This window comes from Ascidiella aspersa, chromosome 5 (genome assembly GCF_963924565.1).
Source record: "Ascidiella aspersa chromosome 5, kaAscAspe10.2, whole genome shotgun sequence".
Classification (NCBI taxonomy): Eukaryota; Metazoa; Chordata; class Ascidiacea; order Phlebobranchia; family Ascidiidae; genus Ascidiella; species Ascidiella aspersa.
In genome coordinates, this window is record NC_139451.1 from 2,865,355 (window position 1) to 3,009,533 (window position 144,179).

General features: G+C 35.2%; 2 protein-coding genes, 3 long non-coding RNA genes and 1 other non-coding gene across 6 annotated transcripts; 5 read left to right on the forward strand and 1 right to left on the reverse strand.

Annotated features, from left to right (window-relative positions):
- Positions 1-17,008: 17,008 nt before the first annotated feature.
- Trnaa-ggc (transfer RNA alanine (anticodon GGC)) lies at positions 17,009-17,083 on the reverse strand. The gene has a single exon. It is a non-coding gene; the product is annotated as a tRNA-Ala (tRNA).
- Positions 17,084-19,616: 2,533 nt separating this feature from the next.
- Positions 19,617-21,043, forward strand: LOC146141490 (uncharacterized). The gene is made up of 3 exons (XR_014498751.1): positions 19,617-19,802; positions 20,311-20,496; positions 20,838-21,043. It is a non-coding gene; the product is annotated as an uncharacterized LOC146141490 (long non-coding RNA).
- A 1,888-nt stretch (positions 21,044-22,931) lies between these two features.
- On the forward strand, positions 22,932-29,028 carry LOC146141491 (uncharacterized). Its single transcript, XM_083390144.1, has 6 exons — positions 22,932-22,946; positions 23,078-23,297; positions 23,749-23,937; positions 26,868-27,050; positions 27,535-27,756; positions 28,946-29,028. Exons 1-6 carry the CDS (start codon positions 22,932-22,934, stop codon positions 29,026-29,028), a joined length of 912 nt encoding a protein of 303 aa, XP_083246270.1.
- A 3,083-nt stretch (positions 29,029-32,111) lies between these two features.
- LOC146141492 (sushi, von Willebrand factor type A, EGF and pentraxin domain-containing protein 1-like) lies at positions 32,112-73,554 on the forward strand. The gene is made up of 25 exons (XM_083390145.1): positions 32,112-32,169; positions 35,725-35,892; positions 37,722-37,904; positions 38,668-38,844; positions 39,597-39,776; positions 41,052-41,228; positions 54,448-54,630; positions 55,339-55,515; positions 56,760-56,945; positions 57,442-57,618; positions 58,832-59,017; positions 59,757-59,933; positions 61,367-61,552; positions 61,993-62,169; positions 63,540-63,725; positions 64,162-64,338; positions 65,715-65,900; positions 66,502-66,678; positions 68,321-68,500; positions 69,273-69,449; positions 70,641-70,823; positions 71,686-71,871; positions 72,363-72,539; positions 73,278-73,454; positions 73,544-73,554. The coding sequence occupies exons 1-25, from the start codon at positions 32,112-32,114 to the stop codon at positions 73,552-73,554; spliced, it is 4,209 nt and encodes a 1,402-aa protein (XP_083246271.1).
- A 2,048-nt stretch (positions 73,555-75,602) lies between these two features.
- Positions 75,603-79,633, forward strand: LOC146141493 (uncharacterized). Its single transcript, XR_014498741.1, has 3 exons — positions 75,603-76,234; positions 76,825-77,010; positions 79,536-79,633. It is a non-coding gene; the product is annotated as an uncharacterized LOC146141493 (long non-coding RNA).
- An 11,376-nt stretch (positions 79,634-91,009) lies between these two features.
- On the forward strand, positions 91,010-92,622 carry LOC146141494 (uncharacterized). Its single transcript, XR_014498719.1, has 2 exons — positions 91,010-91,199; positions 91,955-92,622. It is a non-coding gene; the product is annotated as an uncharacterized LOC146141494 (long non-coding RNA).
- Positions 92,623-144,179: the final 51,557 nt, after the last annotated feature.

Genomic DNA, 144,179 nt, shown 5'->3' on the forward strand with positions numbered 1-144,179 from the left:
CAGCTTGTGCTTTTTCGCAAAGCGCAAAAATGTTTTTTTTACCTTGTATACCATGTTCATTGTTGTATTTAAAAGACAAATTATTTTTGCATTTATATAGTTAAATAGCAGCTACAGAAATAATTGGCTGTCTATAATTTTGTGCTTATAAAGTTAAACTCTAAAACTTGACATATTTGGCTCTCACTTTAAATTAAAAAAAATTTTTTTTTTTTATATTAATTGGATTTTTAGGTTTAAAATTATAAGCGGGCTCCATTTTTTCGGCGTTAAATAGTGTAACGTTAAGTTATTTGAAGCTCTCTACGCCTACCGTAAAAAAACTACTTCTGCAGGTGGTAAGCGAAAGAAAGCCGTCTCCTTTTTTCACCAGGTCATCTTGGAATGTCCTTAAATGTGTTTAGACCTAAACAAATATTTAAGTTACATTTCTGCACTCCGCTGAATAATTACCTATAAGGTTTATTAATGTTACTAGTTTTAGACGTCGTGTTACTGTTGCGCCCCCGCCGCGATCTGCGCACTGGGGCCGGCCCCTGACCCCACACAGTTGCCCGGCGGGACGCAACCGCGCGAGTTCTTGTTGTTTGCAAAGGCTTCTGGTCAGATATGCTACCTGTCATAACCACAACTAAAATTCCAATCAAAAGTATATTGTTACAACGAATTAAAACGTTATCAAATAGCATTAGTGAACGTTATTTTCAAGTTAATGTGAGACAAACAGCCACCGCCTATTGCAGCGACTGTCGGCTAAAACTTCGCAAAAGACCTCTCTAGAGAAAAGCTCAAAGCAGCTAAGAAACGACATGTATATAGCCAATACGTAGGAAGAAAAAGAACACGAAAGTTACGTCATATTTGGCCAATAAGACTGGCCGGCACTCTGAAAACATGGCTAGGCATTACAGCGGCCATTCTAAGGCCAAATTGCAGCGGGAGTAAGAGGCCAGCAAAACAAGTGGCTTGTTTTGCAGAACGTGAGAACATCGCCCGCAAGACTGACAGTTATAGATTACGAGATTAAAGGTTACATGTCAAGTTTGAAACGAGGCGAGAGAACGCAATACGGAAAACGTTAAATTATGAAATATTATATTATTCAACTAACAATACATTTGATTATGCGAAAGCTAGAACGCGCTAATCTAAAGCCTTATTTATCACATCGTAAAATAACTTAATATTAATATGAACTCTAAGATTTGGCTTATGGCAATTAATTAATTTGGGTGTTCAAGTGTTGATAAACACGTAACAGTTACTACGTAGATTTATGACGTCATCTATTAATTATTTCATGCGTTTAGGTAAGAAAATATTTCATCATTCCGGTAAGAAAAGTTTTCTACTTTTATCCTTGTGTCAATGCGGCGCATAAGGAACCAACGAAGATTCTTCTTTTTTATCCCTGATTTGAACACAAAGGATCCCAACCGGCAACATTGACTTGGCAAAGAATGACTGGTTATGCTTCTTAACCTTTTTCCTTGCTGCAACCCTTTCAAATCACCAACCAATTCTCGCACCCCGTTCTAAAATTATTCTAATACAAGTAACTGATACCACGGTATGAGACAATACCAAAATGTGAGTTGGTGTTACATTTAACTATAAGAAACGTAATACATTTGTGTCTGATTCAGCATTCCGCAGCCCCTAATAACAGCAACTTTCTATCAAAGTTAGATTGTGTTTCCTAAAGCTTTTAATGGATATCGTTTTTAAGTAGGCTATACTACATAGTTCCTGCGAATGCCTGTTTCAGTTTGGCCAAGTATTGCTTTAGGTGCTTTAAATCGGCGTTTAGCAAATTAAAACAAATGAAATACTATTAAAAAGCTAAGGTAACACATATTGATGTTGCACCTGAAGAGAGATGGCTATTTTGAACAAGAAATAACCCAAATGTTGAGTTTTTTGGGACATGATTTAAAGAAAGCCTAAAAGGTACTTCAAGAATTTCCGCAGCGGAGAGTAAATATACAACAAAAAACAGCAACGCTGATTGAAGTTTCGGCGTCTGTAAGTTAACGTACTCGCGGATTGAAAGGGTATCGCTTACCTAACCCGGCTTGAAGAGAGTAGCCTCTACAAATAGGAAAAAATAAAGTTAAATACAACCGGCTTGACATCACCAAAACAAGGATTCGCCCCGCCCGTTAATTGTCATTTAATACCCTTGTATGTGAAAATCGTCAAAAGAAATCAACGGTTGGTCCATTTCCTCTTTGTACGTTTTTTTGACCAGGCTGTTGTACAATTGACTCTTACTAGCTGTGTCCGTTGAGTTGTAGTCACAACTCGGACTACTAGAATTGTTTTAGCTTTTTTAAATTATGTTAGAATTGCAATTAGAGTATTTCATTTTTTTCCAAACTAAATTAGAATTAGAATTAGATCATTTTGTTTTGTTTTTAAACTAGATTAGAATGAGAATTGCTGAAACTTAAAAACATTAAGAATAAAAACAGATTTTGAATTAGAGATACATTCTGTGAATAACAATTAACTTTTAATAACATAAGAACGTAGATGGCAAATATGTTCAACTGTTCAAATTTGTATCCAATATGCTTACAGACTGAAAATCTTAGAGACTAAAAATGCAGTCGGTTAAAGTAGCAATTTTGGTGAAATGGCTTCGTTTAGAGCACACAAGCAATTCGCAATTAAGATAAGTTTTAAAATTAGCCGCGTTTTGCTGCAATTCATTGAATTAGAAAAGTAGAATCATCCAGCTATTCAAGTCTGGTTATTAGCCGTGTGTTCTATTAGCTTCTAACTTTAATTGTTGGGTCACAAAACGGTTTTAGTCAAGCAGTGGCTAACAGAGAACTATAGATTAGAATAATTTGGGTTTAAACTTGCGTACATATTAAGTTGTTTTCAAATTATTTTTTGTGAGTTTAAGTTAAGGTCGGTATCGGTGCTTTAAGCAATCCGTCTCAGCATGTTAAACATGTCAGATATTCGGTTAAACGTGTAAAATATTAGGTTAAAACAGTTCCCCTTTTTTACTAGGGATTTCTGAAATAAAGCATACGCAAACAAAACTAGCAGGTTTACTTTTAAGTAGCCTATGGTGATTTTAAAGAGTGTTGATTACGTTAAAAATGTAAAAAAACGTACATTGGACAACTAATTGAAAAGCATTTTTGCGCATGATACGACTTTATACCAATTAAAACGAAAAATATTGAATGGCCAAAATCAGGGCTGTAGAGTCGGTTAAAAATATAGGGCTTACCCCGAGTGTGACTCCGGTCTAATATGCATATCTATAAGTCTCGAGTCCGTCTCCCACTGTATACAGTTTGTATTTAGCCCATTGACGTAACTAAAATAAGTTGGATTTTTTTTTTGGGGGGGGGGCTATTCCGCTTTGTTTGCGTAAAACGCGCAAACAGGCAATCTTCAAAAACTTCTGTTGTCCCGAGCGATCTACGCCGACTCTGGCTTAAATGCCGTTATTTATATTCGCAAAACTTTTAATTTGAAGGAATACGTGAAATCAGGGCCTGATGCCCCCACCATGGATCCAATCCCTGATCCATATTCTCTGATTCTTTTCTCTATTTTTCTGATTTTATTCTCTGATCCTTGCAGAAGATTTTACTGTTTTCACAACAGTAGATGTGTATATTGACAAAATGGTAAACTTCACGACAATTGTGCTGATTGTGCTTTCACTAGCTTACCAGGCAGCAGGTGAGTGTTGTCGATCGTTGCAAATTAAAAATATCAATTATTATGCCAAAGAATACAATTATTTTCCGGGACTGTTGAAAGGTTGGTTCACACTACACGCGTTGTGCGTTAGCGGAAAATTCAAAAATACGAGATGAAATTTAAACTTACAAAACTATTTTATTGTGTTTTTAGTGCAAAATTTGCTTTAAAATTGTGGAGTTTAGTTTTAGTCTATAGTACCAGGGATGGGCAACTTTTTCTAGTCGCGGGTCAAAACCAATCTAAAAAAGGTCTCCGCGGGCCGTTATATGTCAACTTGTAGACTTTACGCATCTTATTATCATCGCACCGTCAGTTAATCAGGGATAAAACTAGGGTATTTTGCAATTTTCACTCGATGGAGAAACAAGATTAACGCAAAGCGCAAAAAATATTTGCTTTTTCGTAGTTAAAATAGCTAAAAAATATGAAGAATGACCTAGTTCCCGGTTTGTAAAATAGGTCGCGGGCCAGATTATTTGTGTTGGCGGACCGGGTCTGGCCCGCGGGCCGTTAATTGCCCACCCCTGGTCTATACTCTGTTGTTATATTGGAATTTGAAATAAATTGGGCTTCTATTTGGTACAGAAGGTAACGCAAAAAAAACAGTTTACAAATACCGCATACCGCAACGCACATTATTTGGGTTAGGGTTCCGGTTAGTGTTTGAGTGAGTGTGGGTCAAGTATTATTATTAATACTAATGCTTGACCCACCTAAATGCGTTGTGCGTTAGAATTGCTTTTCATTCTTATATAAGAATGTAAATGGCAAATACCTGTTACAACTTTACTAGTAATTCTAGAAAATTACCTAGGCCTCCTGTAAAGTCGCTGTGAGTTCTTATTTTCGGGCAATAAATAACCTACCAAAGAGAACTTATATTAAAGACCACAACAAGAAAACCCAATGTACAGATGTATTGGTTGCAAGAGTAGAATATTACCACACCACAAACAATAATGACACTTAGACACACACAATTACTTACAAAGGCGACAGACAGAGCAAAATGAAGCTTAAGGTTTTACTCGCTAATTTCACAAGGCTACACCCAGACGTCTATCTTCGCTGTAGGCGGTGAGCCGCTCGTAATATACGCTAAAACGAAACTCCTTTTCACGGGAACCGACGCGCTCCCGGAAACCCCAGGCCTGCCTTACAGGGCGGCCGTTTCGTGGAAAGATAACATTGGGCGGACCTTTTAGTGAGAAGTTAAACCGCGCCGGAAAACAAGCGATAAATAATCGTGAGATTTGCAGAAATGTTTGGAGACAGGAAAAAACATGTCTAAAGTCCAATTAACGGCGAACACCACAGCGCACAAGAATATTACGTTAATATACAATTATACATGTCTCGAAATGCGAAAACCTAATTCCTAGCCCTACATTTAAGAACAAAGGCGCAAAATTAATAATGAATGTTAGAATTTACAGTCGGCGTAATTAGCAACCGGTGATAATTTTGTAGTGCTAATTAAGCACGTAACAATACCCCTGTGCTAAGTTGTATACGACTTTCCCATGCTTTCCTGTATACGACTTTCCCATGCTTTACCGACTGTTAAAATCTTCGAGACCCAATTTGCAGTGGGATAAAATAGCATTTTTTATAAAATTCAAATTGGATTAGTATTCGGCTACATTTTAAGCACACAATTCACAATGAAGATTAGTAACAAAATTAGTCGCATTTTGCGTCAACGCGTCAAGCGTAAAAAAACGCTTTCGGTTGCGGAAAGTTTAACAGGCCTTGTTCCAACTTGACCCTTGCGAGTGGAAGCGAGGAAATTTGCCGTTAACGCCGTTTTGCGTTAGCGAAAAGATCGACGTCTTGTACGTAAAACACGCTTTTGGTAGCGGTAAGTTTCAATATTTAAAAAACTTTTGACGCTTTTGGTTATAACGTAGAGCACTATTTAGTACGAACTATAAAGTGCTTTTATATTTACGTTTTATGACGTCTGTGCTTGTGTGACAGAATTCGTCTATGTCGAAGCAACGCTAAATCGTACCCAAGTGTTACAAGAGCTTTTCCGTTATTATCTCCAAGCTGTCAGCATTTTAAGCTTGTAGATTTAAGACGCGGAATCCGCTTGAAAACCGGCCTTTTTGGTTACCGACTGAGTATCTGCTATTATGCTAAATTGCCCGCTGATCTATAGTTTAAAACTGGTTGTTAATTCATCAGTTAATACACTTCATATATTGTGGTTGGCTCGCGAGCTATATAGTCACGCAACCTGAAATTGGAGTCTGAACGAAAGCGTCAACTAGAACGCCCTCCTGTTGAATTAACCAATATAAGTTCAACAATCAAAACGCGTGCCCCACAATACCAGGGCTAGGATTTTCCACCTAGATCTAGGTTTTTTCTAATATAGGTTTCTAGGGATTTTCCTTTGAACCTAGGCTTTTTGAGAAACATATGTGTTATACAATAGTTTTGTATCTGACGTATTTAGAACATTAGATATTAAAGGACTTGTAAAAACAACTATGACAACACTTTAAATATTTTTTTAACGTAAAATGTTATTTCACGGTCGTAAAAAGCCCGTACTAAATATCAATATAGCCTAGCCCCGCACTAGGGTAGGAATGGCCAATACTTGAACATTCCGATACCCGATATTATGTATCGCGATCCGGTCCGGTACCAAATGACGTCATTAATATGACCAAACAACCAAAATAGATTAAATTTAAACTTACAAAAGTATTTTATTGTGTTTTTAGGGCAAAATTTGCTTTAAAACTGTTGTAGCGAATCAGCGTCTGTATTTGTTATTTACAGTACTGTGTTTATTGTGCGTGTGCTAAAGTCTGCTAAAGTCTTTCTGGCGTATTTCCTGTGCGCTGCATCCTGCTAGTTAACTGGCCAGTTTTAATCCTCAACGCATTCGTTTTGAATGCAACGTTAGTCAAAGTGTCCTTTCTACTGCACGACAGTCAACAGATGCATGCCTTACTTGCGAGACGTGTTTGCGAACTACGCTGAATTATGTGAATGTACAATAAATCTTTAAGCGACCTGACAGTATGCTCCTTAAATTACAATGGCAGTTTGTTTTAGTTTCGATTTAGTGGAGTCAGATAGCACGGTGGTCATGTCTCACCTGTTGAAATATACATTGGAGACCCCGACTGAGATATGAACACGCAATTAAACCCTTCTGATTTAAATTTTATGCATACTGTCAGGTTGCATAGAAAGTATGTATTCATTTGGTTTGCTAGCGCAGTTTTTCGCTTGTAAGTATTTTTAAGCTACGCCGATCAGTTATGATTTGTTGAAACGTTTGTTGACAAGTTTATGCCAGCGTTATTGCTTGTTAAATTGATATTTGATTAGCCGTAATGCAGAGAAAAATCGTTTGACGCTTTAAATTAGTGGTTACGCAAGACTGTTATAGTTATTGTTGCGAAATTATGGCCCTTTTTTGGTAAAGTTTTAAAGGTGAAAATATTACGATCGAGGTTGAACACCTCTCGTGATATCTAATCTCAAAACCAATAAACGGATAGATTCTATCTCAACCAGCACTTACAGAAGTCGTTACTTCGAAAGTGTCAAGGCCACTGCGGCTACTGTCTCTGATCACGTGTTATGGTGATTGATCTTTTATATCTCACCCAAAATAACCTGATCACTTTGTCTGAAATTCCTGCGTCACTTAACCGTTATGATTTATAAGAAGGAAAACAGAGCAGAAGGCCAAACCTTGTTGCCAATTCCCAACATAACGCGAGATTTATCTCATTTGTGACTGCAAGCGAAAATGCTCTGGGTATTATAAACCCATGATTGCTAAGGCCTTTGATGCCTCATTTACCTTTCAGACGGTGTGAGATAACCGTCATATAGCCCACATGAAGTTACTAGCATGCAGAGAGTAACTTTCTAGAATAACCTTTTGCGCCAAGGTTATTATGTCTGCTTTAGGGAACCCATCCAATGTGGACTAGGCGATGTAATTTGTTTTCGCGTTTTTGAGATTAGCACCTTGCCCCTTTTAATTGGTATTCTAGAGCAAAAGACTCTAAGCAACTAACTTCAGTTTTGCGATTTGAAATTAGAATTGCGTTTTAAGACGATCATTTTCTGCATTATAGGCTATTCAAAAGTGTTTTGCATTGTTGTTCATTGTGCCTTTCAAGTACCATTTCAGACGTTACATCGTGTCGTACAACCAGCTACCCCTGGAGTTGTTCGTGGGCCGCCAAGACAAGGAATTCATGAACCCTCTTCGCTCTATTGAACACCACGGTTCCCAACACGTGCTGTTTCCATATTGCACAAATGTCCGACGTTCTGCGTTTGTTGGTCGACTTCTGATCGGATCCTGGGAAGATTTTAAAGAAGAAGCGCGGCTCAACGAACTGCTAGGAACTTTTTTTGTGTTCCTGGGGGAAGGCGGATGGTGTAGCGAATCAGCGTCTGTATTTGTTATTTACAGTACTGTGTTTATTGTGCGTGTGCTAAAGTCTGCTAAAGTCTTTCTGGCGTATTTCCTGTGCGCTGCATCCTGCTAGTTAACTGGCCAGTTTTAATCCTCAACGCATTCGTTTTGAATGCAACGTTAGTCAAAGTGTCCTTTCTACTGCACGACAGTCAACAGATGCATGCCTTACTTGCGAGACGTGTTTGCGAACTACGCTGAATTATGTGAATGTACAATAAATCTTTAAGCGACCTGACAGTATGCTCCTTAAATTACAATGGCAGTTTGTTTTAGTTTCGATTTAGTGGAGTCAGATAGCACGGTGGTCATGTCTCACCTGTTGAAATATACACTGTTAAGTTTAGTTAGGTCTATACTCTGTGGCCAAATTGGAATTTGAAATAAATAGGGCTCTTCCTATTTGGTATGAAGAAAGTAACGCAAAATCAGTTTACAAATACCGCATTCCGCAACTAACACATTATTTGGGTTAGGGTGCGGGTTAGCGTTTGGGTGTGGGTGGGTCAAGTATTATTGTATTTATTAATAATACCAATGCTTGACCCACCAAAACTCAAACGCTAACTCGTACCCTAACCCAAATAATGTGTTAGTTGCGGTATGCGGTATTTGTAAACTGTTTTTTTTGCGTTACTTTTTTCGGCGGTCTTTTACTATTGTACGTGAAAAGTTATGCAAAAAAAAAAATAATAATACCGCATACCACAACGCATATTGTTTGGGTTAGGGTGCGGGTTAGCGTTTGGGTGAGGGTGGGTCATGTAATATTATGTTTATTATTAATAATAACTTGACCCACCCTCAACCAAACGCTAACTCACACCCTAACCCAAACAGTATGTTTTGTGGTATGCGGCATTTGAAAAAAAAAATTTTATTAATTTTTACGTACAATAGTGAAAGAGCCCCCTTTTTTCATACCTAATAGCAAGAGCCCACCTTTTTTATTTTGAGTTCCATCCAAACATTTGAATCATTGAGGTTTGTTTATTCTTTTGCTTATTTCATTTTTTACACAGCTCAATGCACGGCTCAACCTGGTGTGACTGAAGGAACTCTTGCGCCGGCTTTACCGGGTGCAGGTCATGATGATGGAACTATTGTAACAGTAACTTGCAACACTGGGTTTGCCATTGCAAGTGCCACAGCAAATTGTGATGGTACCACTGATAGCTGGACGCCGGCAGATTTGACATGCACAGGTACAAATCACACTTTAATGAATTGTATAATACAGAATGCACTTTCCTGTGTGGAAAATTCACAACAAAACATTACAATAAACGGCGCTTGTCTAGAATCCTATACCACGTTTATTTTGCCACTAACGAAACCAGTTACCAAAATTAAAATTACAAGTGGCATTAAAAACAAAGGAAAGCATGCAGCTCGAAATTCCATTGTGTTTTTATTTTACTAGAAGTAAACAAGATATTGATTAGAAATTTTTACTCCTTACTCAAAGCAACCTAACTTGGCCAGCAATAAGACTTTATCAAAAAAATAATAGAATATCAATTCATATTTATAAATATTAATTTCAGTCATACTGTGTTGAAATTAAAAAACGTAAATTTGCGGCTGCACACAATATTATTATATCGGGTGTGCAGAGATTTGTGAATATATACTCAACGAGCTACATCGTTAAACGTTAAAATAAATCCAAATGACAAATTTTAAGATTAAAAAAATAGAATATATTGTGTTTGTATTCAAGGAAACACTGCATAATCATGTTATATATCAGTTGTGCGTGCACACAGTATTACACTGCAAAGATACAAAATAATAGGCATTTCATAGTTAAACAAAAGAAAAAAAAACAACCAAACTGTTAATGCGTTTGCGTTATTGTTGTAATACAATGAAAACCACAGTTTTTACGAGGCACAACAAGATGCATGGCGCGTGTCGCGGCGCTCTTTCACTATTGTACGTGAAAAGTTATGCAAAAAAAATAATAATAATACCGCTTACCACAACGCATATTGTTTGGGTTAGGGTGCGGTTTAGCGTTTGGGTGAGGTTGGGTCAAGTAATATTATGTTTATTATTAATAATAACTTGACCCACCCTCAACCAAACGCTAACCCGCACCCTAACCCAAACAATATGTGTTTGTGGTGCGGCATTTGAAGAAAATGTTTTTTTATTAAGTTTTACGTACGACAGTGAAAGAGCGCCCGTGTCGCTAACACAATAAATCAGAGGTTCCCAAACTTTTATAAAAACATTGCCTGGTGGACCCGTTGCAATTAATTTCGTATTTTGCTGCCCTATAAAAATTCAAGGTTCAATTTAGCCATGTTTCTTGTAGTGCACTAGTTCAGTCATGATTCTTTCTAATGTAACAACTTTCTAACTAATGCGAACAAAGCGGTGATAGCAGGTAGTGCAACATAATAGATGCTTTATGATGCCACAATAGACATCATAAAGCTAGCTATGATTGAATAATAAAGTATAACTAAGGACAATTATGATGACAGATAATGTTTAAAACATAGACTAATGTTTAAAAACATCCGCTAAAACTTAATGTTGAAAACCATAAAGACTAGTTCTCCTTGCGGACCCTCAACTGCTGTACGGACCCCAGTTTGGGAACCGCTGCAATAAATAAACGACATGCCGAAAAAAAAAATTGAATCCCAGTTTAATTTTGTTAAACATTGATTTCTTGAAAAGGTTAAAAATTAATTTTCGGGTGATATTTTTAGCATTTCACTGCGATGCGGAACCAACTGTGACCAATGATGGAGGGGTTACTCCCCCATTACCCTCTAGTCCTGGCTACACGGGCAATACAGTGGTAACAGCATTCTGTGACACTTTATATATTACAACTGCTGGTGCCAATACTGCTGAATGTACTGCGGCTAACACATGGACACCGGCATCAATGGATTGCACACGTAAATTGTTGCTGAAATTTCATTTAATATTTGTCCCTTGCGCTTTTTGTTATCATAGTCGTAGTTAACATAAATGGGTACCGAATTGAGCATAAAGATATAACTATTTTTGCAAAATAAACAATGTTTGAAAGTTACGCAAATGAGGTTACCGAAATTCATTACAAGCAATTTAACTCATATATACGTTTTAAAATTATAAATATTTCGTGTTTTACTGCTTGGTAATTTTTTCATAGAAAAGCCCTGTTTATTAATTAAGAATAATTTTGCTGCAAAAGTGAGGATTGATTTCAATATAACTAGATTAAATTTTTGACAACCCTTATTTAAGTTCGGTTACAGACCTCTGGGAAAACTAGAATATCAAATTTAAATCCCAATTTTTTTTTGTATTGCTGATGGTAAAAGGCGTGCTCGTAATTAAAAACATGCTGACTTCATCGGTTATGGTCTACTTTAGGCAGATATTAACCAAAGAGGTTACATAAAGCGTAATTGTCAAACAGTATGATACAGGATTGGTATTCATAACTTTGTATTCATTGCAGTGTAGCTTTTATTGAACATTATTCCACTGCGATGCTCAATTTAACGTCATAAAGCATTGGAATGGTGTCCACTGATGCGTATCTTTCAAAAGGTGGAAATACTCCCCCTATAAATCGTTATGCTGGAGTAACCAAGTATGGGGTCACGTTTTGACTTTGCCGTTTAAATAACAAAGATTTCTTCCAGAACTGCCGAAAGTTTGTAAAAAATCTATTGTTCGGAAAGTTTTTAAAAATTGCCTTCTTTTACGCTTAAAACTTGTATCTTTAAAAAGGCGAAATTGGGCCCCCAATAATTCGTTATGTTGGGGTTACCAGTCCAAAAAGGGGGGTCCCGAATTTTCAAGTTAGAAAATTTCCCGTTTTTCCGTCTTACGTTAATGACGTCATAAATTAGCGATTGTAATGATGGCATATCATAAGTAATAAAATCATCAGAAACAGCGAATTAGCGTCCATCAAAACGAACCTTAGACTCCAAGCGAACATATTCGTCAAAGAAACAACTCCAGTTGTCCCAACATACTATTGCAATTTCTACAGCTTGGGACTTGGGTGCACTCACGTTTTGAAAAACACTGTTTTTCCGTCTGACGTTAATGACGTCATAAAATAGTGACAGATATGACAGCATGAAACAGTGATTGTAACGACGTGATAAATAATAAAAAAATCATCAGAAACAGCCACGTCCAGCAAAAGTCAACTTTTGCGCGCAAAACGCACACGCGCATCGCCGACATTCCTGCCAGGCGCCTGCAAAACCGCTTATTGTGCATTGTGCAATCGTTAACTTCAGGAGAAAACGAAAACAAGACCATAAAATATATGTGATTGATCTTGGTAGATCCATGTACGGGACTACGCTAAATTACAAGCACGTCTGACGTCACCTGCAATACTAAACGAAGATCGTTTTTCCAGGTGTTATTCGATTAGCGCGACATCTGCGCCGAGCTGTGTGCCCAGTCAGCTAAAATACAAGCACGTCTTTCACTAGGCGAAGGCAAACTTTTTCTAGTCAAGGGCCAGAACCAAACTCAGAAAGGTATTTTCGGGCCGCACAAAGTGTTAACTGAAAACATGTTTAATTGCAAGGAGTCAGGAAAAGTGTTGGCGCAAATGTTAATCTAGTTCAGGGTTTGTTAACCTTTTTAAGTTTAAACAAGATATGTCTAATACTTTTAATACATTTTCCATTTGTACGCGACGCACTTGGCAGCCTTCCATGGCACAACGGTTAAGAAGCGCTGATCTAGTTCAAAAGACAGCATCAAAACATAAACAAACAAGACGTACAAAAAGGATTCGCGCCAAGCGTGAAAATTTTTCTCACTTACGTAGTTAAATGACCAAATAGTATTTGAAATGAACTCGATCCGGCCGCAGGGCGTACGTTGTCGACCCCATGTCTTACACCGACATATGATTTAAACGCGGGCAGCAAACAGTGAGAAACAACACCACCGCATAACTCAACGTTTTTTTTAAAAGGCGGAGGCCGCTTGATTTATTGTTGTTAATTATTAGGGACCGCAAAAGTCAATAAAGTTAAAAAAATTTAAGGAGCTCATCTGTCCACGAATCAAAGAATAAAGTTGTTTTTAGCACCTAGGGGACTGTTTCTAAGAAGTTTATAGGTTAAAATAAAGTTAAAATTTACAATAAAGTCAAAATTTTCAATAAAATTAAAATTTGTCAAATTATGGCTTTTAAAAAAGTTTTTTTGTTTTCTTGAGAGTAATTTTTGTAAAAATCGTCATGAAAGCATTGTAAATCAGGAACTGCGACACAATTAAACTATATTAACCCATGAAATCAAGAAAAATTCCACACTGCCCACGATCAGCAGAACTTTTATTGCAAATTGTCCATTTTTTATTCATAGTTACGCATTTAAATAATTCCTATAAAACACTTCATCTTCATAAACGTGGTCTTTTCGAAGATCAACAGTTTGGATCTTAGGAATAGCCTACTGACATTCTGTAATACAAAAATGCCTAAGCAAGCTAAATCTAACGCCGGAAAACACGAAGCACTTTTTAAATCCATAAAACACCTTGATTTTTCGGCAAAATATTACTTTGGGGTAACTGGCATCAATTCAAGGAAGAACTGTAGCCTCTACAAGTAAGCAATTTCGTTAGGTTAAAATAAAGTAAAAATTTAATAAAAATAAAGTCAAAAAAAATTTTTTTTAGGATAAAATAAAAATGGCCCTATTAATTATATAGATAGAACACACACTTGCTGATCAGCCAACCCGAACGAAAAACGAAATGTGGAAGAGAAAAAAATCCTGCGTTTACGGTCAACCAAACAAGAAACGAAAAGCGACGTTTTGTGTTTGATTTTGTTTTCGCATTAGCTTTAAGACGCGTGACCTAGTTACATTAAAAAACTTTGCCGCTTAGGACAGTGAGTTAAACCTAAATTCTTAATAATAGTAGGTTAATGATTGCTGTCAAAAATGATAATATCACTTGCAAACAGGAGGGGGGGGGGGACGTATCAAGTCGAATGAATTATCATAATCATCTTGGCAGGATTTTTTGCCTTTTTTAAATATTTATTTTAAAACAAGGTTTCCAAATATTTAAAAAATATATCATGATGTAATAAAAACACTACAAATATTTTACTCGTAAACCGATTTAATGATGCGATATATAAAAATAATATGGAATATTTCTGAACCATGCAGTTTTTTAAAGCTTCGGCATCGCTAGTAGACAACTAGACATGTTCAACATTGGTTCGAAATCTATTTTCTATTTTTGTAAGGAACGATTTTAGCAAAAAAATACAAATACAAAACTTTCCGAAAAATAGTTTTTTTTTAACTTTCGGCAGTTCTAGAAGAAATGTTCGTTATTTAAACGGCAAAGATGAAAAAGTGACCTCATACCTGGTAACCCCAACATAACGAATTGTTGGGGGCCCTATAGGGGACGCCAAGTAATAAGTATGTCCCCTACACTTCAGCTAAATTTCGCCTTTGTAAAGATACAAGTTTTTTAAGCGTAAAAAGAAGGCAATTTTTAAAAACTTTCCAAACAATAGATTTTTTTTTAAACTTTCTGCAGTTCTATAGAAAAAATGTTCGTTATTTAAACGGCAAAGTTAAAAAGGGACCCCATACCTGGTAATGGGAAGTTATGTATTACAAATCCTTGTGAAACAGTTATAAATGTCTATTGTTTTGTCTTTTTTTATATTTTTAAATTTATTTTGACGTTTTATCAGCAGTCTATTAGAGCAGTGTTTCTTAAACTGGTAAATGGTTCACCCCAGGGTGAACAAAATTTTTGCAGGGGTGAATCAATCAAAAGGCGTGAATAAGGGTGAACCGTCACAAATGTATGATAGCTCGGCAGTAAATCGACTACTGAACTGGTGTTTTTTGGTGTTTTTTTGCTTGTTGTAATAGTGAAGTTGGTTTGCACTGAGTGTTTAAGCAGAAAAAAATGGTGACTGTGTTTTGTGCTTTTGTAGCTATATATTTTTGGACTCAAGAAATTGTAGATTTTTAATGGTAAAACTTAGCTTCAGTTCATCTTACTAAAAATCGAAACAACCTAAATCATTATGTGCTGTTATATAGACGAGATAGTTTTATTATATCATGGGACAAGGGTGAATGAAATCTGGAGAACGATGCCCGGGTGAACAGAATTAAAAAAGTTTAAGAAGCACTGTATTAGAGCATGTTTTGTTGTTTAACCTCTGTGCCTATTAAGTACAACAAGTAATAACACCCAACTATTCTACACAGCTGCATGTACATCATTGCCTGGCGTGGGTGGTGGAACCTTAGTCCCTGATGTACTTCCGGCTGCTGGTGGTTTTCTTGGTGGTGAAACAGTAACGATTACTTGTGATGCTGGGTTCTCTACAGATACTTCAACATCGACTTGTATTAGTTCAACTAGTGAATGGATACCAGTAGATTTAATATGCACAGGTAAAACTGCAATGCTGCGCCAAAACTGGAAAACAAACTTTAAATACATTGTACTGGTTCTTACTTTGACGCTAGTCTAGAATCCTTCCACAGTTATGAAATCAACACACAATATTTGAGTTAGGGTACGAGTTAGTGTTTGGGTCTGGGTGGGTCAAGTATTATTATATTCTTTATTTAATAATAATATTTGACTAACCCTTAACCAAATAATGTTTGTTGTGGTAGAATTCTAGACCAGCGCCCAATGTCACTATTACTTTGTCACTATTACTTGTTAATGTTACTATTAGCCCTGGGATTCTCAAACTTTTTCGCGGTGTCTCCTTAGTCTACGTACTTCTGGAATTTTTGTAAATTTCAAGGAAATCTTTCTCACAACCAATATTTTAATAAAAATGATATGGGACTGTTTATCCCTTTTTATGTGAAGTTGCTTGTACAAACAGAATGTGGCGACTACTGGTGAATGCTTGTTTCTCGACTTCTCTTCTCTGAGCATGTGTAGCTTATTTGATGAAGTGACGTTTCCCGGCATGACCGGAGGTCATAAGTTCAAACCTCACCACAGGCTATAGTTGTTTTTTAGCCTGCCCTGCTTGCATCATTGATCGACAGATGAGTCTAATGGCTTTTCGGTGTACTAATAAAACTAGAAAACAAACTGTGGTGCACTTCAACTATTTTAATTTACAGTTATGAAGTTGCTTTTGTTGCAAACTGTTCAAACAGTAAACCAATAACAAGATCAACACCGTAGGAAACAAATTGATGTATTTTTCTGCGTTGTCAAAAATCAATTGCCGATGTCAATTTTTTGGAATGAAATTGCTAACGAGTTTTTATGTTGTTTCAACTGATAACTTATTTTCATGTACATAAAATATATAGTTTTCAAGAACTTTATAATTAATCAAACATATAATGCAATAGTTTTTAAGAACCTGATAATTAATCAAACATATAATGCAATTTACATTGAGTTTATCTTCTTGTTTAGTTATAAAACTCTTATTTTGCATATAAGTAAATAAATCAGTCTTCCAAAAAAATAAAAGCAAATGACAAATTTTAGGTTTAAAAACTAGAATATTTGTTTGTATTTAAGGAACACAACATAGTCATTTTATGTATCAGCCCAAATTTTCAGTAAACAGTTATATCGGGTTATCTCTAGTGTTAAAATTACTCTTAATAGTACATAACAATAAAACATTCACACATATGTGTGTTAATATCTGAGATCTAGCCCTTCGAAGCTGCTTTTTGACCAACGATTACGGCTTACGTATAATTAGTACACTGAAAGCCATCGCAGACTCACCGAGTCTGTTGATCTATGATGCAAGCAGGGCAGACTAGAAAAACAACTAGCCTGCAGTGAGGTTCGAACTCACGACCTCCGGTCAAGCCGGGACCGTCGCTCTACCAACTGAGCTATGCAGGCATAGAAGGGAACGAGTCGAGAAACAACCATACGCCAATGCTTGCTCAATTTGTTAGCACCTCATTGAAGGGGATCCACAGTACCATATCATTTATTCAATGAAACATTCACGCATATATGTGTTAATAGCTGAGTAGCAGCTCTGTATATAAACAGACAAGTGAAAGAAGCATGCCTTCTGTAGCGCGGTTTTCTATTAAGAAAACAAAGGATCATCAACGCAAGATCAACAAATAACACATATACACACCAACTATGATCTGTCCAAGCTAAGCAATACATGTGGTCCACTAAAAACAGCGTCTAGCCCACTACTAGGCCATGGCCCATATGTTTAAAAACATCTTTCCTAGGATATTTTTGTTAAAGGTGGTTAAACTTATTAATTTCTTGAAAAATTTTTTGTTTATTTCTTTTAGCATTTAATTGCAACGCGGCACCGACTGTGACAAATGGGGGCTCGGTTACTCCCACATGGACTGATGGGTACCCTGCTAACACCGTTGTAACAGCGGCATGTGCAACTGGATTTGCGTCAACTGTTGGTGCCAACACTGCTGAATGTACTGCGGAAAACACATGGACACCTGTATCGTTGACTTGCTCAGATAACTTGATGCTAAGATTTATGTTAGTTTTAATCTCTTGCATTCTGTTGTCGACATGTTGGAAGTTTTGTTATTTTTAATTTCTATTTAAACTAGATTGCTATTGAGCGTAAAGATAATGACTATTAAGTCGACACAAATACTGGCATTATTGACTTGCACAGGTAACTTGATGCTGAGATATATGTTAATTTTAATCTCTTGCGTTCTTTTGTCGACCTGGTGATAAGTTCTGTAATACAATACATGTTTTTTAGTAAATTCAATAAAAATATTAAAACCTGTTTGCCAAATTCAACCCATAAGGTTAATTTCAGTCAACCTGAAATATTGGGTTCGAGGTAGGGTTTTCATAACGAAAAAATTATACTTAAAATTATGTCATTAGGATGTTAACATTTATTTTATATTAGCTCCAAACATTTGATTAGGCTCATTTATGTTCTGTAGTCTTGCTTAGAACTGCAATCTTACAAGACCTTCTCGTGTTAAAGTCATCACCCTTATTTGTTTTTATAATATATTTTTTCTTTATATGAGTCAAAAAGAACAATTTTTTTAAGTTTTGCTATGTTTTTTCGAATAATCAGGATTAAAAAAATCCCGGGATTCGGGATTCGGGATTGGTAATTCGTGAAAAATCCCGGGAATTTCCCGTCGAAACATTCCCGGAAAGAAACCCTAGTTCAAGGTATGACAGTTACCGTCTATATTTTTTCTGGAGTCTCTAATGATTCAACATCATAAACCAGAGCTCACCATTGATACCACCTCAGCACCTTTGAATCTTTTTAGCACTTATGCCCGTTAGTACTTACTGACCTATACATCGCCTTCTTTACCTGCTATTTTTGTCTTTTTTTTCTTTTCTGCGTGTTTTAGTTTTTTTTTTATCTTCACTTGTATTTTACTTATAGAGCCAAATGATTGCCAAATCTAATTATTGCCAATCTAATTATTGCATCAATAGCTGACATGTAACATTTTTTTTGCAGTCAAGTTGAATTTTATAGTGCTTGTTTGTAATAAACTAGATTAAGGGGCTACTGAAGGTCAACTTTAGGCAGATATCCAGCTAGGTGTGAAATTGTTGGAGCAATGGATGGTAACACAAATACTTGAGGTCATGACTTTGCAACTAAACGCACCAGTTTTGTAAATGACTTAAGAATTGCGGACAACATTTGCGAAAAATATATTGTGTTACATCAGTGGTCCCGAAAATTTTTTCATTTATGTACAGTTAAAGTTGGCAAAAAATATAGTTTGCCAGGCTCCCAGGACCAAATTTGGCACATGGAGCTTTCCAAGATGAGCCAATTTAAAAATTCTATGCCACACCAACTTTTAAAATAAAGTGCAATTAATGAAGGCCTACGACTATCACGCCCTCAACTACATTATAACACTAACCTATTCAAAAGTAACTTGCCGCCCACATTTGGGCCGCGGCCTACAGTTTGCCGACCACTGTGTGCATGGCACTCACTATATATCTATATTATTATGCCTGGTAGCAACAGTTTATATGGTAGTCACTATGTGGGCGAAAAAACAACTTTTGACAGCAAATTATATTTTATGTTTGGGGCGTTAAGTTATGGATTACAATTTCCTTTGCATTTTTCTGTATATGTGAATTAAATTAATTTGTTTTGGGCAAGCTTTATTGCAGGACGTGTTTTGTTTTTTAGCTGCATTGTTTTATTTAGTACAACAAGTAGTAACATCCAAATATTCACCACAGCTGCATGCACGGCTGGTGAAATGTGCTGATGGACGTGTTGGCTACCCCTGCTGTAAGCCATACAACGGCCAAATTCATTTGTAAAACGCTGATAGCAGCTTTACCTTGTCATTCTAGGCTTCTACTAAGTTATAATTGGTTCAAGTCCTATGTCAACAAAATTATTGTGTTACAGCTGCATGTACTGCTCTACCTGCTGTGGTCCAAGGAACACTTTCACCAAATGCTCTTCCTGCAAATGGAGGTTTCGCAGACGCTGCTACAGTAACTGTAACTTGTAATGCTGGGCACGCAATTGTTACTGATACAACGACTTGTACTGCTTCAAGCAACACTTGGTCACCAGCTACACTGACATGCTCAGGTAACATTCATTCAATAGAAAAACATAGTATTTTCTTGTGGCAGTTTGTCTGGTTGTAATCCTTTTTAAAACTAAAACCAAAATGTTGGAGCATATTGGTTGGAGATTGTAGCAAGATACTTGTATTTCATTTTGCCTCGCCATACCAAATCACTTTCATAAAAAATGAACAAGGCATAGCAAAAAGGAAAATGAGTTTACTGCTTTTACTTATTTAATCAGTATGTCAAGTGTTCTTATGAAAACAATTCAAATTTATTGTGATTTGGCAATGTTAGTCTGAAACTAACACCTAGTACAAACCTTTATTCTACAAAATTATTTGACCCAATTGGCTAGTTTTGCAAATAAATTTCTGTAAAACATCTAAATATGTAGATATCACAGTTATAATATTCACATATAATCTCACATCAATTAACTGATTATTACCTTTGGGCATCTAGCAAGTAGCACACAGTAGTAGGTGCAGCATTGCAATAAAAACAAACTTTATTTTTCAACACAGCTGCATGTACTGCTCTGCCTGGTGTGGTCCAAGGAACCCTTTCACCATCTGCTGTCCCTGCTGGAGGTTTTGCCGACGCTGATACAGTCACAGTGACTTGTAATGGCGGATTCGCCATAGCTACTGCAACGACCACTTGTACTGCTGCAAGCAACACTTGGTCACAAGCCACACTGACTTGCACAGGTAAAACCAGTGTTGTAATGACTTTAAGTCATTGACTTGACTTAAGTGTACTTAAGTCACAGTTTTCTTGACTTGACTTTAGTCTGTTGGACAAATTACTTGACTTGGACTTAATTCATTTCTTAGGATTTAATTAAGTGTTTTTTTATTAAAATGTATCTTAAGTTTTGCACATTAAGCCACACTGACTTGACAGGTAAAACCAGTGTTGTAATGAGTTTAAGTCATTGACACATCAATTGTGGTTGAAGAATTTACAAAAACAGTATTTTGATATAGTTCAACAAATTATCCAAACAGCTAGCATTAATTTCTCAATGAAATTGTACCTTCTATTTCAGCTGCATGTACCGCTCTGCCTGGCGTGGTCCAAGGAACACTTTCACCAGCTGTGGTGCCTTCTGGAGGTTTTGCCGACACTACCACAGTCACAGTGACTTGTAATGCTGGATTCTCTATAACTACAGCAACATCAGATTGCACGGGTTCCAGCAACACATGGACTGTGCCAACACTGACATGCACAGGTAACAGTGATTTAACAGAAAATCAGACGCGAATTATTATTTTGAAACACTGCAGCCGTTTGTATACCCTTCCAAACTAATAACCGAAATGATTTATAATAGGGATGTCCGATGCTTGACACTTTATTCCAATACTCAATACTTAGAACAAAAAGTATCGCTACCAAATGACAAAATAATAAAATTAATTTGGGAGCATAATGGTTGGAGGTTGTAGTAAAACGCAATAAGAATATCAAAGCCCATACAGAAGTAGGTATCATTTTGGACAATGAAAAAAGAGTTATTCGGAACGTTCAAAATGCTGCCTACTTCTGTATGGGCTTTGATATTCTTATTACGTCTTAATAAAATTAATGAAATCGAAAAGTTCAATAGTGATTTTCCTAGTTATTAGACCAGACCTGGGCAACATACGGCCCGCAGGCCGGATCTGGCCCGCCAAGCAGTTTAATCCGGCCCAAGGCTTATTTTCAATAAAATACATAGGCTGAGCGAAAACAAGGACAAGTTGACAGATCTTGTCAAGACCCCGCCAAATTTAAATTTTTAGTCTGTTCTAAATGCTAAAACGGAAATTCGAATCTCTTCTGTGTTGCTCGTATATTCCACGCGATTTTTTGGCAACTTCACAGACAAATAGCGTCCTCTGCTCAGTGGCACTCTCTCCAACGAAAGTTTAACAAACTTAGCCTAATATTTAAAATATATAAATATTAGGCTAAGATTGTTAAACTTTGTAACACATCGGTAACTTAAAGTTTTAAAAAAGAAGAAAAAACATATGGTAAGTTTTTTGTACGAAATTTTCACATATTTTAATCTTAAGTTTTGGGTCAACGCGCCCCACAACTTAATAAACGCTAATATATCAAGCAATGTACATTTTTAGTCGAGGCTCAATGCTTCACGTACCATCTAAATCTAAATTAAAGTTTGCATTTTCAAACACATAGTCGCAAATTTTGACGTTTCGTGACCTTCTTTAAATCCGACTTAAATTGCACATTTTCGCACAACTCTAAACGTAATAACAAATTGGTGGAATATTTGTTTTACACAGTCAGTGTATGACGTCATATTGTGTGTATTTTAGATCCTATATTTAACCACAATATTTTAGGTTTCTCATGCGGCCTGCGGCTAAAAATAATTGCCCACCCCTGTATTAGACCAAGATTGATAAGTTTAGTTACCTCCAGTTGTTAGCCTCCTACTATTTGGATAACTTTAACTTTCAAAGTAGAAATTCCCAAGCAAATTAAAGCTAGAATTCTCAAAATAAATTGGTAGCGAATGGGCACCGATATCACCATAATATTGGACGAGTATCGATACTCGCACTTAACTCTGGTATCGCATCCTGTACAATATTATTCGACATCATTATTCCACGCTAATACAATTGTATTGGTTTGTAAATTGTTTTTTCATATTTCAAACAAAGACTGAAACAACTTACGTAACATATACATAGGATTTTTTCTAGTTTATATACATAGGATTTTTTCTAGTTTATATACATAGGATTTTTTCTAGTTTATATACATAAGGTTTTTTCTAGTTTATATACATAGGATTTTTTCTAGTTTATATACATAATAGGATTTTTTCTAGTTTATATACATAGGATTTTTTCTAGTTTATATACATAAGGTTTTTTCTAGTTTATATACATAGGATTTTTTTTTAGTTTTTATACATAAGGTTTTTTCTAGTTTATATACATAGGATTTTTTCTAGTTTATATACATAGGATTTTTTTTTTTTTTTAAATAAGCTTGAACTTATTTTTTCTGTATACTTCATAATTATTTTTAAAGCTTTCTAAACAGTGTAAATACAAAGTAAAATTAATTGTTATTTATGCAAATGTATCCATTGTAGAATGAACCTGTTTTAAAGGCCATGACATACCCTTATGTAACTAAATAGCGTAGCCGTAGTAGATATTTTAATAAATTGTTGATTATGTTGAGTCATTGAAGAAAAAAGTCTTTGTCAATTATATCTATTTTCTCATTGAATCTCCTCACAAGTGATTATTCCAAAAGAAACAATATGCAACATGTATAATTGTGTATGTTTACTGCTCAGCAATTGAGTGCGGGGCGTTGACCATAACCAATGGAGTTGGAACCTCTGGAACTACAGCTTATAATGGGGTCATAACTGTTACTTGCGCCACCAACTACATCGTATCTGGAACAGCGACCTTGACATGCGACGGAACAGAATCCAACAACTGGTCGGCTGCTGTTCCCACATGTGAACGTAAGTACATTGCTTAAAAAAAGCAAGTCCAGACTAGAGAAACAAGACCGTTGCTCTACCAACTGAGCTACACAGGTTGAAGGAAGCAAGTCGAGAATGAACCACAGCAGTAGATTAACAATTAACTAATTGTTTTAAACTACTAATTTTCTCAGCGTTTTGATCAACTGTAACCTTTTTATTTTTATTTTCTATAACTGATCTCATACATAGGATGAATTCATGATGTTAAGTTCAGGCAAATTGTTGTTTGTTTCTGAATTTAATAACTCAGTCGTCAAAGTCATGCCCCTAGAATACTTGAGTTTGCCAGTAAGAATTTCTATTGCTTGTAAAAAGAGTCTTAACACTGTTCTGTCATGAAAATGTTAAAAAATGCCAGGCTTTTTTTTTATTTTTACGTGCTTTGGTGTGTTTATGGCAGGTGTTTCATGCAAATGTTTTTTTACAGCTGCATGCACATCATTGCCTAACGTGGTTGAAGGAACACTCTCACCCAATGCTGTACCTGCTAATGGAGGTTTTGCAGACGGTGATACAGTAACAGTAACTTGTAATGCTGGGTTTGCTATAGCTACTGCAACATCAACTTGTACCGCTACAAGCAACACCTGGACACCAGCAACACTGACATGCGCAGGTAAAACAATTCACTTTGCTGAAACTAAATATAGCGGAACCAGCGCTGTAATAAATTAAAACAAGGACTTAACTTAAAGGCCTTTAAGTCTTTTTTTTTAAATTACTATTACATTACTTGACTGAAGACTTTCGACCAAAATAACTTGACTGATGTATTTTGGACAAATGTTTAATATTAACAAAAAAATATTAATTTATTTGGAAAAAAAATTATTAAAGTTAAGTTTATTTAAAATATAATAAGGATTTAATTATTAATCTCGATTTTGTACAATGTACATAACAACTTGCTTGCCCTATATTCCATTTTTGTAATACTTGCAAACAACCGTACGAGTTTACCAATTGTAATAGTTTTAAGTTTTATATAATGTCAATGACTTCCGTGCTCTCATAATGGCTTGACTTGGGTAACCTATGACTTGGACGGAGACTCGCCCAGAAATAAAAAAAGGGGGTTTCAAATTTTCAACTTAGAGAATTGCACTATTTTTCGTCTGACGTTAATTACTAATGATCGACGGTTATGACGTCATAAAATAGTGATTTGTAATGACGTCATCAATAGCATAATATGAATAGAAAAATCATATTTTTTCCAAACACTAGACTTTGACGTAAATCATTTCATAATGACTTGCATACAACACTGAGCAGAACCAATAACTGATTTCACCAAATTACGACTAAAAGGATGGTTTGAAAGTTGTTTTCCGTCTTCTTAAACATTTGTACTTACAGTTTCATATAAAAAAACTCGACTATTTTCGTTGTCTAGAACAGTGCTCTTCAACAACCTCTTTTGGTTTGGTAAACCCTTAAAGTTGTTGTCACGAACTCACGTACCCTGTTTACTTAAAAGGTAAACTAAGGTAATAAGTAGGGTTCCTCTCCGGGAATGTTTCGACGGGAAATTCCCGGGATTTCCCGCGAAATTACGATCTCGAATCCCGGGAATTTTTTTTTACAAACCGGGTTATTCGACAACAAAGCAAAACTAAAAAAAAATTGTCATTTTTGACCAATATAAAGAAAAAAAATATTACCAAACCTATTAAAGTTGCCTGAGTTGCTTTATTTGCGCTTAGCCGCTTGCCAGCGGAAAAATCCTAATTAACTTTATTTTACCGATAAAAATGCGCCCTGCATGCGCGTGTTTTCTAAATAAAAGCAAATAAGGGTCCAGCCTTTAATACGAGAAGGTTTTGTAAGATTGAAGAAGCAATACTACAGAACATAAATCAGCTTAATTAAATGTTTGGAGCTAATATCAAATAATTTTAAACATCATAATTAGGGATGTTCAAAGTAGAATCCCAAGGTATTCTAGAATAATAGGTTTCGAATCTAGAATAACGAATCCAGAATAGCGAATCCTAGTATATTTTATTAAATTATTTAACCTCGATTTTCCTTGGGGGGAGGGATTAATCTTAATATACCCTACTTGAAGCAGTTGTGTAAACTGTAATACATGTCCAGGTTGTTGAAAACTTTATATTATGCCAAATGCCAATAAGTACAATGCAAAACTGTCACTGCACAATGAACTATTTAGCAATTCGGTCCTGTTTTTTAAAACATTGTTGGGTCTTATTGCTTCTTTTTTGACTAACATCATCTGTTATGGAGTTAAATAATGTACTGCAAAGAATACAAAGTTACTATTGACATAACGAATACTTGACAATTACACTGTGCATAACTGCATAATCTCGCTGAATATTGGCCTAAAGTTGACCTTAAGTAACCCCATAGCGCATTTTGTGAACGGCCAGCACGTTTTACAATGCAATATATTTCTTTTCCAACTTAACGCATTGAGGGAAATTGCGAACTCCGCTCCTGCCATTACACGTTAGTCACTCGCCCAATAACGCTTGATTGACACTTAATTATTAGACGAAGGTTATCGCGCGACGCGTAGGCTAATTGGTCGCCCGAAAAAACGCTGACTCTGCACTACACGGCTGCATTTAAAGCAAGCTCGTGTCGCCGCAGCGACGTGCCTTTATCGAAACTTGCCACTCGCGTGTGTACAATCTGGCGCAATCATCGGTAAAACATCAAAAATATATCGGTTCCAATTACCCGAAATAAACGGCAGAATTCGATTCGAATCCCATCTGGATACGAATCCAAGGATTCGATATTCTACTTTGAACATCCCTAATCATAATGACGTAATTAGGACACGGAAATTACGTCAAGATTCCCGGGATTTCCGGGAATTTTTATTTTTCAATCCCGTTTCCCGGGAGTGAAAAAATCCGGGGAAAAAGAGGAACCTTAGTGATAAGCGGTATGAAAAATCATTATGCATATCAATATCATAATGCCAATTAAACCGAGCGGAGCTGCCAAAGTTTGACACACTGTCGGTGAGATTTCGATTATGGCTGCAGGCTGCTTGCGAGTACTATTGCATGTCATAAAACAGCATTCAAACTTTACACAAAAAACAGAAATAGAACTTGCACAACGACTGTCAGGCAAAAAAGAAAGACCGCAGGTCTCAGAAAGTTAGTTCACAACGATTGCATCACCATTGTCTCATAGAAATCGGTAATTACTGGCAAATGCGGTGTGAGATTAATGTTTTATTAAAAGATTTTGATGCACCCTTCACCCTTGTATACCTTTTCGTACTGGTGCACCCATACCCCAGGGTTTAGAATTCGCATACCAAAAAATATTTTTCAAACAGTCGCCACATCACGGAAGCGACAAATAAAAAAATAGGAAAAACAAGCAATTGCATCTCAATGACAATACATAATACATAGTAGAAATGTGAACTGCCAAGCGTTTACCGTTCAGGTTGCATATGCCAAACAAAAACGCAAAACGCTTGTAATGTTGGCGATCTTTCTCGCTAAACAAGAAAAAAATGGCTTTTTAACTACTTTATTTCTCTTCTTAAAACAGCCGCCACTTGCGCCGCTGCGGCGACCCTCACCCAAGGGACTTTCCAAACTGTCCCAGTTGGTGGCTACACCGGCACACAGACAATCACCTGCAACAGCGGGTATGAACTAGCTACTGGTGCCGCTTCATCTTCACTTTGTACCGCGACAGACACCTGGGATCCGACATTACTTGAATGCACAGGTATTGATAACTTATTTTAACATATTAATGACATTATTCACATAAAACTGGCGTTTTTTTGCGAAATATCGGTTTTCGTTTTGTGATTAAAACGTAAACAATTGGCCATAGCTCGAACATACAACCGGGCATTTTACTAATTTAATAAGATGCTTATTTTACCAGAGGGCCGCGACTGTTGTTGCAACATTTTAGAGGGTCAAGTTGGTTTTAAACTGATCGTTTATTCGCACATGAAATTTTCCCATAAACTGTTGAAATACCTTGAGTTGCCATTTCGTAAATAAAATAAGACGCTTCGTATCGTTAAATGTCGATACCGTAAAAAAAAAACTACGGCCTATGTTTGTGCAGTAATTAATCCAACCTTGAAAAATAAATCATACTTTGGATTAATCACTCTTTTTCAAATGTTGTTTAACCAACAAAAGTTTCCATTTATTTAATTTTTAACGTTTGTATTGTTTTTTATTTGTTCAATCAGCAATTACCTGCTCGGCATTGACTGTGACCAACGGCGCAGTGGCTCCGACCGGCACTGTCGCTTATAACGGAGAGGTCACTGTGACTTGCGACAGCGGCTACACACTCTCGTCCACTACTGCCACCCTCAAATGCGACGGAACTCTGTCCAACAACTACAACGTGGCTACTCCCACCTGTGATGCAAGCAGCACCACTGCAACCACCACGTCTACCACTACAGGTATGTCGACGTTTGAAGTGTAATAACGAGGCGATTATTTTTTGACTGGTCAAAAATGGTCAACAATTTTTAAAATTATTTCAAGTCAAAATCGATAAAAACTGCCCAAAAATCGTTTACAAATTTAATAAAACTAAAGCTAGCTATTTGGAATTGTTGTTTAATTAAAATATTATAAAAAAAATTGTTTTGAATAACATTGAACGACATTTTAACTGTATTATATCTTTATTATAGCAATATATGTCGATCCGACAGAATATACATCGCAGTAAAATTGTGATTTAAGTTAAAAAATGTTTTTTAAATTTTATCTACCCCTGAAAATTTTTCTTCAAAAATTTTAACCTAAATCTGAATTTTCAAATTGACGTAGCACGGTCAATACTGAACCAAACGTGCTCAGATTAGGTTTGTGGGTTTTTAGAAGCAACCTAACAATCCCAGGGGGACCAAAATTCGAATAAAAATGATTTTTTGAACAACCCCAATATGCACGCCAATTTCAGACCCAAGCTAAAATGTGCTTGATTTAGGCAAAATCCAAACTTAGCCCTTGCAACTTTAAAATTGACCCAGGTTAAAAACCGCTGTGTTATAGGATAACGTAAAATTGGCGGTTGGAAAATATACTTATCCAACACTTTGGTACAAGGTTGGCTGGATAACGCTTTTCATACTTCGTTCGTATTCTAACTACTTGTTTAAACCCTTTGTGTTTATATTTATAAAAAAGTTTGAAAGAACTCATATTACACTTACAAATAATAATAATAATAATCGCATTTTGAAATTCCAGAGGGGGGGAGTGCCCCCCCCCCCCCTTGCCCCTCCGTGCGGGCGCCCATGCCCACAACGGCAGATTTTGACGCTGAACATGTTTCGGACGACTTGGCCAATTTAAATACGATTTCATACGTTAAAACGTGAAAACTTCAAATACTCCGCCAGTTTTGATTTGTTTTTGATACACAACTCAATAAATCTAATGGTAATTTAAACTGTTGAAAAAGATGCGTAAGTAAAAAAAGTAAAATCATTTAATATTAAAAAATGGTAATGCATCTGGTTACTGTGATGTGCCTGGCTGTTCCAGCCCTTGTAACTCTAAGCTGTTAAAACTTACTACTTGTTTAAACACTTTGTGTGATTTATGACTAAAAAAATAATTCGAACTTTCGTTTTTTAGGTGGCAGCTCGACAGTTTTCCATTTCCAAACAAGTTTGGTTGTGATGGTTCTCTCTGCATTTGCTATCGTCGCATCTCTCTGAATTAACATCGTGTGTTGTCATTAGAAACGTAGATGTTTTATTTGCGTGTTACTTGTTTGCAGTTCAAAGTCGAAACAGCATAATTTTTCTTTGTGAATCAAAAATTTGAGATTTTTGAGGAAAGTAGAAGAGTTTTTTTAGCTTATAAGGTGTGAGCTTAATTTGTGACTATTTGGTATTTTTTGTCCAAATTTTTCGATAAATGTGTTGTTTAAAATATTATGCATTTTTCGTACATGGTGTTTGTTTTCTAAATTTAATCGACAAACTTACATTTGCAATATTGTATGTTCGCTCAATTTCGTCAGATATTAAATTTCAAACAAATTCCACTTTTAAAAAAACAAAAACATTTTTACCGCATTGGTATTTCTATATTAAACTTTACCGCAGCCTAATCTCAACTAAATTGTCTTTTTCGCGGTTTGTTCAAATCTTGAATAGTCCCGTTAATATGGTAATATGAGTCTTGCATAGTTTTTACGTTAAATAAACTGTAAATTTCCTCATATTTTTATTGCCATTTTTCTACGTGACTGAGCGAATCTTAAGAAATACAATTTTACCAGGTTAACGTAGTGTTGTGACCAGGGAAGCCGGAGCGATTTCAGGGCAAGTGGGGCGATTTTTTTTTGTTTCGAAATATTGGGGGGTCGGGGGGTGCTCCCCCGGAAAAAAATTTGTTGCCACGCCCTCTAGATTGGCTTAAAATGGTACCAAAAATGTTAAAAAATTTAAAGAAACTTTTAGTACTCGGCTTGAGCCAAGTTTCTTATAAAAAAATGCGTGTACAACACTGCTTTATGATTTCGTAGCATAATATTTAACGTTGTGAAAGCAATATATCATTTTTCATGAAAAGGGCACTTTTGCTCCCTTAGCAAAGGGCAGGAGGGGCGCTTGCCCCCCCCCCCCCTCTCCGGCGTCCCTGGTTGTGACGCTGTTTTGTCATTGTTCAGTCCAAACAAAAGGCTTTTTTACACGCACATTGTTGCCTTAATATTGGATACCTAGTAAGACTATCGAAGCCCAACTTTTAACTAAAAGCTCTTAACCATAACTTACTTACGACTTCTTGCTTTAACCATTAGGCTACTTATTTACCACTTTTAACTAAAAGCTCTAATAATTACTTGCTAATTGTACCATTAAACAAGGACATGATTTCTGTTACAAGTTTATTTAAGTCCCGTGGGTTTTTTTCAAGTTCGTTATTTTTTGACAAGACTATTGAAAACTTTCCTGGGCCCAAGTAACTTGTAGATTTAAACCTTAACGGATTTATTTGAAACAATCGCAGATTCCGATTTTACGACAGGTAGGCTATACACCAGCGGTCGGCAAACTTTTTTGACCCGACCCAAAGTAATCTTCCAAGCTATTGAAGGCCCACTACGAAGACAGTGCCGGGTTCTGGATATTTGGTTTTAAGGTGAAATACTACACGGCGCCCTAATTCCCAAAACACTGCTATGCCATAATGTAAAACATAGTATAAAACGAAGAATATACGCACGAAGCGCGAAAATTTTTCCAATAAATATAGTTAAAGGTAGCAAAATATATAGTTCGACAGGCTTTCAGCAGCCCATTTGGCACGGGGGCCCGAACCACGCTGAAAGAATATAAAAATTCATTAAATTAAACAATTGCTATTATGGAGAGTGGTACACCCAGTATTTTTGATAGTGCCGGGGTGCAGAATTCTCCAGGATTCCATTTTTTGCCTCATTAGTAGCTTCTTGATACAATTTTTTGTAAACGATAAAAGGCCTAAAATTTCGAAAGGTTTTTTCAACCTTGTTGCACAGCTATAATGTGCTGTTTTAATCTCGTTTGTTGTACCGGTACAGTTAAAACTAAAGATACGAGCAAGGGTGCTGCGAACTATTCATAATTTCTGCAGGGTTCTGCAATTATAAAAAGGTTGAGAAACACTGCTCCACCGGCTTACAAAGTGCTTTTAAAATCGGAAAATAATTTACGATCATGGAGAATATAGATGTTGTAGGCATGTTGCAACACAAAAGGCTTAGTTGTTGAAAATAGGGATTGTGACATCTTGCCTACTTCTGTACTGACTTTGAAAACAATGCGATGGTTGGTATCACACACGTCTGCTGCCATAACGACAACTTTATTGTAGCTGTGTTTGTTATTTTTCGCACGGTTGCCTGCCAAAAAGTCACGGTTGCCTGGCAAAAAGTCAGACAAAATACGAATTTCAATGGGGATGTTTTTCTCGATACAGAAAATGAATAGGAAGAAAGCGTACCCATCCACAGAACTATCTTTTTGCCAACTTACGGTTTCAATACGCCAATGTTGATTCGGTCGCACGTCGTTTGTTAAACTACTCGACAAAATACGATTTGCGAAATATCAACAAGCTTTTTTTTTAAATTGATATAACCGGTGTTGTGTAATCAATTCAATCTTTAGATATCTCGACCGTTGCTTGGTGTATACTGTTCAGTTTAAAATGTTAGTTGAGCCGGCGCGTTACCTTACATATCTGAAAGGTGTTTCTTAAGATAGCTGCTTCTATTTTACATCATTATTGAGTTTTCCTTCACAAAATGAAGCAATTGTGTTAACGCGATTCAATGACCTAGAAATATAAAAGTATTTTCGTTACAATTTGTTAACTTTCACTAAGTACAATGTAGCCTAATCGAGTTAAATAATATTTAGACTTCAATTGAATGGTTACTTTTTAGTTAAATATGTTTATTTTCAATCGCCGAAACTTTTTTCTTTGATTAGGTAAAATTTTTTTTCTTTCATTCAGATTTTTCAGCAGGGCATAAAATTTCGGTTTTAAAAACTTTGCAAAATTTAACTATTTATGCCAAAATTATAAAACAGTTTTTTGTAACTAGAAAGACGCGTTACTTTATCGCAAAAATGTCAGATGCATTTTACGACAATATAATAGGCTGAATATTTAATTTATTTTTTAGCAGAAGATTTGTTATAGATAACAACAATGCATGTTACGGCAATATAAGAAGCTCTATATTTAATTTATTTTTTATCAAAAGATTTGTTATAGGTATACTAAACAACACAGTTATACAAGAATGCACTTTAGTCAGCTGTTTGTACTTTTTCTGCTGGCATTCGCTTACGACGTGGAAGGTATGTGTTGGGAACACCCAATTTTTTACCGTTTTCATTTTTTTGTAGTTAATTGTCCTGTGTATAGGCTACCCCATAGATCAGTGGTCGGCAATCGCCGGTCCGTAGCAGGATTGTCAAAATAAAATTTTGATTTAAACAAAAAAATGTTTTAACTGTACGTGCAAACGTTTTTTTAACTGTACGTGCAAACCTAAAAAAAGTCCAAAAGAATTAATTGTGTTTTTATATTCAAAACACATTAACTTTTGTTTAAATATACATCACGGTTGATCGATATGATAAAAAATCACAATTAGTATCAAGTTCTCGTTGAGGATCAAAACAATTAGTGTGCTGTGACTATATGAGTTACACGGCAGGTTCGCAAAATCCAAAAATGCATACATTTTTATTGCAAAGCCAATCTGGCATGTACGTATGAAAGTTTTTGTATTAAGTAACTTTAGAAAGTGTCGTGTAGGATCTGCATGGTAAGGAGATCTGAAAATACATTATAGCAAAGGGGATCTGAAATACAGAATTACTATATATAATACAAATCGGTACTTTAAAAGAATGCTTTATATATCTTTATTTTAACAAGCTGGTGTAGGAATAGGTAATAAAGTGTAAAGATAAAATGTAAATGCTAAAAAGTTTTATTTAAGCCGCAGGCTGGGTTCAATTGCTTGGCGGGCCTAATGCCAATGGCGGGTTTCATTAGGTTCAATACTTCCTAGATGGGAGCATCTTTTTGCGGCAAAATAAGCTTAAAGTTCGCATTGAAAAAAGTTCTATTAAATTTCCTTTACTGCATATTTGTTGTTTTTTAAAGCCGGTCCGCGACAAAATTTCAGTTTTAAACCGGCCCGCAGTGCAAAAAAGGTTGCCGAACCCTGCCATAGATTATAAACAGCCACGATTCCAAAAATCAGTTCGGTGTTAAATATATCAGTAATAGGCTACAATTGTACTAAAGTTGATGTTTTAACTAGAGATTTACCGATAGTATCAGCCGATATTTTACTTCTATCGATATGTCGATTTGGTAAATTTTGGCCGATATTTTAGTACCGGTATGAAAATATATTTTTTTTCTGAAAAACGAAGAATTTTTCCTTGTTTTTGGCAAAAGTTTATTTGTTTAGCATCATGCCAAGTTTTTAGGGAAAATAAATTTAATAAATACAGTAGATGAACGCTACTGGATTTTATTCTAAATTACATCAAATTTTGACCATAGTTCAGGTATATAAAAAAATTGGTCGGGTATTGGTTGGCAAGAAAGATAAAACGGTATTGGTCTGAAAAAGTGATGTAATCGACCTCTATTTCTAACCGAAAATTAAATGTTCATGATCGAAATTTTCTTGATAAAATCATCGAGCAACGTGCAATACGCGTTCCCATTGCGATATGTGCCCAAAACTAAAGTTTATCCAAATGAAACCAAAGTTTAAAACATGTGGTAATACCAAATAACCATGTTGCAAACACATAATTGGTTAGTGCAGACTGCAGGTGGGGGCAATTATTTTCAACCGCGGGTCGCATGAGAAGCTTAATGCTGTTGCGAGCCGGGTGAAATAAGAACTCAAGTAGCCTGCACGCAATTAATTTAGATTTAAAGGGACCTGACGCGTTAAGAACGGATAAAAAACGTTGCTTAGCCCTAATATATTGGCGTTTATCATGTTGTGGCACGCGTTGGCCCAAAAGTTAAGGATAAAACACGTAAATATGTCGCACAAAAGACTTGCCATATTTTTTGTTTGCTTTCTAGGCTTTAAAATGTGTTACTTCCGAAAAAATGGACATATCGCAAAAAGCGTATAAATCGGGAGAAACAAAAACATGGCATTAACTAAATTAGAGAACAATTTCCAATTTCAGAATATCAAAGCCCATACAGAAGTAGGTATCATTTTGAACGTTCCGAATAACTCTTTTTTTCATTTTCACCACATACAGAAGTAAGTAACATTTCGCTGTTGAAAATGAAAATAGACTTATTCGAAACGTTCTAAACCTTCTTCTGTATGGGCTTTGATATTCTTATTACGTCTTACTACAACCTCCAACCATTATGTTCCAAAATTTTCATTTTAGTATTTAAAGCATGCTAAAAATAGAGTTTGGCGGGGTCATGACTAGATCCGTCCCTGGAAATAGTGTTTACGATACAACTAAACATGTAGAAACTCGTCCTTGTTTTGCTTAGCTTATGTATTTGAAGAAAATTAGGCCGCGAGACGGATTAAATCGCTTGGCGGGTCGCGGGCCGTATGTTGCCCAGATCTAGATTCGGACAAACAGAAAAGTCTGTTCCCTTTGCCGTTAACGTTGGCAGCGCGTCATGCCTGGGTGGCGCTATGCTGACGCCAGGCGCTTCCAATGTGAGTTAAAGTATATATATTTTCGATAACATAAATAGGCCCATGTCTGGTTTTAAAAGACAGAAACAACCAAATTTTAATTTCGTTATTAAAAACTTGAAAGGGGTCGCGAGAACAAAAAGGTTGGGAACCACTGCTCTGCATTAAAAGTTACGAGGGAAACTTTCACAGAGATCAGTGGTTAAAGCAGGGCATTCTTCATAAAATGTGAGCGCTTGTGTTTTTGTGCGAGTGAGAAACCAAGCTAAAAGCGAAACTGATAGTTAACACTTCTAGGTATCGGCTAAGAAGCGTCGATGTATATTTCAAAACAGCGGGCACAGCATAGCCTTGGTCACCAAATACCAGTCCAAAACCAAACATAGAAAAAATGTTTGGCACGCGAGTTGTTGATATTTTGACATTATTCATAAGCTGGCACATTACGTAGAAAAGGTTGCCGACCCCTGAATTAGACCAATTTTTAAATTCCTAAAACATTTAGTTCCGAACCTGGTTACGAGTGCTTGTACCACATGTTTCTATACCAAAATTGTTAATGCGATTTTTTTACGGCCCGCCAAAAACTTGCTATGTTTGGTTTGGCCCGCGACTCGTAAAAGGTTGCCGACCCCTGATCAAAGTTATTATTTCTTAGCATGATGAGAATAAAACTGCACGCGGCGGCGGCCGCTTTCTACGCTTTGAATTTCCTTTTTATTACACATATTAGCAAATTTTAGGCGCTTCGCGCGAATCCTGTTTGATTTTTGAACCTGTTATCCCTGTTGGGGAATCACCTCATATCCAAAAAGCCCTATTCTTTTAACAGAACTCCGTAATCAAAGTTGTGCAAACACAGATAATTAAATTTTGGTGCATATTATGTTCTGTCCTTTAAATGAGAACTAAATAAAACGGCCCTGCTCAATTTACTATTTTTTGTTAACCTATAACTAAATGTTAAAAAGCATTATATGGCTTTCATGGAAATACAACCAAGAATATTTGGCTTAGATGGCTCCTTAGCTCAAAAGGTTACCGACCCCTGGGTTAGGTAGTACGATGGTCATGGCTCTCCTGTTGAATATTCACCGCTAACAACCTACCACTAGATTTGTACTACGCTTGTCGTTTGCTACATTGTTTCAAATCTTGTTGTACATCATATCGTCGTTACTAACATTAATTTTTACAGCTCAATGCACTGTTGCGACCATCGGCAACGGGACTCCCTCAACGGCCGTTGGTTCAGATGTAGCGGACATGGGAACACTCACAGTGACTTGCGACGCGGGGTTCGTTGCGTCAGCTGCATCGGTCACATGTTCGGGAACCGCATTTGACGCAACGCTGACATGCGACGGTAAAACAACCAAACAGTATATGCTTAGCGACATAATAAATCCCTAAATATGTTTGTCGTGTAATGCTTTGGTAAAATCTCGCTAATGACGTTTTTACTTAAAAAATATCGACGTTTTAAGTTTACAAAGACAAAAAAAAACGTCGCTCCTCGGATTGTACGTAAATACCAACACCAGCAAATAAAACAAAATAAAAAGGTGCGTTCTACAAAATTTATCATTTTAGGACTACAAACACCAAGAAAACAACAGTGGCATATATTTTTTTTCTATTTTCTGAAACGTAAAAAAACTTCCAAAAAATTGGGTTTTATACCAGAATATGTCTTGCAGGAGACGACCTCTAGCGGAATTTGTTATCCAAATACAATAATTTTTTTTTACCTAATTAAGGGCCAACAAAGAGGAAGTAAAATTATATTACCAACTAATTAAATTTGTCTTTGCAAACTTTGACCAAATCCGAAACAGTTTCGACGATTGAAAATATGTAACTTAACAACTGTGATCCAGCCCTTTTGAAGCTTCTTTTTGACCAACGATTTCGGCTTACGTATCATTAGCATACCGAAAAGCAACTTGAGAAGGGCTAGATTACAGTTGTTAACACATATTTGTGTGTGCGTGTTTCATTGAGAAATGCTATGTTACTCTAGATTCCCTATAATGTTAAGTTGATTGTACTAACAGAATGTAGCAAGCATTTGGCGTATTGGTAGTGCGACGGTCCCGGCTTGACCGGAGGTCGTGAGTTCAAACCTTACTGCAGGCTAGTTGCTTTTCTAGCCTGCTGTGCTTGCATCATTGACCGACAGATTCGGCAGGTCTTCGACGGATTTTTGGTGTACAGTTTTTACACGGTGCGATATCCAGCGGAAAGATTTTATTGGACCTCCTGTAAATACAATTGCCGCTAGTCGACAGCAAAGCTAGTTTAGTCGGTTGAGAGGTTATATCCGTTTAATAAAAATGCTAAACCGACTTCCTAAGTAAAGACCTTACGGTCAGGGATCTTTCATGGTGGGCATTTTTACATGTAGACCAATAATCGCCTGCTTTACATGGGATTTGCCTCTTAACAGTCACAATTGTAAGTAAAGAGTTGTGTCTCATGTGTTGCACTTTGGACGCCAGGCGTTATGGCCTACATTATTGAAGATAAAAATCCTCAATTTGTGCGACAGCACACAGTTAAACTAAGTTCAACACGGTGCTACATCTGGCGGAAGGATTAAAGGATCATATTGTGAAAGGCAATTGCTAGATGACCGCAACCCAGTTGTATTAAATGAACGTAAAAACGATGTCCTAAGAAAGGAGGCCCAACCAAAATACCAGATTGGAAACTTTGGATTTTGTGCGGGGTAGACGATTTTGCAGCTTAAAATTGCGCGGCTGTAATAACATTTCCGCCCGAATTTGCGCAGCTGTTATGACGTTATTTGTAAAATTTTCACGGCTGAAAATAGATAATTGTACTGAAATACTTTAGCGCGACGAAAGTTTTGGGCGTTTGGGCGATTTTTTGCGGCTGACCGCATTTATACTAACGTTGATTTTACATGAAATGCGCGGCTATGACCACCGCTATGACCGCGGCTGAACGGGAAACTGCGCTGGGAATAAATCCCCCGTGCAGACCTTATACTTTCCAACCTGGCCCCAATAGACCTTTCTTCTGATGCGCTTTGTCATTAATTTTCTTGCCTTTGGTTTAGGACTTTGAGTTGTTCGCTGAGGTATAGTGCACTGATTTTTCTTGTTTTCGAAAAACAGCCACACTTCTGCCACGTGCTGAGGCAAACATGTGTCTGCTTTATTTTTACAGCCGCCACTTGCGCCGCTGCGGCGACCCTCACCCAAGGAACTTTCCCTACTATGCCCACTGCTGGCTACACCGGCACAGTGGCAATCACCTGCAACACCGGGTTTAAAGTTGACGCTGGTTCGCCTTCTTCATCACTTTGTACCACGACAGACACCTGGGATCCAGTAACACTTACTTGCATTGGTAAGTGTAACCATATTAGTTTATACAACATACAGTTCAGGTTAAGAATGTTTCATGTTGTATTCTGCCGGTATACACGTTGTTGCTTCAACTTTTTTTTTGCTGCGGCCAATTTACTTAAAATTTTGTATTTTTAGCTAAGCACACTTAAGGGCGCTGGTCTAAAATCCTACTAGTTATTTTTAATGTAACAATTTGAATTGTCAAAAATGAAATTGCAAAGAACAATCTAGTATGGGAGAATAAATATAATAATAATAATAATAATAATAATAATAATAATGCATTGACCCAGCCGAACCAATACGCTAACTCGCACCCTAACCCAGGGGTTAATAAACTGGGGTGATGGAAAAGTAGTGTATATTTGAAAAGTAATCATTTTTTTAAATATTTTTAATTAAAACAATTGCACTGAATGTAGACTCTATTACACTTTCACATTTTTTGAACTGAAATCGGAAAATTTTTGAATTTATTTGTATTTATGACGTCATCTCTGAAAACTGCTTGCCAACCGTGGTCCATACCCACGCTAGACAAAAAAATAGGGGTTTCCTGTAAAAAAAGTTTAAGAACCCCTACCCTCAAACAATGTTGTAAATATAAACCCTCAATGGAAATGGGGCAGGATTCTAGACCAGCGCCAAAAGTTCTAGTTGAACAACCAAAAAAAACACTTTTGTCTTAAATTTAATTTATATTGAATGATTTTAAAATTAACTATTCCGATATAAAAAAAATTATAACTTCTACAATTTAGCAATTGAATGCGCGATAACCCCTATAACCAACGGAGTGGGAACAACTGCAGTTACAGCTCACAGCGTTTCATTTACATTTTCCTGCAACATCGGATATGCTTTATCTGGAACAGCGGCCTTAACATGCGACGGAACAGAAACCAACAACTGGTCGGCTGCTCTACCAACATGTGAACGTAAGTTTGAACATCTTTTTGTTTTTGCTTGTTGTATGTATGCTATATAGACCAGGTATTGGAAAACTTTTCCTAGCTGTGGGCCAAAACCAACCCCACAACAGTCTTTGCGGGCCGTGATAAATTATAACTGACAATTATGTATTCAGATACAATGAGTTGGCAAAACTTCCATTCCATTGTTAATGGTCCTATTCCATGGTAGAGATTCAAAATTGTTGCGTTTGATGAATTTAAATTGCCAAACAAATATGATGAATGACCTCTTATACATTTTGTAAGGGATGTGGCATAAAACAGAGCGTAAATGCATTGTGACGTCATTAAATAGGATGTAACTACTGCATCACTACACATAATAGGTTGTATAACCTTATAAAAAAGATTGTTGGCCGGTGGGCCGTGTGATATATTCATTAGGTTGCCCACCTGGTTTAGACTGAAAAAATCCATTTGCTTTGAGTTCAACATTTCAACACTTTTTTGTACTTGTTCGGAAAACTGATGTCTGGGTTTGGAAAAGTTACCTTATCTTTTAAAAAAATAATATTACAAGAGTTTATATTACAAAACGTTTTTCTACCTTTAATTATATCATGTTTTGTTAGACGTCAAGTTTTCAAAGTTAACGAACATACTTAGTTTTTTTGTAGTATAACATTAGTTGCATTATAAGTGCTTAAACAAGTTAAGTTATGTTTTCATTTTATCAAAACTTTTCCCAGAATAATTCCAAATTTTAATAAATACAGCCACTTGCGCCGCTGCGGCGACCCTCACCCAAGGAGTGTTCCCATCTATCCCTGCTGGCGGCTACACTGGCACAGTGCCAATCACATGCGACGCCGGGTATAAGGTAGCTGTTAGCTCGCCTTCATCATCACTTTGTACCGCGACAGACACCTGGGATCCTACATCACTTACTTGCATTGGTAATGTTACATTTTTTAGTTTTTTTGACACACAGCTTATTTCAATTGTAGTTTCAATTATGTGCACTTACACTCAAGTTGTTCGTTTTTATTAAGTTGTTATTAATGTTTATTCATCTTGGGTCTTTTTCATTGGTAACCGATTTTAGGAGTTGGTCTAGAATCCTGCTATTTTTTTTAGGAGTTGGTCTAGAATCCTGGTTAGGTTGCAGACTGACAATTGGATTTGGGTGGTTAAAGTATTATTACATTTATTCTCCCATTTGATTTTTTGCATTTTTCATTTCTACAACTCGTTTTGTTCCTGTGAAAAAAACAGGATTTTTCTCTTTTTTTTCATGCATATTTTTTTGTGTGCTGTGTTGTTTACTTAAATTCCTTTTATGGTAATATTCTGTTTAAAAACTTACTTTAAAACAATGTAAATAAAAATAATAACTAAGTTCCCTAGTTAAATAATTCATTTTCTTGAAAAAACAGATATATATGGCAATTTAAGCTTTAACTAAAAAGCATAGTTTGGCATACATTGGCGCCGAACGTTGGTGCGCTAAGCGTTTTTTGTCGAAACGCCATGGAATTCCCACAGCTTTAGTTCACCAAAAGTGTTAAAAACTTTCCTGAATTCTTGTATATCGGCAGGAGGTCATGAAACCATTAAGTACGTTTGTAAATTGTATGTAATTTCAAGTTTTTTACGTAAATTCAAAATTTTGCCTGTTTTAATGGAAACTTTTTAGCCTAAAGGCGATATTAGAAAGTTATAAATGATATCTGTTTCGCTTATACTTCTTACTTTCTTGCAAATTGATTTTCTTAAACAACAAACTAAAGTAAACTAAAAACCTTCAAAAATGTAAATATAGATTAAAGTGAAGCATGTATATTGTATATTCATCAAGAAATATTCTTGTATCATGACTTTAAGCTTTCTAAACTTTTTATTTTACTATGCTCTGATATGAAATAGCTTTACATTTCTTCTAACATGTATACCAGGGGTCGCTGACCCCTGGCTAAGATAATATTGATATATTTCGTTTTTAAGATGATGTTGATTTACTTGACAATTTTGGCTTTCACATTCATTTTTAAGTTGATATATGATTGACAACAAACATCACCACAGAGTATCGCACACTATATATAGATAGTACTAATCCGTGTCAGGTTTGAACTTATATCATTTGATATCAATTTTTTTATATGATAGTATTTTTTTAATTTAATAAAAAGCTATTCAAGAAAACTAAAGTATAAAAAATATGTATTCAGCAATTGAATGCGCTGCAACTACAATAACCAACGGAGTCGGAACAACTGTAGTTACAGCTTACAACGGAGCTTATACCTTTACCTGCAACGCTGGATATGTGATATCTGGAACAGCGGCCTTGACATGCGACGGAGCAGAAACCGACAACTGGTCTGCTGCTGTACCCACATGTGTTGGTAAGTGCCAACTAATTGCAACTCAAAATTTATATTTAAAAATAGACTATTTTAATAAGGCAACTAAGACTTTATCAGAAAAGTTTTTTCAGGAAACATTACTTTTAGGTTGGTTTGAAGACAACTGATTTAATTGTGTAATTCTTTCAACCCTCATATTGTGTTATGATGTTTAATGCTTTAAAGGTTAATCAATAACATTTGTTAAAATAAACAATTCGATAAGCAAAGCAATATAAATTCACTAAAATTATATGGGCCGAAAATTTATTTTCGGGACATATCTTGTTTTTGCCGTTATTATATGGGCCGAAAATTTATTTTCGGGACATATCTTGTTTTTGCCGTTATTATATGGGCCGAAAATTTATTTTCGGGACATATCTTGTTTTTGCCGTTATTCTTTTTTGGTTTCCTATGGTTTCCTATGGTTTCCTATGGTTTCCTATGGTTTGTTTCAGACCGACTTTTGTCCGAAGCTTTATAGAAAAAGTAGACATCGTAGAACCTTCAAATTTTCAGACATGGCGTAGAGTGGTATGTAGGTGCTTTGTAAAAGTTTATGAGGCTGCACTCCCAGGGGCCTTTGCTTGGGGGGTAAAAACCTGAAATATTGCGTTTTAGCACTTTGTAGCTAACGACAGCCATCTAGCAGCTAAAAAACTTTCATACAGAATTCGTTCATATTCGCTTGCTTTGTCCAGCTCGCGTCGCGACGAGGCGGCTGCTGGCATCCCTGCTGCGCCCTATTGTCCCGCGCGTGCAACATTTGTGTTGGAAGTGGCTTGCCTAGTAAAACTATGCACATGCGACTTGCCTTTCATAAAGAGGCCTCTCTAAGTAAAAAAACCTATTGCTCTTACAACACAAAATATTTTACCACCGCAAATTTAAATGCGAATCCTACAGGCAGTGTACACATCTCTGTTAGCACATGTTGTAATTGTTGCACCATTCAAACATATCAACACCAGGTCTAAGCAAATATAATTATACAAGGGCCGCAACAACAAAAAGCTTAAGTTTAACGCATTCTTAACGACGACGTTACAAAGCTACGTCATAACATGGCGTCATAAATAAATAAATCTTGCGTTTATTGGATTTAAATTGGCAAAACTTTCAATATAAAACGTGGCTTATTAGGCACATAAACGTGTTTGCATATTGCTCAAAACTACAGATTTAAACTCTGTTTCAACAGTGATTGCTCAGACCAAGGCATGGTAAAAATTTACACAGTAAAAGTTGGAAAAAGTATAGCAAACCATAGACGTTAAATCATTTAGAGAGAATGAAAATATTGACTTTTTAAACATGCTAGCTGACCAAAATGTAATAACATGGCCGTAAGCATTATCTACGTAAATTTTTATTGATCAAATGTATGTTTCGATCATTTGCCAAAATCTACGCCATATTTGAACCCCCTTCGCTTCAAAGCCATAAGTTATTATATTATTATACACAACTTATAATTGTGTGTAGATATGTTGGATTGGAGTAACATACAGAACAGGTGCAAATAGCAAATATTCTCCAAATACGATGTTTCCAATATTCTCCAAATCGTATTTCATCGTATTGTCGCGGTAATACACAAAGAGGTAAGGCCGTGAATAAAGTTTCACCCAGCGTACAATTAACGGAGGGAAGCATTGCGAGTAGAGATGTTCAAAGCAGAATATCGGCGACACATTTATAATGCTTGCTTTAAATGCAGCGTCAGCATTTTTTCGGGCGACCAATTACTTTGCGATAAGCTTCGCCTAATAATCAAGTGTCCGCTGCAAATTTAAATGCGAAATCTTAAGGCAGTGTACGCCTCTCTGTTAGCACCTGTTGTGCATGTTGCTCCAACCAACCTACCAACATCAGGCCTAAACAACTAGCAAAACTTTCGATTTAATAGTTTGCGTATTGAGAACATAATAGTGTGTTTCATATTGTTTAAAACTACAGATTTAAAGTCTGTTTTAACAGTGATTGCTCGGACCAAGCCATGGTAAAAATTTACCGAGTAAAAGTTTGCAAAATATAGCAAACCATAGGCGTTAAACCATTTTAAGTCTTTGGGAGAATGATAATATTTGTTTTTCAAACACGTAAGCTGGCCAAAATGTAATAAAATGGCCATACACACTATCTACGTAAATTCTATTTATCAAATATATGTTTCGATCATTTCCCAAAATCTACGCCATATTTGAATCCCTTTCGCATCAAAGGCTTAAGTGGGGAATTTTTCGGCCCATATCTGTTTTTGCTTGCAGAAACAAGTTAAGGAAAATGAATAACAAAATATATAATATAAAATACACAATACAAAATATTAAAAAATAAAAAGTATTAAATAAAAAAAAAATGAAAATAAAAATAAAACATAAAAAATGAAAAATTAAAACAAAAATCAAAAAAAACTAAATAAAAAAAATAAATAATAAAAATAAAAACATTAAAAAATAAAAATATTGAAAAATAAAAATAAATAATTAAGTCAATCAAAAATATTAAAAAAAAATTGAAAAAAAAAAAAATTAAAAATTAAAAAAAAATAACACTAAACCTTGAAAGTATACCCCCTGACAAAATAAACAACAACCGCACCCCCGTCTAGTTCTTTTTTGGTTTCCTATGGTTTCCTATGGTTTCCTATGGTATGTTTCAGACCGAGTTTTGTCCGAAGCTTTATAGAAAAAGTAGACATCGTAGAACCTTCAAATTTTCAGACATGGCGTAGAGTGGTATGTAGGTGCTTTGTAAAAGTTTATGAGGCTGCACTCCCAGGGGCCTTTGCTTGGGGGGTAAAAACCTGAAATATTGAGTTTTAGCACTTTGTAGCTAACGACAGCCATCTAGCAGCAGAAAAACTTTCATACAGAATTCGTTCATATTCGCTTGCTTTGTCCAGCTTGTGAAGTGACGAAGCGACTTACCGCCTGCTGGGCTTTATTGTCCCGCGCGTGAGACTTTCATTGTGCGAAGTGGCACGTTCTAAACTGGGCTCGTGCGACTTGCATTTTAAAACGAGGCTTCTCTTTAGTAAAATTACTTAATGCTGTTAAGAAACAACTTATTTTACCGCCGCAAATTTAAATGCAAAATCTGGTGGCAACTCTAATCCAACATATCAACACCAGGCCTACACAACTTAAAATTGTGTGTTGATATGTTGGATTGGAGTAACATACTATACAGTAGAGATGTTCAAAGCAGAATATCGGCGAATCATTTATAATGCTTGCTTTCATTGCGGCGTTAGTTTTTTTTCGGCGAACCAATCACTTCGCGATAATCTTCGCCTAATAATTAAGAGTCAATAGGGTGTATTTACCGCCGCAAGTTTAAATGCGAAATCTTAAGGCAGTCTACGCCTCTCTGTTAGCACCTGTCGTGCATCTTGCTCCAACCAGCATACTATCAACATCAGGCCTAAACATCTAGCAAAACTTTCGATTTAATAGTTTGCGTATTGAGAACATAATAGTGTTTTTCATATTGTTTAAAACCACAAATTTAAAGCCTGTTTTAACAGTGATTGCTCGGCCCAAGCCATGGTAAAAAATTACCGAGTAAAAGTTTGCAAAAGTATAGCACACCATAGGCATTAAACCATTTTTAGTCTTTAAGAGAATAATAATATTTGCTTTTCAAACACGTAAGCTGGTCAAAATTTAATAAAATGACCATACGCATTATCTACGTAAATTCTATTTATGAAATATATGTTTCGATCATTTCCCAAATTCTACGCCATATTTGAACCCCTTTCGCATCAAAGGCATAAGTTAAGTGGGGAAGTTTTCGGCCCATATCTGTTTTTGCTTGCAGAAACAAGTTAAGGAAAATAAAAAACAAAATATATAATATAAAGTACACAATACAAAATATTAAAAAAAAAAAATAAAAAAAATAAAATAAAAAAAATAAAATAAAGTAAAAATTGAAAATAAACACTAAGCCCTGAAAATATACCCTCTGACAAAATATACAACAACCGCACCCCCGCTATGGCATGTTTCAGACCGATTTTTGTCCAGAGCATTATAGAAAAAGTGAACATCGTAGAACTTTCAAATTTGCAGACATGGCGTAGAGTGGTATGAAGGTGTTGTGTAGAGGTTTATGAGGCTGCACCCCTAGGCACCTCCAATTGGGGGACAAAAAACAAAAGTGTTATGTCATCGTTTTAGTTCATAACAGCTATCTACTACTATCTAGCGGCAGAAAAACTTCAATACAGAATGCTTTCATATCACTTGCTTTATTCAGCTCGCGTCGCGACGAGGCGGCTGCTGGTATCCCTGCTGCGCCCTATTGTCCCGCGCGTGCAACATTTGTGTTGGAAGTGGCTTGCCTAGTAAAACTATGCACATGCGACTTGCCTTTCATAAAGAGGCCTCTCTAATTAAAAAAACCTATTGCTCTTACAACACAAAATATTTTACCACCGCAAATTTAAATGCGAATCCTACAGGCAGTGTACACATCTCTGTTAGCACCTGTTGTAATTGTTGCACCATTCAAACATATCAACACCAGGTCTAAACAAATATAATTATAAAAGGGCCGCAACAACAAAAAGCTTAAGTTTAACGCATTCTTAACGACGACGTTACAAAGCTACGTCATAACATGGCGTCATAAATAAATAAATCTTGCGTTTATTGGATTTAAATTGGCAAAACTTTCAATATAAAACGTGGCTTATTAGGCACATAAACGTGTTTGCATATTGCTCAAAACTACAGATTTAAACTCTGTTTCAACAGTGATTGCTCAGACTAAGGCATGGTAAAAATTTACACAGTAAAAGTTGGAAAAAGTATAGCAAACCATAGACCTTAAATCATTTAGAGAGAATGAAAATATTGACTTTTTAAACATGCTAGCTGACAAAAATGTAATAACATGGCCGTAAGCATTATCTACGTAAATTTTTATTGATCAAATGTATGTTTCGATCATTTGCCAAAATCTACGCCATATTTGAACCCCCTTCGCTTCAAAGCCATAAGTTATTATATTATTATACACAACCTATAATTGTGTGTAGATATGTTGGATTGGAGTAACATACAGAACAGGTGCAAATAGCAAATATTCTCCAAATACGATGTTTCCAATATTCTCCAAATCGTATTTCATCGTATTGTCGCGGTAATGCACAAAGAGGTAAGGCCGTGAATAAAGTTTCACCCACCGTACAATTAACGGAGGGAAGCATTTCGAGTAGGGATGTTCAAGGCAGAATATCGGCGACACATTTATAATGCTTGCTTTAAATGCGGCGTCAGCATTTTTTCGGGCGACCAATTACTTCGCGATAAGCTTCGCCTAAGTGTCAAATAGGGTGTATTTACCGCCGCAAATTTAAATGCGAAATCTTGAGGCAGTCTACGCCTCTCTGTTAGCACCTGTTGTGCATCTTGCTCCAACCAGCATACCAACATCAGGCCTAAACTTATCTAGCAAAACTTTCGATTTAATAGTTTGCGTATTAGGCACATAATAGTGTTTTTCATATTGTTTGAAACGACAGATTTAAAGCCTGTTTTAACAGTGATTGCTCGGACCAAGCTATGGTAAAAAATTACCTAGTGAAAGTTTGCAAAAGTATAGCACACCATAGGCGTTAAACCATTTTTAGTCTTTAAGAGAAAGATAATATTTGATTTTCAAACACGTAAGCTGGTCAAAATTTAATAAAATAGCCATGCATTATCTAAGTAAATTCTATTTATGAAATATATGTTTCGATCATTCCCCAAATTCTACGCCATATTTGAACCCCTTTCGCATCAAAGGCATATTTTAAGTGGGGAAGTTTTCGGCCCATATCTGTTTTTGCTTGCAGAAACAAGTTAAGGAAAATGAAAAACAAAATATATAATATAAAGTACACAATACAAAATATTAAAAAAAAAATTAAAATAAAGTAAAAATTGAAAATAAACACTAAGCCCTGAAAATATACCCCCTGACAAAATATACAACAACCGCACCCCCGTCTAGTTTTTTTTTGGTTTCATATGGTTTGCTATGGCATGTTTCCGACCGATTTTTGTCCAGTGCATTTTAGAAAAAGTGAACATCGTAGAACTTTCAAATTTTCAGACATGGCGTAGAGTGGTTTGAAGGTGCTATGTAGAGGTTTATGAGGCTGCACCCCTAGGCACCTCCCATTGGGGGACAAAAAACAAAAGTGTTACGTCATCGTTTTAGTTCATAATAGCTATTTACTACTATCTAGCGGCAGAAAAACTTCAATACAGAATGCTTTCATTCACTTCCTTTATTCAGCTCGCGTCGCAACGAGGCGGCTGCTAGCATCCCTGCTGTGCGTCATTGTCCTGCGCGTGCAACGTTTTTGTTCGAAGTGGCTTGCCTAGTAAAACTAGGCGCATGCGACTTGCCTTTCATAAAGAGGCCTCTCTAAGTAAAAAAACCTATTGCTCTTACAACACAAAATATTTTACCACCGCAAATTGAAATGCGAATCCTTGAGGCAGTGGACACATCTCTGTTGGCACCTGTTGTAATTGTTGCACCATTCAAACATATCAACACCAGGCCTAAACAAATATAATTATACAAGGGCCGCAACAACAAAAAGCTTAAGTTTAACGCATTCTTAACGACGACGTTACGAAACTACGTCATAACATGGCGTCATAAATAAATAAATCTTGCGTTTATTGGGTTTAAATTGGCAAAACTGTCAATATAAAACGTGGCTTATTAGGCACATAAACGTGTTTGCATATTGCTCAAAACTACAGATTTAAACTCTGTTTCAACAGTGATTGCTCAGACCAAGGCATGGTAAAAATTTACCCAGTAAAAGTTGGAAAAAGTATAGCAAACCATAGACGTTAATCATTTAGAGAGAATGAAAATATTTGCTTTTTAAACATGCTAGCTGACCAAAATGTAATAACATGGCCGTAAGCATTATCTACGTAAATTTTTATTGATCAGATATATGTTTCGATCATTTCCCAAAATCTACGCCATATTTGAACCCCTTTCGCTTCAAAGCCATAAGTTAAGTGGAGAAATTTTCGGCCCATATCGGTTTTTGCTTGCAGAAACAAGTTAAGAAAAATAAAAAATATATAATATAAAATATACAATACAAAATATAAAATATATAATATAACACTAAGCCCTGAAAATATACCCCCTGACAAAATATACTACAACCGCACCCCCGTCTAGTTCTTTTTTGGTTTCCTATGGTTTCCTATGGTTTCCTATGGTTTCCTATGGTTTGTTTCAGACCGACTTTTGTCCGAAGCTTTATAGAAAAAGTAGACATCGTAGAACCTTCAAATTTTCAGACATGGCGTAGAGTGGTATGTAGGTGCTTTGTAAAAGTTTATGAGGCTGCACTCCCAGGGGCCTTTGCTTGGGGGGTAAAAACCTGAAATAGTGCGTTTTAGCACTTTGTAGCTAACGACAGCCATCTAGCAGCAGAAAAACTTTCATACAGAATTCGTTCATATTCGCTTGCTTTGTCCAGCTCGCGTCGCGACGAGGCGGCTGCTGGCATCCCTGCTGCGCCCTATTGTCCCGCGCGTGCAACATTTGTGTTGGAAGTGGCTTGCCTAGTAAAACTATGCACATGCGACTTGCCTTTCATAAAGAGGCCTCTCTAAGTAAAAAAACCTATTGCTCTTACAACACAAAATATTTTACCACCGCAAATTTAAATGCGAATCCTACAGGCAGTGTACACATCTCTGTTAGCACATGTTGTAATTGTTGCACCATTCAAACATATCAACACCAGGTCTAAGCAAATATAATTATACAAGGGCCGCAACAACAAAAAGCTTAAGTTTAACGCATTCTTAACGACGACGTTACAAAGCTACGTCATAACATGGCGTCATAAATAAATAAATCTTGCGTTTATTGGATTTAAATTGGCAAAACTTTCAATATAAAACGTGGCTTATTAGGCACATAAACGTGTTTGCATATTGCTCAAAACTACAGATTTAAACTCTGTTTCAACAGTGATTGCTCAGACCAAGGCATGGTAAAAATTTACACAGTAAAAGTTGGAAAAAGTATAGCAAACCATAGACGTTAAATCATTTAGAGAGAATGAAAATATTGACTTTTTAAACATGCTAGCTGACCAAAATGTGATAACATGGCCGTAAGCATTATCTACGTAAATTTTTATTGATCAAATGTATGTTTCGATCATTTGCCAAAATCTACGCCATATTTGAACCCCCTTCGCTTCAAAGCCATAAGTTATTATATTATTATACACAACTTATAATTGTGTGTAGATATGTTGGATTGGAGTAACATACAGAACAGGTGCAAATAGCAAATATTCTCCAAATACGATGTTTCCAATATTCTCCAAATCGTATTTCATCGTATTGTCGCGGTAATACACAAAGAGGTAAGGCCGTGAATAAAGTTTCACCCACCGTACAATTAACGGAGGGAAGCATTTCGAGTAGGGATGTTCAAGGCAGAATATCGGCGACACATTTATAATGCTTGCTTTAAATGCGGCGTCAGCATTTTTTGGGGCGACCAATTACTTCGCGATAAGCTTCGCCTAATAATTAAGTGTCAATAGGGTGTATTTACCGCCGCAAGTTTAAATGCGAAATCTTAAGGCAGTTTACGCCTCTCTGTTAGCACCTGTTGTGCATCTTGCTCCAACCAGCATACCAACATCAGGCCTAAACTTATCTAGCAAAACTTTCGATTTAATAGTTTGCGTATTAGGCACGTAATAGTGTTTTTCATATTGTTTGAAACGACAGATTTAAAGCCTGTTTTAACAGTGATTGCTCGGACCAAGCTATGGTAAAAAATTACCTAGTGAAAGTTTGCAAAAGTATAGCAAACCATAGGCGTTAAACCATTTTAAGTCTATAAGAGAATGATAATATTTGATTTTCAAACACGTAAGCTGGTCAAAATTTAATAAAATAGCCATATGCATTATCTAAGTAAATTCTATTTATCAAATATATGTTTCGATCATTCCCCAAATTCTACGCCATATATGAACCCCTTTCGCATCAAAGGCGCCGCAAATTTAAATGCGAAATCTGGTGGCAACTCTAATCCAACATATCAACACCAGGCCTACACAACTTAAAATTGTGTGTTGATATGTTGGATTGGAGTAACATACTATACAGGTGCAAATAGCAAATATTCTCCAAATACGATTTTTCCAATATTCTCCAAATCGTATTTCATCGTATTTTTGCGGTAATACACAAAGAGGTAAGGTCGTGAATAAAGTTTCACCCACCGCACAATTAACGGAGGGAAGCATTGCGAGTAGAGATGTTCAAAGCAGAATATCGGCGACTCATTTATAATGCTTGCTTTAAATGCAGCGTCAGCATTTTTTCGGGCGACCAATTACTTTGCGATAAGCTTCGCCTAATAATCAAGTGTCAATAGGGTGTATTTACCGCCGCAAATTTAAATGCGAAATCTTAAGGCAGTGTACGCCTCTCTGTTAGCACCTGTTGTGCATGTTGCTCCAACCAACATACCAATATCAGGCCTAAACAACTAGCAAAACATTCGATTTAATAGTTTGCGTATTAGGCACATAATAGTGTGTTTCATATTGTTTAAAACTACAGATTTAAAGTCTGTTTTAACAGTGATTGCTCGGACCAATCCATGGTAAAAATTTACCGAGTAAAAGTTTGCAAAAGTATTGCAAACCATAGGCGTTAAACCATTTTAAGTCTTGAGGAGAATGATAATATTTGGTTTTCAAACACGTAAGCTCTGGCCAAAATGTAATAAAATGGCCATGTACATTATCTACGCAAATTCTATTTATCAAATATATGTTTCGATCATTCCCCAAATACTACGCCATATTTGAACCCCTTTCGCATCAAAGTGGGGAAGTTTTCGGCCCATATCTGTTTTTGCTTGCAGAAACAAGTTAAGGAAAATGAAAAACAAAATATGAAATATATAATATAAAATACACAATACAAAATACAAAATATTAAAAAATAAAAAGTGTAAAATAAAAAAAATATTAAATAAAAAAAAAATAAAAAAATAAAAATAAAAAACACACAAAAAAAATAAAAAATAAAAATTAAAAAATGAATATGAAAAATAAAATTGAAAAAAAATAAATAAATAAATAAAATAAATTTCAAAAAAAAATTAAAACTAAATAAAAATAAACACTAAGCCCTGACAATATACCCCCTGACAAAATATACAACAACCGCACCCCCGTCTAGTTCTTTTTTGGTTTCCTATGGTTTCCTATGGTTTCCTATGGTTTGTTTCAGACCGACTTTTGTCCGAAGCTTTATAGAAAAAGTAGACATCGTAGAACCTTCAAATTTTCAGACATGGCGTAGAGTGGTATGTAGGTGCTTTGTAAAAGTTTATGAGGCTGCACTCCCAGGGGCCTTTGCTTGGGGGGTAAAAACCTGAAATATTGCGTTTTAGCACTTTGTAGCTAACGACAGCCATCTAGCAGCAGAAAAACTTTCATACAGAATTCGTTCATATTCGCTTGCTTTGTCTAGCAGCTCGCGTTGCGACCAGGCGGCTGCTGGCATCCCTGCTGCGCCCTATTGTCCCGCGCGTGCAACATTTGTGTTGGAAGTGGCTTGCCTAGTAAAACTATGCACATGCGACTTGCCTTTCATAAAGAGGCCTCTCTAAGTAAAACAACCTATTGCTCTTACAACACAAAATATTTTACCACCGCAAATTTAAATGCGAATCCTACAGGCAGTGTACACATCTCTGTTAGCACATGTTGTAATTGTTGCACCATTCAAACATATCAACACCAGGTCTAAGCAAATATAATTATACAAGGGCCGCAACAACAAAAAGCTTAAGTTTAACGCATTCTTAACGACGACGTTACAAAGCTACGTCATAACATGGCGTCATAAATAAATAAATCTTGCGTTTATTGGATTTAAATTGCCAAAACTTTCAATATAAAACGTGGCTTATTAGGCACATAAACGTGTTTGCATATTGCTCAAAACTACAGATTTAAACTCTGTTTCAACAGTGATTGCTCAGACCAAGGCATGGTAAAAATTTACACAGTAAAAGTTGGAAAAAGTATAGCAAACCATAGACGTTAAATCATTTAGAGAGAATGAAAATATTGACTTTTTAAACATGCTAGCTGACCAAAATGTAATAACATGGCCGTAAGCATTATCTACGTAAATTTTTATTGATCAAATGTATGTTTCGATCATTTGCCAAAATCTACGCCATATTTGAACCCCCTTCGCTTCAAAGCCATAAGTTATTATATTATTATACACAACTTATAATTGTGTGTAGATATGTTGGATTGGAGTAACATACAGAACAGGTGCAAATAGCAAATATTCTCCAAATACGATGTTTCCAATATTCTCCAAATCGTATTTCATCGTATTGTCGCGGTAATACACAAAGAGGTAAGGCCGTGAATAAAGTTTCACCCACCGTACAATTAACGGAGGGAAGCATTTCGAGTAGGGATGTTCAAGGCAGAATATCGGCGACACATTTATAATGCTTTCTTTAAATGCGGCGTCAGCATTTTTTGGGGCGACCAATTACTTCGCGATAAGCTTCGCCTAATAATTAAATGTCAATAGGGTGTATTTACCGCCGCAAGTTTAAATGCTAAATCTTAAGGCAGTCTACGCCTCTCTGTTAGCACCTGTTGTGCATCTTGCTCCAACCAGCATACCAACATCAGGCCTAAACTTATCTAGCAAAACTTTCGATTTAATAGTTTGCGTAATAGGCACGTAATAGTGTTTTTCATATTGTTTGAAACGACAGATTTAAAGCCTGTTTTAACAGTGATTGCTCGGACCAAGCTATGGTAAAAAATTACCTAGTGAAAGTTTGCAAAAGTATAGCAAACCATAGGCGTTAAACCATTTTTAGTCTTTAAGAGAATGATAATATTTGATTTTCAAACACGTAAGCTGGTCAAAATTTAATAAAATAGCCATATGCATTATCTAAGTAAATTCTATTTATCAAATATATGTTTCGATCATTCCCCAAATTCTACGCCATATTTGAACCCCTTTCGCATCAAAGGCATATTTTAAGTGGGGAAGTTTTCGGCCCATATCTGTTTTTGCTTGCAGAAACAAGTTAAGGAAAATGAAAAACAAAATATATAATATAAAGTACACAATACAAAATATTAAAAAAAAAATTAAAAAAAAAAAAATTAAAATAAAGTAAAAATTGAAAATAAACAATAAGCCCTGAAAATATATCCCCTGACAAAATATACAACAACCGCACCCCCGTCTAGTTTCATCTTATTTTCATATTTAAATTTTAAAGCGTAACAGTTGGAGTTATTAGTTAGAAGTAGTAAAGAATATCAAAGTCAAAATAAAAATAGGTAAAACATTATAAATGTTTCGAAAAACTCTTCATACATTTTTAACATTGTAAGAAGGCACTAATTCTAAGTATATATAATATGCTGTTGAGTGCTTAGGCCAGGGGTTCTTAACCTTTTTTGTATGCTTTACCCTTTTAACAAAGATGAATATCAGATTTACCCCGTTAAAGTGGAGCTCATTTATTAAAATGACGAAAGTCAACAAGACATCTGTTATATTCAGTGCTTTTTCCGTAGGTAGTTCATTAGAATGTCACAATAAACAGAACTGTAACAACATACCTCTGCTCTACACAATGTAGGAAGCTATAAATCAATTCATTCCACTCTAATCTTACACAAAAAGTGTCAAGTATTGAGCAAAAATCAGATACTTAAAGGTTCTCAAATTCCTGTCAGCACCCTTGAGCATTAGAAATGGCACACCAGGGCTGTGAAACTGTAAAGGTTAAATAGCATATGGTGGATGTTTTCCAACAACGAATCGTGGGTTGAGGAATTATATTATGACCCCCCGTAAGCGGACTGCTTAAATTCCACCTTAATGTAGCTACAGAAGTGGATAAAATACAGCATAGGCAGACTCTTGTTTAGTTTGTTGACCATACTTAAACTCGGGATTTGTACTCGGGTTATTTTGAACCGACAACGCAGCCCCTCTTCGTACCATGTTGAAAATGTATAAAGAGATATGCGCAACAATTAACATAATACCTACTTTCTTCATAGGCTTACTAAAAAAATATTTTTTCATTGTATTGAAATTTATTTTAAAAAATTGTCGAACAGCCGCTACTTGCGCCGCTGCGGCGAGCCTCACCCAAGGAACATTCCCAACTATCCCTGTTGGCGGCTACACCGGCACAGTGTCAATCACATGCGACACCGGGTATAAGGTAGCTGTTAGCTCGCCTTCATCATCACTTTGTACCGCGACAGACACCTGGGATCCAGCAACACTTACTTGCATCGGTAATTGTAACAAGTTTAGTTTAAACAACAGGACAGTTGAACTTAATGATACACACTATACTATAACGAAGCTGTTTCCAAAATTGAGCGTGGTGTTGTTGCATTACCTGATAAAGGTAACTTAACTTCGAATAAAATAAATACCAGAATGGGCTACTTTAGGATACTATGCCTGGTAGCAGCAGAATATTTATTATTCCTACACATTTTTGTCAAGGATTATGTTTAGACTTGTTTTTAATACTTTATGTTCTCTAATCAGTGTTGTAATGACTTAATCAATGCACACATTGATAGTAACAATTTTTTCGTGCTCTCGCGAATCATATTTGTCTTCTCATAGCTGTCAGCCTGTGTAAGGTAATCTCTGTTTATTCCAATACTTTGCCACTCTGTGATTAACATTTTGTAAACTTGACCATATGCATTTTTGCTGTTAAAATGTCCAACCATACTGTAAGAAGAACAAAATAAACGAGCCTATTCAAATCACTACTTTTTTAACCTAAACAAGATGTTGTAAAATGGCTCTCATGGGAATTCAATAGAAACTATTCGTTTTCATATGGCTACCTTAGATAAAAAGATTTGTAATTAATTGAGAAAAGTAATTTAGGTGAAACAATTAATTTTATCTAATTTTTTTGAGTTACTGTTTCTCACATTCTTCATTAAAAAAAGTAAGATATAAAGTATATGTATTTTCAGCTATTGTATGTGCGGCAACCTCAATAACCAACGGAGTCGGAACAACTGCAGATACAGCTTACAGCGCTTCATTTACATTTTCCTGCAACGCCGGATATGCATTATCTGGAACAGCGGCCTTAACGTGCGACGGAACAGAAACCGACAATTGGTCGGCTGCTGTACCAACATGTTCTGGTAAGTTGTTTCAATACAGTCAGATATAAATGGTAAATCGTTGTTTGTTCAAACAATATTATATAAAAATATTAGATCGTAGTCCATTATTTTTACTAGGCCATCCCGCCATCTTCTTGAATGTATTTTACCTAAGTTTGCTGTTAAGTGTGAACTAATTCCACTGGAAATTTATATCTTTAAATTCCAACTATTTCAAGGAGGCAACTAAGGCTTATAAGCCATTATTTTTAACTCACACATTGTTCGTTACTTTGTGCTCTCGACTATAACAGAAAAGTTTTTTTTGGGAAACAATGTTTGAAGCTCAGGTTGATATAAAGTCAACCGGTTTAATTCCCTAGTTGTTTTAACTGTCATATTGTGCTATAATTTTAGTATTTTAAAGGTTATTCAATAACATTTGTTAAAATGAACAATCTGAAAAGCAAAGCTATGTAAATTCACCAAAATTTTATCACATTTTCATGTTTAAATATTGGAGCATAATAGTTTGAATTTTTAGTTAAACATAGCAGGCAGTAAAAAATATTAAAGTCCAAAAATAAATGGGCAAGACATTTTAAATGTTTCGAAAAACTCTTCATACATTTTTAACATAGTAAGAAAGCACTTATTTTAGTTAAGTATATAGAATATACTGCTGAGGCAGACTGCAAGAAAGAAGAAATTTTTGTACAGTACACTAACTACTCATGTTTATAAAATGAATTTTTCCTCGTTTCTTTCTTGTGTGCAGTCTGGCCCAGAAGTATATTTAGATTTATTTGGAATTAGTGCCTTCTTACCAAGGCTGTAGACTCGAGACTCGACAAAGTCGGTTGTTTTGCTTGAGTCGAACTCGGGACTCGAGTAAGACTATGTAAAACTATCAGAGTCCCATGTCCGACGTGCTCATGCGCAGTACCAAATTTTAAAAAGTGACTTTGTCGCCAACTGTAAATTGTAAATGTGAAATAGCATATGGTAGATATTTTCAACCGTGAATTGTGGGTGGTTGAATTACAATACACCTCTATAAGTGGATTGCTGGATATCCATCTTATTTTAGTTACATAACTAGGGTGAAATATAGGCTATAGTTTTGTTGCTCAGACTCTGGTTTATTTTATTGGCCGGATCTTTTTCCCATGTTAAAAATGAGTAAAGAGATATAAGTAGCATTCAACATTTTATCTACTTCTATATAGTCCTCAATATCCTGACTGCATGATATTGATATTTATTTTCAAATTTTCAAACAGTTGCTACTTGCGCCGCTGCGGCGACCCTCACCGAAGGAACTTTCCCTACACCTATCCCTGGCGGAGGCTACACCGGCACAGTGTCAATCACATGCAACAGCGGGTTTGAGCTGGCTTCTGGTGCTGCTTCTTCTTCACTTTGTACAGACACAAATACCTGGGATCCAGCATCAGTTGAATGCATTGGTAACTTAACGAGCTTAGTTTATACAACAGCACAATTGAAATTGTTAATGTTACACACCATACTGAAAAGAAGCTCTTTTTGATATTGAGCGTGCTGTTGTTGCATTTCGCATTTCCTGATGAACGGGACTTGTATAGATCCCAGAAAAGTTGGATAAAATAAATATCACAAGTTCTTCTATTTAGGATACTATGCCTGGTAGAAACAGCATATTTATGGGTTACGTTTAGCCTTGTTTTTAAGGCTCTTTTTTGTATTCTAGTTAATTTACTTGGAATATCTAGTTCAATATTACTTCAAAATGTTGAAAAATGGCTTTCATGGGAATTCAATAGAAACTATTCGTTTTCATATGGCTACCTTAGATAAAAAGATTTGTAATTAATTGAGAAAAGTAATTTAGGTGAAACAATTAATTTTATCTAATTTTTTTGAGTTACTGTTTCTCACATTCTTCATTAAAAAAAGTAAGATATAAAGTATATGTATTTTCAGCTATTGTATGTGCGGCAACCTCAATAACCAACGGAGTGGGAACAACTGCAGATACAGCTTACAGCGCTTCATTTACATTTTCATGCAACGCCGGATATGCATTATCTGGAACAGCGGCCTTAACATGCAACGGAACAGAAACCGACAATTGGTCGGCTGCTGTACCAACATGTTCTGGTAAGTTGTTTCAATACAGTCAGATATAAATGGTAAATCGTTGTTTGTTCAAACAATATTATATAAAAATATTAGATCGTAGTCGATTATTTTTACTAGGCCATCCCGCCATCTTCTTGAATGTATTTTACCTAAGTTTGCTGTTAAGTGTAAACTAATTCCACTGGAAATTTATATCTTTAAATTCCAACTATTTCAATAAGGCAACTAAGGCTTATAAGCCATTATTTTTAACTCGCACATTTTTCGTTTGGCGAATCATACTTTGTGCTCTCGACTATAACAGAAAAGGTTTTTTTGGGAAACAATGTTTGAATCTCAGGTTGATATAAAGTCAACCGGTTTAATTCCCTAGTTGTTTTAACTGTCATATCGTGTTATAATTTTAGTGTTTTAAAGGTTGTTCAATAACATTTGTTAAAATGAACAATCTGAAAAGCAAAGCTATGTAAATTCACCAAAATTTTATCACATTTTCATGTTTAAATATTAGAGCATAATAGTTTGAATTTTTAGTTAAATGTAGCAGGCAGTAAAAAATAAAATATAAAGTCCAAAAATAAATGGGCAAGACATTTCAAATCTTTCGAAAAACTCTTCATACATTTTTAACATAGTGAGAAGGCACTAATTCATGTTAGGTATATAGAATATACTGCTGAGGCAGACTGAAAAAAAAGAAATTTCTGTACAGTACACTAACTACTCGTGTTTATAAAATGTATTTCTCCTTGTTTCTTTCTTGTGTGCAGTCTGCCCCAGAAGTATATTTTTCCCAGAAGTATATTTTAGGTTTGTTTTGCTTGAGTGGAACTCGGGACTCGAGTAAGACTATGTAAAACAATCAGAGCCCCAAGTCCAACGTGGGCAAGCGCAGTACCAAATTTTAAAAATTGACTTGGTCAACAACTGTAAATTGTAAACGTGGAATAGCATATGTATATATTTTCAACCATGAATTGTGGGTGGTTGAATTACAATGCACCTCTATAAGTGGATTGCTGAATATCCATCTTATTTTAGTTACATAAATAGGGTGAAAAATACAGGATTTAGTCTCGGAACTCTGGCTCGGGTTTATTTTATTGGCCGCATCTTCTTCCATGTAAAAAAATGAATATAGAGATATAAGTAGCATCAAGATGTTATCTACTTCTATATAGTCCTCAATATCCTGACTACATGATATTGAAATTTATTTAAAAAATTCCAGTCGCTACTTGCGCTGCTCCGGCGGCCCTCACCCAAGGGAATTTCCCAACACCCATCCCTTCTGGAGGCTACACCGGCACAGTGTCAATCGCATGCAACAGCGGGTATAAGGTTTCTGTTAGTTCGCCTTCATCTTCGCTTTGTACCGATACAGACACCTGGGATCCGGCATCACTTACTTGTGCTGGTAAGTAAGCTTTTCATTTTATCTTTTGTTGTTGATATTTTTTGTTTTCTGTTTCAACCTGAATTCTTCTACCTTCAGGGTCAACTGACTTGATAACCATTTTATGGTTCTTTTTTGATCCTTTGCTACTGTGTTCTCATTTGTAGCATGAAATTAACATTTATCTTATCTTACCTTATCTCGTGCGTTATTAACTATGCCCAAGTTTTCTTACTCTACTCTAGTTCAATTCCTGTGGATTTTTTTCCATTTTAACTGATTTTCACCTTTTTTTTATTAATTTGAAGCTTTGTTTGAACAGTGTAATTAAAAAGTAATGTTAATTATTCACTTTTGTGTTTGACTTTTTTCTATCTGTTTCATTAATTTTCAATTGATGAAACAGTCATAATATCATTTGCTTAATGACAATTTTGTTTGTATAAGAAACGAATGGCAAGACCCCATTTATGTTACGCTTGTTTAGCTTGTATTATAATAAACTTTTAATTTTTTAAAGTGGCAAGATGACTGCAATGGTTAATTTTTGAATAATTTGATCAACATTAACCTAAAAAACAAACTTCCTTGTGTAACTACAAAGCAAACTTAAGCTTCTGGTGTAACAGTTTACGATAATAGGGTCTTGCTTTAACTGTTCCCCCTAAGAATTTCATATCGATGAGTTCAACAAAAATTATGGATAAGAGGAAAATTAAATCATTTATGACGTTTAACGAATTACATCACGCATATTCAGCAATCGAATGCGCGATAACCTCCATCACCAACGGAGTCGACACAACTGCAGTTTCAGCTTACAACCAAGCTCATACCTTCACCTGCGACCCTGGGTATATCATATCTGGAACAGCGGCCTTGACATGCGACGGAACAGAAATTAACAACTGGTCAGCTGCTCTGCCCACATGTGTTGGTAAGTTTAAAACAGTGCATAAAAAAAGTTGTTTGTGTTCAGATCGAAAAACTTTAGTAATTTGAAATCTTAAACGTTGGAAAATTGATATAAACCAGGTGTAGCCAACTCGTGTTTGATTGCTACGGACTGAAATATTTTTAGATACTATCGATCGACTGGTTCAGTAAAGAAGTCACAAGAACACTTATTAAACATTTTTAGCGCTAATTGCATTCCAAGCCAGCGATGAAGGTTATGTAATTACGTCAAAGAACGCTTTATTAGTAGGGCGATTATTTTGACCTAAATAATAAGAAATTTTAACCAAAAAAATTGAAATTTTAAAAATAATATATATATTTCTTGACAAAATTTTGACCTACCAGAAATACATTGATTTAAACCAGTGCTTTTCAAACTTTTGTCCGAAATGAACCCTATGGAAACATTTCACTGGCTCGAGGAACCCCAGTGTAATAAACCAGTGTAATAAACACTGGCTCGAGGAAACCCCAGTGTAATCAATTAGCTAAACAATTTCGAAATTGCGGAACCCATGGCCTGTACTAGCGGAACCCTGGTTGAAAACCACTGCTTTAAACAACATATTGTTATTTGAAGTAGTGCATTAGTGTCTGGGCGTCGTTAATCACACGTTCCAGATGCTTTACTGACTACCGGTCGAACACAAATCAGTTATTTTTTTGGATTAATGCAAAACTAATGAAAATGCTAAGTTGAAGTTTTTGTCATTTAAAAATGACAAACAACCATAAAAATGACAAAGATAAACAAGACGCTGCTTATTTTAGAAAAATCAAATCACAAGAGAAAAAAAAAGAGTTCAATACATTTACCCAAATCAGTGATAAACAACTATGTAATGCAAAAACAAAGTTGAGCTGTTAATGATTAAACTATGCCTAGGATGTTAATTCTGCAAGCTTGTGTATACCGTTTATTATTAATGAAGACCTAATACAGTTTAAATGTCGTTAAATATAACTCAAAACTATTTTTTTGTGATAAAATTGTAATTGAACGACAGTTTCATAAACTGTCTTAGTTTTTTTTTAATTTTGTAAACGATTTGTGTGCATTATTAAACATTTTTTCTTAAAATAATTTTGACAAATTTTGACCTGACGTGTAAATTTTGGGTTTTTTGGACAAGTCAAAAAATTAACCGCCCAATTTATTAGGCTTGTCCAGAACAATTGGTCATTTTAATGTTCCGCTTGTGTGCGACAGCTACTGTAATGACGTAACACATATTCGACGCGATCGACCAGGTGAAATGTGCTGATTGACATTTTGGCCACCCCTGCTGTAAGCCACACACCGCTAAATAAATCTGTAAAACGCTGATAGCAGCTTAACCTTGGTATTTAAGGCTTCTACTAAGTAATAATTGGTTTAAGTCGTATGTAAACAAAATTACTGTATCACAGCTGCATGTACTGCTCTACCTGCTGTGGTCGAAGGAACACTTACACCAAATGCTGTACCTGCTGCTGGAGGTTTTGTTAACGGTGAAACAGTCACAGTGGCTTGTAATAGCGGGTTCTCTATAGCTACTGATACAGCGACTTGTACTGGAAGTGACACCTGGTCTGCACCCACACTAACATGCACAGGTAAAAAGCCGTCACTGGTTTGAAGTTCTACACAGCAACAACAAGATCAGTATTTTTTTGCTCAGCGCTTTACTTACTAATGCAATATGAAAAAGTGTACAGAATTACTAATATTAAAAGAAATTGAAGATTTCTTTAAGGATATTTATGTTAACGTAAGTAGTGATTGTTAGGTTGCAAAATAATGCCTGTTGATAATCAGATTTAAATATCACTTTTTTACTATAAAATAATCATATTAGCCTACTTAATGACAATTTTTTTTGTAATATACATGAATGGGAAAACCATATTTACGTTATGCTTGTTTAGCTTGTATTATAATAAACATTCAAATTTAAGTGACACAGGAACTACAATGTTTAATTTCAAAAAAAGAAAGACAAAAGAAAAAAACAAATCATTCATGACGTTTAACGAAATACGTCACGTATTTTCAGCTATAACTTGCGCGATTACCTCCATCGCCAACGGAGTCGATACAACTGCAGTTACAGCTTACAACGTAGCTCATACCTTCACCTGCAACAGCGGGCATATCATATCTGGAACAGCGGCCTTGACATGCGACGGAACAGAAGCTAACAACTGGTCGGATGCTCTGCCAACATGTGTTGGTAAGTTTAAAACATTGCCTACAAAAACATTGTTTTGTTCAGATCTAAAAACTTTAGTAAATTTAAATCTTAAATGTTAGAAAATTGCTGTAAACCAGATGCAGCCAACTCATGTTTGATTGCTCCGGACTGAAATATTTTTAGATACTATCGATCGACTGGTTCAATAAAAAAGTCACAAGAACACTTATTAAACATTTTGAGCGCTAATTGCATTGCAAGCCAGCGATGAAGGTTATGTAATTACGCCAAAGAACGCTTTATTAGTAGGGCGATTATTTTGACCTAAATAATTAGAAATTTTAACCAAAAAATTTGAAATTTTGACCTAAAAATATATATTTTTTTGACAAAATTTTGACCTATTAGAAATACATTGATTTAAACCAGTGCTTTTCAACCTTTTTGCTGGAGTGGAACCCTATGGAAACATTTCACAGGTTCGAGGAACCCCAGTGTAATAAACACACCTCAATTAGCTTAACAATTTCGAAATTGCGGAACCCCTGGCCTGTACTAGCGGAACCCTGGTTGAAAACCACTGATTTAAACAACATATTGTTATTTGAAGTATTGCTTTAGTGTCTGGGCGTCGTCAACCACACGTTTCAGATGCTTTACTGACTACCGGTCGAACACAAATTAGTTATTTTTTTCGGATTAATGCAAAACTAATGAAAATGCTAAGTTGATATTTTTGTCATTTAAAAATGACAAACAACCATAAAAATGACAAAGATAAACAAGACGCTGTTTATTTTAGAAAAATCAAATCACAAGAGAAAAAAAAAGAGTTCAATACATTTCCCCAAATCAGTGATAAACAACTATGTAATGCAAAAACAAAGTTGAGCTGTTAATGATTAAACTATGCCTGGGATGTTAATTCTGCAAACTTGTGTATACCGTTTATTTCTAATGAAGACCTAATACAGTTTAAATGTCGTTAAATATAACTCAAAATTATTTTTTTTGTTAAAATGGTATTTGAACGACAGTTTCATAAACTGACTAATTTGTTTTAATTTGTAAACGATTTGTGTGTATTTTTAAACATTTTTTCTTAAAATAATTTTGACAAATTTTGACCTGACGTGTAAATTTTGGTTTATTTGGACAAGTCAAAATATAATTTCCCGATTTATTAGGCTTGTCCTTGTGTGCGACAGCTACTGTAATGACGTAACACATATTCGACGCGATCGACCAGGTGAAATGTGCTGATTGACGTTTTGGCCACCCCTGCTGTAAGCCACACAACGGCCAAATTTATTTGTAAAACGCTGATAGCAGCTTTACCTTGTCATTCTAGGCTTCTACTTAGTTATAATTGGTTTAAGTCGTATGTAAACAAAATTACTGTATCACAGCTGCATGTACTGCTCTACCTGCTGTGGTCGAAGGAACACTTACACCAAATGCTGTACCTGCTGCTGGAGGTTTTGTTAACGGTGAAACAGTCACAGTGGCTTGTAATAGCGGGTTCTCTATAGCTGCTGATACAGCGACTTGTACTGGAAGTGACACCTGGTCTGCACCCACACTAACATGCACAGGTAAAAAGCCTTCATTGGTTTGAAGTTCTACACAGCAACAACAAGATCAGTATTTTTTGCTCAGCGCTTCACTTACAAATGCAATAGGAAAAAGTGTACAGAATTGCTGATATTAAAAGAAATTGAAGATTTCTTTAAGGATATTTATGTTAACGTAAGTAGTGATTGTTAGGTTGCAAAATAATGCCTGTTGATGATCATATTTAAATACCACTTTTTTATTCCAAAAAATAATCATATTACTTGATGACATTTTTGTTTGTAATATACATGAATGGGAAAACCATATTTACGTTATGCTTGTTTAGCTTGTATTATAATAAACATTCAAATTTAAGTGACACGGGAACTACAATGTTTAACTTCAAAAAAAGAAAGACAAAAGAAAAAAACAAATCATTCATGACGTTTAACGAAATACGTCACGCATTTTCAGCTATAACTTGCGCGATTACCTCCATCGCCAACGGAGTCGACACAACTGCAGTTACAGCCTACAACGTAGCTCATACCTTTACTTGCAACTCTGGATATATCATATCAGGAACAGCGGACTTGACATGCGACGGAACAGAAACTAACAACTGGTCGGGTGCTCTGCCAACATGTGTTGGTAGGTTTAAAACATTGCTTACAAAAACGTTGTTTTGTTCAGATCTAAAAACTTTAGTATATTGAAATCTTAAATGTTTGAAAATTGCTGTAAACCAGGTGCAGCCAACTCATGTTTGATTGCTACCGAATAAAATATTTTTTAAAGACTTTCAATCGACTGGTTCAATGAAAAAGTCACAAGAACACTTATTAAACATTTTGAGCGCTAATTGCATTCCAAGCCAGCGATGAAGGTTATGTAATCACGTCAAAAACGCTTTATTAGTAGGGCGATTATTTTGACCTAAATAATAAGAAATTTTAACCAAAAAAATTGAAATTTTGACCTAAAAATATATATTTTTTTGACAAAATTTTGACCTATTAGAAATACATTGATTTAAACCAGTGCTTTTCAACCTTTTTGCTGGAGTGGAACCCTATGGAAACATTTCACAGGTTCGAGGAACCCCAGTGTAATAAACACACCTCAATTAGCTTAACAATTTCGAAATTGCGGAACCCCTGGCCTGTACTAGCGGAACCCTGGTTGAAAACCACTGATTTAAACAACATATTGTTATTTGAAGTATTGCTTTAGTGTCTGGGCGTCGTCAATCACACGTTCCAGATGCTTTACTGACTACCGGTCGAACACAAATTAGTTATTTTTTTCGGAATAATGCAAAACTAATGAAAATGCTAAGTTGATATTTTTGTCATTTAAAAATGACAAACAACCATAAAAATGACAAAGATAAACAAGACGCTGTTTATTTTAGAAAAATCAAATCACAAGAAAAAAAAAGAGTTCAAAACATTTGCCCAAATCAGTGATAAACAACTCTGTAATGCAAAAACAAAGTTGAGCTGTTAATGATTAAACTATGCCTGGGATGTTAATTCTGCAAGCTTGTGTATACCGTTTATTATTTTAATGAAGACCTAATACAGTTTAAATGTTGTTAAATATAACTCAAAACTATTTTTTTTTGTGATAAAATTGTAATTGAACGACAGTTTCATAAACTGACTTAGTTTTTTTTTAATTTTGTAAACGATTTGTGTGTATTTTTAAACATTTTTTCTTAAAATAATTTTGACAAATTTTGACCTGACGTGTAAATTTTGGTTTATTTGGACAAGTCAAAATATAATTTCCCGATTTATTAGGCTTGTCCTTGTGTGCGACAGCTACTGTAATGACGTAACACATATTCGACGCGATCGACCAGGTGAAATGTGCTGATTGACGTTTTGGCCACCCCTGCTGTAAGCCACAAAACGGCCAAATTTATTTGTAAAACGCTGATAGCAGCTTTACCTTGTCATTCTAGGCTTCTACTTAGTTATAATTGGTTTAAGTCGTATGTAAACAAAATTACTGTATCACAGCTGCATGTACTGCTCTACCTGCTGTGGTCGAAGGAACACTTACACCAAATGCTGTACCTGCTGCTGGAGGTTTTGTTAACGGTGAAACAGTCACAGTGGCTTGTAATAGCGGGTTCTCTATAGCTACTGATACAGCGACTTGTACTGGAAGTGACACCTGGTCTGCACCCACACTAACATGCACAGGTAAAAAGCCGTCACTGGTTTGAAGTTCTACACAGCAACAACAAGATCAGTATTTTTTTGCTCAGCGCTTTACTTACTAATGCAATATGAAAAAGTGTACAGAATTACTAATATTAAAAGAAATTGAAGATTTCTTTAAGGATATTTATGTTAACGTAAGTAGTGATTGTTAGGTTGCCAAATAGTGCCTGTTGATGATCAGATTTAAAGATCACTTTATTTATCATAAAACAATCATATTACTAATGACAATTTTGTTTGTATTATACATAATTAGTTCACATTTACGTTATGTTTGTTTATCTTGTATTATAAATAATAAACATTTAATTGTTGAAAGTGACAAGGGACTGCAATGTTTAATTTTTGAATAATTTGATAAAGTTTAGCCCAAAAACAAACCTCCTGTGTAATTTGAGAGCAAACATTTACCCAAAACATCTGATATAACAGCTTACAATAAACCTTTAACCCTTCCAAGTTTCAATGTCATATATACGGAGCCCTTCATGGAATCAATGTGTACAGTAAAATATGAACAAAAGAAAAAAAACAAACAAATCATTCATAACGTTTAACGAACTTCATCACACATATTTAGGAATCGAATGCTTGGCAACCACAATAACCAACGGAGTCGGAACAACTGTAACTACAGCTAACGGCGATTCATTCACATTTTCTTGCAACGTTGGATATGTGATATCTGGAACAGCCACCTTGACATGCGACGGAACAGAAGCCGACAACTGGTCTGCTGCTGTACCCACATGTGTTCGTAAGTGCGAACTATTTGCAACTGAAAATTTATGTTTTAAGATTAAACTATTTCAATAAGGCAACTAAAGCTCATAAGCTGTTATTTTTTTAACACTTTTTCCACTTGTTTGGAAAACTGATGGATAGGTTTGGAAATTACCTTATCTTTTTTTAAAAAAAAGTTAGTTTTTATGCCATTTGAAAATATATTTTTGCATCATTTAGAATAAAAATATTGCGTTTATTGCAGCAGTTTAACAAGAAGCAATTTTTATTTTCAATGGGGATTTTTCTCACGTTTGACGCAGTTTAGCACCAGAATGACGTATACGCTATCATGCAAGTCTACTGCTAAAACTTAATTGTTTTACTTGAGAGTTTTTCCCAATCAAATTATGTCACGGGATTTAGCTACCGAAACGATGTATGACATGCTTAGCCAAGTGCTGTGATAAAACAACACACAACGTTGCACTTTGGTTGCATGTTAAATTGTCGCAATATTTTTAAATCATTGGCGGTAACATGCGGCTTCAAACTTTTATTCCACGGCACTCGATTAGATTTCGCTTTCACATGCTAGGCATTTAGTTAAACCCTTCCAGATATATTTAGCGGCAAGCAGTCGAGGGAAAATCATCGCCATTTCGGTGTTACAATGTAGTACAAGTTTTCCAACACCGCGAAATGCAAAAAACACATATATATTATTAAATTTCTGCATAAACGAGAAGGTTTATGAGTCGGTGAGTGTGTATCTTCGCCTGATATATGTCACGGGTTTTCGTTAGGTAAAATATGCGAGAGGTGCTTAGCCAAGGTTGCGTGCTTAGTAGTTCAATTTAAACAAAACATTCCAATTTTTATGTTAAATTCCCCACAATTTTTTAAATCATTAGCTATAACATACATAAACATAAGGCTTCAGCAAGCTTATACAAGGCTGATACTACGTGGATTAGTTATTGAGTGGTCACAGCGCGTTCGCACACTTCCTTTAGTGACCTATTTCAGGGCATTAGGTTAACCGATTTCAGACACACTTAGCGTCAAACAGAATAGGGACGACCAGCGCCTTTGCTTTTTACAGTGCAGATCTACCGCCTTTCGATCACCGCGTGAGGCATAAAAACCCATTAAATGATTTAAAGTTTCTAGCTAACACGTAATTTAAACGTTTAGGTATACCTAAAATGTTATGCCCGTTAAATTTTTTTCGATTTATTTATGCCTCTGACGAAGATTTTACTCTATCCGTAACATTAGTTTTTGGTAATATCTTGACTGCCGTATTTATTTTTCATAAACATGGCCTATAACATGAGGCTAGCAGTTTAACATGTTACAACGTAATGTGCAATAGTGATAAAGAGCCCACAATGTGATGGATTGTTTCATTTTGTAACAAAATTCAGGTTGGCTTCGTACATTATTGTGGTTATTGTAGGTGTAATTAATTTACATCACCGTTTCAACTATACATTAGTCTTTTGCCAGTTTAATTTAAACTGAAAAATACTCAGTTTTAACCTGTTTATCCTGGGCAACGCCGGGTATTTCTTCTAGTTTCTAATACAATATCAATTCTATAAGTGTTTAAACAATTAAGTAAATTTTTTTAAGGCTTTTCCTAGATTAATTCCAAATTGGTAAATATACAGCTGCCTGTGCCGCTGCACCCACCCTGACCGAAGGAACTTTCCCAACTATCCCTGCTGGCGGCTACTCTGGGACAGTTACAATCGTATGTAACAGTGGGTTTAAGGTAGATTCTAGTGCTGCTTCTTCTGCAACATGTACCGCGACAGACAACTGGGATCAAACATCACTTACCTGCATCGGTAACGTTATAATATTTCGTTTTTATGACACACAGTTTAAATTATGTGCAATTACACCCAAGTTGTTTTATTTTATTTTTTATTGATGTTTATTCAAGTCTTTTGCATTGGCAACATATTTTTGGAGACGTTATTTGAGTTAGGGTGCGAGTAAGGTCAAGTAGCCCATTAATATTATGTTTATATTTATTATCCTATATTTATTGTTTTTTTGCAATTTCAGTTTGAAAAACTCGTTTCGTTATTGTGAAAAAAGTAGTAGGATTCTACTAGACCAGCGTTTGTGTATTGTGTACTTTAACTAATTTATTCCTTTGTGACAGAATTTTCTGTTTAAAAGCTTGCTTTAAAACAGTGTGAATAAAAATAATATCTAGATGAAACATACAATTACGGCAATTTAGGCTTTTACAAACAAACAAAACAAGAAGTTTAAGAAAAAATGCCTCTGATTGCAAATTAAATAAATATACATAGGCTTACATCATGTGGATATGTATCTGTTTTAAGATGATGGCGATTTTTTTTAACAATTTTGCCTTAACTGCTTGGTGTCCGGTATCGGCTTTAAACTGGTATTATTATTTGTCATAATCTTTTCACTTTTGGAAGAGTGTCGTGAAAATATACATAAAATGAATTGTTAAGATTTGTGAAGAGAAGTACTTCAAGTTTTATAACCCATTTTATATGTCTCTTTCCAATGATAGTATTTTTAATAAGAAAGAAAAAATATCTAGGATAACTAAACTATAAAATATATGTATTTCAGCAATCGAATGCTTGGCCACCTCTATAACCAACGGATTAGGAACAACTGTAACTACAACTCACGGCAATTCATTTACATTTTCATGCAACGCTGGATATGTGATATCTGGAACAGCGGCCTTGACATGCGACGGAACAGAAACCGACAACTGGTCGGCTGCTGTACCCACATGTGTTGGTAAGTGCCAACTAATTGCAACTCAAAATTTAAATTTTAAAATTTAGCTTTTTTTAAAGGGCAACTAAGGAACTAATAGATCGTGGTTGTGTCGAACAATATTATATAAAAATAATGGATCTTAGTCGATTCGTTTTACTATGCTGTTTGTCTTTTTCACCAGGCCATCCCGCCATCTCCTTGAATGTATTTAAACTAAGTTGCTGTAAAGTGTGGACTAATTCCAACTCGAAATTTATATTTTTAAATTCCAACTATTTCGATGAGTCTCATAAGCTATCAGTTTCAACTCGCACATTGTACATTGGCGAATTGTACTTAATGCTGTCGACTGAATCAGAAAAGTTTTTTCATTAAACATTATACTTTTAGGTTGGTATAAAGACAATCGATTCCATTCTCTAATTGTTTCAACTGTCATATCGTGGTAAAATGTTTAATGTTTTAAAGGTTAATCAATAACATTTGTTAAAATGAACAATTTGAACAGCTAAGCTATATAAATTTACTAAAATTTCATCACATTTTTATATTTTAATGTTAAAATATAATAGTTCGAGTTTCAGTTGTACGTAGTAATGAATATCAAAGTCCAAAAAGAAGTAGCTAAAACGTTTCAAATGTATCCCAAAACTTTCGAACCATTTTTAACATATTAAAAAAGCACTAATTCTAAGTATATGAGGTAGACTGCAGAAAAAAAGAAGAATTTCTCATCGCTTTTCGGTACACTAATTACTTTTTTTAGATAATGTATTTCTCCTCGTTTCTTTTTTTCTATAGTCTGCCTCACCAGTATATATATGTGTATATAATGTTTAGAATTAGGGCCTTTTTTTGCCAGGTCCGCGGACTTGGAGTCAGGACAAATGGGAGTTTGCCGCCAACTGTAAATTGTAATGGTGGAATAGCATATGGTGGATATTTTCCAACCATGTATTGTTGGTGGATGAATTATATGACACGTTCGACCCCCTTGTAAGTTGATTGCTGATAATCCACCTGATTTCAGTTACATAAATTGGGTGAAATACAGGCTGTAGACTCGGGGTTATTTGTTGGCCGTAGTTAGACATGTTGTACCCATGTTGTTTTTTTGAACACATATAATTAGATATGCGCAACATTCAACATTATATACTGATGTTCTTACTACATAATATTGAAATTTATTAAAAAAATTTCAAACAGTCGCCACTTGCGCCGCTGCAGCGACCCTCACACAAGGAACTTTTCCTGCTATCCCTGTTGGAGGCTACACCGGCTCAGTGTCAATCACCTGTAATGCCGGGTATAGTGTGGCTTCTGGTGGCGTTTCATCATCACTTTGTACCACGACAGACACCTGGGACCCGACATCACTCACATGCGTTGGTAAATTATCGAGTTCAATGTTACACACCATACTAAAAAGAAGCTCTTTTCGATATTGAGCGTGCTGTTGTTGTATTTCCTGATGAAGGGGACTTCTGTAGACCGACGTAATGTCGGATAAAATAAAAACCAAGAGATATTTTTAGGATACTATAGAATGCATGGTAGCAACGGCATATTTACACGATTCATACCTTTAATCGTGAATAGTTATTCTTGTTTCACGACAAAAATTTAGATTAGAAAGCACTACATTGTCAAATACGGTCTTGTTGTTGTAATGACTCAAGTCAATGACTTGACTTTATCGCACTTAAGTCGCTGTTTTTAAATGACTTGACTTTACCTTATACCATTTACGCAAATTACTTACTGAAATATAAGTGCTTTAAAATACATTAGGAGTACAATTGGGCTATTTTCCTCATTATTAAATAAAACATCTTAAGCTTGCCATTGTTTTTGTTTTTTTGCTGGGCGAAATATTGCTGTGAAAACAACGTGTTACGATCTGGATGTGTGCTTTCTATGTTGAAATACATAGACGAGACTTGGACTTAAGTTTATTTGCAAATTACTTAACTGTGACTTATTGCATGACTGGGACCTAAGTTGTTTTTGCAAATGACTCGACCCTATACTAAGTTGTTTTGTAAATGACTTGGCTGGGACTTGGGTTGTTTTAATATGTTTGTTTCACAACACTGCTATTATATACTTTCTGACAAACAAAATCACAAAATTATATTTGTACGCAGTCGTCTTGCAGATACTTACAATATTTGTGCTCTCTCTTCCTTAACAAGAAAAAAAAACTTTTTTTCTCTCGATTTTTTTTTAATTGTTCTTCTATTTAAAACAGTCGCCACTTGTTCCGCTGCACCAAGCCTCACCCAAGGAACTTTCACTACACCTATCCCTTCTGGAGGCTACACCGGCACACAGACAATCACATGCAACAGCGGGTTTGAGCTGGCTTCTGGTGCCGATTCTTCTGCGCTTTGTACCTCGACAAACACCTGGGATCCAACATCACTTGAATGCATCGGTAATTCAACGAATTTAGTTTATACAACAGCACAGTTGTGGGTTCAAAGGGCGAATTTTTGTTTTGCTTGGTCGTTGAAAAGTTACAATATGTTTTGATTCGTACGTGTTTATTTATTTTCTCGTATTTTACTTTAGTTAAATGTATACATTAAAGCAAAACATTTGCTTCGCGAAATTATTGCGATATTTAAATAGAGTTAATTAGGTTCGCCGAGTTGTCTATATTTTAAATGCTTTATATTTTCTTTTTATTCCTGAAAATAAGTATTATTTGATATACCTAGTCAAGTATGTCATAATCTCCCCATTTTTAAATGAGTGCCGTGAAAATCTATATATAACTAATTGTTAACATTTACATAACGAATTGTTAACAAGTCCTACTTCAGGTGAAATAACGCATTTTATATGCCTCTTTCCAATGATAGTATTTTTAAATATGAAAAAAACTTATTAAAGAAAACTAAAATATAAAAAATGTGGATTTAGCAATCGAATGTGCGGCAACCACAATAACCAACGGAGGAGGAACCTCTGTAACGACAGCTCACGGCGCTTCATTTACATTCACCTGCAACACCGGATATGTTTTATCTGGAACAGCGGCCTTAACATGCGACGGAACAGAAACCAACAACTGGTCGGCTGCTCTCCCCACATGTGCTGGTAAGTTTGAACACTTTTTTTGGTTCATTAAAAAAAGTAATTTCAACCTTTTTTGACTTGCATTTAAATAAATCTCATTCAAATTTTTTTTTTGTTTAAAACTTTCATTTTGAAATAATTGAAGTTTTGTAAGTACTCCAAAACAAAAGTAATTGGACATTTTGTAATTCCTGTTAAATCATAGTAATATATACTTTAATTTATAACTAATTATCAGTTTTTTAGAGAAAAACATAAAACTAAACCTTTTTGATTATACTCATGTTCTAGTTTAATTTCAGTTTTAAACACACGCGTGTGATAGTGTTAAACTGTTTTCTCGTGTTCGGGTTTACTTATATAATATATACAATTATACATATATTTTTTTTCAAAGTAAAACGTTTGCTCAGCGAAATTACTGCGACATTTAAATTAGTTGTTTCTGTTCGCCGAGTTGTCTGTATTTTAACTGTTTTGCATTTTCTTTTTTTTTGGTTGAAATTTAATTGTTTTTTATGATGAATATTTTTACATTAGCATTACAAAAAATCCTGAAAAATCAAAACAAACGGCAATATACAATGTTACCTCATATGTCGAATTATGTATTTTAATTTTATACTAAAAATAATTATGTTCAATACCCTTAGGGATTTAGCCGTAAACAATGTAGTTAAAACTTCTGTGAAAACAGCTTACAACTGAATATTAACCGTTACTTGATAACTTTGTAATTGATTAACATACGGTGTTCAGCTATAACCTGCGCGGCCACCTCAATCACCAACGGAGTGGGAACAACTGCAGTTACAGCTTACAACGTAGCTCATACTTTTACCTGCAACGCTGGATATGTTATATCTGGAACAGCGACCTTGACATGCGACGGAGCAGAAACCAACAACTGGTCGGCTGCTCTGCCCACATGTGTTGGTAAGTTTGAACAGTTTTCGGTAAAGAAATTTCCTAAACGTCAAAAAATAAGCAACCAGACTAAAAAAACGAAAAAAGTTTGAAACCAGACATCCGTTAGGCCTGTTCCGTCCATTGTTTGACTATACCTTAATGGCCGTGAATTAAGTTATTTTTTACAAATTACTTGACTGGGACTTAAGGTATTTTGCAAATGACGTGACTGGGACTTAAATTGTTTCGATATGACTTTACAATACTGGTTGCATACCCTCTCTATCGCTAAACAAGAAAAAAAAACTGACTTTTCGATTATTTTAAATACGTTTTCTAATTATTTACAGCCGCCACATGCGCCGCTGAACCGACGACCCTCACCCAAGGAACTTTCCCAGCTGTCCCTGTTGGCGGCTACACTGGGACAGTGTCAATCACCTGCAATGCCGGGTATAAGGTTGCTACTGGTGCTGATTCCTCTTCACTTTGTACCACGACAGACACCTGGGATCCTACATCACTTACTTGCATTGGTAATTCAACGAATTGAGTTTTCTTGTGTGTTAAAAAGTTTTTTTTTTGTCGTTAAAAAATAAAAGTTTGGTTTGTCGTTAAAAAGTATTCAAGTAAATATATTTATATTTTTTATATTATATATAATATAAAAGCAAAACATTTGCTACGTGAAATTATTGCGACATTTAACTTGAGTTGATTAAGTTGGCTGTATTTTAACTGTTTTGCATTTTCTTTTTTTTGGTTGAAATTCAGTTGTTTTTTTTGTTTAATATTTTTACGCAGGCATTACCAAAAATGACAAAAATCGAATTGCAATGTGCATTGTGCAACGTTACCTTTTATGTCGATTCATGTATTTTATTATTTTATCAAAAACAATTACTTTGAATGCCCTTGGGGATTCAGCCGTGACCAATGTAGTTAAAACGCCTGTAAAAACATCTTACAACGGAATAGTAAGTAGTAACCGTTACTAAGCTCTACCAACTGAGCTACACAGGCACAAAGGTAGCCAGTCGAGAAACAACCTTATTCCCGTTGCCTGCTGCATTCTGTTCATAAAACTAGCCTGGGTGAGGTTCGAACTCAGGGCGACGGTCGGCCCTATCAACTGCGCTACAGGCTCAGAGGGAGCCAATGCTTCCTACATACTGTTAGTACAACCAAATCCTTTTTTGCTTTTCTGTTGGCAAAATACTTAAAATTTAGATTTCAAAGATTCAAACGAATTACACTGTCTATACTTTTAGTAATCGAATGTGCGGTAACCTCCATCACCAACGGAGTCGATACAACTGCAGTTACAGCTTACAATGCACAACATACCTTTACATGCCAAGCCGGATATATTATATCTGGATCAGCGGCCTTGACATGCGACGGAACAGAAACTAACAACTGGTCGGCTGCTCTGCCCACATGTGTTTGTAAGTGGCTTACCGTTTCATTTTGAAAGTAAAAATAATAAACTTTTTGGCCGTGTTGTAATGACTTGACTTAAGTCGCTGTTTTGAAATCACTAGACTTGACTTAAGTCGCTTTGGTAAAATGATTTAGCTTAACGTAACCGTAAGTATTTTGGTCAAAATACCTGACTTGGACTTGAGTCGTTGAGTTAAATAACTTGGGTTAATATTTTATAAAAGTGAGCTATTTATCTCAAGTTTTTTATGTAAAACAATTAAATTTCTAAATGTATTTATGTTTTGTTTTCCGAGTTGACATATTGCTCATAATAATCGGACGATATTTACAATTTTTATATTTTATCGTTTTGTTTTGAGATTAGTGTTGTGCAACTGCTAACTTGTACAGGGACTTGACTTGTTATTAAAAAAAATGACTTGACTTGGACTTAAGTTATATTGCAAATGACTTGACTTGGAATTGAGTTATTTTCCAAGTGATTTTACTGACTTTTTTTTTTAAATATTTTTGACAAATTTATCTTTTTTTTTCAATTTTTACTATTCCCAGTTCTATTCCGCCGACATGTTTTGTCCGAAATTATTGTGCAAACGCCGTCAGTGACCAGTTTGACAGCAAGAAATGCACACCCTGTTTGAAGAGCCGAACCCGAGTTTCAAAAACGTTTCATAACCGACTTAGCAGCCCATTATTAAACACACACAGCCATTTCATTTAATATGTTCTTTCGTCTATTGTAAGTTCACGAGACCCCCAATAAGTGGATTACTGCATATCCACCGTATTTTAGATAACAATAGGTGTTTTTTTCACTGAACTCGTTGTCAGCATTTCTTTTAAAATTCATGCAAATCTTGCTAATAACCAATTTAAAAACATCTTGAAATATAAAATTTCTGTGGTCGGCGGCCAACCAAATTCATTGGTTGAGAAACACCGCTCTACTGTATATGGTATGCTTTTATTTTATTTACTTCTATTGGTATTTCTTTCTTGTCAATAACTGAAGCCTGTTTTTACTCGGTTTTTACTTATAGTTGTTTTTTGGTTTACATACAATATTGCGGTACGACCCTGCGAATTTTGACTTGTATGCGTTTTGCTTGTGGACACTGAACCATTCATACACAAGTGCTCCCGTTACTTATACAACATTCATTTTAACGCAGCTGCATGCGTCGCATTGCCTGCTGTGGTCGAAGGAACTCTTGCACCATCTGCTGTCCCAGCTGCTGGTGGTTTTGCAAACGATGATACCGTTACAGTGACTTGCAATACTGGTTTCTCTATAGCTACTGCAACATCAACTTGTGCTGCTTCAACTAACACTTGGACCCCAGCAACATTAACGTGCACAGGTGAAAATGTAACGCTAATGCAGGAGTTACCAAACTTTTTTCGTAAACTGTAAATAATAAAGATCGCGGGCCGGATATAATACTTTTTATTAGAGATCGACCGATATCACTTTTTTAACCGATACCGATTTCCGCCCTTTTACAATTTTGTCAACCGGTACCCGATACCTATACTGATTTTTTTTATAAATCTGGGAACTGTTCAAAACTTGACTTAATTACAACTAAAAACTAAAAAACGTTTAGTTTATATACCTTTAATAATTATTAAAATTTTGTTTTGCATAATATCTTGGTGTGATGCTAAAACTCGTACAGGAATAATTAGATCATATTTTCGGACTAAAATATCGGCCAAAGAAAAAAAATGTTAAAAAAAATATTTGAATACACTTAATGTTAACCCAAGGTATTTGACTGAATGATTTAAGTCCCAAGTCAAGTCATTTGCTCAAAAGACTGAAGTCAAGTCATTTTGGTCACAGGACTTTAGTTAAGTCAAGTCATTTGAAAACAGTGACTTACGTGCACTGTCATTACACAACACCGTATTTTGTGGAACGTTTTACTTAATTTTTTTTTTTTTTTAGCAATTACATGCGCGGCCTTGACTGTGACCAACGGAGCAACTTCAATTGACACAACAGGAACCATCGCTTACAACACAGCTGTGAACGTTACTTGCGACACAGGCTTTGCACTTTCCAGCTCTGGGTCGCTTGTGTGCGATGGAACGAGATCTGATAACTGGAATATCGTGATACCGACATGCGACAGTAAGTAGTACTCCAATCCTGCCATTGGTAATAGTTGCTTTCTAGTGTAGCGGTTCTTAACGAGGACGACATTTAAATGGAGTTGATTAAGTTGGCTGAGTTGTATGTATTTTAGTGTATTGCATCTACATTTTTTGTTGAAATTTAAACTTTCTTGGTCGAATAGTTTTACGTTGGCATTACAAAAAAAAAAAACAGTCGAACGGCAATATGCAATGTTACCTTGCATTTTATTATTACACGTATTTTATTATTCTGTTACAAATAATTACGTTAAATACCCTTAAAAATCTGGAACGGAATATTATCCGACAGCAGTTCCCGAACTTTTTTTAAAAATTTTGCCTGGTGGACCCATTGCAAGTATTTTGATATTTCGCGGCCCTATAAAAACTCAAGGGTCAGTTGACCCACGTTTCTTGTAGTGCACTAGTGCAGTCACGATTATTTCTAATGTAACAACTTTCTAATTTTTGCAAACGAAAACAATAAAAAATAAATAGGAGAACCAACCATTTTGACGTGGGCCACAGACCAATTAAAAAAAAGCTAGATTTGTTGAAGAACTTAGTTTCATTTGTGTCACTGTACTTAATTTTACAGGAATAGTGGCTTGGGTGGAACTGCGTTTCTCTAGTGCAGAAAACATGTTTAAAAAAGTCACTGCTTCAAAACATCCATCTGAACTAGTTTATTCTGTAATTCTAATTCAATCAATTCGAGTAAAAACAAATTATAATATTGCCTCTGTGCTGTGTTATACAGGAGTTTTTCTCATCCACATTTGAGTTTTTCTATTGCAGCAATTTTTATCTAGTTCAGTTAAACTTTTTTACCACCGACACCGAAAACAATTTTCTCATGGATCGAGAAATTTTGATGACGTCATAAAACGACGTCATAATACAACATAAATAGTATGCTGTTTTCGGTCAAAAAATGTTAAAAAGGGAAATGGAATTTCAAGACATTCAGTGCAAAAACGTTTTATTTTTAATTAAACGTGGTCGATTGTGTTTTTACCTTTATTGTTTGCCTGGTATATATTTTTTATTTGGCTTATAGTTGCAAAATTATTAACCCGAGGAAGATTGCCCGAATAGGTTGTCGAAACGTTAGTACTTTGATAAAATTTCGCCGGACGAACAATTTTACCATTAAACCTTTTTTCTTTAAAAAATTTATCACTTTTCAAATATACTCTAATATTTTAATCAGGCTATTATTGGCCCCCTAAAACTATAGTTCACGTCCCCCAAAGGGTCCATGGACTCAAGGTTAAAAACAGACAAAAACAAGATCTAAACCAGTGGTTCCCAACACGTTTTTAAGGCGACCCAGTTTGAAAAAAAAAATTAATTTGATATAATCTTGCGACCCAAGCAAATACAAGATTGCGTTGCAAACAAACTGCACTACAAAAGCAGTTACTTTTTCCGAAAATAACATGTTTATTAATTTACTAATGAGATAGTTGTGCTCGCTTGCTCTCAGTGAGTTTTTGAAATCGAAGCATTATTTTGCTTGAGCATATAGAGCAAGGCTGCGGAGTCGGTTAAAAACAACCAGAGTCCGACTCCGGTCAAAAAAATACACCCGAGTCCGACTCCCAAGTCCCGAGTCCGACTCCGGTCAAAAAAATACACCCGAGTCCGACTCCCAAGTCCCGAGTCCGACTCCGGCCAAATGTAAGATTTCGTCCAGTCCCGAGTCCAGCTCTGACTCTACAGCCTGTATTTTACCCATTTACGCAACTAAATGAAGGTGGATTTTCTGCAATCCACTCATATTGGTGTCATAATTGATCCACCCGCATTACATGGTTGAAAAAATATTTCACCACTTGCTATTACACTTTTACTACTTACTTTTACCGCATTAACAGTTTTACAATTTGATACTGCGCATGCGCACGTCGGACTTGGGACTCGGGTAGTTTTACGCGGTCTTACTCGAGTCCCGAGTCCGACTCCGACTCCGCAGCCCTAATATAGAGTCACGCATGTCAGCTTTAACTTCCAGCCGGTTTCGCTGTTTAGTTTTTATATTTTGTGATTATGATTTCCAGTTTTGTGAAAAGATACAATATGCCTGAAAAACAAGCGACCCCCCAAAATAATCAGGCGACCCATGCGTTGGGAACAACTGATCTAAACGACCTTTTACCCAAACAGCGACACCAAAACGGCCTATGCCAGACCGATGGCCCCGAGTCGTCCCATACCCATATCCTCTACCTATTCTCATTCCGATGAATGTAGGTCTTATTCAAAAAAGATGTATTCAGACGACTTTAGGTCTTATTCTGTCATGGATATTACTGCGTATTTGAATCTATTATTGCCTTGTGGGTCTTATTCCGATGGATTTAGGGCTTATTTCGACGATTAAGTTCTTATTCTATTGTGAATATTACTGCGTATTTGGGTTTATTATGTCGTTTATCTCGATACTATGGTATTATATATAATTCCGCTTTACATGCTGTTGCTTTATAGGTCTTATTGTGTGTTTTCTTTTTACAGGTGGCAGTGCTGGAATTTTCCACTTCACAACAACTTTGGCGGTGATTCTTCTTTCTGCAATCGCTTTAGTCAATTCCCTTTAAATTCTAATCGTGTTCTATTTCTAGTAATGTAGCTTTTTAACTGTGACTTCGTACTAGCTTTTGAAAATAGGATAGACAGCCCTACCCGCTTTTAAATGCTCGGCCGAATTTTTTCTTTTGGATTTGCACTTATCGAAATTGTTTAACTATTTTGTTGTCAACACTGTTTTTTACTTTGGAAATTAAGCGAAAATGTTTGCAACTACTGGTAGCGTTGTGGGTGATTGAAGCTACGATTGTAACAGTCATTCTTTAAATGTTTAGCTGTTAACTTTGTAGCTGATACGCACTTTTTGTTACTTAAAGCTTTTATATTTTGCCTTTTAAAACTAGTAGCTATGTGTGCTGATTGATAAAAAAACATTCATAAAACCCATTACTGTGTTCATAACAAAGCCCATTAAGAAGTCGTTATCATTTTAAACGTTTAGCATAAATCCTAAGATAATGGCTGGAGGTTGTAGTTAGACGTAGTAAGAATATCAAAGCCCATAGAGATGTAGGCAGCATTTTGAACGTTTCGAATAACTTTTTATTCATATTCAATCATTTTTGGAAACGTTCAAAATTCTATCCATTATTCTCCCAAGTGTAGGCCTATTTATTTCTCATTGAGCCATTTGCACGACTTAATCTTGTTATGGTTGTGTTTTGATTGAAATAAAAAAGTGTTGCTTGAAAAATATTATACAAAAAAAATAATGTTTAGTTTATTACATAAAGAGATTATTTTAACAACAGAATTACTTGACCTAACAATTATATACCCATTTTATTCCGATAACCTGGTCAAAAATTACGGCTGACCGATCTAATACCAAATGATGTCGTTACGACGGTTTAAGAACTTAAATTAATTTAACTGAATAGCCTCAATTTGTTTCCCTTGGTTAAACTGAAGTGGCGTCAGTGAGAAAGTGAGTAACCTTTAGTTGTTTGCTGAACCTTTTTAAAACATGAAAATATTCACAGAGTAAATCAAACTCGCCAATTATTTTTGCGACGCAGGTTTATTGAACAACATTCAGTTTTTCACACTATGCTTATTTGTCTAAGTTTCGCCAAACAAATTCCTACAATGAGTAACTTAGCCAGGTACAGTCAGACTTGGACAACTAGATAATTCTAGTTTTCCAATTCATTGTTTTAGAGCAAAATGCGGCTAATTCTATTCGATTTTATAAATTGCCTGTTTGCTCTAATTCCAGTTCTAATCTAATTCGGATTTTACCAAAACTGGACTTTGTCCAATGACATTTTTAGCCACTCAGTTGAAACACAGAATTTCAATTAAAACTCTTTGGTTAGAACGACTTGTATGTAATTTTTACAGTCTAAAAATCTTAAAAGGCATAAAATTCACACACGTATATTAACCGTTCACTTTCTTACAAGAAAAACTGCGATTCAATCAAATTTATTGTAAATAATTAAATGTGATTCTAGTTCAAATTTGATTTTTAGGAATTCGGTAATTCTAATCTATATTGGAAAAACTAAAATGCTCGAATTTTATTCAAATCTAATTTAAAAAAAAGATGAAATAAATCTAGTTGTTCATGTCTGGGTATAGCACAGCTTACTTCTCAAACTTATTTAGCAAGTGAAAGGCAAACATAACAATTGAGGAAACAAAGCAAGTTTCAAAAGCGTTGTTACGTCAGGCCATTGTTTTACGTAGGCTAGTTAAACAACAACATTGTTATAACTTGAACGTGGAGATGTAACAGGCTGAAAATAATATTTTAACAAAAACTAAAACATGCTGAAAAGCAAAATGAAATTCGCGTGCAACCGAAATCTCAAAAACGATGTTTTTTAATTTAAATGGTTTAAAATTGACAAAGCCTTTTGGGACAAGCAATGTTTCAGAAGATTACCGATGGTTGTCAACATTTTAGTTCACATAAACCATTTTTTTATTTATTTTTTTTTTTCGGGGAGTGATAGCTTAGTTCTTTTATAGTCATAACGTTACGTTTAAGACGTAGAATGAATCTTAAATTCCATACAGAAGTATAGGTAGCATTTTGAACGTTTCGAAAAACTCTTTTATTTTCAACATTCATTATTTTTTTGTTATTCCAAGCAATTGGGAAGTCACATTTTGATTTCCAAGCAACTCGGCGGACAGTCTTAATTCCTAGCAATTGGAAGGTTACTTTTTTATTTCCAAGTAACTGGGTGGACAGTCTTAATTCCTAGCAATTGTAAGGTTATTTTTTTATTCCCAAGTAACTGGGTGGACAGACTTAATTCCTAGCAATTGGAAGGTTACTTTTTTATTCCCAAGTAACTGGGTGGACAGACTTAATTCCTAGCAATTGGAAGGTTGCTTTTTTATTTCCAAGTAACTGGGTGGACAGACTTAATTCCTAGCAATTGGAAGGTTGCTTTTTTATTTCCAAGTAACTGGGTGGACAGTCTTAATTCCTAGCAATTGTAAGGTTACTTTTTTATTCCCAAGTAACTGGGTGGACAGACTTAATTCCTAGCAATTGGAAGGTTGCTTTTTTATTTCCAAGTAACTCGGCGGACAGTCTTAATTCCTAGCAATTGGAAGGTTACTTTTTTATTCCCAAGTAACTGGGTGGACAGACTTAATTCCTAGCAATTGGAAGGTTGCTTTTTTATTTCCAAGTAACTGGGTGGACAGACTTATTTCCTAGCAATTGGAAGGTTGCTTTTTTATTTCCAAGTAGCTGGGTGGACAGTCTTAATTCCTAGCATTTGGAAGGTTACTTTTTTATTTCCAAGTAACTGGGTGGACAGACTTAATTCCTAGCAATTGGAAGATTACTTTTTTATTTCCAACTAACTGGGTCGACCGACCTAATTCCTTGCAATTGCTTTTTATTTCCAAATAATTGGGTGGACAGTCTTATTTCCTAGCAATTGGAAAGTTGCTTTTTATTTCCAAGTAGCTGGATGGACAGTCTTAATTCCTAGCAATTGGAAGGTTACTTTTTTATTTCCAAGTAACTGGGTGGATATTCTTAATTCCTAGCATTTGGAAGGTTACTTTTTTATTTCCAACTAACTGGGTCGACCGACCTAATTCCTTGCAATTGCTTTTTATTTCCAAGTAATTGGGTGGACAGTCTTAATTCCTAGCAATTGGAAGCTTACTTTTTTATTTCCTAGTAACTGAGTAGACAGACTTAATTCCCAGCAATTGGAAGGTTACTGTTTTATTTCCAAGTGACTGGGTGGACAAATTATGCTATAGAAGAGTTTCTGATTTCGTAAGTAAACGAATCAAGGCAAATCAAATTACATTTGTGTATTTGATTGAACTGAGTACAAAATCAGGCAAGCTAATAATTCATTTACGAAAAGAAATTCTCTACGAATTTAAAGTCGATTATATCGGCAGCAACTGGTGAAAACGTTGGTTTTTATTACACAAACTTTGAGGTTGATTGTGTGAAATTATTAAGTGCATAATAATACATTATATACAAAATCTAATTTGACAAACCTATGCGTTAATTCGACAAATATGTTTAGATAAAACCGCCGTTTCGTTCTTTGAAACGCTACCAGCGGCAATTTGTTCCACATAAAATTTTCAGTCAAGAAAAACGACAAATCGGATATAAAGCTATAAAGTTCTAACAAACTACGATTTCTACTACAAAAACACCCAAAGCTAAATTGAAGCCGACTGGGTTGTTACCCAGGATATTAAGGCAACTGTCACCACCACTAAAGCGGTTTGAAAACGAAACAAGCTTGAACCGGCACAGGTGTAAGATCCTCGGGTGTTTGTGCATTTCTCTTCGCCGCAATTGTCGGTTTTAGTTTCACATTCGTTGATATCTGTAATATAAGTTCAGCCGTTTTTACTGGAATCTTTCAACATTTACCAGCAGGCATTAACAAAACGTTATCTAAGGTTGTTAGTAGTGTTATTCTGTGAGATAAGATCAATCGATGAAGAGAATTCAAACCACTTTTACTTTAATCTTTCAACACTTGAAAACCTGCCAGGCATTTAACAAAACGTTATCGAAGGTTGTATGTAATGTTATTATGTAAGTTAATTTTAAATGACTTGACTGGGACTTGAGTCATTTCAAAAATACTTGCAACGAACACGGAGCCGACTTACCCACGCATTCAATTGATGCTGGGTTCCACGTGTTGGTCGCTGTACAAAGCGAAGAAGTGGCGGCTCCCCAAGCGAACCCGAACCCACTGATGCAAGTTATCGACACAGACCCCTCGAAACCACCTTGAGGAGTTGTTAAGGCGTTTGCTCCTGTCAGTTTTGGGCCGTTTGCGCATTTCGCGGCTGCGGGAAAAAACTGTAGAACTGGTCACTGGCTATTTTGTGGCGAAATATATTTCTCTTTTAAATGACTAGAATTAATAAATGACTGACTTTAGCCAGGACAGGAAAGACTACAGTATAGGAGCCGATGCCGAGTGTTAGTATCCGTACTTGTCCGATCGATCATATCGGATCGGCACCGACAGGTTTTTTTTTAAGGTTTGGTTTGGGTGACCGCTAAGTAGTTTTAAGAGACCGCAAGTGTTTCATTTAAATACCAAAAAATAGCCATATTTGCTTAAACGAATTATTTATTATTTTTTGGGAAACCGCTGGAGAAATTGGGAAGCCGCTGGAGAAACACCTTAAAAAAAACACTGCCGCACCGATACCACCCTACGATCTAACCAGTAGTAATACTATCACTTTTTGCATAGACTCCGTTGTTTTGAAATATCCCTAAACGAAGAAACGTCACTTAGCTAATAGAAGATGTAGCTACGGTTAAGTAAGGCACTGGCCCTGCGAGGCAGACTTGGACAACTAGATTTATTTTAGCTTTTTTAAAATTAGATTAGAATTAAAATTAGAGCATTTCAGTTTTTCCAAATTAGATTAGAATTAAAATTAGATCATTTTGAGTTTTCTCAAATTAGATTAGAATTAGAATTGCCGAATTCTTAAAAAAAAAACAAATTTGAACTAGAATTTAAACTAAAATTACATTTTATTATTCACAATCAATTATATTTAAATCGAGAAGTATTTTAATAGGAATGTACATGTCAATTATGTGTGTGCTCATTTTAGCATAGCATATGGTTTTTAGTCCGTGAAAGTAACGTTTCAACCAGTTTGAATTAAAATTCTTTGTTTTCACTAAGAGACTAAAAATATCATTGGACAAAGTAGGATTTTTGGTGAAATCCGAATTAGATTAGAACTAGAATTAGAGCACACAAGCAATTCACAAATTAGATTAGAATTATTAGTCACATTTTGCTCCAATCCATTGAATTAGAAAACTAGAATTATCTAGTTGTCCAAGTCTGCCTCGAGGGCCGACGGCTGCCTAAGTTTCTTACACGTTCCTTGAACGTCGTGACTCTAAAGAACAGACTGCAAAAATTCCTGGCCTTAAATTCTTGAACTCTAGACTGAGTCACTTCACTCAGTTGTAATTGCTCGTTGAGTATATATTCACAATTCTCACAACACACGATAAAACAACACAGTGATTTAAGCCGCTGGTATAACATCCGTATCAAGCAGAATAGCATAAAGTAGAATGGATCGGGAGACGCCGATAACGCTCGGTTTAGTGCTAGTCACACCACGTGTATAGTGACGTCAAATAAAGCAACGTAGTGGAATTTTTATGAATGCTACAGTATTATGTACAAATATTTTTTTTGCAATTTCCTGTCTTGATCAATGGAAGTAATTTTTTTCGTATAAATGATTTATCTTATAACTGACTGATTTTGTTCAAGACAGGAAAGTCTGAAGATTGCTTACTCCTAAAGTCATTATCGTATTTACGTGTAAGGACGAGTATATCTTCATATTTTACACATTCAGTATAATGTACCTTCACAGTTCAAATTTGCCAGCATAATGTATAAATTTGCACTAGCCTATTATTCACGAATTTTCCAGCATTATGTACCAATTTGTCGGTATTATGTATAAATTTGCCTGTATTGAAGTTGAAATACCTTTATACATACGACAATGATCAGCGTTTATTTCCTTAAACAAGATAAATGTTATGTCATAAACGTGCAAAACCTTAAGTTAAAGCTAACTGAAAAAATTAAAGTTTTCGCCAATTTATATGTAGGCTATGCTGAAGTTAGTGGCGTACCACCTAAAAGACCCTCGCGTACCACAGTTGGGATTTGGGAACCACTGTTCTAATGATTATAATAGCTCATAAATGATATCACACCAGAGTATTCTATGAAATTAGAGGGCAATTTAGGAGTAAAAAATCTTCTGCATACAATAGGTAGATTTTTTTTAGTTTTAATGATTTGCCTTGATATTTGCGGACACAACTTGTTCTCAGTGTATCCCTCCCCCCCCCCCCCCCCTGTATGACCCTATTAGCCCCTTAATTTTTTAACCTCAGCCAAGTTGAATGTGATTTGTCTCCAACAGACAAATTAGAATTAAAAATGATTTTTAAAAATAGATTTGTTTTGATTTTATGACGTTTTATTTTGAAGTTATTGGTACTGATCGTTTTTAATTTTGTAATCGTAATTGATGTAATTAATTATAATTATTAATGTAATTGTAATTGTAATGTGTATTTAAGGGTGTAATTGTAATTACAATTGAACTGAATTAATGTAGTTGATTCAACTTTGGTTAGTTCTTTTTTTTTTTGATTAACGTGATCTGTTATGCAGGCAAATAATGTACTGCAAAGAATGCAACAGTGCTATTGCCATCCTACTTGACGATTATGCTCTTCATAAACTGGCTGAACATTGGCCTAAAGTCGACCTTAAGTTACCCTGTAGCGCATGAGTGTCCAACTCAAACATGCCGACGTGCCAATTTTTATGTTATAACTTTTTCTCGTGCTAAAGTATAGCAACTATTTTTTTCTAATATAAAAAAGGGCTTTTATACAAAAAATAAAAACTGTATAGTGTCACTTTTTTGGCACTTTTTGTTCCGTATGAGCTGGGATAAAACTAATTTGGGCACTTTTTTTTTCTGACCGAAACTTGCATAAAACTAATTTGGGAATGTTTCGTTTAGTACGCAGCTCCACTAAAACTATTATAGACATTTTTTACCCCTGCATAGCTCCAATAAAATTAATTTATGCACTTTTTTGTCCGTACGTAGCTCGATTAGGCTAATTTGTGCACTTTTTGTCAGTTCATAGCTTTAATGAACACTTTTTAGTCCATACATAGCTCAAATAAAACTAATTTCGGCACTTTTTGTTCCGTATGCAAATCCATTAAAACTAATATAAAAATTTTTTAACCCTGCGTAGCTCCAATAAATTAAAAAACTAAACTCGCCACTCACATATGAACACTTTTAGGCGCAAATATTCAAACTGTAAGCAAACCTAATCCATAGTCATAAGTTCTTATGTTACTGCAAACTAGATTATTTTGGTCTGGTCTTGCTTAATTAATCAATTTCGGTGATATAACGGGGTTGTTCCTAAGCAAAAATTTACATCAATCGGCACTCGCCCGGACGAAATAACACTCGCCAAATTTTTTGGCACGCCGTCCGCAAATTTTCGACCTAAAGCGGTCATTTTTTGGGTTATCGTTATTCTGTTTAGTGGTTTTTATACGTAAACAGCAGTTTTTATAAAAGTCTGGTTGTTTATTTCCAAGCACTGATGAACAAATTAATGAACCATAAAGCAGTTTACGCTTAAGACAATGTTTTAGCGAAATATTTTTAACAATCTTTAGTGTAAAAAATAACACTGACGTCACTGACAATTTAGTCGCCACGGCCTGCCTGTTTTCCATTTTTATAAAAATCCTTGAGCTCTCTTTTTTTCGTATTCTGTTTTTCTGTGCTTGAAGAGCGTTTTACCGCAGGTTGCTTCACGCCACAAACAAAACGCCACATTTCGCCTAACACTATAGTTTGCAGTTACACAAGTAGGCGATATTTCCAAATATCGTAGTGTTCAGTGGAGGTTTCGGTCCCTCAAAACATAAAAAAACACTGCTTACAAATATTATTATAAAACATTTCTATTGAAACTTATTGTTAGCAAAAACTGTAGCAATTGCTCTTCATTTCGCAAAACAAACAATTAAATAAATACAAAAAAGTAGAATTATTATCCTGGGTACATCGCAAGTCCAATAAACTTTTCCAAAGACGTCAACGACTGGGTTAAACATTTAAATATTAACAACGTTCAAGTTAAACGATAAACCTTATTACTATTTGCCACTGCAGCAATGACGTATTTGACGATTTTTTTTTAAACGGGACAAAGAGTCTTTATTACGGGGTTCGGACGTGACTTCGGTTAACCTTATTATTTGTGTAGTGTTGAATGCATTTGCGTCTTAGTTTTTAGGGAAATAACTGGCGCTAAGTAATATTTCGCTTAGTAGTGGTGCTTAACACAAGTTGTCCTACACCAACTAATTAAATTTCTCGCCAGTCGGGCGAGTAGGTGTCAATCGGCACTCACCCGGAGCGATTTGCACTCGCATTGGCGAGCGGGCGAGTGCTTAAGGCCAACCCTGTATAAAGGCTCAAGTCCAAAAAATGTTGCTTTTGTGCCTTTTAGACACAAAGGGTAGGGCAAAATACAAATCTCCCAAATTTAACTGTACCTATTTTTTTGTATTTAGGGTTGAAACAAAGATTGAAATTAATTTCTTATTTGTTTTCACCCAAGCTTTTACCTGCGACGCTGCACTAACTGTAATCAACTCGGGAACAGTTACCCTCACATTACCCGCTTCTCCTGGCTACACGGGCAACACAGTTGTAACTCATGCGCTGCTGGATTAGCGTCAACTGTTGGTGCCAATACTGCTGAATGTAGTGCACTTGACACGTGGACACTAACATCGTTGGATTGTAGAGGTAACATTTTTCTGTTTGTTCTACTTTTCACAAAATCATAAATATTAAATAGTTTGCTGTAATACACAAATACCTTCGGAAAAGCTTACAATAAAAATGTCAGCCTGAGAAGGTCTAAATTGCCAGCAATGCCAGGCAAGAAAAACAACCAAATTGCGGTGAGGTTTGAACTTACGACCTTCGGCACAACCATAGCTCAACATGCTTTTTGCATTCTCTTCGAGATTCAAACTGTATACTTTGTATTTTATTTTTTATCACTGATCACACAAAAATAATAAATGCACATCGTGAAGTTCAAGCGAATTGTTGGTTGTTTTTCGATTAAATAACTCTCCAAAAGTCTTTGAGTATCCAAAGTCATGTCCCTAAAATACTTGGGTTTGTCAATTAAAATTTATTTTGCTTGTCAAAAGATGCTAATTAACAACAAAAAGTGTCTTGGCAATGTTATGTTAGGAAAAAGTTTAAAATACCTCAGATTTTTACGCGCTAAATGGAACTGGATGGAGGTGTTTCATGTAATGCATTAATGTTAAATTACAGCTGCATGTACATCATTGCCTAGCGTTGTGGAAGGCACCTTAGCACCCAATGCTCTTCCTGCTAATGGAGGATTTGCAAACGGTGATACAGTCACAGTGACTTGTAATGTCGGGTTCGTTATAACTACTGCAACAACCACTTGTTCTGCTGCAAGCAACACGTGGACTGTACCCACATTGACATACGCAGGTAAAACAATTAACTTTGCTTAAACTAAATATAGCAGAACCAGCGTTGTAATAAATTAAACTAATAACTTAACTTAAGGGCACTTAAGTCATTTTTTTAAATAACTTGGACTTGACTGAAGACTCTAGACCAAAATGAGTTGTCTTGAGTGAGGTCTTTTAGACAAATGACTTGACTTGGACTTGTTTTTCTAATAACTGGACTGAGACTGAAGTTGTTTTTTCAAATGACTTGACTGGGACTTAAGTCATTTCATAACAACTTGTTTACAACACCGAGCAGAACCAATAACTGATTTCACCAAATTTGGACAAAAGGATGTTTTTCTGATTTTGTAAATGGAGGTTAGCATTGCCGAACCTGAAATTTTTTATCGAACGGAAAATAATGCAACAATTTGCATTTTCTCAAAAGTTAGCACACAGTCACCAAATGCCAGCCAAGCGCGTGATTCCACATTTTTACAATGTACATCCATATTTTACTAATATTTTGTCCCATCAATATCCCTTTTGTTTTGCTTAACTTAGTAGTGAAAACATTTTGTAGAGAAATGTTAAACATAGAGCTCCATTTTCTATTCCTCGAGCAAAAAAATTTGTAAGAGGCGTAACGTTTGTAATATCAGCTACTTACGGTTCTCTTATAGGCTTATAGTCTCTTAGTAATGCAGTTAGTAGCACGGCTGTTGTAGCAAAAAGGGCCACCTACTGTAGTCGTCTGAGTTTTATTTCCGTTATGTATTTATACTGCATCAATCTCAAGCAAGTGGTTTTCTTTTAATCCTAATACAAGCAGTTCTGACTTTTCGTCTGAAACAAAAAACATGCATCTACAATAAGGCTGTTTAAATCTGTCTGTCTTTCGTTTTGTTTTTATTAACTCCATTCAATGTTCAATTTTATCAGCAGGAATTCACAACTTTTATGAGGAGGAAGTGAAACACGCATTGGGGCATTATGTGGTATAGACTTCCTTGCTTAATCTAACAGCTTAACTACAATTTTCCAAACTAATGATATCTGAAGTGATTCATTGCTTGTCGTTGGTCACTTAAATTTGAAAAGTATATCTAACAACATTACTAAAATCTGGCATTACCTAACATTTATTCATTTTGGTGTTTTCTGCTGTAGTGCTACGAGAAGTTGTTTAAACAACATGTATTCTCAGCTCGGATGCTGTTTTTACATCTAGAAATTAACTACTTTATTACAAAAACAGTTGATAAAAGATCTTTTCTATATTGTTTTGTTTTTTTGAGATATAACAGATAAAATAATGTGTGAGTCACATTATGTTTGGATTATGTCACATTGCGCATTTTACTAATTTAAAAATATGCTGCTTTCAAGTGTAGACATTTTACTAATTCAATTATAGTAATTTTAAGTGTAGACACTTTACTAATTTAATAAGATACTAATTTTAATAACTTTACTAATTGAAGAAGATACTAATTTAAAGTGTAGACATTTTACTAGAGGATAGAAACTGTTCTTGCAACATTTTATAGGGCCAAGTTAGTTTTAAACTAATTGTTTACTCGCACACGAATTTCTCCCATAAACTGTTGAAATACCTTGAGTTACCATTTCGTAAATAAAATAAGACGCTTCGTATATTTAAATGTCGATACCTGGTAAAAAAATACCACCTATGCTTGTGCAGTAATTAATCTATCCTTGAAAAAGGCATTCGTAATTTGAATTAATAACTCTTGTTTCAATGTTCAACCAGCTATTACCTGCTCGGCATTGACTGTGACCAACGGTGTCATGGCTCCAACCGGCACTGTCGCTTTTAACGGAGAGGTCACTGTGACTTGCGACAGCGGCTACACACTGTCGTCCACTACTGCGACCCTCAAATGCGACGGAACTCTGGCCAACAACTACAACGTGGCCACACCCACCTGTGATGCAAGCAGCACAACCACTACTGCAACCACCACGTCTACCACTACAGGTATGTCGATGTTTACAGTGTAATAACCATTTTTTTGACTTTTTTTTTTGACAACCTAACAATTTCAGGGGTAAAAATTAGAAATTCGAAAAAAAGTGTGTTTTGAACAACCCTAATAATATGCATACGGAGGCAGGTTTTAGCCCCAACTAAAACGTTATTCTTTTGGTCAAAATCCAAACTTATCCCTTGCAACTTCAAAATTGACCCAGAATAACATAGAATGAGCGGTTGGAAAATATACAACTTATCCAACACTTTAATACAAGATGGGCCGGATAGCGCCTTTAAAACTTTTATTCGAATTCACACTACTTGTTTTGTGCAATAAACTATTTGTGTGGGCACATTATGCACGGATCTGTAATGTAGCTTGATAATAAATTGCAAAGCCAAAAAGGTCGAGTAGATCGACAGCATCTTGATTAAGACGTTTCGATACGAGCTTGTATTATCTTCAGTTGATGTGACTGAGAAGCACATTAAGCATCACTCATAAGAGATGTTTGACACCTGAAGGTGCAAAATAATGGCCCAACTTTCGAAACTCAGACTGATAATAATTGTGTCCCATCTCTTATAAGTGATGCTTAATGTGCTTCTCAGTCACATCAACTGGAGATGATACAAGCTCGTATCGAAACGTCTTAATCAAGAAGCTGTCGATCTACTCGACATTTTTGGCTTTGCAATTTATTATCAAACTCTTTGTGTGATTTATGACTAAAAAAATAATTCGAACTTTCGTTTTTTAGGTGGCAGCTCGACAGTTTTCCATTTGCAAACAAGTTTCGTTGTGATGGTTCTCTCTGCATTTGCTTTCGTCGCGTCTCTCTGAATAAACGTCTTGTTTTGTCCGTAAGAGTGTAGATGTTTGTTTCTTGTTGGTATTTCTAAATCAAAACAACCAAATTCTTCTTTATGAATCAAAAATTGAGGTTTTAGAGGAAAGTCGAATTTACCAATAGACAATCTTTTTTTTAGCTTTTAAGTAGTGCACTTGTTTTGTGACTAATGTTGGTATTTCTTGTCCAAATATTTTGATAAAGCTGTTGTTTAAAATATTAGGCATTCATTCACATGTGGTGTCCGTGTGTTCTAAAATACGACAAGCATAAGTTAACAATATTGTTTGTTTATGAATTTTCTTGGATAATAAATTTCGTCAAGAATGCACGTTTTTCAAAAAAGCAGTTGTACCGCATTGACATTTCTATAATAAACTTTACCGCCATCTAATATCAATTGAATTTTTTTTGCGCTAATTTTGAATAGTTACGTTAATGGCTAAGCCCTAAGCAAACATGGTGTTATGGTCATACGTGAGTCTAACATATAAGTGTTTATGTAAATAAACTGTAGGTTTCCTCATACATTTGTTTCCATTTTTCTACGTGATTGTAGCGAATCTCAAGAAATACAATTTACCAGATTATAAAGGTGTGCTGTCGCTCTTTGTCATTGTTCAGTCCAAACAAAAGGCTTTTGATGCTTTAAGCTAGATGTACACACGCACATTGTTGCCTTAATATTGGATACTTAGTATAAGAAATTTAGAATATCGAAGCCCAACTTCTAACTCAGTGGTTCTCAAAGGGAGCAACTTGGCTCCTTAGGGAGGTAAATTTAAATTTGTACCTGCGAGGAAAAATGAATATTATTTAATCGGTTTTATGCAAAAAAGCCTCTTAACTATAATTATTGATATCGTGAAGAGCCTATTAGGCCCGTAATCTAAGTCTTTTTTTTTTCTTTACGTCATACGTTCAAACAAACTCAACTTTCAGACAAATAGCGATCCAAGTTTTGTAACAAGTCTTGCATTTTGTCGCAGGTGTGTCTATTGAAGGCCCACTACGTAAAAGAAAACAGTGGCGGATTCATGATACTTGTTTTTAGGGTTAAATGTCACACGTCGCATTTATGCCCAAAACACTGCTATACCATAATGGAAAAAATACTATAGAACAAAGAATATACGCGCAAAGCGCGAAAAATTTCAACTTATAGTTTAAATTGGCAACATATGTAGTTCGACTCTTAAGGCCACATTTGGCACGGTTTCCTTTTCAAGCTGGGCCAATTTAAAATTCTATGTCACACCAACTTTAAAATGATTGAACGGCTATCACGCCGCCCACAACTACATGATAACAACCAAAAGCTAGTCAGCAAATAATTTCTGGCAGATTATTTCAACGTCAAAATAAACTTAATTACGTATATTTTTTGATAACACTAAACTATTCAAAAGTAACTCGCGGCCCACTAAAAATGGCTCTGCGGCCCACATTCGGGCCGCGGCCCATAGTTTACTGACCATTGGTATTCACCATATCTGTTTCAAGCAGTGTTGCAACAGGTCAAGTCATTTTTGCGAGCAAGTCAACGACATTTAATTAACAGAAATTTGATGTACAGTTATGTGTCACACGACGCAATAAATCATGGAATATTGCTTTTGGATAGGCTGGGAAACTTAAGTCATTCCAACACTGGTTTGTTAGGCCCTTTGTTAAGGCGAATTTTGAAAATCAAAACTACACAATTGCTATATTGAACAGCGATACACTCAGTGGTATGGACAGTCCACCGACTTACAAAGTGCCTTTTAAAATAGATGTTGGGGGTTGTTGCAACACCACAGGCTTAGTTGTCGAAAAACTGGATTGCGACATCTTGTCTACTTCTGTACTGACATCGAAAACAATGTGATGGTTGGTATCAAACAACCCTGCTGCCATAAAGACAACTTTATTGTGGCTGTATTTGTTATTTTTCACACGGCTTGCCAGGCAAAAAGTCAGACAAAATACAACCTTCAATGGGGTGTTTTTTCTCGATACAGAAAATGAATAGGAATAAATCCGACCTGTAAACAGAACTACCTCTTCACGGACTCACGGTTTTAATACGACAATGTTTATTCTGTCGCACGTCGTTAGTCTAAATACTAAACAAAATACGGTTTGCCAAATATCAACGAGCGTTTAATTTTTTGAATTTGATGTAACCAGTGTTTTCTAATCAACTAAATCTTTAGGTGCCTCGACCGTTTCTTGGTGTACTGTTCATTTTAGAATGTTGGTTGAGCCGGCGCCTTACCTTACGAGTCTTAGAAGCGTTTCTTAAAGATAGCTGCTTCTATTTTACATTATTAGTGAGTTTTCTTTCACAAAATGCCGCGCTGCGTTAACACAATTAACTGACCTAGAAAAATAGGTATTTTTGTTAAAATTTGTTCATTTTCACGAAATCCAATGTAGCCTGATCGTGTTAAATAAATCGTGGGTTTAAAATGAGTGACTGTATAATTCTGTTGGTAATTGCGAAATCCTAATCAGCGGTATATATTTAGAATCAAATTGAATGGTAACTTATTTAAACATGTTTGTTTTTAATCGCCTAAATGTTTATCTTTAAATAGGTTTTCCAGATATGTTTCAGCAGAGTAAAAAAATTCGGCCCTAGAAATTCTGCAAAATTTAGTGATTTGTGCCACAATTAAAAAACTTTTTTTTTTCAGTTAGAAAGATGCAATTTGTAAACTAGTAAGAGCCGTATTTATGCAGTTAGCTTAACGCAAAGCGACTTAATCGTAAAAATGTCCGCCGATGCATTTTAAGCAATAAAAGAAGCTGTATATTTAATTCATTTCTTAGCAACAGATTTGTTGTATAGTCTACAAATAACACACTTTACGGCAATATACGAAGCTCTATATTTAATTTATTTTTATGAGAAGATTTGTTATAGTCTATGCTCTATATTTAATTGAAAATTTTTAGCAGAAGAATTTTTTGTAGGCAACAAGTAACACAGTTATACAAGAATGCACTTACTTAAATTTTTTTCACTTTGTCTGCTAGCGTTCGCTTACGACGTAGAAGGTAAGTGTTGCTAACATTCATTTTTTTACCGTTTTCAGTTTTTTTGTGGTTAATTCTCAGTTAATTGGTCTAAAGCGCGAAAATTTTTTGCACTTACCTAGTTAAAATAGTCAAAAAGTGTGAAATGGACTCGTGTCTAATTTCTCAAAGAGGCGGCGGGCCGGATAAATTACATTGGCGGGCAGGATCCGGCCCGCGGGCCGTAGGTTTCCGATCCCTGTTTTAGAGTAAAAAAAGAATAGACTATGATAAAATGTATCACAATAAATATTTTTTTTACAATGGCATTGTTAAATTTTCAAAAAATATAGTTTGGGCGTACTTGTAGATCAAATCATGAACAATAACTATACGCATATGCAATTTCAATTTTAAACATATGACAACGTAAGCAGAATAAACACCAATCGTAACATGAAAACAAATAAAAACTAGATGGCAGTCGTTAGCTACAGAGAGCTAAAACGCAATATTTCAAGTTTTTCCCCCCAGTCAAAAGGACTTAGGAGTGCAGCCTCATAAACCTCGACATTGCACCTTCATACCACTCTACGCCATGTCTGAAAATTTGAAAGTTCTACGATGTATACTTTTTCTATAAAGCTCCGGACAAAAATCTGAAACATTTTGGGGCAAAAACAAGGTATGTCCCGAAAATAAATTTTGGCCCATATAATTCTATTTACCGGTACAAAGTTAAACATTGTAGTAAAGCCCTGTACATACAGTTATCCATCGTTAACATGTATACGTCTTTGTAAAGTATCGTTGTTATTATAAGTTCCGCCTATTAGTTACACCAAAAAAAAACGCACTATGGTACTCTTCTTAGAGCCAGCATTTTAAGACATCACGTTTTTTACGTAACCTTGTGACCTTATCTCTGGACTTTTTAATTCCCCCTCATTAAACAATGACCTCCCATAGCTATATTTTTTCAAACTTTTACCATATAAAATACATACATAAGCGCCTCTCCGAAAATATGCCTCTCCTACTTGTATTTCTCAATATGTATTATTTGGGCAGAAATTTAACTAAACAAGAGTTTACCAGACATTTTCCCACAAATAGGGAAAAACGTATTAAAAGTTGAACGAATTCGCACAAAACGCGAATAAACTTTACATGTACCGTACAGCGTACATAATAAAGTTAAAAAAAAATTATTTTGTATGACATGGTCAAAAATGAAACGGAGCTATAGGTTTTTGTTTGGAGTGTCCAATGAATTTTAAGTGACAACATGACGTCACAAAGTTACGTCAAAGCGTGACGTCACAAATAAGTAATTTTAGAAACCCAACAAAGTTTGTCTATTTCTTAAATTTTAGATTGACGAGGTGTTAAAACTTTCAATGCGATAAGACGCACGACGTGAAAAGTTTTGAGTTGCTAGTGAAAATAGTCGAAAAATACAGTTTAGGGGAGGAATAGCCACATGCTCCCCCTGAATTCAATCTGGCCAAAAAACACAAAACTTTGATTACGCTATTAGTTTATTAGTTTTTAGGTTACAAGGATCCAATCTATTCATTAAAATAATTGTAAAGTTGATCTAGAAATTTTATAGTTTTCCAAACAAGAATAGAACCATCACCCTTAAAAAAAGAAAGATTTCCACACATATAAATGATATAAAAATATAGGTGTATTACACCTAAAGTAATAGTGCAACAAAATCATCCTAATTTACCTAGATTCAAATTTCAATCCGAACTGATACAGAGTGACGTCTTTATTAAGCTTAAACAAACAAAATGGGCGAACTTGAAACATTTACAGTTTTTTATTTAGATTATTAGTTTACAATTTGATTTAATGTTAACAAGTTTATTTACCTCGAGTTGTTTAACTAATTAAACTTTTTCACAGCTCAATGCACGGCTCAACCTGGTGTGTCTGAAGGAACTCTTGTGCCCATTTTACCGAGTGCAGGTCATGATGATGGAACTGTTGTAACAGTATTTTGCAACATTGGGTTTGCCATTGCAAGTGCTACAGCAACTTGTGATGGTACTGCTGATAGCTGGACACCGGCGACTTTGACATGCACAGGTACAAAACATTTCATTAATAAATGCAAAAAGCTATTTTCCCGGAGATCAAAGTAGCCGAAACCGACGTATAATCACTAACGGGTACAAGCGTAAAAGAGCGATCCGGGCAAATAGCTTATAGGCACCTCCTAATGCTATTTACCCGGCTAAAACTAGTGATTTGAATCGATTTAAAAAAAAATCATGCAAAACCCAGAAAATTTAACCCACTAGCCTATACTGACACGTTAACCCAAACAGTAGTAATCCCAATCATAAGCCACATCAAGAATAATCACGCATTGGTGAAGCGTAAAAGAGCGATACGGTCAAACAGACACTTCCTTATTAAATTACATAATACAGACAGCTGTTTGAACCTACCCGAGTGGTAAGGTAAAATGTAAACAACGTTAATGCAAATTGTATCAGTATTTTGTATAATTTTTGCACAGCTTTTACTGTGACACTACAAAGACTTACACTTACATCCTTATAGAACTTGTTTTTTCAAACCACAATAACTGTTCAAACGTTTGCAGTCTGATGGTTTTGACTTATTGCGACAAAATTCAATAAGAAGCGTTTCAACTCAGAAACGTTTTAAAATTTTAATGCTTTCGTCATCATGTTTATCTTAGTATTTTTTCTTGGAAAAAAACCTAATAGTTTTATATTTAAGAATTTGCTATTGCTGATCATTTAGTATTCTATGGCCTTGGTTTGAAAACGTCATAAAATAGGGAAATAACCCTAAATGCAAAGTAAAGTACTTTGACCAAATGTTGAATCCACAGCTGGATAAACCAAGACCAAGAGCTAGCCAACCTACAAAATCTCGCCCTATCTCATCCTACAATTTCAAAGGCAAAATAAACATATTTATTCAGCATCTAGAAAAAATATATTTTACAACCACACTAATACAGGTCTATATTTTAGGAATATCAAAAAATAAATTTAAATTTAAAAAAATATTAATATTGAATATTAATATTCGCCGAATATTAAAATATAAAAACATTTGCCAACCGTTTAACCAACAAATTAGGGTAGACCTTGAACACACCTTTCCAACGATACTACACATGATGCCACTGATATGGGGGATAAGGGTTTAAATCGACGATAACCGATATTTATATTCATAATTAACCATGCGATATAATCGCCATTTTTGCTCCCAGTAGCATCCCCTTAAAATGAAGTGAAATTTTCACTTGCCAACCGTTTAACCAACAAATTGGGGTAGACCTTGATCACACCTTTCCAACGATGCTACACATGATGCCACTGATATGGTGGATAAGGGTTTAAATCGACGATAATCGATATTCATATTCATAATTAACCATGCGCTATAATCGCGATTTTTGCTCCCAGTAGCAGCCCCTTAAAATGAAGTGAAATTTTCACTTGCCAACCGTTTAACCAACAAATTGGGGTAGACCTTGATCACACCTTTCCAACGATGCTACACACGATGCCACTGATATGGGGGATAAGGGTTTAAATCGACGATAACCGATATTCGTATTCATAACCGATCGCGATAATCATAAAACGCCTGGAGCTCACACAGTTCGCATTGGAACTGGGCGAAATTTCAGCACGGCGTTTTTGTCTAGCGTACCTGACCAATGAAAAAAGAAAATTCGAAAAATTTTAAAGTTTAGAAAATTTCATTTTTATAATTCAATATAAGCAATATCGCGATTTTTGCTCCCAGTAGCATCCCCTTAAAATGAAGTGAAATTTTCAGTTGCCAACCGTTTAACCAACAAATTGGTCCATACTAGGCTACTAATAAAAAGTGTAGTAAAACTACTTTGAGGGAACGCGATAACATCTAAAGTTGAACTAGCTGAGAGTGTTTTTTAACCCTTTAAGTTATGGCAGAACTGGTGAGCGAAGCGAGCGCGATTTTTTTCGGTATACCGGTATTTATTTTCAATTTCTTGTTTTTATTACAATGCCGAAAATAAAACAATGTTAAAAAATATATGTCCAATATTTTGAATACGTTTTCCGTTTTTCCGTGACGCACTTGGCTGCCTTCCACGCGCAACGGTAAAGAAGCGCTGATCGAGGTGAAAACAGCGCATCAAATCGTAAACAAACCGTAGGTGGAATGTTATTCGCGCGAAGCGCGAAAATTTTTTGCACTTACCTAGTTAAAATAGTAAAAAGTGTGTGAAATGGACTCGTGTCTAATTTGTCAAAGAGGCGGCGGGCCGGATAAATTACATCGGCGGGCCGGATCCGGCCCGCGGGCCGTAGATTTCCGATCCCTGTTTTAGAGTCATAAAAGAATAGGCTATGATAAAATGTATCACAATAAATATTTGCGTTAACATTTGTTACAATGGCATTGTTAAATTTTCAAAAAATATAGTTTGGGCGTGCTTGTAGATCAAATCATGAACAATAACTATACGCATGTGCAATTTCAATTTTAAACATATGACAACGCAAAAGCAAGATAAACACCATTCGTAACATGGAAACAAATAAAAACTAGATGGCAGTCGTTAGCTACAAAGAACTAAAACGCAATATTTCAGGGTTTTTTCCCCCAGTCAAAGGCACCTAGGGGTGCAGCCTCATAAAGCTCGACATTGCACCTTCATACCACTCTACGCCATGTCTGAAAATTTGAAAGTCCTACGATGTATACTTTTTCTATAAAGCTCCGGACAAAAATCGGTCTGAAACATTTTCGGGCAAAAACAAGATATGTCCTAAAAAAAAAGCCGAAAAAAGTAAAATCTACTAAAAACTCTCGCCTGTGTTTTTCCTAAAATAAATAAAACAAATAAAACAATGCAATAGATGGTCAAGCTGGTGCGGGAAATTTCTCTTGTTGCGTTTTTTGGCAATTTTTCTCTTCTGAAGTTAGTTTAGCTCTTCATAACACTCTTAAAATTTTTAAATAAAACAAAAAAAAGCCCAAAATAGCCAACTCCGCTATTTTTTGAAAAAATAAAAACCAAAGAGTTTAAAAAAAGCCTAATTTTTCAAATTTTGATATATCCTAATTGGCAACCTGATAATTTTGATTTAGGGGCACAAAATATTCAGGAGGAGATGACGTCATAATCTTTAGTTTCAAGAAACCTCACGCCTAAACAAAAAACATTGAGATGGTGTAAAAAAACTTTAATGCAAAAGTTTTAATTTAGTTTTAGAAATAATTTTGACGGATTTTTGCTCTAGTTCAGTGCATCGCAAGCTGTTTTAGAGAAAAACCCACGAATTTTGATTAAACATGCGGCGCTGAGAATTTGACGCTTCACATTCTTTAATCTAGAAATTAACACTTGAAGACATTACGACGTAAGATCCTTAATAAGCTGACACCAAAAAGGTGATAATTTATTGACTAACACTTGTGGCCACTTGCTCAATGTAAAATGTATCACCAAGGAAATAACTGAACACAATAAAACTTAAATGTCATACAAGTGTTTGAAAAAATGCCCACCCATGAAGCTTTAGGTTAAACCAGGGATCAACAAACCACAGCCCGCTGGATTAAATAATCCGGCCAGCGACAGATTTCCTTGACGAAGATAAAGTAAAGTTACACCGTGGCGCAAAAAATAAATTTTGATGATTTTTACACTGTACCGGTGCGACAATGTGTTAAGGCCCACTGGAGTTTTTATACTTCTATATCTCCGCAATTTTGCTTGAGTGACGTTTCCAAAAAAGTTGCTTGAGTGACGTTCCAGGTATAGCCGAGGTCATTAGTTCGAATATCTCCGCAGGCAATTTTTACTTGCCTTGCTTGCACGGACAACCTTGCAAGACCAACGAAAACGTTTAGACATTCTCAATAAATAACATTAAGCGGTAATGTTCTGCGACCTATTTCCTTAAAATGGATAAAGCACAGTTGAAATTTTGTCGGATGCAATTGAAATCTAAATTTTAGTGAAGTTTTAAACAAACGACAATTTATTTAGGCTACTTGACAATAACCTTGCTTACTAAAAAAATCTCGTTTAGTTCAAAATTCATCATCACCCTAAATTTAACCGCTAGTGACGCTATTGCGAGAGCGAGAATCTGTTTTTGCTATTTACCAATGAACCTAAAAAAAAATAAAAAAAATAAAAAATTTACAAATGAACCTTGATTAAAATCTATGTTGCATACTTCATTTCCCCGTTTGTCCTGCTGACTCAACTAATCCCAATGCAGTCGATCTTGCTACTTAGTTTTATGCGGCTGCTGGAAAACTCAACTATAGACACAATAACATGAACGTCATACTGCTGCGCTGTTGCATTCATTAGACACGTAAAAAATCAAGCCACTTTGTTTGAGCTATGAGCTTTTGCACTAGAGATGTCAACCGCGCAGCGTTTGCGGTCGCTTGTGCGGTTTAGTCAAGTAACTTCACAGCGGCGCGTAAATAAATCTAAACGTTTTGCCGTCAAAGTTTTCTTTTCAGCTAATTGAATTGAAATAGCAAGCAGTTTACACATGGATGTTTTATGCCTGAAAAGCAAGCTGTTACCCATACTTTTATGTATGAACTAGCTTTCTAGGTGTTTGTGCTACGCCAAAGTATTCCAGAAGTCTACTTCGCGGCCTGTCGGCTGCCAAGCGCTACAATACGTCTAGACCAGCGCCCACTAAAGTTCGTTCGCCTGTGCAAATATTTGTTATTTAACAACAATGCTTAACCCCACTAAACCCAAACGCCAACTCCCAAATAATATGTAGTGTGGTAGGATTCTAGACCAGCGCCCACTAAAGTTCGTTCGGCTGTGCTGATGCATCGCCATGTATACAATGTGCACTTGCGATATGTGCACCTAACAGTTGATATTCGAAGGTGCACTACCGCAAAATATGTACCTTAGCACCTTAGAGCACAGTAGTATATTTTGGAAAAGGCTATTTGCCCGGCAACCGGTAACCGAACTTCGAAGTAAGGTAACCGACCCATTTGTCATATATGTAACAATTAGCCGGTCCCGGAAGTTCGGTAAACGGCTATAGCGTTAGTTTGAGGAAGTACCTCCTTGTAATAAGCCTTACCTTACAGCGTTGAAAGAATTAGTAAATCAACGCGCAATATTTGAGTTAGGGTGTCGGTTAGTGTTTGGGTGAGGGTGGGTGAAGTATAATCGTATTTATTATTTAATAATAGTGCTTAACCTACCCTAACCCAAACGCTAATCCGCACCCTAACCCAAATAATCTGCATTGTGGTAGGATTCTAGACCACCTGCAAGTTCGAACGCACATTCCGTGCGCATTGCACCCTCAGTAGGCCTACACATAAATTGCACATTTTGCCGGTGCACATTTGGTAAACATAAATCGCACATTTGGTGAACATAAACCTCAACTCATTTAAGTGTAGCGTTAACTAAATTAACCTTTTCAACCATAGAGTCAGGTGAACAGGTCGGGGATGTTCCGCACAAAATTTTAAACAGTAAGTCCCTTTATTTGCAGACTCTAAATTTGAACGTTGAGAGTTTCGATGTTTTAAACTAAGTTCACAAGTTGATGTGCGAGTAGATCTGTTGTTGTTGTTGTTTATTTTATGAATTAGTTCAAATAAAAAAAGGTTTAAGCAAAAATAGATACAAGTTATCAATAAGGTGTGTATGCAACAATAACTCAAAATGTTAGCTGTTAGCGTTTTAGTTCCGCATTTGCCATTTCGTACTTCGTTAAACAGTGGCCATAATGATGCATTACGTATTTCCACATTAACGTGCTTATGGCTTATACAAAGGAAGGTGGGAGCCTTTAGTTTCTTTGGCGTCTCGTTTAGTCATTATTAAACTGTCCAACTAGAACAACAGTTGCGGTAAACAGGTTAGACATTAGATACAGGTTCAGCTAAAGGTGGAATAACATTGAAAATATTTTAACACTGACTATATCTGCGGAAAAACTAGTAAAACATCATTGTTTGCATACTAAATAAGGCGTCAGTGATGTAATGTTAATTTGTTTACCAACAGCGGGGTTTGGAATTTTTTGAAATTTACTGCGTACCGCTAGAGTTTAGTAAACATATTTGCCTACATTGTGAACATTGTGTAACGTTAATACGTGTTGTTTCGAATCAGATCGTTGTTAATTAGACTAAGTCCCAGTATGCCGCAAACTATTTACCCTTGTAAGGGTAATATTATGGCGCCGTCTTCTCTTTGCAACATCTTTAACAGCGGTGTCTAGAGTTTTTTTTAAATACTAAACATATTTGTCTACATTGTGTACATTGTGTAACGTTAATACGTGTTGTTTCGAATCAGCTCGTTGTTAAATTAGACTATGTCGCAGTGAAACAATTAGTATGGTTGCCGCAAACTGTTTACCCTTCTTAGGCGACGTAAGGCAAACGGTTGTCCTAAAGGCATTATGAAATATGGGCACATTCTGAAAAAAGTGCGCACATTCTTTGTTGATTTTCGCGTGCACATGTTTGCGCATATTGTGCAAAACAACGCCACGGGTAATGGTATGTAGGTGCGTATAGGAGTCCGCACCCCTGGTCAACTCTAATTGGGGGACAAAAAACAAAAGTGTGACGTCATCGATTTAGTTCTTAACAGCTATCTACTCACATCTAGCGGCAGACAAACTTCAATACAGAATGCTTTCATATCACTTGCTATATTCAGCTCGCAAAGCGACAAAGCGGCTGCTAGTATCCTGCTGTGCTTCATTGTCCCGCGCGTGCAACGTTCATTGTGCGAAGGGGCTGCGTTATTAAAACTGGAACCGTGCGACTTGCCTTTTAAAAAGAGGCTTCTCGTAGTAAAAAAAACTTAGTGCCCTTAAAACACGACGTATTTTTTTTTTTTTTAATTTAAATGCGAAATCTGGAGGTAGTGTACACCTCTCTGTTAATACCTCTTAGGCTGTTATGCATGTTGGTCCAACCAACATATCAACACCAGGCCTAAAAATTTAAATTGTTTAAGTGGTTTGAAGCAAGCAAAATGCTAAAGTTGAGTGCATTTTTAGCGACGACGTTACAACGCTACGTCATAACATGGGGTCATACAAAAATAAATCCTAAAAACACTGCGTTTATTTGGTTTAAATTGGGTAAATTTTCGATTGAAAAGGTGGCGCATTAGGCACATAAATGAGTTTTGCATATTGTAACAGATTTAAAGTCTGTTTCAACAGTTATTGCTCGGACCAAGCCCTTTCCGAGTAAAAGTTGGCAAAAGTATAGCAAACAATACGCGTTAAATAACTTTAAGAGAATTGTTATATTTGCTTTTTAAACATGTTAGCTGGCAAAAAATTAATAACATGAGTAGTCTTTATGTTGCGCGAAGTGTGCCGTGACCCCAGGTGTGCGGAAGTGTATTCCGGTGTACTCAGGTTACATCCGGTGAACAAAAGTAAAATTGAAATTTTTTCAAAAGTGTTCAAAAGTGTCCAAAAGTGTCCTGAGGAGCAAAAAAGTGTCTTTGGGTGAAAAAAACGTTTTTATAAGTTTCCGGAAGTGAAGGTGGAAGTGTCAAAAAGTGACAAAAAGTGTGATACGGTAAGGTAAGGCAGTTCTATACGTTGCAGTGTTTCTGTTAGGCCCAAAAGATTTTTCGTAAAATTTTCAGAAGAGTCAGAAAGCTACTTTTGCGCGAGGTGTGCCAATTTCAAAAAGTGACCTTTGCACGAAGCGTGCCAAAAATATCGTCGATTGGTAAAGTCGAACTATACATTCGTTGTCTTGTTTGTTGTGGCAGATTTGGGCTCGTTCACAGAGAAGAGAGCAGAGAGGAAACAGTGTTTCCCTATTAAGACTGGTTTCCTAATTATAGCCAGTATTGGTTTACTATTTTCGTAAAGAGCAATGAGATGGTATTTTATATTTAGTTCATTAAAACTTTAGTTGTTTGGTAATTTAACTTGAATATGATGGATTTTATTATTGGCACACAAAAAAACTTACATTGTCCAATTCATTTTGTTTATTTCTAAATATTTGTATTTCAAATATACCATTGACTATATAGTTTTGCTTGACGTTCACAGAGCGTTAAGTTGACAGGAAACGCTGTTTCCCTATCAAGACTGGTAAATTTTAATGACTACAAACAAAATTAATGACTACAAACTTACAATTTATTTACATTCCTGTCAGATTATTATTGCTATAATATAAAACAGTTATTTCTTGATACTTCTTTTTTGATTTTTGGTGGTGTCTTTTATGTCTGTCCACATCGATTGCAATAACTTGACAAGTTCATTAAATTGTCGCCTTACATTGGAATTTACTAATCCGTCTGCTAACTTCGTAGAACTTTATGCAAAATATATTGTTAGATATAACGTTATTTTTTGACTTTGTATTTTATGCTAAGCATTCACAGAGTGGCAAGTCTATAAATGGGTAAAATTTTGTGAAATATGACGTTATAGATCGAGTTATAGCGAATTTTTTTTCAGATAAACCCAAGTTGTTTGAAAATCTTACTTTAGGTGCAGAAATATTTTCTATCAATTTTTTTAGAGGTGTCGAAAAGCAGATTTTGTGCGAGGTGTGTTTTAGTATTAGTGCCTGACCCGCAATTGATAGCTTTGCTAGAGTATTCTGTTGTGCCAATGTCAAGAAACTTTCCTTTGCGCGAAGCGTGCCAAAACAATCGCCGATTCGTAAAGTCAAATTTTATATTGGTTCATAATGTATATTGGAATAGATTAATAGTGCTCGTTGTTCACAGAGTGGCGAGCAGAAAGGAAAGAGTGTTTCCCTATCAAGACTGGTTTCCTACTTATAGCTTGTATGGATTTTCTATTGACGAATAGAGCTTTGAGTTGCTAATTTTACTTTTCAGATATATTAAAACCTTAGTTGATTGGAAACTTGAATTTGATGGATTTTATTATTGACACACAAAAAGTTTGGGCATGCCCGAGATGCACAAATACGTGAAATAATTAAACATGACTTTTATTTTCGTAATGCGTTGTTGAAAATGGCGTTTGATTTGTGCCGCTGTTTTCCACTGCATGGCCGGGTTCTGTTTTATTCAATAACTCTCCTTCACTGAAAAAGCATATTTATAAATTTCACTTTATCATATTTCGTCAATCTGTTGTGCTAGATTTATAGGGAAAGTACCATAGGGCGGCAATATACGTTTACATATTCGATTATTCGTGGTAATATCATCACTGTGATTTTTTGGCTTAATCTGAGTGTTTTTTCGGGACAAGTTTGTATTACGGCCGAAAGGAATTACAATCAAAACTATTTTTATATGTTTGAACTATTGTTAGTGAACATTTTTAAATAACTTGGGTTCTATAAGATGTATCGATTACTACAGACAAACTGTTTTTTTTCTGGTGTCACTGAGTTGTTATCGCGTCAGCAATATGCAAAATGTTCTACCTATTGGAAAATGGTAGCCTAACCCTTAGTTTAAAATTGCTGACAGACGTAAATCACTTTTTTTTGGTTAAATCACTTTGAGTATGAGGGTGTATTTAGTTCTCGGATTTATCGCACAAATATTTACACATGTGTCTCATTTTCAGACTCAATGTTTACCTATTGGAAAATAATAACCCTTAGTTTGAAATTTCTAACAGCTTTAAATTACTTTTTGTGGCAATCACTTTGTGTATGTATAATAGGTCTTAAGTTCTTGTTTTATGACACAAATCTTTACATATGTGTCTAATTAAAAAAAAACGTTTTAATGTAAGTGGGTTGATTCAATCTAAAATTATAAGAGAAATCATTTTAAACTTGAATAAAATATTTTACTTTATAATTTCGAAAAGCACTACCACAAACATTGCACGACAATAAAAAATGTTTGTTAAACAAAGTTAACTTCTGGTAATTGACGTTAGAAAAAACACTTAGGAAAAAACTAAGCTGTTTTGTAAATGTAAGCGATTTAAACAAATGTATATTTAACTATAGTTATGAAATTAACGAACAAATACAGTAACATTACATCCTCAACTTGGAAAATTTATAGTTCAAATTTAATGTGTAATTTAAATAAATGGACATCTGCGAGTATGTCATTAGAAATATGTTTTTTTTATCCCAAAACAACTCTGTCGGTAATGAACAAACAAAGTGATGTGCTAATATTATTAGTAAAAACGATTGAAAATTTTTTTGGTGAAAAGTTGGCAACTATTAAAACGACCTTTGTATAACGTTTGAATAAAAAAAAGGTAATATTTTATTATTGCAAATAATAATGTCAATATAGATAAACTAACATTGCTATTGTATTGAGTAAAAAAAAAAAAAGAAAATTATTCAAAAGGAAAATCGTTATTTAGAAACATAATAACATATTCGTTAGTGTTCAACGCTAAAAAATTTTAGAAAAATTTAAACACGAATATTTAATAAAAAAAAAAGAACACAATATTAGGAGTTTATTGAAAACAAATGGGAAACTTTAAATAAAAACAATTATATTAACTTGCAAAGGATATTTTTTGTGAAAAAAATGCTAGAATTCGTAGTAAGTCAAAGCAAAAAGTTTACATTGAAATTGTTCTAGTAAGTATGGTTTCTTGTGTTAAACTAGGTTAAAAGCTATACACGGTATTAATCAAACGATTTTACAACAGGTTTTCCTAATACAGTTTTAAAGAAGCCACCACAGTTGTGTGATGCACTACTAAATTTATCTTCCGTTTAGTACCACTATTTTCATTTTAATTTTTTTTTCAGGACGTTTTTTATTTAAAATGTTTTTCTAGCGAAACCTAAACAGCTTTGTTCTGCGAAAATAAATACTTCGTATCGTTTGGTAGAAATATTTCAATGCTGTTATTTCTTTAATACATGCCAACACAAACATAACAGATTTCTAGAGCAGAACTTTATTAACGTCTTTTATTTTTTTACTGAAAACGTAACACAACTTTATTCTAACTTTATTCTCACCTATTTTCCATAATAACTGATAAAGATAAAAAAAAATATTTCGGAACAAAATGTTATTGTTCCATTAAGCATTTTACGAAATTTTTTAAAATATTTATTTCAAATAATATTTGTTGTTTAACACAAAAAGTTTAAATAGGTATACTTAATCTTCTTTATTCAGTTGTTTTAAACAAAATGCTGAATTAAACAACAAATGAATAGGAAAATACCAAAGTATAGACATGCAAATTTAGATTGTGTGTAGGAAAGCAAACTCTTGTGTACACGATGGGAAGGCGTTTTGCAAACTTTGTCTGCTCGCAGACCAACCTCGTTCCAACTGCGATAAAATACCATCACAATTGATTCTTGCTGGAAAAGTCTTCGTTGTATAAAATGTGAATATTTTATAGATAATTTACAATAGCCGATATATGTCAATAAATAAAAGCGTCCCAATCTCTATAACGAGTTTTCAGATTTTCCAAAACGTGAAGTCATACAAGTGCAGTTTAAATATTTACGAAAAATATATTTTTTATACTTTATATAACAACATAATTGTAGATTTGTATTTCTACACTACAAATCTAATCCCTTCAACACTAGTAGATATTAATAAGCCTACTTTTGTCGACACACATCCTGACCAACACCGCGTTGCCTTATCTGGATATTCGGAGAATGGAATATACCAGAGTTGTTGTTCTTCAGGTTTCTAAGGTGATGAATAAACTCACATCTGTAAAAACAAAAGTCTTTTTTTATATATAGTATTGTCAAATAGAAAGGTTAAGTGACATGGTACACCTAATTTTAGCAATTTTGTTATAATGATTTTGTACGCCCATTACAACCTTACCGTGATGAGAGCTTGTTATGTTCCTCGTAGGGTTTGTCCTCCATTTTCCAACGGTGTATTCTTATGTTGCAGAACCAGCACTTTGTGTAGTCGCCAAAGCCTAGATATGGTTGTCGGTGTGTGAGCGTGTGTGGTTTGATATTAAAACAGTATCGGAGTTAACACTTGTTAGTTATCAGTATTCACTTTTTTCAGAAAAGCAACTATTTTTGCCACCATAACATGAGTTTTATAAAATGGACTTTTATAAAATATATATGACTTACCGAGATAATACAACCCAGCTTGAGCCATTTGGTGTGGGGTTGAATAAACAAATGAAGTACTTAAATAATAATCTTATGTATCAACACGAACATCCAACGTACAATGCCAACCTAGGGCCCTCAGACTACTTTTAAAAAGTTTACTTAAAGGCACAAGCTACCACGCTGTAGGCCAGGGGGCGCAAATTGTTTTTGTTGCGGCCCAAAAATAGTAGTCCTAAGGGTTTTTTTTCATTTTTTTAAGTTTTTTTCCAATATCTGGTTTTGCTTTTTTTCTACTAAAACAGTAGTTGATAAGGTTATGTTAAATAATCTGGGACTTTCGGTTTAACTGTAAATATCATTTTTTTTATAAAAAGACTAATCCTAATTTCGAATTGAAGCATGTTGAGTTATTTGGAATGTATAGTTTTCAGCTCTTCTGTGCACTAATGTAAATCATAAACACAACAAATATACGTCGCTTATATAGATTTTCGCGACCCAAATTTTTTTTTTGCAGACCCCTGCTGTTACTTTTTGGAACAAACAACTCAATGCTGTTAAGATATAAAAAGCATTGTTTTCGTAGTGAACTGTTAGGTGCACATATGGAGAGTGCACATTGTGGACTGGTGTATTGTATAGCAGTCAAGCACAGCCGAACGAACTTTAGTGGTCCTGCTGGCTCTTTTCCATGATGCCCTGAGTGCGATTATCTTTTGTAAACGTTTGTTCCGGCCTCTTTTGAATTTTAACATGCGAATCTGAATACTGTTTGTAAAAAATGTTTTTACCGTGCCTTCCAAGATCGCCAATCATTATACCTGACCATAACGCAATATTTGGTAGCGTGCGTATTTAATAAACTTTTCTAACAACTCTGGACAGAAAAAATCGTTGGTTAATTCACCATATGACAGAATATTTGTTTTTGCATCTTTAATTACGTTCGCAAAAATATCCCAAAAAGGATTTAATTCAAAATCAATAATTTGGATTTCGTCTTCTTCCTTATCAACATCCGAAACAAATTCATCATAAGCGATTTGACGTCCGATTTTTTGCCGTAAAAATCTCCAACTGCTTTCCGCATTAATTGCATTTCGCGTCAAGAATAAAATAGTCATGTGATAAATAATTTCGGTTATTTCTTCCATGGTACCAGCGCAAGTAATTAAATCCATAATATACATTACTTCACGCCTGCGCTTGCAGCATCGAAGCGAGTTCTATCATGATAAATTCTTAAAGTGTCCTCAGACCACAACATAACTGAGCGCGGCTCACCTGACCATTTACGTAAAACGCCTGGGAGCTTTTCTCCGACTCCATTATCCTGCTGATGTAAAAACATTTTTTGCAGCGCTCCTATCTCGCTTTTATCCAATACTTGGATTTTTTTTCCAATACTTGGAGATTCGCCGGGGGTTAACGTTTTCCAATTTTTCCTTTAGTGCGTCTCTGCGGGATCCTTTTAAGTAACAACCTGCCGTGTCATCCGCATGATGTTTTATACTGCCGCTGTAGGATACGTGAAACTCTTTGATGATTTTGTCGTAAACTTTTATTTCAAAACGACGATCGCAAGCATTAAATTTACATTTACCGGAACAAGAAAAAACGATTTTGGATCTATCCGATTTATTCCAACGGTGACATTTGAAAATGAACGAACAGTATCCATTAGATTGTTTTAAATATTTTCGAATAATATCACCCCAGTTCTTGTTTTTAGCATAACGTCCTTCGACTGAATTGTAAATTAAATCCCAATCATTTGGCGTTAAAACAAACACGGCTGAATCGCTGAGTGGTTCCGTTGGCGTCCAATATTCGAAAAAAATAAACCGGCTCTTACCTTGGTAATACGGCCCAATTTTTTTAAAATAAACCGGCTCTTACCTTGGTAATACGGCCCAATGAATTCATACTTTCGTAGTGAATTTTTAATAAGTATCAAAAATCGACAAAGAATAAGTTGATCACGACGATGTATCTCAAAGAGAATGGAATGAGTTTTGATTTACCAAGGAATATATACACAGTTCGCATGATAAAGCTGGAGCCGAGATCAGAAGACTTCAAATGCCATATCGAACGAAAGCCAAAGGTGCAAGTAAACAAACTCGGCGAAAGATAATAGGTTCAAGTAAACAAACTCGGCGAAAGATAATAGGTTCAAGTAATCAAACTCGGCGAAAGATAATAGGTTCAAGTAAACAAACTCGGCGAAAGATAATAGGTTCAAGTAAACAAACTCGGCGAAAGATAATAGGTTCGCTAAAAGTGTGATTGCTGGAAAACACCCAGTCCGAATGAATTTAAACATGATTTATGTCTCATTTTGAAGGTGGTGACTCCTAGTTTATATCGTTAAAATTTGAACTTGTTGGCTCAACAGTTAAGGGTTAATATCGCTGAATATTAATATTCATATTTTTGAATATTAATTTTTTTTCAATATTTTTCGCTAAAAGTGTGATTGCTGGAAAGATGTAACCAATACAAGGACTGTGTAAAAATTTCAACTTTGTAGCGTCATTTTTAATTGCTTTATGCGAACATTAATTACGAAAGGCGTTTTTTCGAATTTGGGCAGTTATGAATTTTCAAAGAAACAGTAAACACCCAGTCCGAATGAATTTAAACATGATTTATGTCTCAATATTTTTCGCTAAAAGTGTGATTGCTGGAAAGGTGTAACCAATACAAGGACTGTGTAAAAATTTCAACTCTGTATCGTCACAACTTTCGGAGATATTGCCCCAAACCTATTCCAGCGCGCCAAGTTCGTGCAGGTCCGTTTCTTGGTGTACTGTTCAGTTTAAAATGTTAGTTGAGCCAGCGCGTTCACTTTCGAATTTGTAAGGTGTTTCTTAAGATAGCTGCTTCTATTTTACATTATTGAGTTTTCTTTCACAAAATGCCGCGCTGCGTTAACACGATTAACTGACTTAGAAAGTATTTTTGTTTAAATTTGTTCATTTTCACGAAATCCAATGTAGCCTGATCGTGTTAAATAAATCGTGGGTTTAAAATGAGTGACTGTATAATTCTGTTGGTAAATGCGAAATCCTAATCAGCGGTATATATTTAGAATCAAATTGAACGGTAACTTATTTAAATATGTATATTTTTAATCGCCTAAATGTTTATCCTTAAATAGGTTTTCCAGATTTGTTTCAGCAGAGTATAAAAACTCGGCCCTTAAAATTCTGCAAAATTTAGTGATTTCAATTAAAAAACTTTTTTTTTTCAGTTAGAAAGATGCAATTTGTAAACTAGTAAGAGCCGTATTTATGTGGTTGAATTAACGCAAAGCGACTTAATCGTAAAAATGTCCGCCGATGCATGTTTCGCAATAAAAGAAGCTGTACATTTAATTTATTTCTTAGCAACAGATTTGTTGTATAGTCTACAAATAACACACTTTACGGCAAAATACGAAGCTCTATATTTAATTTATTTTTATGAGAAGATTTGTTATAGTCTACAAATAACACACGATACGGCAATATAATACTCTCTATATTTAATTGAAAATTTTTAGCAGAAGAAATTTTTGTAGGCAACAAGTAACACAGTTTTACAAGAATGCACTTACTTGAGCTTTTTGCACTTTGTCTGCTGGCGTTCGCTTACGACGTAGAAGGTAAGTGTTGCTAACATTCATTTTTTTACCGTTTTCAGTTTTGTTTGTGGTTAATTCTCAGTTAATTGGTCTGAAGCGCGAAAATTTTTTGCACTTACCTAGTTAAAATAGTCAAAAAGTGTGTGAAATGGACTCGTGTCTAATTTATCACCATACGGGTGAAAAGTAAAAGAGCAATCCGCTCAAATAACCTATAGACACTTCCTGAGGCTATTTACCCGGCAAACAAAATTATTTAAATTGAAATAGCAACTTCCTTTAAATTATATCATACAGGACAGCTGCATGCACTTACCCGTGTGGTAGAGTCAACTATATTTCATCAGCACTTAGTTAATTTTTTTTCACAGATTGTACTGTGACACTATACAAAGCAGGGATGCGGAGTCGGTCTCGGGACTCGAGTAAGACCGCGTAAAACTTCCCGAGTCCCGAGTCCGACATGCGAAGTACCAAATTGAAAAACTGATATGGCCGCCAATTAAAAAGGCGGAATGGCATATGATGGATATTTTCCAACCATCTGTGATGAGTGAATAAATTGTATGACACTCCTCCAAAAAAAAAATGGATTGCTGAATATCCTCGCTATTTTCGTTACGTAAATTGGCGGATTACAGACTATCGCATATTTGATCGGAGTCGAACTCGGGACTCGGGGCTCAGGAGTCGCACTTGGGTTATTTTTACCTGATTCCGCAGCTCTGCTACAAAGACTCAAAATATTTCATTTTTATATCGACAACGTGTTTTTTTAGGACCACAAACTTATTCAAATTTTTACTGCCTGGTGGTTTTGATCTACAACACCGATTTACAAATTTTGGACGCGAATTCTGTTTACGCCTATTTCAACTGCGACAAAAATTTTTAAGAAGCGTTTCAATTTATAAACGTTTTAAAATTCTAAATGCTTTCGTTGTCATTTTTATCTTGGTATATTTTTCTTGAAAAAGTCTAATATTTGCTATAATCAACAAACCGACCTCCGTCTAAAAACTACTGATCTCTATGAAACCATGAAACCGTTTCATAGAGATCAGTGCTAAAAACACTAATTGCATTAAGTATTCTATAGCCTCAAGGTAAAAAAACCTCACAAAATAGGGAATTACCCTAAATAAAAAATGACAAATAATGTCCCGCAAAGTATTTGACCAAATGTTGAGTGCAAGGCAGGACAAGGTATGAGGTAAAGCTTAGTGCAGGCCCAAACGCTACCCTAACCCAAATATTTTTCGTTGATTTGATAATTGTGGTAGGGATCTAGACCGGCGTCGTTTTCCCATATGTTATAATGGCGTTGGAAAAAATTATCGCGATCGGTTATCGTCGATTTAAAGTTTAAACCCTTTACCCTTATGCCCCATACTAGTGGCTTTGAGTGTGGTATCGCTGGAAAGGTGCGATCAAGGCTTACAACAATTTGTTATTTGAACAGTGCGGAAATGTTTTCATCTTGTCATTTATGACGAATATTAGTATTGAATATTAATATTTTTTATAGTTTTCTTATTTTTTTTTCATATTAAAAAAATATGTAGACCATTTTTAATACTGGTATATTTGTTTTTCTAAATATTTTTTCGTAAATACGTTTATTTTGCCTTTATCTTTTTGTATGTGCTAACCCTTTGGTGCTGTTGCTGTGTAGCTTCTGGTTTTGTTGCACTGGGTCATGGGGCACCCTCGCAATTTTTGATCAACAGATCAAATCTGCACCTCCACAAAATTAAAACTGTACCCCAATTTTCTATCTGTTATACTAGCAGGATGCACTTTTAACCATATAGTTGCAGTCAGTCAATTACAACATTTTTTTGTGAAATTTTTAAAGCTAATTACGACCCGAGTTTATCATATAAAGCAAGTATTATCCCATAACACAAAACATACAATGCTAAACACAGAAACTTTAAGCTAAAATAAATCTTCAAATTAGGACAAAACAAAATTGGTAAACAAAAGATTGGGGCGGAGCGCAAAAAAATCCAGTTACCGAGAGCCATGGCTTGGTGTTTAACCTATATGCACAACTTAGTTCCCTGTTAACTGTTACACCTTGTTTGGATAAACTAATCCTAAATCCATTGTAGAGATACAACTATGTAAAATTAGTAGCTCGGAAACTTGCCAAACACAAAATGACTAACCAAATTTTGCAGTTACTAATCTAGCACATATGCATGTAATTTAATTGTATAGTATACAACACTCAATAATGGCAAAATTGCCGCAAAAAGTATAAAATATTGTAGCAGTAACTGCAAAATACTCAATTCAGGTCAGACACAATAAACAGATCTAAAATATATATATATATTTCGCCAACCAAGGCATCGTCAGTATATCTGAATAAAAACAAATGCAACAGTATAAGAATAAGTCCGAAACATTAAAAATAAATAAAACAAAGAAAATAACTACAATAACCAAACAAAAAGAAAAAATGGAGTAGAGGCGTAAGGAAAGATAAAAACCAGACAAATACTGCTTGATTTAGGGCAGAACAATTTTTTGAATATTAATTCTGGCTACTATTATAGTAGTACTAGCGTTCAAGCCACATGTATTTTTAAAATGAAGTGGAATTAATGTTTATATCACTAAGCTATTCAAAAGTAACTAAAAATGAAGACCCTCTAAAAATGGCTCCGCGGCCCACAGTTTGCTGATCAATGTTGTAGCACATTAAGGAATGTTACTTTGGCAATTAAGCAGCTAAAAAAAAATTGCGAACCTCGCACATGGCATTACAGTACATGTTAGTCGCTCATCCAATTTCGCTTGATTGACACTTAATTATTACGTAAAGCTTATCGCGAGACGCAAAATTATTGGCTGCCGGAAAACGCTGACACGTACTATATAGCTACATTTAAAGTAAGCACTATAATATATATAGCTGATTTACACATCCCATACTCAATTTGGTGTTTGCTAAAGCCACTTTTCCACGAAATGTGCACAAAATTACAAATTTGTTTTAACCGATCATTAAGCTACACGAGAACAAAAGCAAACGGGTGCTGTTACTTTTATCGTAATTTCGCTTTAAATTTGAAATATGTGGGCTACGCCAAGATTAGCGCTGTATAAATGTGCCTTTGCAACGATTTTAAGCATGCCACTAGTGTATGTACAATTTTAGGTGCAAATGTTCGAACTGTAAGCAAACCTAATCCATAGTCATCTAACGTCACTACAAACTAGAATTTTTTGGTCTTGCTTAATGAATCAATTTCGGCGAGCGCATTTAAAGGCCCAAGTTCCCAAAAATGTTACTTTTTTGTGCCGTTTAGACACAAAGGTAAGGCAAAATACAAATCTCCTAAAATTTTGAATATAGGTTTAAAGAAAAGATTGAAATTAATTTTTTTATTTGTTTTCATGCAAGCTTTCTCTTGCGATGCTGCACCAACTGTAACCAACTCGGGAACAGTTACCCCCACTTTACCGGTTTCTCCTGGCTACACGGGCAACACAGTGGTAACTGCAGCATGTGCTGCTGGATTTGCGTCAACTGTTGGTGCGAATACTGCTGAATGTATTGAAACTAACACTTGGAATCCGGCATCATTGGATTGTACAGGTAACTCGTTTCTCTTTGTTCTACTTCTGGCAAAATCATGAATATCAAACAGTTTGCTGTACAACACAAAGTGCCTCCGGAAAGATTTATCATTAAAATATATTTTGTATCCCTAATCACATAAAATTATTAAATGCACATCGTGAAGTACAAGCAAATTATTGTTTGTTTCTCAAATAAATAACTCTCCAAATGTCCTGTCCCTATAATACTTGAGTTTGTCAGTTAAAATTTCTTGCTTGTAAAAGGAGGTTATATCACGAAAATGTCAAAAGAGGCCTGGATTTTTATGTGCTTTGGTATTTAATGGAGGTGTTTCATGTAACGCAATTAATGTTTACAGTTGCATGCACATCATTACCTGGCGTGGTGGAAGGAACCTTAGCACCCAATGCTCTTCCTGCTAATGGAGGTTTTGCAGACGGTGATACAGTCACAGTAACTTGCAATGCTGGGTTCGCTATAGCTACTGCAACTACGACTTGTACTGCTGCAAGCAATACCTGGACTGTACCCACACTGACATGCACAGGTAAAACAATTCACTTTGCTGAAACTCAATATAGCAGAATCAATGACTTGACTTTTGACTTAAGTGCAATTTGGAAAATACTTGGACTTAACTGAAGACTTTCTAACGAAATGACATGACTCGATTAAGGTATTTTGAACAAATATTTAATATTAAAAAAATATATATTTAACAAAAATTATTAATAAAAAAAAAAAATTATTTAGGTTTATTAATCTCGCTTTTGTATGTAAACAATATGCTTGCCCCATATTCCATTTTTGTAATACTTTTCTCCTATCGTACGAGTTTACCAATTGTAATAGTTTTAACGCAGGTGGGCCATTATTTTTAACCGCGGGCCGCATGACAAACTTAAAATGTTGTGACGTGCCGGGTAAAATAGGATCTCAAATACACGCAATATGACGTCATACTCCGACGCTTTAAAACAAATAAGCTAACGAACTTGTATTACGTTAGGAGTTGTTGAAAAATGTACAATTTAAGTCGAATTTAAAGAAAAGGACAAGAGGAGGTGCAAACGTTAGTTTTAATTTAAGAGGGGGACGGTGATCCATTAAGCTCAGATAAAAAAATGTACTTTGCTTGATGTATTTGGGTTTATTACGTTGTGGGGCTCGTTGACCCAAAAACCAAGGCAAAAAAAAACTTGAAAAAATATGAATCGGTATGTTTCAGAGTTTAGAAAACAACTGGTATTTCGTTCATATTGACGGAATACATTTGACCGAAGTGCACAAAATATATAAATATGAGGCTAAAGCGGTTGGTGCTTTATTGCGTAGCTGCGACATGGTTAAGTTAAGGTAAAAAGAGTAGCACAAGCACAAACACGCGTTTATAAATATGCAATTGCGAAATAGGAAAAAAGGCGATCTGCACGCTTCGATGAACGTGGATGTACATCGGTAGGTTCGCTACAAGGCTAAGCTTGTTAAACCTTTGTTGGAAAGAATGCCACCGTGCAGAGGGCGTTTTCTGTCTGTAAATATGCAAAAAAATCATGTGGAACCTACGAGAAACATAGAAGAGATTCGCTCCAAGCGCGAAAGCAATTTCCATTGCGCAGGTCTGGTTAAACGTTTTATTTTAGGACATTGACTTGGCTTGAAGAAGACTTGCTCTCACAATGACTTGACTGGCAGTTGAGTCATTGAAAAACAACCGGCTTATGGCACCGTTTTTCTCTTTCTATTTTTCAACCGACTTGACTGGGACTTTAGTCATTTCATAATAACAAGACAAAAGAATGGTTTGCTCATTTTTAAGGTTGGGTAGCATTTTGGAACCTTAATTTTTTTGTTTAGAAAGAACATGCAATATTTGGAATAATGGAACCTGGCGTATAAATAAAAAAGTTGAAGTAAATATATTGTTGAAATTTTCAGTTGTCAGTAAAAATATGATTGCTGGTGGTTGCAATCAATAGGAAGTCGTAAAACTATGTGTAATTTGTGCAAATTTTAGCTTGATAGTTGAAACAGTTTCATTATAATGCTTGCTTTCAATGCGGCGTTAGTTTTTTTTTCGGGCGACCAATTACTTCGCGATAATCATCGCCTAATAATTAAGTGTCAATAAGGTGTATTTACCGCCGCAAGTTTAAATGCGAAATCTTAAGGCAGTCTACGCCTCTCTGTTAGCACCTGTCGTGCATCTTGCTCCAACCAGCATACTACCAACATCAGGCCTAAACATCTAGCAAAACTTTCGATTTAATAGTTTGCGTATTGAGAACATAATAGTGTTTTTCATATTGTTTAAAACTACAGATTTAAAGCCTGTTTTAACAGTGATTGCTCGGCCCAAGCCATGTAAATTACCGAGTAAAAGTTTGCAAAAGTATAGCAAACCATAGGCGTTAAACCATTTTTAGTCTTTAAGAGAATAATAATATTTGCTTTTCAAACACGAAAGCTGGTCAAAATTTAATAAAATGACCATACGCATTATCTACGTAAATTCTATTTATGAAATGTATGTTTCGATCATTCCCCAAATTCTACGCCATATTTGAACCCCTTTCGCATCAAAGGCATAAGTTAAGTTGGGAGGTTTTCGGCCCATATCTGTTTTTGCTTTCAGAAACAAGTTAAGGAAAAGAAAAAAACAAAATATATAATATAAAGTACACAATACAAAATATTAAAAAAAAAAAAAATAAATAAAAAAAATAAAATAAAGTAAAAATTGAAAATAAACACTAAGCCCTGAAAATATACCCCCTGACAAAATATACAACAACCGCACCCCCGTCTAGTTCTTTTTTGGTTTCCTATGGTTTCCTATGGTATGTTTCAGACCGAGTTTTGTCCGAAGCTTTATAGAAAAAGTAGACATCGTAGAACCTTCAAATTTTCAGACATGGCGTAGAGTGGTATGTAGGTGCTTTGTAAAAGTTTATGAGGCTGCACTCCCAGGGGCCTTTGCTTGGGGGGTAAAAACCTGAAATATTGCGTTTTAGCACTTTGTAGCTAACGACAGCCATCTAGCAGCAGAAAAACTTTCATACAGAATTCGTTCATATTCGCTTGCTTTGTCCAGCTCGCGTCGCGACGAGGCGGCTGCTGGCATCCCTGCTGCGCCCTATTGTCCCGCGCGTGCAACATTTGTGTTGGAAGTGGCTTGCCTAGTAAAACTATGCACATGCGACTTGCCTTTCATAAAGAGGCCTCTCTAAGTAAAAAAACCTGTTGCTCTTACAACACAAAATATTTTACCACCGCAAATTTAAATGCGAATCCTACAGGCAGTGTACACATCTCTGTTAGCACATGTTGTAATTGTTGCACCATTCAAACATATCAACACCAGGTCTAAGCAAATATAATTATACAAGGGCCGCAACAACAAAAAGCTTAAGTTTAACGCATTCTTAACGACGACGTTACAAAGCTACGTCATAACATGGCGTCATAAATAAATAAATCTTGCGTTTATTGGATTTAAATTGGCAAAACTTTCAATATAAAACGTGGCTTATTAGGCACATAAACGTGTTTGCATATTGCTCAAAACTACAGATTTAAACTCTGTTTCAACAGTGATTGCTCAGACCAAGGCATGGTAAAAATTTACACAGTAAAAGTTGGAAAAAGTATAGCAAACCATAGACGTTAAATCATTTAGAGAGAATGAAAATATTGACTTTTTAAACATGCTAGCTGACCAAAATGTAATAACATGGCCGTAAGCATTATCTACGTAAATTTTTATTGATCAAATGTATGTTTCGATCATTTGCCAAAATCTACGCCATATTTGAACCCCCTTCGCTTCAAAGCCATAATTTATTATATTATTATACACAACTTATAATTGTGTGTAGATATGTTGGATTGGAGTAACATACAGAACAGGTGCAAATAGCAAATATTCTCCAAATACGATGTTTCCAATATTCTCCAAATCGTATTTCATCGTATTGTCGCGGTAATACACAAAGAGGTAAGGCCGTGAATAAAGTTTCACCCAGCGTACAATTAACGGAGGGAAGCATTGCGAGTAGAGATGTTCAAAGCAGAATATCGGCGACACATTTATAATGCTTGCTTTAAATGCAGCGTCAGCATTTTTTCGGGCGACCAATTACTTTGCGATAAGCTTCGCCTAATAATCAAGTGTCCGCTGCAAATTTAAATGCGAAATCTTAATGCAGTGTACGCCTCTCTGTTAGCACCTGTTGTGCATGTTGCTCCAACCAACCTACCAACATCAGGCCTAAACAACTAGCAAAACTTTCGATTTAATAGTTTGCGTATTGAGAACATAATAGTGTGTTTCTTATTGTTTAAAACTACAGATTTAAAGTCTGTTTTAACAGTGATTGCTCGGACCAAGCCATGGTAAAAATTTAGCGAGTAAAAGTTTGTAAAAGTATAGCAAACCATAGGCGTTAATCCATTTTAAGTCTTTGGGAGAATGATAATATTTGTTTTTCAAACACGTAAGCTGGCCAAAATGTAATAAAATGGCCATACACACTATCTACGTAAATTCTATTTATCAAATATATGTTTCGATCATTTCCCAAAATCTACGCCATATTTGAATCCCTTTCGCATCAAAGGCTTAAGTTAAGTGGGGAATTTTTCGGCCCATATCTGTTTTTGCTTGCAGAAACAAGTTAAGGAAAATGAAAAACAAAATATATAATATAAAATACACAATACAAAATATTAAAAAATAAAAAGTATTAAATAAAAAAAAAAATGAAAATAAAAATAAAACATAAAAAATGAAAAATTAAAACAAAAATCAAAAAAAACTAAATAAAAAAAATAAATAATAAAAATAAAAACATTAAAAAATAAAAATATTGAAAAATAAAAATAAATAATTAAGTCAATCAAAAATATTAAAAAACAAAATTGAAAAAAAAATAAAAATGAAAATTAAAAAAAAATAACACTAAACCTTGAAAGTATACCCCCTGACAAAATAAACAACAACCGCACCCCCGTCTAGTAGTTCACACTAAATTTCACCAAAGCAATTCCTCCTAAATTTGCAGGTTGCTGCAAAAACTATGTGGACGTGATATTTGTGGTGGACAGCTCCGGATCAATATCTAAGGCTGATTTTGAGACGATGAAAGAAGTCATGCTTAATTTATCGAACTCATTTGAAGGTTTTATCGAAGAAACCGCACAAGTTGGAATTCTTCAATACGGAGATAACAATAGAGACAAGTTAATAAATTTATTGTATTTTTACTTCTTGCAAACATTACTCCACGATCTAAAGGTCAACTTGAAAGGTACAATATGCCTTTTTTAATTTGAAAATGTATTCAAATCAATCACAAAAAATAGTGGCGAAATCATCGATCAATAATAAAGAGAACTTGACATGAAATCAGAAGTGGAAACAGGGATATTGTTTGAGTGAAAAAAACTGAAAAGTTTGTACCAAAACCTGACGTTATCAAACCAATAGCCTGTAAATACTTTATTTACTCAGTAGAACTGGTGCACTTCAAATTTCTGTTTAAGCTCGCCTTTAATGGTCTCTCGAAGCGTATAGACATCAATTTTACTTAAATCATTCTGTGGAGCCGGTTTCAATTGGAGGGGAAGAAATACAAATCGCCTATCCGCTCTAGCCGCATCGCTAGCCATTTATGAGCTAATTCGTAAATTATGTTTTTACTTTTACATCTTTAGACCAAACTATGCTTCATTTAACACAAGATATTACAAAACACCATTAACACTTGGAAAATGCAAAACAGTTCAATGTATTAAAACTGCAATAAGAACGAAGATGACACATATGTATTCTGGCAACACGTTTACGGCACTTGCAATAGAAAGAGCAGTTAAGGTAAGTTTCAATATAACGCTCCAATAATTTTAAAACATTCTTAAATTTTTTTAGCGAAATTAAACTAATTATAATCAGGTAAGGCAACAGGCAACTAACCTATTTAACTTTAAACTTACAATACCATTTGGCGACAGTTTAATCTGGTTCTCCTAATATATATAACTTAAAAGTGTCTCGCAACAGCATGACGATTTTCAAGGAAACCCAAACGCGAAGAAATTTCTGGTTCTGATCACCGATGGACAAGCAAATGATTGGTACAACTTAGAAACAAGGTACAAAAGCACTTCAACAACTTATTACTTGTAAAACGACATTATTTCAAAAATTGCAAATCTTAGAAATAGGCCTATATATACCAATATTATATATAAATCCCAAAAATCCGGTAATTTTAAATCTTTACCAACGTTTCGGCAACACATGCAATACGCCTTCTTCAGGGTGAATTTTAGTTGTATTTGTCGTATACCTCGAATTACTAACTAAAATAAAGTGTCTGATTTCGTACAAATGCCTATTTGGCGTTTTCCCTTTTATTATTACATGAAGGTGTGTTTGAGAAATATTATGCATTAAAGTTTACATGAAGGCATGGTTGAGAAATATTATACTTTTTATTGCATTTTACAGCTATATCCTCACACGTGATTCTGGTATAACTGTGTACGCCGTTGGAGTCGGTGCGGACGTTAACATTACTCAACTTCGAATCAGCGCAAACGGTGACGTAAGCAATGATCGCGTTCTGACAACGGGCAACTACGGTCTTTTATCCCAAGCTCTTAGCAACATTACAAACGAAATCACACAATCGGGCGCAGAAGGTAGCGATTCTATAAACAGAAAAACTTTGTATTGTAGCCATTTTTTTGGGCAGTTCTTCTCAATTATTAATGAAAACGGACGCGCCTTTTTGACTAGTTATATGGGCCGAAAATTTATTTTCGGGACATATCTTGTTTTTGCCGTTATTCTTTTTTGGTTTCCTATGGTTTCCTATGGTTTCCTATGGTTTCCTATGGTTTCCTATGGTTTCCTATGGTTTGTTTCAGACCGACTTTTGTCCGAAGCTTTATAGAAAAAGTAGACATCGTAGAACCTTCAAATTTTCAGACATGGCGTAGAGTGGTATGTAGGTGCTTTGTAAAAGTTTATGAGGCTGCACTCCCAGGGGCCTTTGCTTGGGGGGTAAAAACCTGAAATATTGCGTTTTAGCACTTTGTAGCTAACGACAGCCATCTAGCAGCAGAAAAACTTTCATACAGAATTCGTTCATATTCGCTTGCTTTGTCCAGCTCGCGTCGCGACGAGGCGGCTGCTGGCATCCCTGCTGCGCCCTATTGTCCCGCGCGTGCAACATTTGTGTTGGAAGTGGCTTGCCTAGTAAAACTATGCACATGCGACTTGCCTTTCATAAAGAGGCCTCTCTAAGTAAATAAACCTATTGCTCTTACAACACAAAATATTTTACCACCGCAAATTTAAATGCGAATCCTACAGGCAGTGTACACATCTCTGTTAGCATATGTTGTAATTGTTGCACCATTCAAACATATCAACACCAGGTCTAAGCAAATATAATTATACAAGGGCCGCAACAACAAAAAGCTTAAGTTTAACGCATTCTTAACGACGACGTTACAAAGCTACGTCATAACATGGCGTCATAAATAAATAAATCTTGCGTTTATTGGATTTAAATTGGCAAAACTTTCAATATAAAACGTGGCTTATTAGGCACATAAACGTGTTTGCATATTGCTCAAAACTACAGATTTAAACTCTGTTTCAACAGTGATTGCTCAGACCAAGGCATGGTAAAAATTTACACAGTAAAAGTTGGAAAAAGTATAGCAAACCATAGACGTTAAATCATTTAGAGAGAATGAAAATATTGACTTTTTAAACATGCTAGCTGACCAAAATGTGATAACATGGCCGTAAGCATTATCTACGTAAATTTTTATTGATCAAATGTATGTTTCGATCATTTTCCAAAATCTACGCCATATTTGAACCCCCTTCGCTTCAAAGCCATAAGTTATTATATTATTATACACAACTTATAATTGTGTGTAGATATGTTGGATTGGAGTAACATACAGAACAGGTGCAAATAGCAAATATTCTCCAAATACGATGTTTCCAATATTCTCCAAATCGTATTTCATCGTATTGTCGCGGTAATACACAAAGAGGTAAGGCCGTGAATAAAGTTTCACCCACCGTACAATTAACGGAGGGAAGCATTTCGAGTAGGGATGTTCAAGGCAGAATATCGGCGACACATTTATAATGCTTGCTTTAAATGCGGCGTCAGCATTTTTTGGGGCGACCAATTACTTCGCGATAAGCTTCGCCTAATAATTAAGTGTCAATAGGGTGTATTTACCGCCGCAAGTTTAAATGCGAAATCTTAAGGCAGTCTACGCCTCTCTGTTAGCACCTGTTGTGCATCTTGCTCCAACCAGCATACCAACATCAGGCCTAAACTTATCTAGCAAAACTTTCGATTTAATAGTTTGCGTATTAGGCACATAATAGTGTTTTTCATATTGTTTGAAACGACAGATTTAAAGCCTGTTTTAACAGTGATTGCTCGGACCAAGCTATGGTAAAAAATTACCTAGTGAAAGTTTGCAAAAGTATAGCAAACCATAGGCGTTAAACCATTTTTAGTCTTTAAGAGAATGATAATATTTGATTTTCAAACACGTAAGCTGGTCAAAATTTAATAAAATAGCCATATGCATTATCTAAGTAAATTCTATTTATCAAACATATGTTTCGATCATTCCCCAAATTCTACGCCATATTTGAACCCCTTTCGCATCAAAGGCGCCGCAAATTTAAATGCGAAATCTGGTGGCAACTCTAATCCAACATATCAACACCAGGCCTACACAACTTAAAATTGTGTGTTGATATGTTGGATTGGAGTAACATACTATACAGGTGCAAATAGCAAATATTCTCCAAATACGGTTTTTCCAATATTCTCCAAATCGTATTTCATCGTATTGTTGCGGTAATACACAAAGAGGTAAGGCCGTGAATAAAGTTTCACCCACCGTACAATTAACGGAGGGAAGCATTGCGAGTAGAGATGTTCAAAGCAGAATATCGGCGACTCATTTATAATGCTTGCTTTAAATGCGGCGTCAGCATTTTTTGGGGCGACCAATTACTTTGCGATAAGCTTCGCCTAATAATCAAGTGTCAATAGGGTGTATTTACCGCCGCAAATTTAAATGCGAAATCTTAAGGCAGTGTACGCCTCTCTGTTAGCACCTGTTGTGCATGTTGCTCCAACCAACATACCAATATCAGGCCTAAACAACTAGCAAAACTTTCGATTTAATAGTTTGCGTATTAGGCACATAATAGTGTGTTTCATATTGTTTAAAACTACAGATTTAAAGTCTGTTTTAACAGTGATTGCTCGGACCAAGCCATGGTAAAATTTACCGAGTAAAAGTTTGCAAAAGTATTGCAAACCATAGGCGTTAAACCATTTTAAGTCTTGAGGAGAATGATAATATTTGGTTTTCAAACACGTAAGCTCTGGCCAAAATGTAATAAAATGGCCATGTACATTATCTACGCAAATTCTATTTATCAAATATATGTTTCGATCATTCCCCAAATACTACGCCATATTTGAACCCCTTTCGCATCAAAGTGGGGAAGTTTTCGGCCCATATCTGTTTTTGCTTGCAGAAACAAGTTAAGGAAAATGAAAAACAAAATATGAAATATATAATATAAAATACACAATACAAAATACAAAATATTAAAAAATAAAAAGTGTAAAATAAAAAAAATAGTAAATAAAAAAAAAAATAAAAAAATAAAAATAAAAAACACACAAAAAAAATAAAAAATAAAAATTAAAAAATGAATATGAAAAATAAAATTGAAAAAAAAATAAATAAATAAATAAAATCAATTTCAAAAAAAAATTAAAACTAAATAAAAATAAACACTAAGCCCTGACAATATACCCCCTGACAAAATATACAACAACCGCACCCCCGTCTAGTTCTTTTTTTTTTTTCCTATGGTTTCCTTTGGTATGTTTCAGACCGAGTTTTGTCCGAAGCTTTATAGAAAAAGTAGACATCGTAGAACCTTCAAATTTTCAGACATGGCGTAGAGTGGTATGTAGGTGCTTTGTAAAAGTTTATGAGGCTGCACTCCCAGGGGCCTTTGCTTGGGGGGTAAAAACCTGAAATATTGCGTTTTAGCACTTTGTAGCTAACGACAGCCATCTAGCAGCAGAAAAACTTTCATACAGAATTCATTCATATTCGCTTGCTTTGTCCAGCTCGCGTCGCGACGAGGCGGCTGCTGGCATCCCTGCTGCGCCCTATTGTCCCGCGCGTGCAACATTTGTGTTGGAAGTGGCTTGCCTAGTAAAACTATGCACATGCGACTTGCCTTTCATAAAGAGGCCTCTCTAAGTAAAAAAACCTATTGCTCTTACAACACAAAATATTTTACCACCGCAAATTTAAATGCGAATCCTACAGGCAGTGTACACATCTCTGTTAGCACATGTTGTAATTGTTGCACCATTCAAACATATCAACACCAGGTCTAAGCAAATATAATTATACAAGGGCCGCAACAACAAAAAGCTTAAGTTTAACGCATTCTTAACGACGACGTTACAAAGCTACGTCATAACATGGCGTCATAAATAAATAAATTTTGCGTTTATTCGATTTAAATTGGCAAAACTTTCAATATAAAACGTGGCTTATTAGGCACATAAACGTGTTTGCATATTGCTCAAAACTACAGATTTAAACTCTGTTTCAACAGTGATTGCTCAGACCAAGGCATGGTAAAAATTTACACAGTAAAAGTTGGAAAAAGTATAGCAAACCATAGACGTTAAATCATTTAGAGAGAATGAAAATATTGACTTTTTAAACATGCTAGCTGACCAAAATGTAATAACATGGCCGTAAGCATTATCTACGTAAATTTTTATAGATCAAATGTATGTTTCGATCATTTGCCAAAATCTACGCCATATTTGAACCCCCTTTGCTTCAAAGCCATAAGTTATTATATTATTATACACAACTTATAATTGTGTGTAGATATGTTGGATTGGAGTAACATACAGAACAGGTGCAAATAGCAAATATTCTCCAAATACGATGTTTCCAATATTCTCCAAATCGTATTTCATCGTATTGTCGCGGTAATACACAAAGAGGTAAGGCCGTGAATAAAGTTTCACCCACCGTACAATTAACGGAGGGAAGCATTTCGAGTAGGGATGTTCAAGGCAGAATATCGGCGACACATTTATAATGCTTGCTTTAAATGCGGCGTCAGCATTTTTTGGGGCGACCAATTACTTCGCGATAAGCTTCGCCTAATAATTAAGTGTCAATAGGGTGTATTTACCGCCGCAAGTTTAAATGCGAAATCTTAAGGCAGTCTACGCCTCTCTGTTAGCACCTGTTGTGCATCTTGCTCCAACCAGCATACCAACATCAGGCCTAAACTTATCTAGCAAAACTTTCGATTTAATAGTTTGCGTATTAGGCACGTAATAGTGTTTTTCATATTGTTTGAAACGACAGATTTAAAGCCTGTTTTAACAGTGATTGCTCGGACCAAGCTATGGTAAAAAATTACCTAGTGAAAGTTTGCAAAAGTATACCAAACCATAGGCGTTAAACCATTTTTAGTCTTTAAGAGAATGATAATATTTGATTTTCAAACACGTAAGCTGGTCAAAATTTAATAAAATAGCCATATGCATTATCTAAGTAAATTCTATTTATCAAATATATATTTCGATCATTCCCCAAATTCTACGCCATATTTGAACCACTTTCGCATCATAGGCATATTTTAAGTGGGGAAGTTTTCGGCCCATATCTGTTTTTGCTTGCAGAAACAAGTTAAGGAAAATGAAAAACAAAATATATAATATAAAGTACACAATACAAAATATTAAAAAAAAAATAAAAAAAAAAAAAATTAAAATAAAGTAAAAATTGAAAATAAACACTAAGCCCTGAAAATATATCCCCTGACAAAATATACAACAACCGCACCCCCGTCTAGTTGTTGTTTGTTTCTCAAATATATAACTCTCCAAAAGTATTGGAGTATCAAAAGTCATGTCCATAAATTTCTCCTAATAACATATAAAATAAAATAAAAACACATGTACAAAAAGAACAATGCTTGTATAACGATAACTTGAGTAGGCCCACATATTTTTTCGCATGTAGCTCACACAAAAACTGATTTTGCACTCTTTGTCAGATCCCATCTCTAGTAAAACTAATTTGGACACTTTGTTGCCCGTATGTAGCTCCAATAGAAGTAATTTGGGCACTTTTTTGTCCATAAGTAGGTCCAAAAAACTAATTTGGGCACTTTTTTGAAACTTAGGATGAGTAAAAATGGGGGTATACTTAAGGTATTTTATTTAATAATCCTTACAAAATAGAAATGATGTGTCCTACAGGCGACAACTGGAGATTGAATTTTAGCAAAAAAAATTGAATTTAAAAAAAAAAAAAACGTTTTCTGTAACCTGCCACCAATGTTAATACTTTCTAATGATTATAATAGCTCATAAATGATATCACACCAAAGTATTATATGAAATTAGAGGGTTATCTGAGTAGAAAAAACCTGCATACAATAGGTAGATATAAGTTTTTTTAGTTTTGATGATTTATCTTGATATTTGCCGGGACACAACTTTTTCTCAGTATACCCCCCCTACAGGGCCCACAATCACAGCAATAAATCTCAAAACAGTTTGCTAACTTGTGTATATTAATAAAAAAATAATTTGCCAAATGTTTAACATTCTTAACAACTGTCGTTTAAAGCAGCTGTGCTAACCGTACTACCTGTACTATTTTTTGCCAACATTGTGAGTACAATGCAACACTACACGATGAACTCTTTTCAGCTCTTAAGCAATTCAGTCCTGTTTTTTAAAACTTTGTAGGTCCAGAGTTGAATCAATTGCAATTTTGTAATTGTAATTGATAAAATTCATTACCGCGGAACCAAAATATGTGGCCGCGGCGTGCCTTTTTTGGCCTGCAACACAAAACCATTTGCTAACTGTTTTAGATAACTGTTAAAATATTGAAACTTCCTGACTGTTCCTAAGTCTAGGTCACCTTATAGCATGTAAATGTTTAGTTTATTATAATGCTCACAGTTTGAGGTGAAAAGCAATTTACCTTTTACCGGCAACAGTCATTATGATTGTAAAGCAAATTTTAATTCCTTAACGATTAAAATCACCTTAAACAATATCCTTTTGTTGTGCTATTGTTTTAAAACAACCATGAAACAATCGCTGCAGTAGCTGCTAACAGTTAGTTACTACAGCTAGTTAATCATTTGTAGTAGTTCCAAAGTAATGTGACCTTAACAAAATAAAACTGCAAAATGAGTTTTGGGGCTTTTGCGCAAGTGTACAAGTTTTGTGAAAGATTACTGTGTGGATTGCCTGGAGCGCTGCAATTTTTTTGTTTTTGAAATGCTTTTAAGGGTATTTGTCATGTTTCTAAAATGTGATGTTACACAGCGTAATATCCAGGCTAGAGTGCTAATAGGTGTAAAGTGGTAAATTCCCTAATGAATAATTGTTATACAGCTTATATGTGTTGGTTGTCCCTTACGATTTTTTTTACATTTATCTACATTAAAACATTTAATTTTTCCTTCCTAAACTAAAATTTTGCATTTTGTAAAAACAGTAATATGTAGCCGAATTGCAAAATTGTGTGCTTATTAAAATGGAACGACTAAATGCCTAACGGCTAACCAAGTCAAACGTTTTTTACGTAGCGGAACCTGTGTTACGTGTTCATCAACACTTAAACACCTAAATTAATTAATTGCCATAAGCCAAATCTTAGAGTTCATTAAGTGATTTTACGATGTGATAAATAGGGTTTTAGATTACGCGTTTCAGCTTTCGTTTGCCAAATATGTTCTTCAGTTACATAATATCATATTTGATGATGCAAAGTTTTCCGTATTGTTGTGTGTAAAATTCCTGAATTTCCTGCTTCAGTTCGCCTCGTTTCAAACTTGACATGTAACCTTTAATCTCGTAATCTATAACTGTCAGTCTTGCGGGCGGTGTTCTCACGTTCTGCAACACAAGCCACTTGTATTGGTGGCGTCTGACTCCCGCTGCAAATTGGCCTTAGAATGGCCGCTGTAATGCCTAAGCCATGTTTTCAGAGTGCCGGCCAGTCTTATTGGCCAAATATGACGTAACATTCGTGTTCTTTTTCTTCCTACGTATTGGCTATATACATGTCGTTTCTTAGCGGCTTTGAGCTTTTCTCTAGAGAAGTCTTTTGCGAAGTTTTAGCCGACAGTCGCTGCAATAGGCGGTGGCTGTGTGTCTCACATTAACTTGAAAATAACGTTCACTAATGTTATTTGATAACGTTTTAATTCGTTGTAACAATATACTTTTGATTGGAATTTTAGTTGTGGTTAGGTAGCATATCTGACCAGAAGCTTTTGCAAACAACAAGAACTCGCGCGGTTGCGTCCCGCCGGGCAACTGTATGGGGTTCTTAAACATAAAAGTCTCAAGTTTGAAAATTAAACTTCATAGTTTTTTATATAGATCAATTATGTAACCAAAAAGAATTTTTTTATAAAACAAAGTCATTTTTTTGCAAAACCATCCTCTATAAGCATATCCTAAGACCACATGTTTAGTGTGCAAATCACAAAACTTGTTTTTTCTCAACAACGTTAATTGGCTGTGTCGGAATATTTTTTTATAATATTACAATTACTATTTAATACTTTTTTTCCTGTCACCGTTTCACGACGTCATTAAATACAGTAACCTTAGACAGTAAATAGGGAAGAAGTTAATTTCAGGAGCGCCTCATTCATTAACGTAATACAGTAAATAGGGAAGTTCCCTAAATTAACTTCGGTCTCTGTGGTCCAAAGGTAATAATACTAAAATAATTGAAACTAATTGTAAAAATTGCACAGAAATTAATTTACTGATTGAGCCATACAATTTTGTGAAAATTTAATCAACAAATTTGCGCAAACTTTTTATTTTTATTTTCTGGATACACCCCTGGAGTCAAATGTCAAGGTTTTAAAAATGAATCAAAATTTCTTCCAACCATTTGTAGCAGTTCAGTTTCAGCAGCGCTTCTCAACCTTTTTTCCCCTTTAACTTTTCCATAAAAAACTCCGTTCCCACCTAAGAAAAATAGAAAAATATATCTATAAATAAGTCAATACACAAAATATATTTTATGTACGTTTTCTTAAACAAATTCCAAATTCTACCTTAAAACCTTAAAAGTTCTAAATAAAAACCTTCCGCTATTTTTAACTCTTAAGAGCTGCCAATCAATGTGATGCATACAACCTAGCCCACTTTCTCTCTTTATATTCTTGAAATATTTATTCCATTTTCAACCACACGCCTTTGTGGAGCTGGATTCAGCGCAATGAGCATATAGAATAAAAACATCGTAATTGCTCGGAAGTAAAGCATGACATGTGGTTATGCTTATGCAAAGTGAAACCGCATTTGCAAAAACTATTGGATACTCTACAGGCGCAACCATTGCACTGAATGCAATGTAATATTGAAACAAATTAAAATTTTGGTGATCGTTCGTGTGGTGAAATCAAATTTGTATGTTAACTAAAACTTCCTACCTACAGGCAATCATTTTGGTGCACATGTGCAGGCAGAGTTCTCTGGAATTGTGTATAATTTACGCATATCCGCATGTGTTTTGCTCCAGCAATAATTAAAATATTTTTATTTGTATCTGACACAAAATGGGGTTGCAATGTAAATTCTAATTTAACTTTATTCAAATTGGGGTCTTTTGTCAAAAAGGTTGAAGACCAATGGTCTAAAGCAGCCTAAAATTTTTGTGCGGCCCGCTAGTCATCTTCACTCCTAAATAGTGATTTAAACGTTCAATATTAGCCTAATTAAAATGTACCAGTCAGCTTTTAGGGGCGCGCTAATAGTTTAATATGGGTAAAAATATATAGATATAACTCTAAAGGCCTGTTATAACTCTAAAGAGCAATACTTAATCTTGAAACTTATAGGTTCTGCAGCCCAATAAATTATTTCAAGTGTCAATGTGGCCCACTATAATAAAATGTTGGACATCCCTGGTCTATAGCAAAATGGCACTAGGTGGTATGCGACAACAAAAAGTTGAGATTCACTGAATTTCAGTTTTTTTATCAGCTGCACAAAGTCGTTGAATCTTAAGTTTTTAAATTGATTTGCATATTGAATATATTGATTAAAGCCATGTTTTTTTTCCAAAAAGTCTTTGAAATAGTCTATGAGTTAAAGAAAAATGGGGGTTGGTGTAAGTGAAAAAAACTGAGAATGCAAAGTTTTAAGTTATTTTGATTTGCCAAACGAAAAAAACTTTTAAAGTGTAAAATCTAGTCGATTGTTTCCAGTTTCAAAAAATTTTAACTCGCAACAAACAGTTTATTGTTCACCAAAAGGCATTGCAGACTCACCGACTCACTATCATAGATCAACAGATTCGGTGAGTTTGCAATGGCTTTCGGTGTACTAATTATACGTAAGCCGTAGTCGTTGGTCAAAAAGCAGCTTCGAAGGGCTAGATCTCAGCTATTAACACACATTTGTGTGGATGTTTCATTGAAACAATTTATTGGTTACATTTCCAACCATTACAGCGAAATTTGCAAAATATCATATCATGAAAATTTTCGAAAATAGAAGATTTCAATGCAAAACTTTGGGTTCAATGAGCGATATGAAATAATAGTATTTTTTCACTAATTATTTTGCCACTCCTGTTTTTGAGGTCCAAGTCATTGAAAACAGTTCGGTATATGTAATTTTTTTAAATATTCAAACTGTAAGAAAACCTAACCCATAGTCATAAGTTCTAACGTTACCGCAGACTAGATTTTTTTGGTCTGGTCTTGCTTAATAAATCAATTTCGGTGATTTAAAGGCCCAATTCCAAAAAAATGTTACCTTTGTGCCTTTTAGACACGAAGTATAGGGAAAAATACAGATCTGCCACATTGAACTGCAACTATTTTTTTTGTCTATAGGTTTGAAGAAAAGGATTAATTTGCTTTTTGTTTTTACCTTAGCTTTCTACTGCGACGCGGCACCAACTGTGACCAACGGGGGATCAGTTACTCCCACTTTACCTGATTCTCCTGGCTACACGTGCAACACAGTGGTAACTGCAGATTGCGGCAATGGATTTGCATCAACCGTTGATGCCAACACTGCTGAATGTACTGCATCTAACACGTGGTCACCGGTATCGTTGACTTGCACAGGTAACCTGTTTCTGCTCGTTCTACTTCTCACAAAATCATAAATATAATACACAAAACGCCTTCGGAAAGGCTTACCGAAACCGGTCAGCCTGATCAGGATTTATTTGCAAGCAAGGCTAGGCTATTGCCTGCTGCATCCTGTTCGTTAAACTAGTCTGTTGTAAGAATTCAACTCACGAACTCGGTCATACCGGGATCGTCGCTCTACCAACTGAGCTACACAGGCTTAAAAAGGGGCAAAATCAATTTGCAGCGTTTTGACCAACTGTAAACTTTTCTTGATTTTGTATCACTGATCACACAAAAATAATAAATGCACATCGCGAAGTTCCAGCGAATTGTTGTTTGTTTCTGAAATATATAACTCTCCAAAAGTATTTGAGTATCAAAAGTCATGTCCCTAAAATACTTGAGTTTGTAAGTTAGAATCTCTCTTGCTTGTGAAAGGTTCCTAATTAACAACCAATTTGGTAACGTGGTAATTACCACATTCTATTTTTATAATTATTTTGATGTCATATAAAAACAGAAAATGTACATGCATTTTGCAACGTAATATGCAATAGTGATGAAGAGCCCGCAGCTTGATGGATTCTTAATTTGGTTTAACCACACATAATCCAGGTATATTACACTAATAATCACGCTTATTGCAGCAGTAATTAATTTAGATCGGTGGAAGAATGCAAATAGTCCTTTGACCAGTTAAAATTAAACTGGTATATAACTACTCTATATTTAACTTGGGTAACACCAGATTTCTCCTAATAACATATAAAATGAAAACACATGTACAAAAAGAACAATGCTTGTATAACGATAACTTGAGTAGGCCCACATTTTTTTTCGCATGTAGCTCACACAAAAACTGATTTTGCACTCTTTGTCAGATCCCATCTCTAGTAAAACTAATTTGGACACTTTGTTGCCCGTATGTAGCTCTAATAGAAGTAATTTGGGCACTTTTTTGTCCATAAGTAGGTCCAAAAAACTAATTTGGGCACTTTTTTGAAACTTAGGATGAGTAAAAATGGGGGTATACTTAAGGTATTTTATTTAATAATCCTTACAAAATAGAAATGATGTGTCCTACAGGCGACAACTGGAGATTGAATTTTAGCAAAAAAAATTGAATTAAAAAAAAAAAAAAACGTTTTCTGTAACCTGCCACCAATGTTAATACTTTCTAATGATTATAATAGCTCATAAATGATATCACACCAAAGTATTATATGAAATTAGAGGGTTATCTGAGTAGAAAAAACCTGCATACAATAGGTAGATATAAGTTTTTTTAGTTTTGATGATTTATCTTGATATTTGCCGGGACACAACTTTTTCTCAGTATACCCCCCCTACAGGGCCCACAATCACAGCAATAAATCTCAAAACAGTTTGCTAACTTGTGTATATTAATAAAAAAATAATTTGCCAAATGTTTAACATTCTTAACAACTGTCGTTTAAAGCAGCTGTGCTAACCGTACTACCTGTACTATTTTTTGCCAACATTGTGAGTACAATGCAACACTACACGATGAACTCTTTTCAGCTCTTAAGCAATTCAGTCCTGTTTTTTAAAACTTTGTAGGTCCAGAGTTGAATCAATTGCAATTTTGTAATTGTAATTGATAAAATTCATTACCGCGGAACCAAAATATGTGGCCGCGGCGTGCCTTTTTTGGCCTGCAACACAAAACCATTTGCTAACTGTTTTAGATAACTGTTAAAATATTGAAACTTCCTGACTGTTCCTAAGTCTAGGTCACCTTATAGCATGTAAATGTTTAGTTTATTATAATGCTCACAGTTTGAGGTGAAAAGCAATTTACCTTTTACCGGCAACAGTCATCATGATTGTAAAGCAAATTTTAATTCCTTAACGATTAAAATCACCTGAAACAATATCCTTTTGTTGTGCTATTGTTTTAAAACAACCATGAAACAATCGGTACAGTAGCTGCTAACAGTTAGTTACTACAGCTAGTTAATCATTTGTAGTAGTTCCAAAGTAATGTGACCTTAACAAAATAAAACTGCAAAATGAGTTTTGGGGCTTTTGCGCAAGTGTACAAGTTTTGTGAAAGATTACTGTGTGGATTGCCTGGAGCGCTGCAATTTTTTTGTTTTTGAAATGCTTTTAAGGGTATTTGTCATGTTTGTAAAATGTGATGTTACACAGCGTAATATCCAGGCTAGAGTGCTAATAGGTGTAAAGTGGTAAATTCCCTAATGAATAATTGTTATACAGCTTATATGTGTTGGTTGTCCCTTACGATTTTTTTACATTTATCTACATTAAAACATTTAATTTTTCCTTCCTAAACTAAAATTTTGCATTTTGTAAAAACAGTAAAATGTAGCCGAATTGCAAAATTGTGTGCTTATTAAAATGGAACGACTAAATGCCTAACGGCTAAGCAAGTCAAACGTTTTTTACGTAGCGGAACCTGTGTTACGTGTTCATCAACACTTAAACACCTAAATTAATTAATTGCCATAAGCCAAATCTTAGAGTTCATTAAGTGATTTTACGATGTGATAAATAGGGTTTTAGATTACGCGTTTCAGCTTTCGTTTGCCAAATATGTTCTTCAGTTACATAATATCATATTTGATGATGCAACGTTTTCCGTATTGTTGTGTGTAAAATTCCTGAATTTCCTGCTTCAGTTCGCCTCGTTTCAAACTTGACATGTAACCTTTAATCTCGTAATCTATAACTGTCAGTCTTGCGGGCGGTGTTCTCACGTTCTGCAACACAAGCCACTTGTATTGGTGGCGTCTGACTCCCGCTGCAAATTGGCCTTAGAATGGCCGCTGTAATGCCTAAGCCATGTTTTCAGAGTGCCGGCCAGTCTTATTGGCCAAATATGACGTAACATTCGTGTTCTTTTTCTTCCTACGTATTGGCTATATACATGTCGTTTCTTAGCGGCTTTGAGCTTTTCTCTAGAGAAGTCTTTTGCGAAGTTTCAGCCGACAGTCGCTGCAATAGGCGGTGGCTGTCTGTCTCACATTAACTTGAAAATAACGTTCACTAATGCTATTTGATAACGTTTTAATTCGTTGTAACAATATACTTTTGATTGGAATTTTAGTTGTGGTTAGGTAGCATATCTGACCAGAAGCCTTTGCAAACAACAAGAACTCGCGCGGTTGCGTCCCGCCGGGCAACTGTATGGGGTCAGGGGCCAGGCCCCAGTGCACAGGTCGCGGTGGGGGCGCAACACCTGTAACGTATATCGATTGGGAACCTCTCACAAAAGTAAAACCTTAAGTTGCAGCAGCAATTGTTTGCATTGTGTGACATTTAAGCAAATACGTAATCTTGATACCATATTGCGTCCAACATAAGTAAAATCTCGTTTGTAACTTAAAATTGGTTACTATTAAATCCGCTGCATTAAATCAATATTTTGCGAAATCTATCTAATTTTGCGTGGTAACATATATTTCGAGAAGTTCTTAAACATAAAAGTCTCAAGTTTGAAAATTAAACTTCATAGTTTTTTATATAGATCAATTATGTAACCAAAAAGAATTTTTTTATAAAACAAAGTCATTTTTTTGCAAAACCATCCTCTATAAGCGTATCCTTAAGACCACATGTTTAGTGTGCAAATCACAAAACTTGTTTTTTCTCAACAACGTTAATTGGCTGTGTCGGAATATTTTTTTATAATATTACAATTACTATTTAATACTTTTTTTCCTGTCACCGTTTTATGACGTCATTAAATACAGTAACCTTAGACAGTAAATAGGGAAGAAGTTAATTTTAGGAGCGCCTCATTCATTAACGTAATACAGTAAATAGGGAAGTTCCCTAAAATAACTTCGGTCTCTGTTGTCCAAAGGTAATAATACTAAAATAATTGAAAATAATAGTAAAAATTGCACAGAAATTAATTTACTGATTTAGCCATACAATTTTGTGAAAATTTATCCAACAACTTTGCGCAAACTTTTTATTTTGATTTTCTGGATATACCCCTGGAGCCAAATGTCAAGGGTTTAAAAATGAATTAAAATTTCTTCCAACCATTTGTAGCAGTTCAGTTTTTATATATTAACACTTTCTTGAAATATAGGCATGCCACACATTAAAATTGGTCATGGCGGGTGGTTTAAAAAAGCTTTACAGAAATCTAGATTTCGCTTTTCCTTGATGTAAATGTTTGCACAAAAGGGCATAATTTACCGTTTTCTTATTTAAATACCATATATGTGTTATAAGTCGATGCTGCATCATTGGGAAAAGTTTCTGTGAAGTTTCACCGTTCAGACCAATTCCAAATGTGGCATGCCTTTATGTCAAGAAAATATTGATATTAAAACCAACTGGCCCAAAGGTTTAGGAAGAAATCTTGATTCATTTATGAAGCCTTAGCATTTGGTTCCTTTGTGGCTCTGACAAAACGCAACTCATTTTGAGTCAATATTTTTGATACTTGAACAATCTTAACAACGTCGCACATGCATGACCTCACACCAAATAACCAATTATTTGTGTAAAAATAAAACACTTTAGGCACTTTAAGTATTACAACAAAATTATGTTTTTACACAGCTGCATGTACTGGTCTGCCTACTGTGGTACAAGGAACACTTTCACCATTTACTGTGCCTGCTGGAGGTTTTGCGGATAGTGATGAAGTCACAGTAACCTGTAATGCTGGGTTCGCTATAGCTACTGCAACATCAACTTGTACCGCTTCAACCGGCTCCTGGTCACCAGCTACACTGACATGCGCAGGTAAAAAAAGTTCACTTCGGGATAAGTATATAAACCTTATGAGTGCCAAGTTCCAAGGTAATCAACAGCAATATGAAAAGATTTCTTTTAAGAGCTTGCCAAACAAATGAATCTATGTTTGCTCCTATAGGTAAGACACAGGTTTGGCTCAAATAATTTTAATTTTGATCTTCACTGCCACAATTTAATCATGAAAATATTTTATTTAACAACACTGAACATTCCAAACGAAAACAAATATTTGTGCAAGTCTGTTTAGAATTGGTTAAAAATTTGGTACTATATGCTTTATGAAGCATGTTATTTTGGTCTAGGATCCTTCCTTTCCACATTTTAATTTACAATAACAAAGCGAGATTTCCAAATTAAAATTGCAACGAAGAAATAAATATTAAAGAATTAATATAATACTAGCACCCACCCAAACCCTAACTTGCACCCAAACCCAAATAATGCCGGCAATATAAAACCCTGGACAGAATATTCATGGATTCTAGCCCAGCACTGTTAATTGTTATGCGGATAAGACAGAACTCTGTTAAATCAAAATTGAAAATAAAAAATTTTTCAATGTTGGTAGTTATGTAAGGTTTTGAGTAATGTTAAAAAAAAATTAGGAATCCCAGCGATAAGTGATAACCAACTAAACTACTTGTGCTGAAAAATAAACAACAAAATTGCTTCGACTATGTTTGTTTATTTATTTATTGTGTTTACTTGGCATTATTAAGTAATTTTAACTCAAAAAACGTTTTGTTTCCTAAAGGGTAATCTGTGTATAGTTCAGCCAATGAAGCATTTGTACAAATAAATGTAAAATAAAATTTTAGTCCTAAAATTATATAGGTTTGTGAGTATTATGAATGTCAGATGCATGTCATTACCAGCGCTTCTCAACCTTTTTCCCCCCTTAACTTTTCCATCAAAAACTCCATTTACACTCCTCGGGTCAAATCTTTCTCGAATTCCCCGGGTCAAATCTTTCTTGAATAAACATTAAACAAAATGTAAGATTCCATCAAGCTGTGGCCTCTTAAATACCTATTACATATTATGCTTGTACTCTCTGTCAGGGGCGTCCATCGGGCCAAATGCTACCCGCGGAACCAAAATATGTGGCCTGCAACACAAAACCATTCGTCAACTGTTTTAGATAACTGTTAAAATATTGAAACTTCCTGACTGTTTCCTAAGTCTAAGTCACCTTTTAGCATGTAAATGTTTAGTTTATAAGAATACTCACAGTTTGAGGTGAAAAGCAATTTACATTTTACCGGCAACAGTCATTATGATTGTAAAGCAAATTCTAATTCCTTCATGATTAAAATCACCTTAAACAATATCCTTTTGTTGTGCTATCGTTTGAAAACAACCATGAAACAATCGCTGCAGTAGCTGCTAACAGTTAGTTACTACAGCTAGTTAATCATTTTTAGTAGTTCCAAAGTAATGTGACCTTAACAAAATAAAACTGCGAAATGAGTTTTGGGGCTTTTGCGCAAGTGTACAAGTTTTGTGAAAGATTACTGTGTGGATTGCCCTGAGCGCTACAATTTTTTTGTTTTTGAAATGCTTTTAAGGGTATTTGTCATGTTTCTAAAATGTGATGTTACACAGCGTAATATCCAGGCTAGAGTGCTAATAGGTGTAAAGTGGAAAATTCTCTAATGAGTAATTGTTATACAGCTTATATGTGTTGGTTGTCCCTTACGATTTTTTTTACATTTATCTGCATTAAAACATTTAATTTTCCTTCCTAAACTAAAATTTTGCATTTTGTAAAAACAGTAATAAGTAGCCGAATTGCAAAATTGTGTGCTTATTAAAATGGAACGACTGAATGCCTAACGGCTAAGCAAGTCAAGCGTTTTTTACGTAGCGGAACCTGTAACGTATATCGATTGGGAACCTCTCACAAAAGTAAAACCTTTAGTTGCAGCAGCAATTGTTTGCATTATGTGGCATTTAAGCAAATACGTAATCTTGATACCATATTGCATCCAACATAAGTAAAATCTTGTTTGTAATTGAAAATTGGTTACTATTAAATCCGCTGCATTAAATCAATATTTTGCGAAATCTACCTAGTTTTGTGTGGTAACATATATTTCGAGAAGTTCTTAAACATTAAAGTCTCAAGTTTGAAAATTAAAATTCATAGTTTTTTTTATATAGATCAATTATGTAACCAAAAATAATTTTTTTAAGAAACAAATTAATTTTTTTGCAAAACTATCCTCTATAAGCATATCCTAAGACCACATGTTTAGTGTGCAATTCACACAACTTGTTTTCTCTCAACAACGTTAATTGGCTGTGTCGGAATATTTTTTATAATATTACAATTACTATTTAATGCTTTTTTTCCTGTCACTGTTTTATGACGTCAAATACAGTAACCTTAGACAGTAGATAGGGAAGCAGTTAATTTTAGGAGCGCCTCATTTATTAACGTTGGTCTCTGTGGTCCGTGGTCCGTGGTCCAAAGTAATAATACTAAAAAATATGAAACTAATAGTATAAATTGCACAGAAATTAATTTACTGATTGAGCCATACAATTTTGTGAAAATTTGTCCAACAAATTTGCGCAAACTTTTTATTTTGATTTTCTGGATACGCCCCTGGAGCCAAATGTCAAGGTTTTAAAATTGAATCAAAATTTCTTCCAACCATTTGTAGCAGTTCAGTTTTTATATACTTTCTTGCCATATAGGCATGCCATTTGAAATTGGTCATGGTGGGTGGTTTAAAAAAGCTTTACAAAAATCTAGATTTCGCTTTCCCTTGATGCAAATGTTTTCACAAAAGGGCATAATTTACCGTGTTTTTATTCAAATACCATATATGTGTTATAAGTCGATGCTGCATCATCAGGAAGAGTTTCTGTGAAGTTTTATCGTTCAGACCAATTCCAAATGTGGCATGCCTTTATATCAAGAAAATATTGATATTAAAACCGGACTGGCCCAAATAGTTAAGAACGAATCTTGTTTCATTTGTGAAGCCTTGCATTTGGTTCCTTTGTGGCTTTGACCAAAACGCAACTCATTTTGAGTCAATATTTTTGATACTTGAACAATCTTAACAACGTCGCACATGCATGACCTTACACCAAATAACCAAGTATTTGTGTAAAAATAAAACACTTAAGGTACTTTAAGTATTACAACGAAATTATGTTTTTACACAGCTGCATGTACTGGTCTGCCTACTGTGGTCCAAGGTTCTCTTACACCAGCTGCCGTGCCTGCTGGAGGTTTTGCGGACTCCGATACAGTAACAGTTGCTTGTAATGCTGGGCACGCAATTGTTTCTGATACAGCGACTTGTGCCGCTGCAACCAACACTTGGTCACCAACAACATTGATATGCACAGGTAAAAAAAGTTCACTTCGGGATAAGTATTACCTGCATATAAACCTTATAAGAGTGCCAAGTTCCAAGGTAATCAACAGCACTATGAAAAGATTTCTTTTAAGAGCTTGCCAAACAAATGAATCTATGTTTGCTCCTATAGGTAAAACACAGGTTTGGCTCAAATAATTTTAAGTTTGATCTTCACTGCCACAATTTAATCATGAAAATATTTTATTTAACAACACTGAACATTCCAAACGAAAACAAATATTTTTGCAAGTCTGTTTAGAATTGGTTTAAAATTTGGTACTATATGCTTTATGAATCATATTATTTGGGCGCAGGTCTAGGATCCTACCTTTCCGCATTTTTATTTACAATAACAAAGCGAGATTTCCAAATTGAAATTGCAACGAAGAAATTAATATTAAAGAATTAATATAATACTAGAAACACCCAAACCCTAACTTGCACCCAAACCTAAATAATGTCGGCAATATAAAACCCTGGACAGAATTTTCATGGATTCTAGCCCAGCACTGTTAATTGTTATGCGAATAAGACAGAAATCTGTTAAATCAAAATTGAAAATCAAAAATTTTCAATGTAGTGATGTAAGGTTTTTTTGTTTTTTGTTTTTTTTATGTTAAAAAACAAATTAGGAATCCCAGCGATAAGTGATAACCAACTAAACTACTTGTGCTGAAAAATAAACAACAAAATTGCTTCGACTATGTTTGTTTATTTATTTATTGTATCAACTTGGCATTATTAAGTAATTTTAACTCAAAAACCGTTTTGTTTCCTAAAGGGTAATCTGTGTATAGTTCAGCCAATGAAGCATTTGTACAAATAAATGTAAAAATAAAATTTTAGTTATAAAATTATATAGGTTTGTTAGTATGAATGTCAGATGCATGTCATTACCAGCGCTTCTCAACCCTTTTTCCCCTTTAACTTTTCCATCAAAAACTCCATTCCCACCTAAGAGAAATCTAAAACTTCCTACCTACAGGCAATCATTTTGGTGCACATGTGCAGGCAGAGTTCTCTGGAATTGTGTATAATTTACGCATATCCGCATGTGTTTTGCTCCAGCAATTATTAAACTATTTTTATTTGTATCTAACACAAAATGGGGTTGCAATGTAAATTCTAATTTAACTTTATTCAAATTGGGGTCCCTTGTCAAAAAGGTTGAAGACCAATGGTCTAATGCAGGGATGTCCAACCTGCGGCCCGCAGGCCACATAGTGGCCCGCCTAAAATTTTTGTGCGGCCCGCTAGTCATCTTCACTCCTAAATAGTGATTTAAACGTTCAATATTAGCCTAATTAAAATGTACCGGTCAGCTTTTAGGGGCGCGCTAATAGTTTAATATGGGTAAAAATGTATAGATATAACTCTAAAGGCCTGTTATAACTCTAAAGAGCAATACTTAATCTTGAAACTTATAGGTTCTGCAGCCCAATAAATTATTTCAAGTGTCAATGTGGCCCACTATAATAAAATGTTGAACATCCCTGGTCTATAGCAAAATGGCACTAGGTGGTATGCGACAACAAAAAGTTGAGATTCACTGAATTTCAGTTTTTTTATCAGCTGCACAAAGTCGTTGAATCTTAAGTTTTTAAATTGATTTGCATATTGAATATATTGATTAAAGCCATGTTTTTTTTCCAAAAAGTCTTTGAAATAGTCTATGAGTTAAAGAAAAATGGGGGTTGGTGTAAGTGAAAAAAACTGAGAATGCAAAGTTTTAAGTTATTTTGATTTGCCAAACGAAAAAAACTTTTAAAGTGTAAAATCTAGTCGATTGTTTCCAGTTTAAAAAAATTTTAACTCGCAACAAACAGTTTATTGTTCACCAAAAGCCATTGAAGACTCACCGACTCACTATCATAGATCAACAGATTCGGTGAGTTTGCAATGGCTTTCGGTGTACTAATTATACGTAAGCCGTAGTCGTTGGTCAAAAAGCAGCTTCGAAGGGCTAGATCTCAGCTATTAACACACATTTGTGTGGATGTTTCATTGAAACAATTTATTGGTTACATTTCCAACCATTACAGCGAAATTTGCAAAATATCATATCATGAAAATTTTCGAAAATAGAAGATTTCAATGCAAAACTTTGGGTTCAATGAGCGATATGAAATAATAGTATTTTTTCACTAATTATTTTGCCATTCCTGTTTTTGAGGTCCAAGTCATTGAAAACAGTACGGTATATGTAATTTTTTTAAATATTCAAACTGTAAGAAAACCTAACCCATAGTCATAAGTTCTAACGTTACCGCAGACTAGATTTTTTTGGTCTGGTCTTGCTTAATAAATCAATTTCGGTGATTTAAAGGCCCAATTCCAAAAAAATGTTACCTTTGTGCCTTTTAGACACGAAGTATAGGGAAAAATACAGATCTGCCACATTGAACGGCAACTAT

What these genes read in the sequence shown, in the direction of transcription:
- LOC146141491 (XM_083390144.1), top strand. An exon ending in GACATTACTTGAATGCACAG is followed by an intron (nt 27,051 to 27,534) that starts GTATTGATAACT and finishes TTGTTCAATCAG; the next exon opens with CAATTACCTGCTCGGCATTG. An exon ending in CACCACGTCTACCACTACAG is followed by an intron (nt 27,757 to 28,945) that starts GTATGTCGACGT and finishes TTCGTTTTTTAG; the next exon opens with GTGGCAGCTCGACAGTTTTC.
- LOC146141492 (XM_083390145.1), top strand. Translation starts at nt 32,112, where the DNA reads ATGCACTTTAGTCAGCTGTTTGTACTTTTTCTGCTGGCATTCGCTTAC. An exon ending in AGTAACACTTACTTGCATTG is followed by an intron (nt 37,905 to 38,667) that starts GTAAGTGTAACC and finishes TCTACAATTTAG; the next exon opens with CAATTGAATGCGCGATAACC. An exon ending in TGCTGTACCAACATGTTCTG is followed by an intron (nt 55,516 to 56,759) that starts GTAAGTTGTTTC and finishes ATTTTCAAACAG; the next exon opens with TTGCTACTTGCGCCGCTGCG.